Genomic DNA, 144,179 nt, shown 5'->3' on the forward strand with positions numbered 1-144,179 from the left:
CTGATAGGAGCCGATGGAGGTGTACTGTACTGCTGACACAGACGATGCAGATGGGTGGGCCACGAAAGCTTTTGAGATTTTCAAGTGGGTCCTGATCCAGAACAGTTTGGGAACCGCTGGCATAGCGTTTTCTATAGCAGGGGTTTCCAAACTTTTTTGTCTCAGGGCACCGCATACATTTTTTTTTTTTAATCCGAGGCACCCCTACATTATAATTTTCACTCCCAGCACCTTATCACCCTAGCATATTGTCGTTGTCGTTTGGAAACCTTTTATGTCCAAAACTGTTTGTTTTGTATTTATCATCTATAAAATGTACTAAACTAGTGAAAACAGCAGATCTACAAGCACACAACGCCTTGCATCGTGAGGCGTTGTGTGCTTGTAGATCGGCTGTTTTCACTAGTTTTGTGTGACAGTCTTGTATGATGAAGCAGGGATTTGCTTTACCAAAAGACGTACACATTTGAAACTTGGAGATACGAGGTTTCTGCCCGACAGTGACGATATTTTAGTGATTATGTTGCGAGGAAAACGTTGAGATAATAGCCATTTTGGTTAGAACTGACTGAAAATAACTTTGTTTAAAATTATACTAAATATTTGTGTGTCCAAATAAATTCCAAATATTATCAAATGATCTCGCGGCACCCCTGGACTGCCGTCACGGCACCCAGGGGTCACTTTGAAAACCCTAGTATGACCCTATCTCTCTTACCCACTCAAGATCCATCCCCGAATAGACGTTTTCTCTTTTTTCCCCCTCAACCAGTCATTTCACCTGTCAGGTCAACTGTTTCCTTTCTGCCCGTTGTTATGCAGTGCAATGCACCAACCACACTGACACAAATCCCCCACGGGCCTACCAGTACATGCAAACACCAGGGATAACCGCAAAATAATTCAGATTCTGAAAGCAGCGTTTGTGGCTGTGTAGGAAGGTGATTACCAACTGTACAGCGTCTTCTACTGTATATCGTTGCTGTCGGCCAGAAACCTTGTATCTCCATATTTCAACTCTTTGTTTTTTTCCGTATACATTAATGCCCTACTGTACCTCCTCGCGCAAGAGTGACGAGCATGAGTAGTGAAAACAGCTGATCTACAAGCTCACAACGCACCGCGATGCGGTGCTTTGTGAGCTCGCAGATCAGCTATTCTCGCTAGTTTAGAAAAATACCGGTTTTGGACATAGAAGGTTTCCGTCCGAGAATGACAACGTATAACTGGATCTTCTTTCCCCGCTCACGATCCAACGCCCACCAGGAGCTTTGATAGCGGAAGACAGGGGCGTCACAAGGGGGGGAAAAGTGGGACTGAGTTAGGGCCCAGGGTGGAGGGGCCTTAATTATTTTATACTTTAGTAGATTAAATAGTAGATATACAAGCTCACAACGCGGCTGTGAGCTTGGATATCTGCTATTTTTCAATAGATTTTTTGAGCGGTGGTCACAACGCTCCTATACGTGGCCGTGTGTGTGGGTCTGTTTGTCTGTCTGTCTGTCTGTCTGTCTGTCTGTCTGTCTGTCTGTCTGTCTGTCTCCGTGTCCGTAGCCTGCAGTAACCTTTTCTGACCACACATGTTAAGGGAGGGGCGCTGTTGCACACACACACACACACACACACACACACACACACACACACACACACACACACACACACACACACACACCACCGCTCAGTTCACACGAGTGTGATTTTTTTGTAGATCTGCTATGTTTGAGAAGTCGTGAAAATGTGTGCAAATCTTTGAATATATGTATTTTTTAAGCAAACATTTTTAACTTCTGGGGGGGTCCCTGCATGGAACTTAATATTTTGAGAAGGCGGTCCGTGGTCAAATACATATCATTTTGAGGGTCCTTGTCCTTGTTTGAGCACCACTGACATAGAAACATAGGTAAAAAAAAAAAAAAAAAAAAAAAAGAAGCTTAGAAGGATTTGAAATATTCAGAGACTTACACAAAGTTTCAAGATTTTTCAAAAATAGCAGATCTACAAGCTCGCAGCGCGGCACTCGGTGCCGCGCTGTGAGCTTGTATATCTGCTGTTTTTCAATTGTTAAAGCATTCTTAGGGGACACACAGTGAATCCTTGTACCCAGGGCCCAGAATTTGGTGCGACACCCGTGGCGGAAGACTCTGTTTCCCCCCTCAACCAGTCATACAATTCACATGTCAGGTACTTGACATTGTCTCCTTACTCTACCACTGGTGCTAGCATGGATAATATGCTCATATACAAAGCCCTCCTGCCTCCATACATCACTGGCGAGTGTCCGTCCGCTGGGATGAGGAACTAGGCTTTTATGTGAGGGCCGAGGGACTTATGTGTGCTTAGAAGAGAAGGTCAGATGATATAAGAAGCTCATTCAGACACAGGCGACTGCACAAAGTTGAGAGGTCACAATTACTGCGTTGGTGATAATCAATATTTAATCTCCACCGGGAGATTCATGTGTTGTCTTCTGTCTGTGTGTGTGTGTACAATATCTGTGTGTGTCTGTGCATCGGTGTGTGTGTGTGTGCGTGTGTGCGTGTGTGTGTGTGTGTGTGTGTGTGTGTGTGTGTGTGTGTGTGTGTGTGTGCGTGCGTGTGTGTGTGTGTGGGTGTGTGTGTGTGTGTGTTTTAATTGATCTTACTTTATTAGTAAAAATGTACAGTCAGTTTACAATAAATGTACCCCCATTGATTCCGGATGGCATTTGGGTCCCCATCTGGAATCAATGGGGATACAATAAATCACACTTTTGTCTTAAGTCTCCATGGCGTGATTAATCAATAGGAAAAAAAAGTCATTTCGGGGGTGAACTACTCCTTTAACTGTTCTGCTGCCGTTGACAGTCCTCACCGTCATTGAAAGGGTTAATACCATGGCGCCGTTGACGGTGAGGACTGTGAATCTTACTGTATATACAGTAAAGATATCATTACTTACTTAATGTCGCTCCGGTCCCGCCCGCATCGGTAATGTCGGCGATTTGTTTACAACGCACGTTGGGCGTGCACGCGAAGTGAAGCTCCTCAATGTTAAGTCAATGGAGAGGCCCATAAAGAAACTTCATTTAAACAAAATAGCCATTTTGAGACATTTTGCAGCAGATCTAAATGTAAACAAGGCACAAGGCAGGGCGCAGCCATCTTCCTCTTCTTGTCCCACACTGTCATGTGACTAGATGACGTAATCGTTGCCGTCAAGTGATAATCCAAAAAAACAAAAACAACCCCCTTCCAGCCCTTCAAAATAATAGCGGCGGCCTATGGAGGAAACTGCGTGGCACCGAGGCACCAAGCAACCTTCAGATTAAGAGGCACTAATTGTGTTAAGGCTAAAGGGATAACACAAAAAAAGTCCTGGGGACTTGTTACCATTGTGGTCCTACATTACGTGTTCAATTCATCAACACAGCATAAAAAGAACACAATAATACATGTCATCAACAAATACAAAACGTTATGTGTACAAAGGATAAAAAGGCGGCAATGAATGACATCTCCTGTCGATGGGAGATTGCAACTATCTCCCCTTGTGGTCTCCTGATAGTGATTTACATATTTTAGTCTGTGTCTCTGTGTATACTAGGGGTGTAACGATATAGTAACTGTATTGAAATATAGTTTTTAACTTAAAAAAATCGAAGTATATCGAAATGAAAACAGCTAAAATCGAATCGTATCGTTTTATTTTGTATCGTATCGAATCGGCAGTGCAAAGAATCGATTGTATCGATACTACCTACTTGTGCATTGTATTTAGCATTTTTAACACATTCAGTGCCACCTTTTCACCACTAGAGGGCGCCCAATGGCCATAGAATCTCTCATAGACAAGCGTTGTATATGCACAAGCCGTGCGCAGCCATGACGCGCCTGAATACTTTCCTTTGTGTCATGAACAGGGACAGGATGAAGTTAGCTTGAAGTTAGCTATTGGCTACCAAGCATTTTAGAAGCCCTATTTTCGGCGATTTAGCCATGATTAAACCTTGCACACCTCATGGATATGCATGGAACAGAGAAAATGAGCTCTAAAGATCCTGGATTGCATTGGAGTGGATGGTAAATATCGGCGGCGCGATGCTCTCGCGGGCCGTGTAAACAGATGACGGCCGGCGGCCCGGCTCGAAAAAAATACAAAACATTTTTTTTTTTAAAAGCCGAACTAGTTCGGGATCGGCACCCCGATAAGGTCCAAATAAAGCCGAACTAGTTCGGGATTGGCACAGTAAGAGTTAAGAAGAAAAAATGAAAAGGAGGGGTTTATTACTTTTCCATTCCATATAGCTACACTGGTCTATCGATAAATGTGTGTAATCTCTGGGTTCATGTCAAGGTGCAGGTTTGTCAATATACAATGTCCATGTATTTGGCAGATAATCACTGTGTTTACTTATTTATATCCATAATAATACATGTTTCCCTTAAAAACCTGCACTATCTACACCTTTCACACGGATTTAATTTCTTTGCTTAAAAGTTACTATATCGATTTTAAATCATTTTATCGAATCGTATCGTATCGCCATGAATGAACCAATATCATCCATGTATCGTATCGTCAACCATGTATTGTTATATGTATCGAATCGCTATTAAAATGTATCGTTACACCCCTAGTGTATACAATAGTGTGTGTGTGTGTGTGTGTGTGTGTGTGTGTGTGTGTGTGTGTGTGTGTGTACAGTATCTGTGTCGCTCTGCGACGTGTTGTGAGCTTGTAGATCTGCTATTTTCAGAGCACAACACCCGATTGCAACCAAACATAAAATTAATTGTTTTTTGTTTTAGTTCTAATGAATCTCTTCTCCACTTTATTTGTTGACGAAATTGTCAATACTTTTAGTCTTAGTTTTAATCCTCATAGCTTGGTTTTCATTTACTGAAGTTTTCATTTAGTTTCCGTCAGTGAAAAAGGGTATAGTCCACGAACATTTTCCGCCACAGTTTTAGTCGACAAAATCAACACTGCTAGTCACAACTCACAACCCTCCTGCCCCTCTGGCTTATGGGTGGCCCGCTTGCCTTGTGGACAATGTTTTTTATTTTATACTGTCAAAACAAAACATGAACTGTGGGATGAGATGGATTACATTTTGGGTCTACAAATGCTGCCTTGCATCTACACGTGACAGCATATGCCTGAGGCATCTTCTTCAGATGCTGTGGGAGTTCTGTGATGACATCCTCTAGTCCAGTGGTTCTTAACCTTTTCAGGCCACGACCCCCCCTTAAAATAATCAGATTTGAACCCCTACCCTGACAAGCACATGGAACTGTAGGCGTCGAGGCATTTTCTGACCTTTCAGACAACAGTTGAGGCAAACTTTATATGCACACTTTCTAGGCCAAGGAAAACCCTGAATGCCCTGAATTCTTTCACATCTGCATTCTATAGGAGGCTGACTTATGTAAAACCTACATTACTTCTTCAGATTCTATCCAAATATCACAAAATTTGGTACACATGATCTCTATAGTCCAGGGGTCTTCAATGTTTTCAGGCCAAGGACCCCTTAGTTGAGAGAGAGATGAAGCAGGGACCCACACTACCTATTCAGAGATTCCATATAGTTTCATTGTTTGACAGGACAATTATCAGTCTATGTTGGATTCATGTCAATTTGTGTTTTCAGATATTTAACCACTTGAACCATCAATACTTAGTAAACTCTGTACTTACTCTGCTTTTTCCCCATTACACCAAAGCTCTTAGCCAAAAATAGAAGATCTACAAGCTCACAACGCCTCGCAGTGGCCACTAGGGGTCCCGGACCCCCTGTTGAAGACCCTTGCTATAGTCTATTATGTGAACAAGATGGATCTGTTAGGTTTTTCATATTTCAAGATCTAAAGTTTCCAGGAGTGGCCCGTTTTGAACACAATTCCGCAAATCAGAGTCCGATTGTGGTGAAACTTTGCATGCACATTCACACTACAATTTTTTCAAACTTTCCTTTTTAAATATTACTCGAAACATCATCATCAGTAGTCAAGTGATCAAGACGGATATGTCTGATTTTTCATATTCGATCCTGATTGGTGTATTCCGAACATTGTTGGCCCACAACAATAACCTACATGACCTGCCATGATGGGCAGAATTTCCACTTTTGTCAACAAAAGTGCCCTCGGGACCCCACTTTGACTACGCTTGCACCTCATGGTACTCCAACATCAAAAAGCCACGAAAGACTAAGCTCCAAACCAGAGCATACGAGCAGAGTGGAGCGCGAGCGGTGCGGGGAGCGGAGCGAGGCGGTTTTTAGTTGAGCGTGAGCGAGCAACTTTTATAATGGGTCTGAGCGCCGACCCTCCTCCGCTCCGAGCCGATCCTGTTGGGGCCGTGGCCGCATGTTTCCAACAAAACAGTGGCGAGTGGAAAGCTCTCCAAGTCTCCATCAAAGCCGAGGCTCACGTTAGCGCAGCCATTTGTGTTGGGAACACACTAGCTGGCAAAGGAGATAGTGTTTCGGATATGGTAGCAAACTACTTTTTTGACTCTGATTGACGGCCCTGAGCGGAGCGTGGAGCGAGCGCGGAGCGAGAGATGCGAAAATCAAGTTGAGCGACGGAGCGGCGGGGAGCGGAGCGGCCCGGTGGCCGACCAGAGCAACGAGCGAGTGGGACAAGAGCCCGCTGAAGCGCGGATCGGCTTTTGTCATCGCTCCACTCCGCTCGTGTGCTCTGCTCCAAACCTAATAAAACAAACTGATTCGGCTACTTCTCGACCTGGGGCCCATGACCCATGTTTCTCCCACACATTTTGCTAGCTTTAAGTTGGCTCAGCGTTTAAGACAGGGTTAAACAACAAAAAATGGGATTGACTTTCGAAATAGTCAATGCAAGTCTGCCCTCCATCCCCTCAGTAACCGCATATCTGACCAAAACATCAGGAATAATAATGTCTGATATTTTGTGAGGTGTGTGGGAGAGATTATTGATTTTATTTCTCCCAGCAAAAAGGTTTTCCAGGCAAAAGCTTTCACTTTTTAAAATCTAAAATCTCCTTTATTCCCACTAGTTTTGTGATACATACGCTAGCATCCCTATTCTGGCCATGTCATAAATGAATAGCTGAATATTAGGATGAAAACATCTTGGGTGAAAACAAGCAAACATTCAGTGAAAATGGGAGATCTACAAGCTCACAACCCAAGCTTGTAGATGGTAAGTGTGATGCGATGCTTCCAGATCTGCTATATATTGCTATTTGATGTAGAGTGAAGGATAGCTTCAAGTGTTAAGATAAACGTTTCCTGAATGTCTGGGAACTCAGCATCTGTGACAGACAGAATCGTTTAATTAGAATTGATGTAACAATCGATAATTTGCATTTTAATGTAATTAGAACCCACAGAAAACACTGCAGGCAGTATGGTAAACCAAAGACGGGTTTGTGCTGCAACGTTGCATCACTAGACAGAAGGCACATGATCTTTTATTTACAGGATCTGCACTCATGAGAGAGAATGCATGTCAAACTGCTCAATTCCTATTCCATATTTAGAGAGGAATATTGCATCCAGTAGTACAACATGACATCTGGAGCCCGGAGGTGGAGAGTACACAGACATTTGAGTATTAGAGTTTGACTTTATAGTCCAACTGCCTCGACTCTTCCGGACTCGCATCTAATCCTCGGTGCAAGTGGAGGAGGCGCGGGTGCAAGTTAGAGCAGAATTTCTCAAACTTTTTAAAGTCAAGGACCCCCAAATTGATATATATTTTCCCCACTGACCCCCATCTGAAAAGATTTTGTGCCACGGACGTCCAGAAGAGTTTTTGTAAAAGAAATCCAACATTTTCCAAAATTTTTCGAGATTTTTCAAATATTTCAAAAAGATTGCAGATGTATAATGTCGCAACACGGCATGAAGTGACAAACTGTGAGCTAGTAGATAATCAACACTACCTGTGTGATTAATAAGAGATGTGTGGCATCTTCTGTGAAATGTTGAGATTTTGGACCATTTTGATTTCATCTTTGCTGAGCACATTAAAATGTCATACCCATTAGATTGCAAGATGTTGCATGCAGCCTTAAAATGTTGGCCTATGCGTGGCACTAGAGGTGTGGCCTCGGGGTCACCAGAATCCGTAGGGCCCATCCTCCAGGGAGCATGATTCAAGGGCTGTGTCCGAAATGCGGAACACGTTCCCTACTCCCTAACCCTAAATGAGGGATCCAGATGTAGTGTACTACAGTAGTGAACAAATCAGCGCATTTCGGACACTACCCCGTCGCCATCTGGTTGCGTCATCGCTGTCGCACAGTTAAAACACTCTAGCGCTGGCTTTTGGAGCAATAAATAATAGCCGATCTACAAGCTCTCAACAGGGGGCGAAGCGACGCGTTGTGAGCTTGTACATCAACTCCCCAATGTGGATTGGAAATAACATACCAACATGTTGCGTTGTTATTATGAGAAATAGGCCAAATATAATTATGTTTTTATTCATCACAATTCAATAAAATAATGTTAAAAAATGTATAGGCCTATATATTTTTTTTTAATTGTATTCATTCATTGGTGAATCAATGAATGAATAATGTTTATGCCACATTCATTTGTCTCACATGCAGACATACACCCATGTTTGTGATAAAATAGGTTATTCTTGCTAATTTAAATAACATTATTTTATCATGATTATTATCAGCTGTGGAAGGTTGGGAAGAAAAGATCGAAAAACAAAAGCCTCCAGCGTCTATTCTCGTATATTCTCTTCATAAACAACTTTAGAGCTGTTTTCATCATTAAATGATGAAAAGCTAATTTTGTTCTCTGGTGACAATGCTGTGGACAGTTGTTTTCTTTAGCCGGTGGTTCTGCTACGAGCGGTTCTGTTGCGTTTGCTCAGTAACAGGTGGCTACTCCTCCTGCCATGCAGAGACGCAGAGACGAACCTGCAGTGTGCGTGTGCGCGTGCACACCGCATGTGCGTGCTCAAAGAGCGAGACAGCAGCCACAGTTTTGATTGATTGAAGAATTTATTAGAAGTTTGCAATAGAAAAAAGTACAGTTTCATGACAGTACAAATCACTGGTACAGGGTCAACTAAAAGGAGATCCTAGAAAGCCGAGGCTTATTTCCACAGGAACCACACTTTAAGTATCTCATATAACATTGAAAGACAGACGGATAAAACATAGTACTTTATCTAGGATAATATCAGTTTCAAAAGCATAACATCAAATACAAAGGCAGAAAAAAGAATAATAAAAAAAGGGGGGGCATGGGGACTTAGTCTATTTACAAGTCACGGGTAGCAGCTGTCTGAAGGTGACTTTTCATACCAATTTTGAAGGAGGCTAGGGATTTGCTCTCCTTTAGGGCTTGAGGAAGGGCGTTCCACATGTTGATGGTGTAGCAGGAGAACGAGTTAGAGCCTTGTTTAGTGTTAAATCTACGTTGATGATGATTAGTGGAGCTGCCTCTGGTGTTGTGGTCGTGAACATCCTTGACCTTTAAGAAGTAGTTTGTCAGGTACATGGGAATCTTGGAGGTGTAGTGTATCTTGTACCTGGTGTACATCTTGCCCATTGCAAGATGCTGTACTCTGTCAGCTACTTTGAGCCATCCCACGCTTTCGTGCATTGTGGGGGCGGCAGGGCTTGAATAGCGCTTGAATAGTGACCATCGAATGCTCACTACAAATCCAAATGCATTGTGGGATACTTCAGTACACTATATTAGGGTACAAAAATGCTCACTATACATTCGGACACTAGTTCAAAATGGCGGAGCCCCCTTTTAGTACACTACATTAGAGAATAGGGTGGATTTCGGACGCAGCCAAGGTGTCAGTCCAGACGGTAGTGTTCAAGATGGCGGGCAGAAAACTCAGACATAAGCCTGATTCATAATTTGTTGGATCTGCGTACGCCGGTGCATTAATTAGCCAGCAGACCTGCTTGTCAGGGAACATTATCATAATACCTGTCAAAGCTGGCAATACATTCCTTACCAAATGATTTCTTAACCAATGTGTTCGCAAAGGTGTATAGTAACATTATCTAACAATGTTTGAAATTCAAAATCCCTAGGAGAATCTTTGACAGCCAGGGTAAGTTTGGGTCTCATTCACTTACTTAAATACAAAAAAATAATTGTAATTGTTTTTAATTATTCTGAATCCATTGCAAGCATTTGTTTTGCACGAAAAAAAACAATCCTTGGGCAAAAATGGACCCCACACAACTATGAAAAGTGATGACTCATCACTAAACTATCGTTTTCAGAATAATTAAAAACACCTAGTTAGACCCCTCACATCCCACTTAAAGCAGATCTTTAGGGAGTCTTTTTTTCCCCTTATAGTGTATAGTAGCTAAGTGAATGAGACCCAAACTTACCCTGGCTGTCAAAGATTCTCCTAGGGATTTTGAATTTCAAACTTTGTTAGATACCGGTATGTTACTAGACTGCTTTGAGAACACATGGTTGAAGAAATCGGTTGGTAATGCATTTATTCCCAGCTTTAACAGGTATTGTGATAATATTCCCTGACTAGTGGTTCTCACACTGCCAGATGGCTCTGGAACGGTTTGCTCCTATGGCTAGGCTACTTACTTACTTCTTGTTGTACAAAGTAGAGTTTAAATTCTCATTTCATGTCTTCAAATATTCTTCCCTGCCTGCTGCAGTATCCCTTCTAACAGCCCACAACCTTACCCTGCCAGCCTTTTTGGCAAATGCCAAACGTGCAGAGTTGCTGTAAGAACCTAAAGTAGGTACGGTACTGTAGGCGTAGGCGTGTGAGGGATTTTGCTCATACATTCCTCATCAGCACAGAACATGTTGAAAGTGGTTGTTTTATGAAACCAGCAGGTTTGCAATCAATAGAAGACCGAAGCCTTACGTAAACACCACTAACAATACAAACAGTTTCTGAGTCTTATCTCTGGAATTTAAGCTTTGGGGTTTATACTGGGTATTATAAGCTTCTCTCAGGGTGAGTGGGAAGTAGACAAACGGCATGCATTTTAGAGAGTAACAGGGACGTGCTGGCCATTGAGGAAAGCGGGACAACTCCCGAACGGCCGGTTCATTCCCGGACGGTCCAGGCCGGCCATTAGGAAAAAAATACAAATAAAATGTCGGCCTTCGTTCCATTTTGGGGGCTGGGCGGCCTACAAAATAAATCGTCACTGTCGGGCAGAAACCTAGAATCTCCAAGTTTCAAATGTATACATTTTTTCGCAAAGCAATGCCCTGCTTCATCATACAAGGCCGTTTCACAAAAGTAGTGAAAACAGCAGATCTACAAGCTTGTAGATTGGCTGTTTTCACTAGTTTAAAGCATTTTTAAAATGATAAATACAAAACAAACGGTTTTGGACATACAAGGTTTCCACCCGACAACGATGAAATATAACTCATGTACAGCAATTGGCCCACTGGCTTGTCACTTGTCATGATCTGAAATGGCAAATCTTTGAGTAGCAGCAGCAGCAGCGCTATAGAGAGAGATCTCTCTCTACAGCACGCAATGAGGGCCTCTACAACTCTTTTTTTCCCGGGCTGAATCAGGGTCCCAGCACGTCCCTGGAGAGAAAGGTTAGAGAAAGTGTGTTAGCCGTTTTGTAGGGCAACAACTGCTTGCTATTCTTACTGTAGATGTAGAGATTATGGGTCACACCAGAGCATCACGCTGTACAGTAGTGGTTCGCAACCTTTTTTCAGGCCGCGACCCCCAACATAATCATATTTTAACCGGGGACCCCCCACCCTGATGAGTGTTGAGGCATTATATTTTGTATAACATGTTCTATTGTGAAAATAGCAGATCTACATGCTCACGACGCCTCGCGCTCAGTTTCTGCCTCTAATATTTGACAAATTTGGCCAATGTTTAATTTGTCATTTTAGAGTTATTAAAAAAGTCCTTAAATTGTCACTTTATTCACTTGAACCTTTTGTTGGTTTGTTAACTGTTGTGAGAGAAAACAATGTTGCACATAAAGTTAATCATCTGGGAACCAGTTGTCGCTGTCGGGTGGAAACCCTATACAGCCAAAACTGTTGCTTTTCAGGAATTGAAAAAAATGTATATAAAATATCGGAACCAGGGGAACCGGATCCAACTATAGTGGCGTTTCCATAAAGCCTCGCAATGCGCATTTACGGCTTATTCGCAAAATCTTTTTATGGAAACACTTCAAAATGCGAATAAACTTTCATTATCCGCAAAAAAATTTATCCGCTTGGAGGAGGTGGATTTTGAGGCTTTATCGAATAAACTAAATGTGCATTTGTGAATGGATTCGGGTCAGACAATAAATGCGAATACATTATGATGTTCTGGGTCCATATCGTCCGCCAGCTTAACACTTTCCCCTGCCGCTTAACGTCCATTGTATAGCGTTTATAGCCCACAAAACAAACCGGTTGTTTGTTAGACACGGAGTGACACGGACCTTGTGTAAATTCCTCCCGTTTTCACCTCCCGGAGTCAAGCCATCCGTGGCTAACCCTTCCTCATCACACAGTGTTGTGTGCCAAAAGTGTTCGATCTACAAGCTCACAGCAGCTTGCATCCGCATCTCCGCACCGCGCTGTGAGCTTGCAGATCGGCCACCTTCCAGAGGACGCTGAAACTTGCAGGATGAGCACTCTGTCAACCCATGCGACCTTCGCTAATTCGAATGACACCTGCAAATGGAAACGGGCTAAATTCGCTTTGTCTTATTACGCATTTCTGATAATTCACTTCCCTAATTCGAATAAGTTTATGGAAACATGGCTATTGAGGAATCGGAATCGGTTCCTTCACATTTTGGCACCGTTTCCAGAAGCGGTTTAATCACACTGCCAAAGCTGGTTATGTGGACTTCACGTCTGCCGTATAATTACAATACCGGTGGTCCTAAAACCTTTTAATTTAAAGGACCACCATAACTCTGAGATCCATTTGGTTCCAGTTTGTACTTTCTCAGAGTAAGGGTCCATTTAGAAGACCCCTATTATAGAAATCATTAAAGGAACCATTAACGAATCTGATCGAATTAAGAGGGAATCGTTAAGGATCCGGAATCGTTCAAATCTAAAAGGATTCCAACCCTAATCACTGAGTGGAATGCCTCTCTCTGACAATCAGGCTAAACAAGAAGCTGTGTTTTCCGAAGGGGCCAGTGTAGTTTGCAGAGGAGAGAGACACTGGGGCAGCTCGGAAAATTAAAGCAGTAGCATCGAAACGTCAGTCATTATTTTTTGTACTAGCACCTAAATGAAATAGCCTGGAGTAGCCAGACTATACCAGTAACCCCCCGGCTCCACCGAGCGCGTCGAGCGTCGCGTCAACGTCAACGTTGGGAACGCTCCCGTTTTAATCAATGAAGGGAGCTCCACTGCCAACGGTAACGTCAACGTCGGACGCTCTGGTGCCGGCGTCCAAACTCAAAAATTGCCCCGGTTCAATTTTTTGACGGCGTCCACAACGTCCAGTCATGTATAAATTATGATTAAATGTAATTGCATTGCATATTAAATGTATATAGCTACCGTACGTGCCTTTCTGCTGTTGGATATCCATTCACGTCATTCACAAGGGTGACTAGATGTCCCAAAATTCCTCGCATATTTTTTATGTAATTACAGTGGTCTTCCCACTTGATATAGGCTAATCACAAGTTCACAACAGGCAACAACTTTCTCAATTCTTCCTCCTAAAAACAGGCCAGCAGTGAGTGACTGAGTCTGAACACAGATTTTTAGGCTATACATTATCGTGGCTGCGCTGGACTGGTGTACTGAAAATAGCCAACAGGTTCTCTGAAATAGCCAATCTACAAGCTCAGACACAGTCACAACAGCATGATGACAGATTCATGCACTCGACATGTTGTGAGCTTGCTTGTATATCTGCTATTTTTCCGGCACTTTACACAGCATAAATCTATCTATAAATGCGAGAAGTCTCTGCGTGTGTGTTTGTAATCCGCGTATCTCGAGAACCGTTCGTCCCACCGGCTTCAGATTCGGCACGCGTGTTCCCCGCCGCGGCACGGAGTGCAGTGCCGGGCCTCGACCCGACCCGACGCGCGGTTTTCCCTAACCGGCGCGAAACGTTCGGAATGTCCTTATGCGGAAATCGGCGCAAAATCGGCGCAAGCGCTGACTCATTGTGACATCACTGCAGTGCCGGGCGCAAGCGCTGAGTCATTGTGGCATCACTGCAGGCAGATACAGGGGCCTAGCCTCGACCCGACAGACTGAGATCATATGGGCATATGGGCAGATACAGAGATCTCCATATATGGGCAATACAGGGGCCTTGCCTCGACCCGACAGATATCTCCGTATATGGGCATAAAAGGGACACAGACAGATATATCTCCGTATATGGGCATAAAAGGGACACAGACAGATATATGGGCATAAAAGGGACACAGACTGAGATCTCCATGACAGATATCTCCGTATATGGGCATAAAAGGGACACATACTGATACAGAGAATGGGCATATGGGCAGATACAGAGATCTCCATATATGGGCATATGGGCATAAAATGGACGCAGATATATGGGCATAAAAGGGACACAGACTGAGATCTCCATATATGGGCATATGGGCAGATACAGAGATCTCCATATATGGGCATATGGGCATAAAAGATGGACACAGATAGAGTATATGGGCATAAAAGGGACACAGACAGATACAGAGATCTCCATATAATGGGGTTTGCATCCGTACTGTATATGGGCATAAAAGGGACACAGACAGATATATGGGCATAAAAGGGACACAGACTGAGATCTCCATGACAGATATCTCCGTATATGGGCATGAAAGGGACACAGACTGATACAGAGAATGGGCATATGGGCAGATACAGAGATCTCCATATATGGGCAAATATAACACTACCGTTGATAATGCGAATATCCTATGATCTTTGATTGAAATATCAACACATTCACGTTCAGTGGAGCCAGTCGGACGGCAACGTGTCTGCGTCAATGACGCCGTCAAGACGCAGAGCAACGCGACGCAGCCAGTGGAGCCCTGACGTAAGACTCCCTAATCGGGAGATAAGCGACCGCCAAGTCGGCAACCTCATGGTAGCGCTAGAAGAAGGGCATGTGAGAAATCAGGGGCGGAGGTTGAGCCAATAGTGTGTGTGCAAAGTTTGGCATGGATAGGGCCAACAGTGCTGGAGATGAGAGTAGGGCCAAAAGTGTGACGTGATGTGACGGACAGACGGAGGGACTGACAGACTGACTGACGGGGGAGGTTTTCATAGTAAGTTGCGACCTGATGGTCGCAATCACTGTGTGGATATGAGTCTGGTACTTTTACTGTATATGGAGAAGTGGGGACTGCCCATAATTCCTACATCTCATTAGTCCTACATCTCATTAGTCCTAATTTATTTAGGGTTAGGTTTTAGGGTTAGGTTTAGGCATAGTTTTACTGAGGTTAGGGTTTGGGTTAGGTTTAGGCATAGTTTTACTGAGGTTAGGGTTAGGGATTGGGTTAGGTTTAGGCATAGTTTTTACTGAGGTTAGGGTTAGGGTCCTGAGCCAAAATAGAGGCGGGTCCAGAGCCTGATTGGTCACCCAAATCTTCGGGGTAAGGAAATGGATTCACAATTGGGCGGGGCGAGACCCAAATCAAATCATTTTTTGTATTATTTAGCACATGCGGATTGGGTCTGATTCCAGGCTATAAATAACAGGCTTTAAAGTTGTACTATGTAACTTTTTTTATAAAACAAATCTTAAAATTCTCCTAACTATTAAAACACAAAAGTTTTAGAAGATCCGCGCCGTGAATTTCAGCCTGTAAAGCCTTCTCTATATGTAAACTGAGATCCTTGCCGTGGACCGGATCTCGCGCCAAAATTGCGTCATCACACTACCGGCCAATCACAGCGAGGGTTATACAACTGCCGGCCAATCACATCGCATCTTGAAGTGGGGTCGCCATTTTGTTGTCGCCGGTTTGTACCATCCAGTCTCTAGGTAATTTCGCCTACCAGGCAGGGTGAAGGAGTGTATCTCTGGAATTACTGAACGCACAGGAACAAGGGACCCCTCCAAAGATAGATCTCAGCGAGGTGGAGGCAGACGCGGGGGTCTGAAGGTACGAAAAACGGCCGAAAGACGCGGACGCGACCGCGGTTCGCTATAGGGCTAATGACCACTAGGTGAGCAACTTACACAGTATGGCTTTAACTCTACCCCGCCATTTGCAAATACCTTCGTAGTTCCATATGCCTCTGTCTCCATTGACTTCCATGTAATTCATAGTGCACTGATAATGTCATGTCCATGCCTAGATCATGCACCACGTGTGTGCACATTGCTCACAGCTTTCAAACAAAAAAATCAGAATGGAAATCCGTTCAGGCATTCATGAAATAGCAGCCATTATGTTTTCCTAAAATGTAAACAAAGATGGCTGCCATGTTTGAAAGATGGGGTTGCTATGGGGGTTAAACATGCAATTTCGCGATTGCTGTCATGCCTACTACATTTTTTGGGGTCCAATTTTTTTTTTTTTTTTTTTCAAAAACGGGAAATTCTCGGGACTATCGGGCCTGGTGGGGAGGGACATCAGCATATTCTCGGGACTATCGGGCCTAGCAGGGAATGAGTTAATTGTACGAGCTGCTCCAGTGTGTCTCTCCTCTGCACACTACTGTCCCCCCTCCTGTGACGCACCAGACTAGCCGTATATAGGCTGAGGCGTGCTGTAGAATCCCTTTGGGCTCAGACTCAGTGTCGTCTTTATTTAGTCACTTAACACAACGGTCTTCAACAGGGGGTCCGAGACCCCTAGGGGGTCCTCCAAATCTTTATGTCATAGATACTTTTTAACCATCGGCTATTTTTGGCAAAGAGGTTTGGTGTAGAGGGTTAGGGTTAGGGTTAGGGTTATATGGAATCTATGAAAAGGTTGTGGGGGTCCCTGCTTCGATCTCTCTCTCAACGAAGGGGTCCTTGACCTGAAAACATTGAAGACACACTGACTTAACCCATTAAGACCGATTCTGCAAATGCCTTCTAAATCAGCGGTTCTCACACTTTTGAGATTTTTCAAAAAAGGTTCAAAAATAGCCAACGCAAAGCTCTAAAATCCTTTCCAGGTTTTGACGGGTTAAGCTCTTGTTAGTACTTTTCATTAGTTCTATTTTTGTAAAACCCACAGACACACTTAAACAATTCCACTTTTACTCAAACAAAATTCCCCAAAAAGCTAAAAAAAATAGCACATCTACAAGCTAACAACGCTGTGAGCTTTTAGATTGCTGCTATTGTGTGACACTGGCAGTATGGCATCCATTTATGAAAATAAATATAAAATAAAAGGTTGAAATATGGAGGTGTGCGGTTTCAGTATTCCGCCTATAGGCATGCAGGTTGTGTGTTATCATCCATCACCCTTCTAGACCCACTGACCCAGTTCCATCTTAACGCTTAAACAGGGACGTGCTGGCCATTGGTAAAAGCGGGACAACTCCCGAACGGCCGGTTCATTCCCGGCCGGTCCAGGCCGGCCATTAGGAAAAAAATTAAAAATAAAATGTCGGCCTTCGTTCCATTTTGGGGGCTGGGCAGCCAACAAAGTAAATCGTCACTGTCTGGCAGAAACCTGTATCTCCAAGTTTCAAATTTGTAGATTTCTTCGCAAAGCAAAGCCTTCCTTCATCATACAAGGCTGTCGCACGAAAGTAATGAAAACAGCAGATCTACAAGCACACAACGCCTCGCACCGCGAGGCGTTGTGTGCTTGTAGATCGATAGTTTAAATCATTTTTAAAATGATAAATACAAAACAAACGGTTTTGGACATACAAGGTTTCCACCCGACAACGACGAAATATAACTCATGTAATTGGCCCACTGGCTTGTCACTTGTCACGATCTGAAATGGCGAATCTTTGAGTAGCAGCAGCGCTATGGAGAGAGATCTCTCTCTATAGCGCGCAATGAGGGCCTCTCCAACTCTTTTTCCCGGGCTGAATCAGGGGCCCAGCACGTCCCTGATAGAGCTGCTCTGCGGATGGGTTAAAGGCAGAGGACCGATTTTGGGTATACGTAAATGTACTTGGCGATAAATAACAACTAATACAACTAATACTGTGTATCCCGATTACCTCCGGCCAAGTATGTGAAAGGATACTTTGCCGGATGTGCTCGGGATGCAGACAAATACATACTCATTTGGGGTATTTTGACAAGAAAGTGTTTAGGAATTTAGGAATCAAGCCCAAATAAGTAACTACACTTTAGAAACAAGACCCAAAAAAACCTGCAACTACTGTGCCAATATTTACGACTTAACAGAACAACAAGCCCAAAGTCCCTTATATTAACCCATTCTGAGCCCCAGACATTAACGGATTATAATGTCCAGAGTGCCTCCCTCAGGCCCCATTCACTCCCGCTGTCTTATTTTGAAGGCCAGAAGTCCATAGCGTAAACACTTCCGGTCTGACGTCATCGCGTCCTGCGCCGGAATCGATCATTGTTTACGTGGTGTCATGGCGGCTCGGATCGATCCTTTTTAACATGTGCTTTATAAGCGAGCATCTGCCTCCATCTTCGCTTCTAAAGTGTAGTTTTGAGATAATGGACATTAAAGATGAGATCCCCCGTCCACCTCAATGTTATGGGATGACTATTTTGTGCTCGTGGAGCCGTGATGATGACAAATCAGCGACGGATTTCAGCTCCGGACCTCCGGCCATTGTATCCGGTAATATAACCGCCGTTACAGTAATATATTACTTTTCGCGAGATATCTCGGGAATGGCACTCCAGATACTCGAGTACATTTCGCGAGATATCTCGGGAATGGCACTAAATCGGTTAAGCAGACATGGTAACACCGAAACAGAAGGTCCCAGTTCTGAGCCCTGGCTCTGTGTGGAGGTGTCCACAAGCTGAGGAGCTCTTGTTCTATTTCAGATTCACCAAATGTGTGAATAACAGCTTTAACAGCTTTCAGTTCACAACGCCTCGCAGCGCGAGACGTTGTGAGCTTGTAGATCTGCTATTGTCTGCTACAGTTCTCAGAATATGGACACTAGGTAAGTTCTTAATATAGAAAGGATTGGAAGACGTACCCCCTAGTGGTCCCAGAACCCCTGTTGTATACTGCAGACAGTCAGCAGATAGTGTGTGTGCATTTTTTTGACTAAATAATGTATGGATCTTTTGAAGTCGCTGTGAGCAGGGTTTGAACCTGTGCAGGGAAACCCCATTGGATATCGAGTCCAACGCCTTAACCACTCAGCCATCACAGCTGCCCCTGGACAGGGTTTTGGAGACGCATTTCAAAGGTAGAAAAGTAAATGGTCGTCATGCCAGAGCCATGATTGTTTAGAGAAATTGTTTTGTTTGAAGAGATTGGACCACAGCTGTGCCATGAGTTTGTATTCCGCATACATACTGTACAGGCTGGCTGGCTGGCTGGGGCCAGGCTTTAATTATAGTAGAGAACGGGGGTGTCGCAACGGTGGGAAAAGTGGGACTGAGTTACTAGGGCCCAAGGTGGAGGGGCCTTAATTATTTTATACTTTAGCTACTGAAAAAAAAAAATCAAAATAAAGTGCCACGCTGCGAGATTGTAGATCTGCTATTTTTGAAAAGTCGTGAAAATGTGTGCAAATCTTTGAATATATGTATTTTTTAAGCAAACATTTGTAACTACATTTTGCTTTTGGGGGTCCCTGGAATTAAATATTTTGAGCCGTGGCCAAATACATATCATTTTGGGGGTCCTTCACATGAAACGGTTTGAGCACCACTGAAATAGAAACACAGGTTTTTCGAAAAAACCTTAGAAGGATTTGAAATATTCAAAGACCTGCACAAAATGTCACGACTTTTCAAAAATCTGATCTACAAGCTCGCAGCGCGGCACCGTGCTCTTTTTCAATAGTTAAAGCACAAAATAATGCATAATAATGCTTTCCCAGTCTAAATGGGTTGAACCTCCTCCCATGAACAACATTAGCAGTGATAGCTGTGATTAGCAGTGATAGCTGAGCTCCGGAGGTCCCAGATGTCGCAGGTACAATTCCCTGCTCCAGCTATCACTGCGCTCCTTGTGGGCAGCACTGGGTTCAGCTGGGCTAAGCTGAAAAACTGAATTTCCCTTGTGGGATGATGTAGGTAAATTCTTCTTCTTCTTCTTAACTCATTTAGTGCCCCTGAAATTAACGGATTATAAAGTCCACGATGCCACCTTCAGGCTGGCATCACCGCCGTTATCTTATTTTGAAGGCCAGAAGTCCACAGCGCAATCACTTCCGGTCTGACGTCATCGGATCGTGCGCCGGAACCGATCCGTGTCCACGTGGAGTTGTGTAATGGCCGACCGGGAGCTTTTATAACTGTGTAACATAAGCGAGCATCTGCCTCCATCCTAGCTTCTAAAGTGTAGTTTTGAGATAATGGACATTAAAGATGAGATCCCCCGTCCACCTCAATGTTATGGATGGGACTATTTTGTGCTCGTGGAGCCGTGATGATGCGAAATCAGCGACGGATTTCGTCTCCGGACCGCCGGCCATTCTTCTCGGTAATGTACTCGCCGTTACAGTAATATATTACTTTTCCCGAGATATCTCGTGAATGGCACTACAGATACTCGAGTACATTTCACGAGACATCTCGGGAATGGCACTAGATGAGTTAACATTCATGGAAGGCCCACAGTGAATCCCCATCTAGACCTCTGATGGGGTTGCAGGCCCAGCCCAGGGCAACACTTTCACTTCCCAGCAGAAACATCCTCCTTTCTCCAATCCATCTCTTCCTCTCCTCCTGTGTTCAAACCCTTCCTCTTCAGTCCACCGGCAGCCCTCTCCTTTATTCACTGGACTGACTGCTGAGTTCAAAGGCATGTCCTGCTGTTCAGTTTGGCACGGTATCTCTCAGATACACTATAACTCGTGCACACTCGCACTCACATCAAAAGCTCTTCTTGAGAGAAAATTCAGCCAAAAAAAAAAAAAAGTAGCAGATCTACAAGCTCTCGACGCAAGCCTATTTAGTAGGGGTGTAACGATACAGTAACTGTATAGAAATATCGTTTTTAACTTAAAAAATCAAAGTATATCGACATGAAAACAGCTAAAATCGAATCGTATCGTTTTATTTTGTATCGTATCGAATCGGCAGTGCAAAGAATCGATTGTATCGATACTACCTACTTTAGAATTGTATTTTGCATTTTTAAGAAGAAAAAATTAAAAGGAGGGGTTTAATTTCTTTTCCTTTCCATATAGCTACACTGGTCTATCGATTAATGTGTGTAATCTCTGGGTTCATGTCAAGGTGCAGGTTTGTCCATATACAATGTCCATGTATTTGGCAGATAATCACTGTGTTTACTTATTTATATCCATTATTATACATGTTTCCCTTAAAAACCTGCACTATCCACACCTTTCACACAGATTTAATTTCTTTGCTAAATAGTTACTATATCGATTTTAAATCATTGAATCGAATCGTATCGTATCGCCATGAATGAACCAATATCGTCTATGTATCGTATCGTCAACCATGTATCGTGATATGTATCGAATCGCTATTAAAATGTATTGTTACACCCCTACTATTTAGATAGTGTTGTGACCTTTTAGAGTGGCTTCTGGCTTGTAAGCCTGTAGAGCGGAAGAGATTTGTAGAGGAACAATGGAGGGGGCTTAGTATGGACCCCTGAGGGACTCCGGTCAACGAAGTACACTGTAGTCTATATACTGTACGTACAGTAGTAGTTAGGCTGTTAGAAGTAGTTAAAAGTACTGGACACCTCTCTGTGTACACACAGCTCTCTCTCTCTCTCTCTCTCTCTGTCTCACTAGTGTTTTCTGCCTGCAGCGCTGAATCTTCCATTTCAGATTCACTAGAAGACTGTGATTGAAACCACATCCTCGTGATGAAGAGATAAATCCGTAGAGAAGAGTTGACGTGTCAGAAATAAAGAGATAGAAGACACTCGACATCTTCCAGTTCAGAGTAGCCTACAGACAGCGTGACGCTCTCTCTCTCTGCATAATTACCAGTAAGACGCCATGATGGCGTCAGGGGTTCTTGACCCGCAGGTTGACTGCCACTCGAGGCTTGCTCACGCTGCCTTGAAACTTGTCCTCTCCACGGACAAAACTCTGATGCGCGACAGTTGTTTTTAGATTGTTATTCATGTTGAGGGTGCATCAGAAGAATAAATCATGCAAAGACAATCCCAGTTTGTTGAAAACACCAGAGCACTTAATAAACAGTGGTGCAACAAATGTGTCTGTTCCATCTATTCTCTTCCTCCTTCCATGGTATGTTGTTGTCGATCTGTGAGTCGAGACGCGGCAGTCAACATGCGGGTCAAGACCCCTACAACTTAACACAACTGCTGCCAAAAAAATAGGGCTTCTCCGCCATGCCCGAGGAACCCGAAGATTTAATAAGCTTTAATTTAAAAAAAAAAAATTATCGAAGCTGAACTAAAATAGGCGCGAACTAATGCTCCAAAATCGGTTTCTACTTTCTACACAGACACATTATGGAGCGAACCGATTAACATTGAGGCCGCAAACCGGAAGCGGATGGTCCTTCCTCTATTCCGGCCCGTTAGCTTTCTGTGGCTAACAGATGGAGAACGGATTGATCAATTTTAAAAATGTAAAAGGATTTGAGTAGCTGATGGAATACGCGAACACACGATGCATAGCATTGTCCGATCGCTCGATGGGAACTGGATTAGCGCCCACGTTAACAGGTAGGAGAAGATAGCAGTGAAAGACATAGAAAAATCTTCGGTTTCCTCTGATGTAAACAACCAATGAGTTAATAGACGGTCACCACTCGCCGTGTGTGTGTGTGTGTGTGTGTGTGTGTGTGTGTGTGTGTGTGTGTGTGTGTGTGTGTGTGTGTGTGTGTGTGTGTGTGTGTGTGTGTGTGTGTGTGTGTGTGTGTGTGTGTGTGTGTGTGTGTGTGTGTGTGTGTGTGGGGGGGGGGGGTAGACAAGCGTCACAGGGTAGCGTTTCAGACACGTGTGTGTGTGTTTGTGTGGGGTAGACAAGCATCACAGACACTTCTGCTGCAGGTTTCCATAGTAAACTAGGCTCCCTGACGGTCGCCAATTAAAATCATTCTCTTTTTCTCTCTCCCCCCAGGGCCCATCTCTGGCCGTCATCACTTACAGCTCATGGATGTCCTCACCCAGTATGCCTACAACTACAACGAGAGCTTCCTGGACGCCAACGGGACGTCATGGGGCGTCAACGGCACGGAGCGCGGCGCACACAAGCACCCGTACAACTACTACGCCATGCTGCTCACGCTGCTCATCTTCGTCATCGTGTTCGGCAACGTGCTGGTGTGCATGGCCGTGTCGCGCGAGAAGGCCCTGCAGACCACCACCAACTACCTGATCGTCAGCCTGGCCGTGGCAGACCTGCTGGTGGCCACGCTGGTCATGCCCTGGGTCGTCTACCTGGAGGTAAGAAAACCGTAAAAAAATTCTTCTGAATGAGCTCTTTCTGCGACCACCGTTTTCCCGGTGAACCTGAGCACAATGGTGGGGGGCGTGGGAGTGTAGGGAACACACACCACTGACTATTGAGAGGCACTCTTGCCGATTTCGTAAGAGACTCGTCGCCAATTGCAAGATATTTAAAAGTTATTTGGGGCCATGATGATAACCCCTTCTTCCCACCACTAGACTAAGGATTTATATTGTTTGTGTTATTGTTTACAACCACAATTATTCACGTATGGCAAGATCGCGGTTCCACTAGTTTTACTAGTTAGCTAGTGTAGGCTTAGAAGCCTTTTCAGAAGTTAACCATTAAATGAGCCATCCATCCATTAGCGCAAGATTAGATGAGGATAAAGGAAATCATTAAATTTTAATGATTTCCTTTATCCTCATCTAATCTTGCGCTAATGCACGCAGCTGTTTTCGCCACGTTTTAAGGCCTAGTAGGCTTTTCAGAAGTTAATGTTTTCCATTTAATGGTTTCCTTTATCGTCATCTTGCGCTACTGCACGCAACTGTTTTCGCCAGGTTTTAAGGTCTCATTTTAGTTGTTTCTCATAAGCTTGTGACCCTCCTTGCCCATCGACCCCCACTGTTGCACTCAGGTTCACCGGGTAAACTGCGGTCGCGGTCTTTCCACCTCGGAGGAAAGTGTTGTGTATTGGGGGCTTTGCCAACCCAAACAAATGTAAAGGTCCAGTCATTTGTCCATCAATAGTTGGTTTGATTGAAGCCACGGAGAGTGCAGGTTAGACAGATGTAGCTTCCATGGTGAACCGTCCAACAGAACAACTCTCTTTGTTCAACCCCAGTAATTTTATATTCAGTCTTAACGTGGGTTTCTACGTACTTGCACATATGTATTCATGTGTGTTGGGTATGCACGAAGTTATGTGTGTGTGCTGCAGCCTCAGCCTAACATCATACAACATCAGAGCCTATAGGAGGAGGGAGCTGTACCAGTCACGGTGTGTGTGTGTGTGTGTGTGTGTGTGTGTGTGTGTGTGTGTGTGTGTGTGTATCCAGTTGTTGTCCATTAATTGAGGCCCAGGCGACCTGTCACATTGTAGTGCTCTAGTGGAATGTGCTGCCTGGCAATGTACAGACTGTTCTGGCATGTACCAATGTATTATCATATAATAATGTATAACCACATACTACAAAAGCCTAATATTCATTTTCATCGGGCCGTTTGATCCGGTCTAGGCGTGGCCTAAACTGGAAACCAGCAGAAAATGTGTGATATTACACAGTCACGCTACTGAATTGAATTTCTTGGCGCAAGATCCATACAGACTCTCTGCAATCTCTAGCAAAAGTAACATATTTTAATGGTAACAGAGCTTATTTCCATACATGAATAAAACAGAAGGAGTTATGCAAACGTATCAGAGATCACGCAGGAGGGAATCGACTGAACGGAATTACGGACACCCCGCAGAGCTTAGTGGAAACAATCCAATTTATTTAGTTAGTGATGGAAAGTAGTTTTTCTTTTTCAATGCTTTTACTTCTACTCCTCTACATCTTAGAGACAAATATTGTACTTGTAATCCACTATAATTATTGGAAAGCTTTAGTTGCTATAGTTACTTTGTAGATTTTGATTATTATTACAAAACATACATGAACCATAATAGTCCTATTTACTTCGGCTATTTAGCTGATTTACAAGCTCACAACGTGTCGCATCGTTGCTTTGAGCTTGTAGATCTGCTATTTTCAAAAAATAATTATACATTTTTAAATTTTTAAATGGGTCATTCTGCATTAGTAGACTCCGCAAGACTGTGGCGGTATTGAGTTCACAATTCACAATACAGCCTCCATCTGGAATCGCTCAAAGATTGGAGCTGATACCGACCCGCGCCCGGTTCGATCAGCGGCAGCTACGGGCGGGATCTTGGTGATACCGGGTGTAACGCGATCGAGAAGCGTTTAGTCCGGGGCCTTAGGGGGAGAAAATGGTAATTTCGTGCAAATCAGTCTAAAAGCGCCAAATTTTACACAGACGAAGCCCAGGGCATGCTCTAATGATTTAGCTAGGGCGACCGAGTCGGTGACCTTCGGGGTCGCCACAGCGGCCAAATCAAGTTGGGCGCCCATCGAAATTATACTACAGGAAGAAAATACCCAGAAACTGATCGTTTGAAGTAGGATGTGAGGGGTCTAACTAGGGGTTTGTCATGATTCTGAATCCATTGCAAGCATTTGTTTTGCAAAAACAACTTTCCTTGTGCTAAAAATGGCCCCACAAAAAAGTAATGACTGGACTGTGAAAAGTAGTGACCCATCAATAAACCATCGTTTTGTGGGGCTGTTTTTAGCCCAAGGAAAGTTTTTTGTGCCAAACAAATGCTTGCAATGGATTCAGAATCATGACAAACCCCAAGTTAGACCCCTCACATCCTACTTGAAACAACCATTTTCTCCCCCTAAGGACCCGGATTAGTTGCACTGTAGTCTTTCACTGTTCATCATAGCCGCTAGCACGAACACGTCGTTGCTGCTACTCTGTGACTGTGACAGAGAGAGAGAGAGAGAGAGAGAGAGAGAGAGAGAGAGAGAGAGAGAGAGAGAGAGAGAGAGAGAGAGAGAGAGAGACGTGCAGGGTCATGGGGGGCGCAAGCCTCGCATGAAAAACAGGCACACGTTTAGTGTTTACTTTACTGCTGGCCTTTCTACATTGTGATACTGATACGTTTACTTAAGTAAGAAATATGAGTTCTTCTTCCATCACGGTACTTAGCTGTGTGCCTGTGTCACGTACCGGAAATAGCCAATCTACAGGCTCTATTTCAGTGTGCGACACAGCATGCAGCCTTGTATACATTGGGCATTAGGATGTGCATAAACATAACAAGACATAAACATATACTCAAGGCCTTTAAACGTGCTGACTGAAAGAACACTCCAGTGCTCTGTGGAGACCGACATTCCTTGGAGACCAGCTCTTAGGTTGCTCCCACACGGTAGTTATAGCAGATAGTGTTTTATTATTAACAACTTGTCTTGAACTCTATAAGCATCCCTATCCTGGGGCAAACGTTCAGCAAAGATTGCAGATCTTTTCGGTGAACATAATTGATTTGATGTGAACCGGAGGGGGTTTAGTACTATAGGGCTCTGAGGGACTCTCGTAATACTTGATGGAAAATACGAACAACGAAGATTCTGTAAATATTAATACCAGGGGTCCTCAAGGTTACTACAGGGGGGGCCGCCAGATCTTATGTGATGGGAACATAAAAACTAGAAATACACTCTGTCGAGGTGCCAATTTGCGCCTTGCAACATGGCCTACTTGCAGAGCGCGCCATGAGGTACGCTCACCAATGGCATCTCGGCTTCCAGAAATAAACTGATATATTATGACCAATTATGAGGTTTGACGTAGAGGCGTAGAATCTGGAACACAATTTTATACTTAATGTAGTGGGGGTCCCTGCTTCATCTCTCTCTCAGCTAACGGGTCCTCGTTGGTCTGAAAATTGTTTTTGTTTATAGCCTATCTATTCTATACTACAATGCCAAAGTGCATTTGTTTCTTCTTTTTTTTTTTCCTGAATGGGGTGGCTCCAAGGTTGATTGATTGATAGATTGATTGATTGATTGAAGTCTTTATTAGAAGGAAAAGGTACATTTTCATGACAATACAGTTCACTGGCACAAGGTCAACTTAAAGGATACCTAAAAAAAGCTATTGGGCTTGTTTCAATTCACCCTTTGTCAAGTCCCGCCCGTTGTCCCGTTGTGGTACAGTGGAAAGGCCAGGGGGAGGTAAATGGACTTCATGGGACCAGCCTGTGATGTCACGTCACTTATCTCTATGACAGGGGTCTTCAACGTTTTCAGGCCAAGGACCCCTTAGCTGAGAGAGACATGAAGCAGGGACCCCCACTACATATTGTAGATTGTAGATTCATAAATTTGTTTGACAGCACTTTCATCAGTCGGTTAGATTCGTGTTAACACGTTGCAGTCCGAAATAGAATGGGGGTTGGTAGATTAGCCGTGAAATTTCTATTATTGTATTGTGATCTGAGACATAATATTATGTTTATAAACATGACCCCGCAGCCCCTCCATCTTGAACAGCGCCGCTGTTTTTTCTTTTTTTTTTCCCCCCAGGCCAGTAACTCACCATGATTTTCTCGATCTCCGTTGGGATAGAATGGGGGTTTTGGCCGATCGTCGATGTCCCCGTGCGTTTCGCGTGCGCGATCCTTTCACGTAAATGTCCCCGCAAATAGTCCATGTGTGACTGAAGAACAGACCTGAAAAGTTTCGCTAGCATAGCCCCAAGCATGGCTGCAGGAGGAGCTCGAGTGTGTAGACAGTAAACGGATGGGTGGAAGGTGCCTTGGAGAAGGAGAGGCGCTGACGTCACCTCTGCTTCATGCACGGTCTGCATGAGCCATCAGTGCACGAGTGGTGACTAGGGAAGGTTAGACGATCGCCGATTTTCGGATCAAAAGCTTTTATTCCGGTTTTAAAGACAAAGTCCGGGAATGTGCGACGTGGCTGAGAGTCCCTGGGGGGATGTGCGATATAGTACGGTTTTAACATTAAGGGGCTCCCCTTGGCTTAGAAGGTGTTAATGTGTTTTTTTCCCCCAGACTTTTTACCACTTAATTCATCGTAACTTGACCTTTCACTTTGTACTTTTTTACCTCTAAACCGAACCTATTTTGCAGAAAATAGCCGATCTACAAGCTCTCAACGCCTCGCAACGCGAGCTTGTAGGTGTTTTTCGGGATTCTGAATCCAATGCAAACATTTGTTTTGCAGGAAAAACATTCCTTGGGCTAAAAACGGTCCCCTGTGAAAAGTGATGAGTCATCACTTTTCACAGTTTTGTGGCGGCCGTTTTTCGGAAAGGAAGGTTTTTCGTGCAAAACAAATGCTTGCATTGGATTCAGAATCCCGAAAAACACCTAGTTTGACCCCTCACATGCTACTTAAAGCATATTTATTTTGAGTAAAGTCTATGAGAGCCCAACTTTGATTGGCTCCCACAAGTTTCCCAAGACAAATCTGCGATGGCCCTATAGCCAAAATTTTGTGCACGATTTTTGCCTGAAACGCTCTGACTATATGACGAATGGCTCATACAGCATGGGTCCGCTTCCAGGCTGATCAGAGTCCCATTGACTTGTGCATGGTTTTCCCCAGCCAATCCACTGGCATACCATCTTCCTTCGTTTTGTTAGCCAGGGACGTGCTGGGCCCCTGATTCAGCCCAGGAAAAAGAGTTGGAGAGGCCCTCATTGCGCGCTACTCAAAGATTTGTGACAAAGTGACAAGCCAGTGAGTTATATTTTGTCGTTGTCGGGTGGAAACCTTGTATGTCCAAAACCGTTTGTTTTGTATTTATCATTTTAAAAATGATTTAAACTAGTGAAAACAGCCGATCTACAAGCACACAACGCCTCGCACCGCGAGGCGCTGTGTGCTTGTAGATCTGCTGTTTTCACTACTTTTGTGCAACGGCCTTGTATGATGAAGCAGGGCTTTACTTGGCGAAAAAATTTACAGATTTGAAACTTGGAGATACAGGGTTTCTGCCCGACAGTGACGATTTACTTTGTTGGCCACCCAGCCCCCAAAATGGAACGAAGGCCGACATTTTATTTGTATTTTTTTCCTAATGGCCGGCCTGGACCGGCAGGGAATGAACCGGCCGTTCGGGAGTTGTCCCGCTTTTCCCAATGGCCAGCACGTCCCTGCATACCATCTTCCTTTGTTTTGTTAGCTGCCAGTGGCCATAACATAGCCATCTCCCCTGCTGTGAGATGCTCCTGAACCACAGTGTGATGATGATGCAAGGCATTCTCTGACATGTGTGCACTCAGCATGAGATGCTCAGAGACAAGAGCCATGGCACCAACCATGTCACACCTGCAACGTAACATAGCCCTACATACAACAGAGATCAAAGCAATCTGGCTTCGGAGCAAACGTGTCGTGCAGAGCCACGGCATAAAGAAAACGTGTTCCGGTAATTAGTTTGGGGAACATGAAAAGGCTCTATTCTTGTTAGTATTGTAGTCTTAATCAGCATCCTTTGCCATCATAGATTCTTTCAGGTTTTGGTGTTCCTATACAAATTCAAAGGGTAATACAGTTGTTAATTAACCACTTAAACACTTAAACCCTTTATAATTTGGTGACTGCATGCGGCCCCCCGGGCTTCTGTACTTCTTGAATCCCTACACCAGGGGTCTTCAACGTTTTGAGGCCAAGGACCCCTTAGCTAAGAGAGAGATAAAGCAGGGACCCCCACTACATATTGTATAAAATTGTGTTGCAGATTAAAAATGTTCACAGATTTCTAAGGTGGCATTCACACAGGCACGTTTTATTGCGATTAAAATGAATCCTGTAACGTATTGTCGGAAAATACACAACGTTTGGGCATGTGTGAAGACGCATCTGTATTCTTTTCCGAATCAAAGAAACAAATGCAAATCTACAAAAAAACGGTGGTTTCGATTCGCTACAGGGGTCTTCAACAGGGGGTCCGCGACCCCTAGGGGGTCCGCGGAGGTACTGCAGGGGGTCCGCGAAATTATTGCTTAAAAAAAAAAAAAAAAAAAGATTTCAAAAAATGTTTTTTTTTTCACATTTATGTTGAAAAATAAATCATGATTCTATCCATTTTGAATAGCTTGAATACATGATTACTATGCAATTGACAGATTGTTGATATTATTGACATTGGTTCTCAGTTAATAAGTAGTAGGCCTAGGCCTATGTTTAGAAATGGTAGTGGTACGGCCCACCCTGCTCGCTGTAACTTGTACATGTTTAAAATAAAAAAATATGTCGTAGCCCCGACCCCCCCCCCCCACCCTACGAGGTGGTAGGGGGTCCCTGCTCCATCTCCCCATCAGTTTGGGGGTCCCCGGCCTGAAAACGTTGAAGACCCCTGCCTACAGCATACGCTTCACTGTTGGTGTGAATGCATCCATCTCAAATACAGGCAATGAAACATTGTGGTAGATTATAGAGCCATGTGCGGGTAAAATCCATAGTTATAATAAGTTAAATCCCCCTCCCAACCGTCCACTCCCATTATAGATTTCTGACCATTAGCCTACGGCCCATGGCCGTCCCCTCAGTAAATGATTTCATTTCTGATCACCGCTCCCTCGATCACGCATAGTTTATTTTGTGAGGAGTTGCTCACAGAGTCAGATAAAAGGAAAGTGCCACTGGAGTGAGGAGAAATATTGTATGTATCCTATTAGGCTATGCTTAAAATATTATATAGCCATAGGCCGATTTGTGGGTCTCTCACCCTCCCAACGCTGGTTTTATTTTTTGATTGCTCGTTTCCGACCGAGATAAACAGGCTAACGCCTGCGTCGCAATTTTGCGGGGGTCCTGCGGTTACATTGTGAGTTGAAGGAGGCATTATTATGCAGCTTGGATACATACATACTGTACATGTTTGTTTGTACCGTGGACAGACGTGTTCTTCTTAGCGAGTCCTTGTTTCGGATGACAAAGCGCGGACCCACAAAAATAAAACCAGCGTTGGGAGGGTGAGAGACCCACAAATCGGCCTATGGCTTGTAGATCTGCTATTTTTTTTAAAGTCGTGAAAATGTGTGCAAATCTTTGAATATATGTATTTTCAAAGCGAACGTTTGTAACTCAAATTTTGCTTCTGGGTGGTCCCTGGAACTAGATATTTTGAAATGGGGGTCTGTGGCCTATTAAATATCATTTTGGGGGTCCTTCACATGAAAAGGTTTGAGCACAAGTGACATAGTAGTCTCTCAAGAACAGACTAACTGAGCTCCAGTTAAGTGAAAAGGACCTTTTCTTTGATGATGGCTGGCCAGATTGCTGCCATAGAAACATAGTTTTTTTTCCAAAAATCTTAGAAGGATTCAAAAGACACTTATAGAATCTGGTAAAAATTCTAATTTTCACGATTTTTCAAAAATAGCAGATCTACAAGCTCGCAGCAGCTTGTATATCTGCTAATTTTCTTTTATATTTAAAGCATAAAATATTGCGTCATAATGTGTTCAGGCCTAAATAGGTTAAAGTTGCGGATTGCACCTTTTTTTACAGTGTTCCCCTGAGCAGAACAAACACAACACCCACTGGATAAGGACTGGCATGGCGTCAGCATCAGGAGGGGAAATTGACTGGCGCTTAAAGCTATACTGTGTAAGTTGCTCAACTGGTGGTCTGTAGCAGTATAGCAAACCGCGGTCGCGTTTGCTTTTTTCGTCCGTTTTTCGCTCGCGGACCGGGCCGTCAGACCACCGCGTCCGCCTCGCCTCGCCGAGACGCTTTCAATGAGGTCTCCCGTGTCCTTCTACGAGCAGCGGTTGGGGAGTTACATGCTAGACTCCTCCAGTGTAAACACTGCAGTGTACTTCCTGAAGGCGTGTTTCCTAAACCCACCAGAGAGCCCGGCAGTGTATGTTCTGCGCTGTGATTGGCCGGCAGTGTATAACCCTCACTGTGATTGGCCGGTAGTGTGATGACGCAATTTTTCCGCGAAAACCGGTCCCGGGCAGGGATCATAGAAAACATATAAAGAGAAGGCTTTAGAAGCTGAAAATAACGGAGTGGGGGTTCTAAAACTTTAGCGATTTAACAGCTAGGACCATTTTAAGATTTGTTTTATAAAAAAAGTTACATGGTATAACTTTAAAACATTAGGGCATCACAGCGGGCATAGTTTACTGGTGCCATTAAAAAATCTCCAGTTCGTTTTCCCCATATAGAGTCAAGACTTTTACAAAACTATTTATAACAATCATTTTAAGCCTAGAATTAAGCCACCCAGGATCCTGGTGAATCATAGGAAGAAGAGGAAGTAGTATCCACCTCTTGGGATAGTATCCATCTCTGAAATACAATTGTCCGTGGGAGCTTTGGAACAGTGTGCGGACTTCCTCTTCTTCATATGGTGTGTATTTTTGGTTCGGTACCCGCGCATTTTTGGAGGTGCGTGCTTCCCTCTTTGCCCTGGTGAATCATAACCATGAAACCTTTGATTCTGTGAAAAGAAAATGTTTTCAAATCGTTACACAAAGGGTATTTATTAAATGTAGTGTCATATAATTAAAATATTCAAATTCGTTTTTTCACAGAATCAAAAGGTTTTATGGTCATTATTCACCAGGATCCTGGATGGCTTAATTCTAGGCTTAAAATAATTGTTATACATATTTGTTTAAAAGTCTATGGGGAAAATGAATGGGAGATTATTGTGTGGCACCAGTAAACCACGCCCACTGCTATGCCCTATAATAAGAAACTGAACTGAATGGGGTGTAGACTGCAGAGTTGCCATCTTAGAACACGGAGGCAGGGACGTGCTGGGCCCCTGATTCAGCCCGGGAAAAAGAGTTGTAGAGGCCCAGCGCTGCTGCTACTCAAAGATTTGCCATTTCAGATCATGACAAGTAGACAAGCCAGTGGGCCAATTACATGAGTTATATTTCGTCGTTGTCGGGTGGAAACCTTATGTCCAAAAACCGTTTGTTTTGTATTTATCATTTTAAAAATGATTTAAACTAGTGAAAACAGCCGATCTACAAGCACACAACGCCTCGCGGTGCGAGGCGTTGTGTGCTTGTAGATCTGCTGTTTTCACTACTTTTGTGCAAACAGTTACATTTTTACTTTTGTGCAAACAGTTTATTTTTTTCCTAATGGCTGGCCTGGACCGGCCGGGAATGAACCGGCCGTTCGGGAGTTGTCCCGCTTTTCCCAATGGCCAGCACGTCCCTGCACGGAGGGTTCCCGAAGGGTTCCCAGTTCGATCCCGGGCTCCCCCAGAGTTAGTGTCGAAGAGTCCTTGATAAAGGCGCTATATAAATGCAACATTTACCATTTTGGTGACTAGGCGTACACGTAACACAGTGCCCACTGTTCAGGGTTTTAGAGCAGTGGTTCTCAACCTTTTCAGGCCGCGACCCCCAAAATAATCATCTTTTAACTGGCGAGCCCCCCACCCTGACGAGCATTACATTTTGTACAACACAGTTCTATTGTGAAAATAGCTGATCTACATTCTCACAACGCCTCGCGTTGTGAGCAATGTAGATCGGCTATTTTCACAATTTCTGCCTCTAATATTTGACAATTTGGCCAATTTTTAATTTGTCATTTTAGAGGTATTAAAAAGTCCTTAAATTGTCACTTTAGAAATGTACAGATACCCTCTGTACACTTATACGTTATGTTGGTTTGTTTACTGTTGAGTGAGAAAACAATGTTGCACACTAAGTTAATCATCTGGTGACCCCCCAAAATAATTTGGGGACCCCCCTGGGGGTCCCGACCCACAGGTTGAGAAGCACTGGGTCAGAGGACCAAGACTGAACACCGTAAGATAGACCATCGTCCATCGTTGCAGTCGGGCAGAAACCTCTCATCTCCATTTTCTAAACATTTTTTTCTTCTCGTAAATTAAAACCCTATTAAACACCCTACTGAATCATACTACAGCATCACACAAAAGCACCAAAAGTAGCAGATCCACAAACATTTGAGCTTGTAGATCTACCTTTGCTACTTCAATACATTTAGGTAGGATTTAGAAGGCGTTTTTCAGAATAGGCCTCAGGTCTTAAACGAGTTATAAACAGAGACGTGCTGGGCCCCTGATTCAGCCCGGGAAAAAGAGTTGGAGAGGCCCTCATTTTTTTTTTTGTTATATTTCATCGTTGTCAGGTGGAAACCTTGTATGTCCAAAACCGTTTGTTTTGTATTTATCATTTTAAAAATGATTTAAACTTGTGAAAACAGCCGATCTACAAGCACACAACGCCTCGCACCGCGAGGCGTTGTGTGCTTGTAGATCTGCTGTTTTCACTACTTTTGTGTAACAACCTTGTATGATGAAGCAGGGCTTTGCTTTGCTTTGCTTTTGAAACATGGAGATACAAGGTTTCTGCCCGACAGTGACGATTTACTTTGTTAGCCGCACAGCCCCTAAAATGGAACGAAGGCCGACATTTAATTATTTTTTTTTCCTAATGGCCGGCCTAGACCGGCCGGGAATGAACCGGCCGTTCAGTTGTCCCGCTTTTCCCAATGGCCAGCACGTCCCTGGTTATAAGTGACTCAACCAAATGGGGTGTACTGTAGGCGACTAGACATACATGTAAGGGCCGATGCATACTCCACTTTTAGAGCAGAATTTATTTCGGTTCGGTTCGGGAGTCACAAAATCTCGGCAGCACCGAACAGCCGAATTAATGACGGGAACGAACCTCTGAATGACGTTTATTGTAGTCTAGACAGAGCCCAACTGAAATTATTTCGTCTTTAACATTTCTACTGCCAGATTTATTATTTATTTATTGGGGCTGGTGCCAGCAAAAAGCAGCTTACCTTTGCGATGTTATAGAGAATTACCTATTTATTATTTTTCAAACTAATTCATTTTACAATGGACGCTCATATGTGTACTTTAGCCAAACTGGCGGCAGAGGGCAGCCTTATGCAACGAATTACTGTGAATTGGGCTGCTGCGCTTGCCATCCATTCAGTGCATAGAAATGCATTTTCTAGATCAGATCCACAGAAAACAGCCAGGAAGTGATTTGGGACTCTATTATTGCTAACGTGCAGTGGATTTTTGAGAGCAGCATTACGGGAGATGTTTTTACTGTACACAACGGCGCGACCCCTCATCAGCTTACAGTCACGAGACAAGGTAAAAAGAACAAGCCGTATTGGCAACGAGCTGGGTTGAAAATTGGGCCGAACGGGAACGTCCGAAGCGATAAAAGAGTTCAGAGAGGAGTATGCATGGGCCACTGTCGTCTTCAACGGGTCAGAGGATCAAGGCTGAACATGGTTGTATTGAGACATATTGAGAGATATAATATATACAGCAATTTTTACATCTGCTATGCAGCGGTTCATCAGCCTATTAAAGCAACAAGCGTTGTGACAGCATCAAAATGTCACACTTCATTACTTTTTCTTTGTGTGTGTGTGCGTGTGTGCGTGTGTGCCAAGTGTCAGGTGCTGTATTGTCACGCTCTTCAAAGCAGCTATATGTAAATCAATGAAGCAGTGACATTTGCAGCTTCCAGCACGGAACAGAGCCTTGGACCAAGGCATACATATGTTATTGGTCCAGATCAATAGCAAAACAGGATGTGGGATATATCTTTCCGGAGCATCTCTCTCAGGGGTGTCGCACCACATTCTGGGCCCTGGGGGTACAAGGATTCACTGCGGGGCCCCCCATGAATGTTCTTCACAGTGGGAGGGGGTTTAACCCATTTAGACTGGGAACGCATTATTACGCATTATTTTGTGCTTTAACTATTGACAAATAGCAGATATACAAGCTCACATTGGGAGCTTGTAGATCTGCTATTTTTTTGAAAAATCGTGAACATTCGTGAAGGACCCCCAAAATGATATGTATTTGTCCACTGTGAGCTTGTAGATCTGCTATTTTTCAATAGCTAAAGTATAAAATAATTAATGCTCCCGCCACCTTGGCCCTAGTAACTCAGTCCCCACTCCCCCCCCCCCCCCCCCCCCTTGTGCTTGTGACGCCCCTGCTCTCTCTCTCTCTCTCTCTCTCTCTCTCTCTCTCTCTCTCTCTCTCCCTCCTCTCCCTCTCCCTCTCCCCCTCTCACTCTCTCACTCTCTCCTCTCTCTCCTCTTGCTCTCTCTCTCTCTCCTCGCTCTCTCTCTCCTCCTCTCTCTCTCTCCTCTCTCTCTCCTCTCTCTCTCTCTCTCTCTCTCTCTCTCTCTCTCTCTCTCTCTCTGACTCGGGCCACACTGCCTGACGTGGAGGGAGAGAGAGGCAATCTAAGACTGCAGGGAGCTTTAATCCTCCGAAGGCTTTCAATGAGCCACAGTGATTACCCTCTCCGATCAAATTACAGTCAGTGCAGTAATCCATAGGGTGGTGTCTCTCTCTCTCTCTCTCTCTCTCTCTCTCTCTCTCTCTCTCTCTCTCTCCCTCTCTAGTATCTCTTTGCCCCTGCCTCTCTCTCTCTACCCACCTCCCGTTCTTCTGCCTTTTTCTCGCTCTCTTTCTCCCACGGTCTTTCTCACTTATCTCTCATTTTCTTTCTCTTCTTTTTTTTTTGGTGTGTATTAGATATAATCTAATAATAATACGGGTCCTTGATTCCCCAGCTAGATGATGACTGATAGTTAGGAGCCAAAATGGGCCCTTACCGATCTTTAACTCTAAGAGTGTGCGAATGGAACAGGTCCGATTGGTTCCATTTACACTCTCAGAGTTAAATTAACACTGAAGATTTTACAGATTGGAATCGGGGTTCCACAGAGTGTGTGCGTGCGTGGGTGCGTGTGTTTGTGCATGCTGGACCAAACACAGCAAACTACACAGCTCAGCACACAAAGCTCACGTTTGTGACATTGTTCAAGATATGTACTATGATCAATAGCCCAAAGTAGAAGGTGCAAGGAAAGCAATTCTCCCATTACAGCAAGACTTAAGAATTGTGTTCAATTTACATTTTAAGACACATTAATAAGCAAGGGGAATTGAAGCATATAACTACCGTGAATTACCAGACAGATAACTGCTATTTAATTTAGCTGTCGGATTAATGTAACTCTCAGAAAGACTTTTCTTTAAAAAAAAGGTCGCCAATAATATTTTACCCCCCTTATCTTTTAATTCCTCCCCACACACATTTCTGTGTCACTGCTGTTGTATCCTACGGACTCACCTGCCAGTGAGGACTCCTCCTCCTGCCCAACACTCCCTGCTGACAGGTGCACCAAATTCTGGGCCCTGGGTACAAGCATTCACTGTGACCGCCCCATGAATGTTCTTCATTTACGTTAACCCATTTAGACTGGGAACGCATTATTACACATTATTTTGTGGTATAACTATTGATAAATAGCATATATACAAGCTCACAGCGCAGCACTGAGTGCCGCATTGCAAGCTTGTAGATCAGCTATTTTTGAAAAATCATGAAAATTTGTCTTTGAATATTTAAAATCCTTCTGAGGTTTTTTGAAAAACCTATGTTTCTGTGTCAGTGATGCTCAAACCTTTTCATGTGAAGGACCCCCAAAATTATATGTATTTGGCCATGTACACCCATCTCAAAATATTTCGTTCCAGGGACCCCCCCAGAAGCAAAATTTGAACATAGGCCTATATTCAATGATTTGCATACATTTTCACGACTTTTCAAAAATAGCAGATCTACAAGCTCGCAGCGCGGCACTCGGTGCCGCACTGTGAGCTTGTATATCTGCTATTTTTCAATAGCTAACGTATACAATAATTAAGGCCCCTCCACCTTGGGCCCTGGTAACTCCGTCCCACTTTTCCCCCCCTTGTGACGCCCCTGGCCCCAGCCTGTAGAAGTACAGTACATGCAATGATCGATACCACCCTCCCCACCTGGCTCCCCTTCCCCGAACACAGGCCAATTGTGTTCGCATAGACGCCCGGCAAAGCCAAATGCACCGAGTTGGACTTGAACCCACAACCCCTGCGGTGGTGGACAGGGACTTTACCGCTGCACCACCGCCCGAGCGCTTCTGCAAGCCTTTTCAATTGCACAGGGAAGCCAGACTGTCGGGAGACGTCTTGCTTCTGTTGCTGGGAGCGTTGACTGATGCTGACTGTATTGAATAAGTGATAAGTCAACGGGCGTGCCATCCACAAGAGAGGATGATATGATCTCTCACCATGCAACAACAGCACATCCCATTCTGCCCTTTTCCCCCTGTGGGCTCAACCACCTTCCAGCAGAAAGTGTCTGAATTGCATTTCCACAGATCACTTTGAAGATCCGGTCCAGACAAAAGTTGTAACCACAGGAGTACAGCCTAAAATGTTTTGTGGCTGCAAAAGTAAGCCTCTCAAACAATTTCTAGCTATACAATTTACAATCCAGGCATTTAGCAGACGCTCTTAATCCAGAGCGATTTACAATAAGCAAGGTAATACATCAATAGCCATCAATAGCTATCTCCATTTATTGATTTACTTAAACTGACCAAAGCAACCTGTTTTAGTCCAGGCCTTTTGAGGGCTCCACAATGAATGAGTGAATGAATGAATGGTTTATTTTGGTCATACGTTATTAAAGAACAAAACTTAACACGTTTTGTGGCTTATGTGAGAGACTAATACATAAACTAAAACATCATCATATTCTACACCCAGCAACCCATTTCACACAATAACATTACTTGTTCATGACTGAACAAGCTTTTTATCAAAGCCTTTTCTATTGGAATCCATTTAGATAGGCATAACAAGACATTGTGACAACATTGTGAGTGGATAATAGTTTCTTGAATGGCACGGATGATTAAAATAGCATTTCTCATGCCGCAGAGCAGCAGCAAAATAGGGACATGGCAGCGTGACACAATGAATTGTTAGCGATAAACTAAACAATGCCTGCTAGTCCAAATGGTGAATGATTTTCTTCCTTCAAAACACATTGATTTGAGAGAAACACATTGATCTATCCCTCTCTTTATTCCCTAGCTCTCTCTCTCTCTCTCTCTCTCTCTCTCTCTCTCTCTCTCTCTCTCTCTCTCTCTCTCTCTCTCTCTCTCTCTCTCTCTCTCTCTCTCTCTCTCTCTCTCCCTCTCTCTCCTCTCTCTCTCTTTGATTTATCATAATTATTCCCCCCTGATGCCACCCTTTTAACATTGCCCTATTATAGCGCCACCTAGGAGCCAGAGGTTTTACAAAACATCTTATTTTATTTTGCTCGTTATCTCTACAGTCAAGTGATCGAGACGGGAACCGTCCGATTTGTCATATTCCATTGTGATTGGCGAATTCCCAACATTGGATTTATTTTTTTATTTTTTATTTTATTTCTTTTTTACTTTTTATTGACATAAATCACATTACAGACAAGACAAAACAATACAACTGACATTACAAACAAACCAACACAGCAGACATCACAAACCTACATTACTACAATAGTAAGACAGTGTGCAGTACAGTATGTTAAGAGAGGACAGGCCCTAGGAGCTGGTACATTATGTTTATGGTTCCATGTTTATACACACCAGTCCAGGCAGGTTGCTGACAAAGTCTATGTATGGATCCCATGTATTATGAAATCTCCCTGTGGGGCCATTGAGAGTGCTCCTGATTTTCTCCACCTCCAACATTAGTGGATTTCTGTGGCTGGGTTTTAGCTTCCAGAGAAATGATCAAAGTCTTGAGACAGTAGATATTGCTCAAGCGTGGCTTTATTTATGCTATGCAGAGGTTAAGTCTGGCAGAGGTATAAGTGTAGCATGCGTGATATGGATGGTCACTCTCTTCGACATAGGGCAGGGGTCTTCAACAGGGGGTCCGGGACCCCTAGGGGGTCCTCAGAGTTACTACAGGGGGTCCTCCAAATCTTTGTGCGATAGAAACTTCTCCTTTATATTAACCACTTTCCAAAAATAGCAGATCTACAAGCTCACAACGCCTCGCGCTGCGAGGCGTTGTAGATCGTCTATTTTAGGCAAAGAGGTTTGGTCTAGAGGGGAAAAAGAGCAGACCAGGTACAGAGTGAAAGGTCAAGTTTATTAAGTATTGAAGGTTCAAGTGGTTACATATCTGAAAACACAAATTGACATGAATCCAAAATATACTTAATGATTGTGCTATCAAACAATGAAACTATATGGAATCTATAGTCTATAAAGGTTGTGGGGGTCCCTGCTTCATCTCTCTCTCAACTAAGGGGTCCTTGACCTGAAAACGTTGAAGACCTCTGACATAGGGTTTTATACTGTACCTTTCAATCCTATTCTCTGTTTTCTTTCCAATGCAGTCTTTTCTCATGTCAACAATGTTGTTTTAATGTTGTTTTATGTTTTTACTTTTCTTTTCTGCTTTATTGTTAATCATTTGTACTTTGTCTGCTCTGCTTTACTGCTTTACTTTGACCTGCATTTCATGTCATGAAAGGTGCTATACAAATAAAGTGTATTATTATTATTACTATTAACAATAGATTCTGATTCTAGATTATTGGTGCACATGGCATATTTATTGGCCTCTACCTATTTGTCCTGGCATCATACCTGCTTGTCCCTCAATATCCTCTTAACCCATTTAGTGCTCCAGACATGAACGGGTTAAATGTCCAGCGTGCCTCTCGCAGGCTCCATACGCTGCCAGTATCTTATTTTGAAGGCCAGAAGTCCATTGCGTAAACACTTCCGGGTTGACGTCATGACGTCATTCAACTGAAGCCATCGTCACCCCATGCCGTTGCTAAAATGGCCGGTCGTTGCCTTTGTTATTATGTTATTGTAGCGAGAATCTAATGCCATCCTTGGAGAAAATGGACATTAAAGATGAGATCCACCGTCTCCATGTTATGGGATTACTATTTTGTGCACGTGGATCCGTGATGATGATGAATCGGCGAGGCCGATCGTGCCAGGACGTTCCAACGGACTATAGGGTAGGAGAACCGGCGTTACTCTATATACAGTATTTTACGCGAGTATACTCGGGATCGGCACTCTAAATACTTGAGTATTTTTCACGAGTATACTCGGGATCGGCTACAAATGAGTTAAAGTTGGCTTGGCATGTCTTGTCCTGACGTCCTCCCATGATTGTGGTAGGCATGCCACTTGGTCTATTTCTATCCTTAATTGTGGATGTGATTACCTCTAAACTTCCGGCTCCACTCTAGTATTTTGCTCCAAGAGCTAGAGCCATTTGTTTATATCCTGACTGGGTGCCTGTAGAACACATCGTCGTTGTCGGGTGAAAACCTTGTATGTCCAAAACAGTCAATTTTGTATTTATCGTTTTAAAAATGATCTAAACTAGTGAAAATGGCCGATCTACAAGCACACAACGCCTCGCACCGCGAGGCGTTGTGTGCTTGAAGATCTGCTATTTTCACTAGTTTTGTGCGACAGTCTTGTACGATGAAGCAGGGCTTTACTTTATGAAAAACATACAAATTTCTAATTTGGAGATACGAGGCAGTGACGATATATAACCCTAACCAATTTGGATTCTGATTCAGTCGAAATACACTGTCCTGAACAAAATGAAGCCTTGTCTTACTGTAGCTGAACAGTGTAATTGTAACAGTTATCAAAATTGCTTTGCTTTTGTTCTCTTTTGACAATTTTCTTCTTTTTTTTTCTTTAAAATTGCACAATTATAATTTTTACCCCTGCTGTTTTTTGTCCTAGTTTAGTCGTTATGGCAATTACTTACTTACTTATCCTCTTTGTTCCGGTTGGGCCGCAATCATGCGCTGCCACTGAACCCTGCCTCGTGCTTTTGCAATTACCCCACATTTTTTACCTAGCCAAAGTAAAAGTATCAATACTGCAATATAGAAATATTCTGTTGCAAGTAAATGTCCGGAATTCAAAATGTACTTGTTGTGTTTGTTAAAGTACGAAAGTGTTGGCATCAAAATGCACTTAAAGTACCAAAAGTTTGAAAAAAGCAGATCTACAAGCCCACAACGCGTTGTGATTTGACGCGTTGTGACTTGCCAGGCTAATAAAAATAGGGCTAAAGTGGTTTATGTATGTTTTATAATATTATAATTTATCTCCGCAAAGTAACTAGTAACTAAAGTTTTCAAATAAATGTGGTGTACAATATTTGGATCTAAGATGTAGTGGAGTAGAAGTAAAGGTATTGGAAATTGGACAGTATATACAAATACCTCAAGGCCTACATTACTTAAGCAATATTACACAAGAGGGTTAGCATTATCACGGTTATCTGGCACGACAGTCTTGCTGCAGGAACGAGCCGAAGGCGCTTTCCGTAGGCAGGACTGAAGATAAGGCAGACCCTCGAGTGTAATATTGTGATTATACAACTGTTGCCCTTCAACTTAATTTCATTGTAATTAAGATATTCGATAGGAATTTGTAATTTTTTAATGCCACATTTAGCTACTATGTCCCTGAACTTCACATGAAAACTGCTAGCCTAGCCGCCTAGCATAGTGTGGGGAGAAAGAGTGTGCACAGCTGAATTCTTTGCTTGATGAGACAGTGCAGTAGTGCTCGTTATCTGCACTGTTGGAGAGCCTGTTTTTCATTGAGAGCCCGACTACCCGTTGTATAATTAAGTAAATGTACTTAGTTACTTTACATCATTGCATTATAGTCAATACCGCAGTGACAAAGATCACCCTCCTCACCCAGCTTACCTCGCCTGAATAGTATAGTATAGTATAGTATAGTATAGACACTCACACGCTGGATGCAGGCGGATTCAAACCCCCAGACAGATACACCGCTGCGCCACCAGAGCCGAGCGGCCTATTTCTTTATTTTACGCCAACCATAAATTAAATAAAAATAAAGCCATTCCCAGTGCGCAGGCCACCCGTCCCCAAAGAAAACAGAGGGCAGAAAAAGTAAAGGGAAATAGCAAACAACGTGCTCTGAAGGAAACAGGATTAAAATGTGCATGTTGACATAAGAAATATGTCATTTGAGAATCTGTATCTAAAGAAAGAGGTTTTGTGGTAGACTAGTAGCATACTAGTCTATCTCAACAACATATACATTACAGTAGGTAGCATAGCGTAACGCAACATTCTTGCGCTGACATTCTTTATCATGAAATCTTTACGATTTTTGTGATATGGTGAACCCCATATCAGTACTTCTCAACCTTTTCAGGCCGTGAGCCCCAAAAATAATCATATGTGAATCATATGTGAACTAGCACTAAAACATTATTTAAGAACACTTTATAGAGGTGTGCAGAGTATTTCTAAGAGCAAAACGCTTCAGCAGGCAGCACTCACAGCTCTTTTGATGGCCCACACTGCCCTGCCAAACAAAACGTGTCAGCTAGCTACCAATATGACCCATTAAATCACATTAAATTACCATGTTGGAATGACTACAATGATTAATCACACACACACACACACACACACACACACACACACACACACACACACACACACACACACACACACACACACACACACGCACTGTCACCACACACGTGCACGCACGCACAAAGTGATTTCAACCTGTCGTACGTCACTATTTTTAACCTTTTGGAGCAGGGTATAACCTATTTATCACCTCCAGATATGTTAGAAAAATATCAAAAGATCTATTGTGCTATTGGTGGAAATGTATTTGCATAAGAATTGGATTTCTTCCACTTGAGCGTGTTTTTGTTTTGATCCCATGGCCCCATCCTCCAGGGGCTGATGCAATATCTGTCTAACGTCACGTGCGCTTGGACTACATAGAGGCTATGTCTGTCTACTGTAGCTGGGTATTTAGTAGGGCTGTCACGATTGTGACATTTTATTAGACAATTAGTTGTCACTCGACTAATTGCGATGAACGATTTGATTGTGTTTCTGTCGTCGAACATTATTGGAATACAGATTACATTTCTGTTGTGACAAATGAAGGAGTGGAAAAAAGGCAACACTCTCGTGATGCAATTTATTTATAGAGAAGAAACCCAACGTTTCGACCTGGCAAGGTCTTCTTCTGAGGAATGATTGTGACAATGACACATAAAAACACTTAAAGAGGTGGTGCCATATGCATGATTCCCCCCCCCTCTAAAACATGATTATCAGGTATTATGATTATACTAGGAGGAAGATTCTTTCCAAAAAAGGGTACAGAAAGAGGTAAAATTATGTTTTTATGTGGCCACACCCACCAGTTCATTGGTATGCGTGGTTGTCATGGTGGGTGGTGACCCAGCTGAAGTTAGCCACACCCACATATGTTGGGTGAATGGTAATTAGGGGAGGGGTTGATTCTGTGATGTAATAAGTATGTGTGTTTTTGGACCGGCACGTTTGACCCCACAAGGTGACAACCTACAGCTAAAACCCAAATAGAAAGGCAATACATAATTGCTCATAACAACCACACCAGGGGGTCTAATGAAGTACTGTCAACCTCCTAGACACATGAAAACCAGAAAAAGTACAAAACTATGGCACCGCTTCTTTAAAGGACAATTCCGGACTATCCATTTCCTTACCTTTATTTATATATATACAGATGTGCCATTTAAAAACTTCACACGTCCTGCCTTTGGCAAGACAGTAGATTTTCAGGGGATTCGCAGAACGTTGAGCTTGTAGATCAGCTATTTTTACTATTTATATGACCTTCTCTGACTGCAAAGTTTAAATTTACATATGAAGATTGATTCTGATTTTCAATGGGAATGGAGTGGTGTTTTGACATTTGCGAGTTAGTGCAAAAATACGCTCCATTCTCCATTAAAATTAGAAAGGAAAAATCAAACCTCGGTTCGAAGTGGAGCGGTGAATTTGAGCAGCTGTACCCTATGTGAGTGAGTGAGTGAAATGCCTAAACTGTAAACTGTAAACTGTGCCTGTGAGTGAGTGGTGAGTGTGCCTGGCCTGCACAAAACAGCGCCCCTCCTTTAACTAGTGTGTTGTGTGTGGCCACTCAAGGTATTGCCAGGCTACGGACATGGCCAGCCAGCCACCCACCCAGCCAGCCAGCCAGCCAGCCACCCAGCCACCCACATACCCACGGACATACCTGTCTATTGGGAGCGCTTTCACCGCTCCAAAAACAGGCAAAGAAACCTGTGGAAAAAATGCATTTGAAGGACATTTTCAGGAAAACAGCAGTAAATACCGAAGAGTTGAAACGGCACATAATAGAACGAGTGGTACAGTATTGTATCCACCGCAACTCTGATCGCGAGGGGTGGGGGTTATTGGTAAATTGCTCAATTGCTCAGATTTAAACATTTCTAGATATCTGTTGATATTCAAGATATCTGTTGACATCATGACAAAACACTGTCCACAGTGTTAGTACTTCCTGAAGTCTTGCAAAACGAGATTTCTCCCGTGATTTCATCCAGTGTCCCCTTTGAGCTGCCATAGTCCACTACGGCAGACACAAACAATGTGGAGAGTACCAAGTCAAAATTAAAAGTGGCTCCCGTCTGGACAATTAGGCCTTAGTTCGGTCAAAGTATTAGATCTCACCAAAAAACAATTAGGGAACTGACGTTATATTTTGAATTGCATAAGTTGTCCTGGTCTTATGGTGTACAGACTGTACAGCAGTGGCTTTCAAAGTGGGTGACGGGGCACCCTGGGGTGCCTCGACGGCAATCCAGGGGTGTCTCATTCTAAACTTGAAGTACAAAGTTATTTTCAGTCCGTTCTAACCATAATGGCTATTATCTCAATGTTTTCCTCGCAACATAATCACTAAAATATCGTCACTGTCGGGCAGAAACCTCGTAACTCCAAGTTTCAAATGTGTACGTCTTTTGGTAAAGCAAAGCCCTGCTTCATCATACAAGACTGTCAGACAAAACTAGTGAAAACAGCAGATCTAAAAGCACACAACGCCTCGCATCGCGAGGTGTTGTGTGCTTGTAGATCTGCTGTTTTCACTAGTTTACATTTTATAGATGATAAATACAAAACAAACAGTTTTGTACATACAAGGTTTCCACCCGACAACGACGATATGCTATAAATAGAAGGTGCTGGGAGTGAAAATTATAATGTAGGGGTGCCTCGGATTAAAACAATATTCATGGGTTGCCCTGAGACAAAAAAAAAACGTTTGGGAACCCCTGCTGTACAGTACACTCGCATCGAACTTAAGTAAAATACATTGTTCTTACTGCCCCTCGCAAGGGACCCAACCTTGCACCGAAATAGATATAGTTTGTGAAGTATGAAAACTGCATTGATAGACTTGCCCGGTTAACCTCCATGACATGCAAGGCTCTCGACTGAGGACGGAGTTGGTGCCCCGGAGACGCCAACATGCACAGTAGTCCAGTCATTATATGAAAAAACCTCAAACAAATTGCAATAGTAGCAAACTCAACTGATTCTGTATCCTCATTATGTCCTTAGTGAGGGAAAAAAAGTCCCAAGGAATCCCACCGGGGCAAAAACTACCTACCTTCACTTACTATACACTACAATATAAAGGAAAAAATGACTGAAAAAAAATCTGCTTTAAGTGGGATGTGAGGGGTCAAACTAGGGGTTTTTAATTATTCTGAATCCATTGCAAACATTTGTTTTGCATGAAAAACATTCCTTGGGCTAAAAACGGACCCCAAAAGACTGTGAAAATTGATGACTCATCACTAAACCATCGTTTTGAGTGGCCATTTCTTGCCCAAGGAATGTTTTTCGTGCAAAACAAATGCTTGCAATGGATTCAGAATAATTAAAAACCCCTAGTTCCTTGGGACTTTTTTTCTCTCACTAAGGACATATTGAGGATACAAAATCAGTTGAGTTTGCTACTATTGCAATTTGTTTGAGGTTTAGCCTAATTTTGGCCTAAAATGACTTGACTACAGTGGGAACAGGGTCTTTATTCAGGCAAAGCCTTTTGACAGTGCCCATACGAGTCGTAGTCCGTCGGCAGAACGTGTTCCCGGCATATATTGTATGAAGAGAAGCAACCCGCACTCACGTTTTCATTAAGAGTCTTTTTTAATTGTAGAACAGCAGCAGCAGTAGTCAGGACAGGAACAGACGCGTTTCGGCCCTTAGGCCATCATCATCAGCATATATTGGACATGCCTGGGACCCCCTTGTTCCAATCTGCTCGTTTGATACGTGCAAACTGTTCACACTTCTTTGCAAGTTTCTCGTTCGTGGGCCAAACATGCATCGGGTCACCAGGAGCTGCGACATTGCTGCATCCTCCAACAACGCTCTTCCTGAGCATTGAGTCATATCAAACTCTTACCAGTCCACAAACACTCCGTTTCCAAGGTTCCAATTCTGTCTGTTTGTCTTTATCACAATATGCCCAAATATGAATTAATGATGTCATAGTAGCTAAAATAGCCATTCAGGTTGAATAACGTCATTAGCTATTCCATATAATGATGTCAACACGCAATGTCATCACCACATCATTATTACATCAGATGTAATTGTACTTTTAAATGCCTTTGCTGTATTTTCCAACACATCACCATTCAGCAGCGTCTTGGAACAAATTCCTTAACCTTCTAATAATCTCTTCTGTAATTTATTGCACTGCTTAACAAAGTGGTTCTGGTGTATGAAATGATTCACTGGACAATACATCTGAAAGGAGGACCTCAGAGGTACTACCATGCTGCTGTGGTGGTCGGACACAAGCTGTACTCATTTGGAGGATACAACAACTACCTGAACAACAGGGATCAGATTGAAGTCCATGTCTTCAACACAGTGTCTTTGCGTTGGAGGAAGTTGCCCCCAGTGACAAATGGAAGAGGACAAAGTCCCATTGAGGTTCCCTCCGGGCGCTGGGGCCACACAGCTGTGCTGGTAGAAGACATTGTCTACATCTGGGGAGGGTATCCTTACTGCAATGTGCTTTATGCCTTTGATGTCGACACCCACAGCTGGTTCAAACCCAGTATTTCTGGGACTATTCCAGGAGCAAGGAGATGCCACTCAGCCTGTGTTCTGGAGAAGATCATGTATGTGCATGGAGGACTCACCCAGCTGAGTACTAATGACATGTACAAGTTGGACACCACCATAATGATCTGGTCTCTAATTAACACCAGAGGAACTCCACCACGTGCTTCATACGGTCACTCTGCCACCATCATTGGAACAAAGATGTTTGTATTTGGGAGCGACTTCTACAACAGCATCAGAGTGTTTGACACAACGACCAACTGCTGGCTGAGCAAGCTTTCTGGACACCTCCTCCCAGAAGGACATTTCTGTCATTCAGCCTTTGCCTACAATGGAGAGCTGTACATATTCGGTGGCTGGAACGGATACCAGTACCTCAATGATCTGTGGAAATTCATTCCAGAGACCTTTTCCTGGAAGCAGGTTGAGCCCAAGGGGAAAGACCCCTGTGGGATGTATGGGATGAGCTGCTGCATGGTGGGAGATTGTATTATCATGCATGGAGGACTCACAGGAAACAACCTAATTTCTTGTGACCTGTACGTCCTAGACTTAAATCCTAGCCTGAAGATGTTATGCAAGCTAGCAGTCACTCAGTACGGTCTGTGGCAGTCTGAACTCCCACATGACATCAGGTGGGAACTGGCAACCATGACTACCACCAGTTAATGACGTAAACATAAATACATAAAAATACAAGTGCCAACAGGGTCCAAGCATAGAAGATGGTTATGAGATGATGATGATGATGAAGTAGAAGATGACGAAGAAAAAGGTAATGACTTTCAGGAAAATATGGAAATGAAGAAGACACAAAAAAAAATACAGAATATCTTTGTTGACAGTAGCTGCGTTTCCTTAAAGCCTTTTCGAAAATAGGAAGCGAATCATCAGAAAGTCGAAAAAAGAAAAGCACATTTTGCCTGTTTCCATCCACTGATAAAATTAGATTCTTGGGAGATAGTTCATGAAATGAACAGTAGGTTGCGCTATTTGTCCAGTCAAGTGAGACACATTATTGCACATGCATTTTACCTTTTATTCTTTTTTACACAAAAGTAGTAGCCTAATATGCCTACACGGACAGACGCACAGCTTTGTAGGCTATTGGGCTGCACGTCCTCTAGCTGTCGCATTCCTAACACATTCCTAACCACATTCCTAGCACTTCCCCGCAGTTGGTCCTTTGACTGAAAAATATAAACCCCAAATAGCCTAAATGATGGATCTATTTGGACCAGCCGATCAAAGTTGGACAACAGACAGTTATGAATGAACTGCTATTGATATTCTACTTAAAGGAGTAGTTCACCCCCAAAAGGATTTTTTTTCCCTATTGATTATTCATGCCATAGAGACTTGAGTTATTATTATTATAATTTTTTTTGTATTTGTCGCAAGACAAAAAATGTATTATAATAAATGTACCCCTATTGATTCTGGATGGGGACCCGAATGCATGGCCCTGAATGGGGACCCAAATGCATGGCACTGGATGGGGAAACCGTCAGGGTAAGTTATAATACATTTTTTTTGTCTTAGGAATGCGACAAAAAACAAACAATAATATTAAACTCAGGTCTCCATGGCGCAAACTTGGTCTTGCACCTGCTCTGGGGTTATGGAGATGAAAGTGGTTCTCCTGTAGCCTACATATTTTTGTAATAGGCTAATTGTTTATGTCAACCTGAGCGGGTGTGCACTGTGAGCAATGATTTGCCAACGTGTCTGTGGTCCATGTCTGAAAATAAACCCCAAATGATTACAGGTTTACATGAGATTACATGAGGTTTGCACAGGGCTCTACATCCTGGGATATCAGAGTTTTTGCCCAGAGGTTCTTCTCTCCCCCCTAGTGGCAATTGTTTTTTTGCATCCATTTGCAAAATCCCTAGGGGAATGGTTGACAACTGCTGAAAGTTTGTGTCTCATTCGCTGCCCAACAATTCTGCTTTAAGTAGCATGTGAAGGGTCAAACTAGGGTTTTTTAATGATTCTGAAAACAATGCAAGCATTTGTTCTGCACAAAAAAATACATTCCTTGGGCTAAAAACGGCCAGACAAAACTATGGTTTAGTGGTGAGTCATCACTTTTCACAGTCTCGTGGGGGATGTTTTTAGCCCAAGAAATGTTTTTCATGCAAAACAAATGCATTGGATTCAGAATCATTAAAAACCCCTAGTTTGACCCCTCACATGCTACTCAAAGCAGATTTTATCGGGGGTATTTTTTTCCTATAAGTGAATGAGACACAAACTTTCAGCAGCTGTCAAAAATTCCCCTACGGATTTTGCAAATGGAATCATGGATTTTCTGATTTGTTATACTCTGAAGTCTCCAAAAATATATAGTTTTCATAATTCCCAGAAAATTTTAAACGAAATTATACAAGCGACTTGACTATATGCCAGGCCTGTGAGTGGCGCTGTAAAGCTGCCACAAAGCACCAAAAAGAGAGAAGAACTATTTATATATATCTTTTTATCATGTCCACTTGTTGCTGACAGTGGTAGTGTGGGAGGGAGCCGTACATTTTGCTGTAAAAGCCCTATCGTGCTCAGTAGCACAAATGCAACGCTGACGTGTTTGTTGTTGTTGTTGGAGGAGCAGTGGCGTCAGTTCAGAAAAAGCTAAGGTATGGCAACATGACTGGTGTCTTGCACGCGCGCAAGACACCAGTCATGTTGCCATACCTTAGCAACAGGCATGATACATTTATTTTAAGAAGTACATTTTATTTTTTCCCCCGTTTCTACGGTTTCTTGGGCTGGATATGGCAGGCTGGAACGGTTGTTCAAGTGCAGCTAAACTTGGCATGTTAGTAAAAGCACCACAATTAACAATAATGCATTGCACCTGTGCAGCTGACCTGCGGAACCTGGGAATATACCATATCAAGATGAGGAGAATACAAGTGTGGAGAATATAATTATAATACCTTGTTAAAGTGACCATTTTGCATTTGTAGTTATTTTACTGTAATTTAACAACATAATAACCAGCACAGATAGACAAAGAGACATTCATGGATTTATATTTAAAAGTAACTTTTATTTCCCCCCCTGGACCCAGGGTATGGCAGCTGCATACCCCTGCCATACCCAATTGACGCCCCTGTGGAGGAGGGAGGGGGGACTCGGGGCATGCGGGTAGAGGTTCTGCTCTAACATTAATGTAGATATGCATATTCGGTTGTACTCACGGAGACGCGGGGGCGGCGTCTTCAGATTTATTCAGATTTGGTGTCGAAGAGTCCTTGAGCAAGACTCTGAACCCCTAGTTGCTCCCGGTGAGCCCACCATCGGTGTAAGATGTCTGTGTGAATAGGTGAATGTAAAGCGCCTTGGATAAAGGCCCTATATAAATGCACCATTTACCATTTATTCACTCTGGGACCCGGTTTAAAACATTTGCATATTCGGCACCCAAAATGCTGGCTCTGTGTGGCCAAAAGGTCTAAAGTTAAACGATTAAAAACTTTTGCAGATTCACCTAAAATCTTATTTGTGTGGACAGCACGAATAGTGAGGTGAGGTGAGACTGACATTTGGGAACGAGACACATTAGACATTTCACTCTCAATTTTCAACTCTCAGATCGCAAACATTGCATTAGAAAATGACATTCATCAAAAACTACACCATAATTAAGAGGATTATCTTGCCATGGGGGAGCAAGCACATCCCCTTGTGTGATTATGGGGAAGCAGATGTAAACAAACATGAAACAACTAGCTGTAGTGTGCGTTTGTGCGTGTGCGTGCGTGTGCGTGCGTGCGTGCGTGCGTGCGTGCGTGCGTGAGCCGAGTGCAGAACTAATCCCGCAAACCGCTGGGCTGATCAGTGCCAAATATGTTGTGCGTGCCGTGCAGCCAGTAGGCCAAAGGAGAAGAATTTGGATGAGAAAATGTTTTATGAGAAGCGGTGCAACAGGGGTTGTCCATTATTCAGCGAGAATTAAATCTCCCCCAACTAGGGATGGAGCTTGTTCATTTTGTATTATAATGAGCACCTTATCGATCCTGCTTATTGAGCAGGGCTTTTATCGAGCCCACTATTGAGCGTTTTCTAATATTTTGTGGACAGATGTGAGATGACAAATTCTGAACATAACTGGTGTCTTTTTTTATTGGCCGTGAGTTTGTGGCTGACCACCATCCACGAAGATGACAACTGACAAAAGTAACAAATATTATCATTAAATAACATCAAAACAATCATTCATTAGTGTGCAATAAGTGTTAAATGGCTTTATATTATGAATAGTACTGTAATACTTTCTTGATCGCCTCTTGTCTTGATTGTTTAAACATGACATCATAGGCCACTATGCTCGATAACAAGCTTGATAAGCCCAAAGCTTATTGATACCGGGTACTCGATAAATCTGTTTTCTGGTTATCGGGCTACCCTTGTTTTGAGCTCCATCCCTATACCCTCAACTCATCTCTGTAGGCTGTACATAACCCACCAGACCCGCTCAAATGACTGGCTTACACTTAAGGTTCCACAATGTTCTGTCTGAACTGGGAAAATCTGATTTCTGTTATGATGCTCCAGTTTCATGAAACAATACAATTCGCATGAAATATATCCTAATGTATTAACCTGCTCTCAAATCTCCCTACCTCACACTTACTAGTTTTGTGTTTTGGTCTTATTCTGTTGTTTCTGTGTTGTATGTATGTGTCTTAATTGTTGGATTTGGGCTGGATTTGACTGCAGTCTAAATCCGGCCTATGTAGTCCAAGAGCACGTGAGAGATGTTAGACAGATATTGCATCAGCCCCTACAGGATGCGGCCATGGGATCAAAACAAAAACACGCTCATGTGGAAGAAATCCAATTCTTATGCAAATACATTTCCACCAATAGCACAATAGATATTTTGTTCGTTTTTTTTAAACATATCTGGAGGTGATTTTACCCTGCTCCAAAAGGTTAAAAATAGTGACGTACGACATTGAAATCACTTTGTGCGTGCGTGTGCACGTGTGTGTGTGTGTGTGTGTGTGTGTGTGTGTGTGTGTGTGTGTGTGTGTGTGTGTGTAAAGGCTGTTTGTGTTGAGGTTTCAATCAATCAAGTTATGCTGTTACCACGTTTTGACTAACCCTTGCTTCATCTCAGCTCTCCGACAAACAGAGAAGGTATTATGGAATGTACCCTTACGCTTCACAGTCGCCATTTTCTAAAGCCCCGGTCACAGTTAATCGCCTTATAGCAATGATTTGATCATCGCGAGGATACGGTTAATCATCATAATTGTTTCCACTTGTTAATGGCAATTATTGGTGTGACAATTAATCGGCAAGTAAAATGTCATGACCGTGAACGCCATATCGATCATTGACGTGTGTTTGAGTGGAACAGTCCGGATTTTAACTTAGATAGTTGATCGATATCTTAACTTTTTATTTACTACACTGTGAGCAGTTCAGGAGGTTTGAGCTAGAATCTGTAAATGCCTCACGTTGTTGCTGTAGTGCCGAACATCAGTAGCAACCGAGGCTCCTTCCCAGATGTCTCCAAAGATTGTCTGGAGGGGCGAAGCTGGAACAAACCAGCCCCTTTCTCCTCTAGTCTGACCTCGACTTAAGAGGAATTAATGACATCTTGACCGAGGGAAAAAGAGCTATGGGGTGATGGATGAAACTAGAGCAAGAAAGGGGAAACAGCAAGCAGAGACAGGGGGCTAGATCTGTGATAGATTGTGCAAAGCAGATACAGTAATGCACCAATAGCAAACGGAAGTACTTTGTGCGAGTGGGGGCTGTCAGGAGGAGCAAGACAATGGACGGGAGAGATTGCGAAGAGAGACACCCGCACGCAGACGAGGTGCAAAAGGTGGTGGAAATGATAGAGAGAAAAAGGAAGAGAGCAAGATAGAGGGGGAGGCATTCATTAGAGCTGTCAGATCTCCCTTTAATCACCAGCATCGCTGCAGACACCCGCGGCAGAGATGTAAGGTTCTTCAAGCCGCTCGTTAATTGTAAAGATATGACCTCTGGCCGCGGTGCTACCGTGGATGAGATCACAGGGAGAGATGTAGGATTGGATCTGAGCGTAGGAGCCGTGGCAGCTTAGTATGGGGAAGTACTGAAGTACTGACACCGGGAATGGTGGGATGCAGAGATCACTGGCACACAGCTACACACAAATGTCAGTTTGGAGTGTTCTCTCTCTCTCTCAAAGGGTAAATGGTGCATTTATATGGCACCCTTATCCATGGCACTTTACATAGATTGTGTAGTACATTAACACACACATTCAGGTAACCATGCAAGGCACCAACCTGCTCATCAGGAGCAATTAGGGCTTCTTGCTCAAGGACACTTCAACGCTACGCAACTCTGGGGAGCCCGGGATCAAACTGGGAACCTGCCCTCTCTCTCTCTCTCTCTCTCTCTCTCTCTCTCTCTCTCTCTCTCTCTCTCTCTCTCTCTCTGGTGGTAAATGGTGCATTTATAGAGTGCCCTTATCCAATGCACTTTACATGTAGATTGTGCATTACATTCACATTCACACACACACATTCATATACACCGAAGGGCTCCTATATGTCTTCATTCATACCACCCGGGTTAAAAGGTTGTAAATGGAGTGAGCTTTGAGCACAGAGCACTTCATGAGCATGTTCAAATAAAATAAAGGCTGTTTTCTTTGTCTCTGTCTAAGGAGTCTCCTTAATAGTTTATGCAGAGAGTGATTCTTCTTCTGTCAGTTTTCCATTATGTTTTTGAGACCACGTACTGCCCCTGCAGTCAACCCTGAACAAAGGACAAAGAAGGTGCAACAGATTACCCTGTGCGTGCGTGCGTGCGTGCGTGCGTGCGTGCGTGCGTGCGTGCGTGCGTGCGTGCTTGCGTGCGTGCGTGCAGGCAGGCAGGCGTGTGTGTGCTGGAGTGCAGGAGTGCAGAACTAATCCCGCAAACCACTGGACTGATCAGTGCCAAACATGTTGTGCGTGCAGCCAGTAGGCCAAGGAGGTGGACTTGACTTATTCCTGTAGGCTCCTAGATGGTATCACACCCCGATTGCTTTCACCTCACTCTCGACTGATCCTCTCCAGGTCTGCTTTGGCCTCCCCACTTTCCTTTGGCCCTGTGGATTCCAGTCCAGCGCTTGCCTTTACTGTGCTATGAATGAATAGTTTATTTTCGGTGCCTTATATCATTACAGAACACAAAAAATCACTTTGCACACATTTTGAGGGCTCCCAAAAAAGGCGTAGGGCTGAAGCCGAAGTTGATTTTCTCCTTTGTTGTGTTGCTGAAAAAAGCCACTTTAGTGTGACAATTTTGTTAATATTATGTGGCTTGTGATGATCGGGTCTGTGGTGGAATTCAGATCAATCAATAATCATGAGAAAATGAGGAGACAAGACAATTATATTAGGTGGTGGTGTGGTCAAGTTTATGTAACATGATATCATGGACAGAAGTACAATTAACACAGTGGTACGGTAGTTCTGCCCAGAAGTATGGTCAGATACTAGAGTGTCATGTAGCTTCAAGGCCTCTGGAACGAGGCGTACCATAACAAGATAGGCTTTACCAAAACAATAGCTGAGGCCTACTGAAGGCCTCTCTACTCCTAACTATCAAGTATTAGTATCATCATACAGACCTAGATATTAATATAATCAATGGATACATGATCTACTCTATAACGTCACACATAATCAATCATGATAACCTCTAATCTACGACAGGTCCAATATTTAGTTCAGTGACCATGGAGAAAAATGATAGTTCAGAAGCTTTGTTCACGTTAGCTCTCGCATTGTAAATGAATAGACTCCAAACATGCTTCCGCCTCCTAAAAAGGTATCCACCTATGTCACGCAGAAACGGGAAGTACAGGTCTGTTCCTCCCTCTTGCTATCGCCCTCTTGGGTAATGTCTTCTGAGGGTTTACGGAGGGTGTGTCCAATCCACCTTACTTCCTCTTCTTCGCATCCTGGCTGATGGAATTCTGGTTGGTTTTCTCCAACAGGCTGGCGTTTGATATTCCCTCTGGCCGCCTGATGTTTAGGATGCGTCTTAGGCATCTGTTAGCAAAGGTCTGGAGTTTGTTGGTGGTGATATTTGTCACTCTCCATGTCTCTGATCCATAGAGGAGAACTGATTTGACGTTGGTGTTGAATATACTGATCTTATTTTGGACATTGACAGTGCCTTGGAGTTCCATATGGGTCGCAGTGTGATGAAAACGTGTCTGGATTTGTTAATTCTGCTTTTGATGTCGTCACCTGATCCACCGTCTTTGCTAAGAATAACTCCCGAGATATGTGAAGCCATCAGTTTCTCTGATGTTCTCCAAGGAGGTCGACTTCACGAACATGAACATGGATGGTTTCATGTCTCTCTCACACGCTCTAATTCTCTGTCTTTCTCTCTCTCGTTCTCTGTCTTTCCCTCTCTCATTCCATGTCTCTCATTCTTACTATCAAAACCTCCATCGGCTGTCAGTCATTCTGTCCGTCAGTCAGTCTGTCCGTCATGTCACACTTTTCCCCTACTCATATCTCCGCAACCGTTGCCCCTATCCATGCCAAACTTTGCACACACACACACACACACACACGCACGCACGCACGCACGCACGCACACACACACACACACACACACACACACACACACACACACACACACACACACACACACACACACACACACACACACACACTCCTTGGTTGCCAAACCACAACCTCCACCCCTCATTTCTCACATGGCCCTCTTCTTGCGCCACGATGAGGCCGATTCTTGCAAAACACATTTTTGGACACTGCTCCTACAGATTTTGCCCTAAAATCACGCAAAGTTACGGTACACAGTATCTCTAGTCATGTCATCAACATGCATCTGTCCCATCTAGCGCCACCATCAGGCTGATTTTTGCAAAACATTTCTGAATCCCCTCCTGATTGCCTACCATTGCCTTCTAAAGTTTGTGTATGCGACCTGACGGCCGCTTATCTCCCGATTTAGGGAGTCTTACTGGTTCCATGTCTCTCATTCTCTGTCTGTCTTCCTCAGTGGCCCCTTTCGCTCTGCCTGTTTTATGGCGGGAATGCAGCCCAATCATTCCTCCTCCTCGATGTTCCGTACAAACGCTAAGGAAAGGGAACCGGGCGCATTGTTGTTCCGCGGTTCAGTTGAGCCAGCAGCGGAGGCAGGCAGGCGGGCAGCCACAGAGCTGTTTCTAGAGCTCTGTTAAAACCCATTTAGGCCTAGAATTATTGAATGCTTTAACCGGTGAAAAATAGCAGATATACAAGCTCACAGCGCGGCACCGAGTGCCGCGCTGCGAGCTTGTAGATCTGCTATTTTTGATAAAAGTCGTGAAAATGTGTGCAAATCTTTGAATATATGTATTTTCAAAGCGAACGTTTGTAACTCAAATGTTGCTTCTGGGTGGTCCCTGGAACTAGATATTTTGAGATGCGGGTCCGTGGCCAAATAGATATCATTTTGGGGGTCCTTCACATGAAAAGGTTTGAGAACCACTGACATGGTTGTCTCTCGAGAACAGACTAACTGAGCTCCATTTAAGTGAAAAGGACATTTTCTTTGACCATGGCTGGCCAGATTGCTGACATAGAAACACAGGTTTTTCAAATAATCTTAGAAAGATTCAAAAGACACTAACTTATAGTCAAAATCGGGTCAAATTTCTTAATTTTCACGATTAAAAAAAATAGCAGATCTACAAGCTTGCTGTGAGCTTGTATATGCTATTTTTCAATAGTTAAAGCATAAAAATAATGATACACAATAATGTGTACCCATTCTAAATGGGTTAAAAAGAACAGCTGGCACGGCGGGACAAAGTTGTCATAATATTCATGATGTACCCTTTGAACCGCTCCCTGCTTCCTCTCATTTTCTCCTCCAGTGCATTTCTGATCACATAAAGACAGCTTCAAAACAACATTCACACAAGTCAAGTCAACCCAAAACCCGATCCCGTTTCCACCAAAAAGACTGACAGACACAGTATTTTTCAAAGGAAAATACACAAAGCTTTCATAGGCTGGCGGTTGTGAGCCTGACATTTTGGCAAGGCTAATATTTGGGGTTCTGTGGGCTGGGTGTTTTTGAGCTGTGCTCCTTGTTTGTTGTACGCCCAGGGTCACAGCCTAATGAAATTAACTCATTTCACTGTTGTGATTTTTCTTTTAAACTCTCACACACACACGCACACACACACACACGCGCGCGCGCGCACACACACACACACACACACACACACACACACACACACACACACACACACACACACACACACTAGGGCATTAACGACTTGTGATTTTTGCGAGGCGACTCGACTCAGTAAAAAGTTGAGTTGAAGTCGACTTTATCGCTTGATGCCGTCATTATCGTCAAATGATTGGGGGGGGGGGGGGGACAATTACTTAGAATAGAGTAGCCTAAAGTGATCCTTTCTCCCTTTTGTTTTGATGTTAATATTATAGATTAGTGAAAACTCCCTGTGCAGTGTGCGTCATTTCATTGACAAAACACAGTTGGAAAAGGAGAGATCCTGTCCTTGACAATAAGCAATAGTACTGTTTGAATGCTGTACAAATGCACACATGGAGCAAAAATAATGATAGAAAAATACAACTTTCCCTGGTGGGAGTCGACTTGTGTAATGAACACACACACACACACACACACACACACACACACACACACACACACACACACACACACACACACACACACACACACACACACTACGAAGACGGTTTTCCATTTCACCAACAGAGTGTGTTGATTTTTACAGTTAGGCGACTTGTATTGGAAATTAAAGAGCCCGTGTATTATGCAAAACACAACAGCCGGGCGGTCAATGACACACACTCACATTTTAAAACACCATAAAGGTCCAATAAACCTCAGTTTTCACAACACTAATAGAATACAAAATAAAAAAAATTGCAGATGGATAATATCCAACAGGCCACCTGCAGCTCTGCACGACAGCAGCAGCAGCAATAAACAACAATGAATAGGCTAATATAATGCATGTATTAACTATTTGGGAGAAAGTGCACTCTCTCGCGTCTTTCACAGTTTGTCTTTGAACTGCATGATCATGCCTTCTCTTCTCAGTGTAAGCCGGCGATGAATCTTATTTATTGACCTAACTATAAGTTCCAGGACATGGCTGTTTCTGGGTCCTCCCCAAAATCTCTGACAGCAGCACATTATTGGGGGTCTTATGGGAGGATGCATACTTGTACAGTAGCAAGAAAAGCACATGGGATGGAAAGATAAGAAGGAGGAAAGGGGAGCTCAGACTCTACATAAGTGTTTCATACGCCTGACTTGAGTGTGCTAATGCCTGGTGGGGTCAGCAATGTTCTGTCTTCGTCAGTTGTTCACTCCAATGTGACTGGCATGGGGGGGGGGGGGGGGGGGGGGGGGGGGGGGGGGGGGGGGGGGGGGGGGGGGGGGGGGGAGTGGGACTGAGTTACTAAGGCCCAAGGTGGAGGGGCCTTCATTATTTTATACTTTAGCTATTGAAAAATAGCAGATCTACAAGCTGGGACTGACTTACTAAGGCCGAAGGTGGAGGGGCCTTAATTATTTTATACTTTGGCTATTTTTGAAAAGTCGTGAAAATGTGTGCAAATCTTTGAATATATGATTTTTTTAAGCAAACATTTGTAACTCAAATTTTGCTTCTGGGGGGTCCCTGGAACTAAATATTTTGAGATGGGTCCTTTGGGGGTCCTTCACATGAAAACGTTTGAGCACCACTGACATAGAAACATAGGTTTTTCAAGCAGATCTACAAGCTTGTGTATATCTGCTATGTTTCAATAGTTAAAGCACAACATAATGCGTTCCCAGTCTAAATGGGTTAAACCTCCTCCCCCTATGAAGAACATTCATGGGGGGCCTGCAGTGAATCCTTGTACCCAGGGCCCAGGATTTGGTGCGACACCCCTGGGTGTTGTTAATCATCATGTGGATCGGTTCAGTTGGTGGTACAGCATCAGGAAGTTGCTTGAGTCAGGGGCGGAGATATAGGCGATGTAGCCGATGCAGTCGCATTAGGGCCCGGGGGCATTAGGGCCCGCCACCCCTCCGGGGAATAAAAAAAATATATATATATATATATTTTGAAATGCTTACCGGATTGAGAAGACACTCTATTGTTGGCCCTCTTGACGAGTGCTACTGATTACCCAGTGATCCAGTTGCTTTGAGGACAGCTGTTTCCTGTTTACTTTTAGCGGTTAGAAGAATCTTCTCTCTGAGTCTGCCGTCTGTTTAGCGTTTAGGGCTGTTATCGGTATAGTTTCTACAGAATGGCTTCTACAGAAGAGTTGTAGGCTACAGAAGCAAGTAGGATATTATTGACATGTTGTGCAGTCCATGACTCAATCAGAGGAGGAGGACTATGGAACAGAATTTCCACTCAAAGGTAATTAATACCATTTATTCAGACAGAGTTACTACAGGGGGTCCTCCAAATCTTCCAATCCTTTTTATATTAACCACTTGAACCCTAGTGTCCATATTCTGAGAGCGCTGTGGTGAAAACCTCGCATTGGGGGGGGGGCATTAGGGCCCGGCGGGGGGTCTGTCCGCCACTGGCTTGAGTGTTAATGTTCTTGTGTCGGCAAATCCAATGTGAGGCTTTGGGGATCAGTGGAGGTGGTGCAAGTCATCTATTGGTTCAGTTGGTAATACAGCATCAGAAGTGGAGGTAATGTGTTGCTTGAGTGTTGCTGTTCTTTAGCAACTGAAGAGGAAAAACAAAACAAAACACAGCCCTTCCCGCCAACAACAGTACACTGGTAGAGCAAGAATTTGTCTCAGCATGATCCAAGGCTGATAAGGATGGAAAAATCGAAACATGAACACACTGCAGAGCTGACTGAAGCATTGCTTTTCATGTCCAAGTGATTATGGTCTGAATAGAACTTAATTGTTACAACTTTGTTAGTTGTGTTAGCCTAATGCAGGTGTATGAGCCATGTTGGGTTTGTATTGTGTGTTCTAGGTATAACTGTGCCAAAATGCAGTTTTCTATGCATTTCAGGGGTTTTGACACCCCCCAAAACTCCCAATTGTTTTTGTCCGCCCGCCTTCGGCCGGGAGGTGTCCCTTATTTGCAACTCTGGGAGTTGGCAACCCTAACAACCGCAGCACTGCACTAGTTGATCAGCTTTTTCCGGCAAAGAGATACTGTATGGTCCGAGGAAAAAAAGGAACCGGCCTAGTAGGCCTAGGCCGCTGGGGGATTACGATACAAAGTGTTCCACAAGTACCAATATAATTGTATATCCTGATCGCCCGGCATCGGACAGTGAGCTTTGTATCACTCGTTCAAGTCTTGTATCGAATGTTACCATATGCTTCGTGGTGCTACCGTGTAGTGTGGCTAACATAGCCAATCTATCTAAAACAAGCTCACAACACAAACGAGTATAAACCGTGCTTGTTCTGCACCGTCTCTGGTGAGACAGAACTTGCAGTGCTTTTTAAGAATGTGATCACCCCCAAAATCCATTCAAATCCATTCAGAGTCTGAATGGATATGATAGAATACGTTAAGCTCTCCATGTTTCCATGAACGGGAAAGATTCCCAGAATCTAGACACGGGGTCTGTGGAGGTGGCGGTGTTGTAAATGTTAAGTCTGTCTACCATCGGCTATCATCTCAAGCGTGTGTGAGAGTGTGAGGCAGGGACGTGCTGGGCCCCTGATTCAGCCCGGGAAAAAGAGTTGGAGAGGCCCTCATTGTGCGCTATAGAGAGAGATCTCTCTCTATAGCGCTGCAGCTGCTACTCAAAGATTTGCCATTTCAGATCATGACAAGTGAGTTGAAGTGACAAGCCAGTGGGCCAATTACTGTACATGAGTTATATTTTGTCGTTGTCGGGAAACCTTGTATGTCCAAAATTCATCATTTTGAAAATGATTTAAACTAGTGAAAACAGCCGATCTACAAGCACACAACGCCTCGCGTTGCGAGGCGTTGTGTGCTTGTAGATCTGCTGTTTACACTACTTTTGTGCAACGGCCTTGTATGATGAACAGGGCTTTGCTTTGCGAAAAAATGTATACATTTGAAACTTGGAGATACGAGGTTTCTGCCCGACAGTGACTATTTACTTTGTTGGCCGCCCAGCCCCCAAAATGGAACGAAGGCCAACATTTTATTTTTATTTTTTTTCCTAATGGCCGGCCTGGACCGGCTGGGAATGAACCGGCCGTTCGGGAGTTGTCCCACTTTTCCCAATGGTGTGAGGGAATGAGAGAGAGAGAAAAACAGAGAAAGCAAGCTAAAGGTAGGGAGTAGTCTTCATGAGGTTGGTTTCCTTACTTTAGAATCAACAACTGAGAGGGGTGGGGTATACCTGTACAACGTGAATCTTTATGTCAGTGATTCTCAAAGTGGGGTCCGGCTAAATGATTGATAGTTGTGAACCAAATGGACACACACATGGGTTTGTAACTCTGACAGTGTACAAATGGAACCAAATAGACCCATACGGGTCCATTTGTACACTGTCAGAGTTTTAGGTGGGGGGTCCAGATGGCCTAATTGCTTACCAAACTGTAGGTCCTTGAAATTTAGAAGGTCTGCTCAGTCCCCATTTAGAAAAGGTTAGAAAAGGTTGTTGCTTGGTGAAAGAAAATACTGGAGCTTCTGTGACTGCTGTCTTGTCTTGGACTTGAATGCACGCCTGTAACATAGTATTTCTATACTGTGTTATTGCTACTTTTTTTTTTAAATCTGTAAAATTTAAATTAAATCATCTGTGTACTTTCTTCCACCTCTGGATCGCTGTAGGCCAGTGGCCTTCCACATTTTTCAGGCCAAGGACTGAGACAGAGATGAAGCAGGGACCCCAACTACATATTGTATAAAATAAGTGTTGAAGATTAAACGTTTTCATAGATTGCCTTGATACCTGCAAAGACTTGTTTGACATACATTATCGTTTCTATTAAAAAATGTTGGATTCACGTTAATTTGTTTTTTCAGACAGTTAACCTTTTGAACCCACAATATTTTGTCAACTGACCGTTGGCTCTGTACTTGGTCCGCTCTTTTTCTCTCTACACCAACTCTCAGAAAATAGCGGCTTTTAGATCTGCTTTATTTTATTTTTGTGTTTCATGGCTAATGTTCCCCTCCACACAAAGATTTGGCGCACCCCCTACCTGTAGTAACTCTGAGGACCCCCTAAGCAGTGGTGGAAAAAGTAATGACACTTTTTACTTAGGTAAAAGTATCAATACTGCCATGTAGAAGTGGAATTCAAAATGTACTTTAGTACAAGGGTATTCAACAGGGGGTCCGGGACCCCTAGGGGTTCCTCAGAGTTACTACAGGGGGTCCTCCAAATCTTTGAGTGATATATATATATGTTTTCTATATTAACCACTTGAACCCTAGTGTCCATATTCGTAGAAATGTTGCCAACTGCGAGGCGTTGTGAGCTTGTAGATCTTCTATTTTTGGCAAAGAGCTTTGGTGTATTGGGGAAAAAGAGCAGACTAAGTACAGTGTGAAAGGTCAAGTTTATTAAGTATTGACGGTTTGAGTTGTTAAATATCTGAAAACACAAATTGACACGAATCCAACATACTGTATACTGCTAATTGTGCTGTCAAACAACGAAACTATATGGAATCTATGAACAGGTTGCGGGGGTCCCTGCTTCATCTATTTCTCAACTAAGGGGTCCTTGGCCTGAAAACGTTGAAGACCCCTGCTTTAGTAAAAGTACAAAAGTGTTGGTATCAAAATGTACTTAAAGGGGAAGACCACCCATTTTCGATATTGAACTATGTCATTAATATACCTTAGAGGAGTTGTGTAGAAATAAAAAAAAAGTTCCCCCTCTTCTGTGTTGCCTAGAACTGGAGGATTGATTTTGGGGTTTGTATTGTAAAGTACAACTTGATGACATCACACCGTTGTACTTGTGCCCCAAAATCAATCCTCCAGTTCTAGGCAACACAGAAGAGGGGTAACTTTTTTTTCTATTTCCACACAACTCCTCTAAGGTACATTAATGACATAGTTCAGTATTGAAAATGTGTGGTCTTCCCCTTTAATGTACAGCACCAAAAGTATAAAGTAGTCGTTACACAACACCCTGCCTCTGCAGTGGTGACAGGTGGGCGGTAGTGTGGCTGGTACAGGAGGACCCCTCACACCTGTCACTACCACTGATACTTAGAGCGCTTCAGAGACGGGCCACGTCGGCTCCTCCTGAGGGACGCGCTAGGTAGGAGTAGGAGGAGGGGTGGTGCTGTTCGGTTGTATAACACGACAAGGGTGCTCATAATTCCTCTTGATTTCTTATTGATGCGTGGAGGATCAGACATCTATTGTTTGCCTTGCACACATCACCGTCTTGTCAGGTGGAGTTTTCTTTTGATACGGTGGATGTACTGGAGCATGGGCTTTGTGTTGGCCTCTGTGTTGAAACACAGAAGCGTGACTGGGAGACAGACAGTGTTGTGAGGAGAATACACGCTCTGTACTTGCAGGGCTTTCCGAACTTTTCTGGACGAGACATTGTGAACTTGTGTGGGTCAGGGGTTTACAACTTTTTAACTCAGGTCACCCCTGTAAATCACTTTTTCGTCCACGGCACCCCTGAATTACACTGTTATTGAATCTTACATCATATTGGAGACATGATGTAAGGGAACTGATTGAGAACTGACTGAACATAACTTTATACTTGACGTTTAATCACTTGAACTCCAGCATCCCTATTCTGGGGGGAAGGTTCACGAAAATTTGCAGATCTACGTTGTGACGTGTTGTGAGCTTTTAGACTTGGTATTTTTGGTGAAGACAGTTGGGACACACAAACCTGGATACTGACATTCAGTAATTGCGTCTTATTGCGACCGTCAGGTCGCAGTTACTGTCAAAACCTCGACCAGCTGTCCGTTACTAGTCAGTCAGTCTGTCAGTCAGTCAGTCTGTCACACGTCACACGTCACACTTTTACCCTGCTCATATCTCCGCAACCATTGCCCCGATCCATGCCAAATTTTGCACACACACTCCTTGCCTTCCAAACCACAACCTCCACCCATCAATTCTCACATGGCCCTCTTCTAGCGCCACCATGAGGCCGATTCTAGCAAAACACATTTTTGGACACTGCTCCTAAAATGTTTGCCCTAAAATCATGCAAATTGGTACACGGTATGTCTACACTCATCTCATCAACCTGGATCTGTTCCATTTAGTGCCACCTTCAGGCCGATTTTTTAAAACTCATTTTTGGACACTACTCCTACAGATTTTGCCCTAAAATCACGCAAATCACTACACAGTATGTCTACACTCATGTCATCAACATGGATCTATATAGCGCCACCATCAGGCCGATTTTTTTCAAACACATTTTTGGACACTGCTCCTACACATTTTGGTCTAAAATCACGCTGCGACCTGACGGTCGCTTATCTCCCGATTAGGGAGTCTTACTGGTGATATACAGTAAATAATGGTGTCTAAAAACTGTAGAATATACGGACATTGGTGACCCCTGATGATGATGATGATGATGATGATGGTTGTTGCTCTTCCTCTTCCAGGTGGTGGGGGAATGGCGCTTCAGTAAGATCCACTGTGACATCTTCGTCACGCTGGATGTGATGATGTGCACTGCCAGCATCTTTAATCTCTGTGCCATCAGCATCGATCGGTGAGTCCGTCACACCCGGGAAAACACACACACACACACACGCCCGCCCACACACACTCAGACACACACCTTTGTGGATCTGCAGTGGACATCTCTGTTGTTAAGGAACAAAGGGAGTGGTCCCTGGTAGATTGGTGGCTCTTCTCACCACACATGGCTGTTTTTTTTGTTTGCTGTGAGTGAGAGTGTTTGGATTGAACACTTCTTGCAGGCAGCACTGATTGAAAGCTATTTGGAAACTATTGTAATTACTGTATACGGATTACGGGCCTCATTATTGACCACTGTCTTCCGGTTGTTGGGCTACTGTTGTACACCGTGTTTGACAGTTTCTGTATGAACTCATTTGCTGCCCCCTCCCGAGTTTCCCAAGTTACCCCACCGCTGCCACGCCCGAGTTTCCCGAGTTTTGGGCCGTTTTTAGAAAAAATCTTTTTAGAAAAAATATTTTGACCCCCTTACCAACCCCATCTTTCAAACGTGGCAGCCATGTTTGTTTACATTTGAAGAAAACATAATGGCTGCTATCTCATGAACAACCCCATCTTTCAAACGTGGCAGCCATGTTTGTTTACATTTGAAGAAAACATAATGGCTGCTATCTCATGAATGCCTGAACAGATTTCCAAGCAGATTTTTTTTTTTTTTAAGCTATGATTGGTGTGCAGTCTGTGCACACACATGGTGCATGATCTATGCATGGGCGTGCATGATCCATGCACTATGAATTACATGGAAGTCTATGGAGACTGGGGTCATCCTGGCAATTCAAAAATATTTTTAAAATGCAGCGAATGAGTTAAGAAACCAGAAAATAAGTTTAGCTCTCACTGAGACCTGACGAAGGTCAGTGCGACCAAAACATGTTTTCTGCATCCATTAGTTGCTGTAAGAGAAGACAGTGTGCGCCATTCTTTTTTGTCTTGTTGTGCGTTGGCTGAGTACTCCTACGCACATGTCCTATGAAGAAGGTGTGCTTTTAGGACTTCTTTGACTATTTGAGGTGTTACCAAATCCTTTCTGCAGTGCCCATTACCAACCAGAGGTGGATGGTGGAGGGTCGAGGTAACCCTCCACCTCGCCTTAGCACTCCTCTCTCCTTCTATCCCAGTTCCGCTCACTCTGCTCACTCTGGTCTACTCTGTATTTCCAAAGCCCTGGCTCTTTAACCCATTTAGGCCTAGAATTATTGAATGCTTTAACCAGTGAAAAATAGCAGATATACAAGCTCACAGCGCGGCACCGAGTGCCGCGCTGCGAGCTTGTAGATCTGCTATTTTTGAAAAAGTCGTGAAAATGTGTGCAAATCTTTGAATATATGCATTTTTCAAAGCGAACGTTTGTAACTCAAATTTTGCTTCTGGGTGGTCCCTGGAACTAGATATTTTGAGATGGGGGTCCGTGGACAAATACATATCATTTTGGGGGTCCTTCACATGAAAAGGTTTGAGAACCACTGACATAGTAGTCTCTCAAGAACAGACTAACTGAGCTCCAGTGAAGTGAAAAGGACCTTTTCTTTGACGATGGCTGGCCAGATTGCTGACATAGAAACATAGGTCTTTCAAAACATCTAAGGATTCAAAAGACACTTATAGAATCTTAACCTGACTTTCGCCAGATAGTTGCAGCAGTGCGTAACGCTCTGCCTTACATCTGGGCTCTCTCGGACAGACTCGATGTAAGGGGCGGGCCATTTTTTGAATTTCTGTAGCAGGTGATTGGATGTGGCCGTTTCTATCACAGTCTGGGAGTGCCAACTCCAACCACTCATATTGGCCTGTCTGCATGACGTTGCACCCAGAATCCGCCTCCTGGGTTTCCACGTGGTCTGCAATCAGACTCTATTGGCTCAGAGCCGCTCAGAGCCCGCCCATAGCTGCCGCTGATTGGTCCGGCCCGGGACTTTACGTGTGTTATCAACTCTGGCCGAGCAAGCCCAGATGGTAAAGCAGAGCGTTATATACGCAATGCTGCCACCATCTGGCGAAAGTCAGGTTAATAGAATCTGCTATTTTTCAAAAATAGCAGATCTTCAAGCTCGCAGCGCGGCACTCGGTGCCGCGTTGTGAGCTTGTATATCTGGTATTTTTCAATAATTAAAGCATAAAATAATGATACACAATATGTGTACTCGTTCTAAATGGATTAATTCAAACCCACCCGCTACTCTCAGAGCTGTTTTACAATCATTCACAATTCCATTAATGTTTCTTATTTCCAGAACAAACACAGACACGGTTGTGGATGAAAACGTGTTTGTTGTGTGACTAAATGCTGATTATGCATACCTTGTCTGCCGTGCTCCCTGGGGCCATTAACTCTCAGGTTTCATATCCCGCATTGAGCAGAAAACATGAAAATCATGACACACTTGAATAGATTTAGGTTTACATTTTTTGGGCAATTACACCTTCGAACGACAACAATTTAGATGGCAGTGAAATTTTGTTTGATTGGATTTTTTTGACGAAAGATAATATCAGCTAATTTGCGAAGCCTGGGCCACAGGGATGGAGATTGTCTGTGGTTAATAACTGCGGAAGATTGATCACGTTGCACGTCACACACACACGCACACGCACACGCACGCACACACACACACACACACACACACACACACACACACACACACACACACACACACACACACACACACACACACACACACACACGCCTGTGGGTCAAATAAAAAAGACTGGGCCTGGTGATATGAGCACTATTAATACTTCATAGCTGACACTACATAATACATAAGTGTCATAACTTATGACTCGTAGGTTAATTAAAGTGCTGTAGTTCACACAAATGGACTGCATAAAGCAGAACGTTGACGTTATTCTCCATAGATTGTCTCAACTGTACAGAGCATGTTTCAACTGAAGCTCTCTTATGATCATGAACAGTTGATATAATATATCAACTGTTCATGATCATAAATAATATATTATATTAATAACGCGCATTTCAGTAATGATATAAGGAGCTTTATAGTACTTTTCAAACATCGAAATGCAGCTCAAAGTGCTGTACAAAACAGATGAAAAACAACAACAAAACAGCAGTATCTTTTAAGTGCTGGGGGGCAATACGAGAAGCACTTTGAGCTGCATTTCGATATTTGAAAAGTACTATATAAATAAAGCTCCTTATATCATTACTGAAATGCAGGTTATTAATATATCAACTGTTCATGATCATAAGAGAGCTTCAGTTGAAACATGCTCTGTACAGTTGAGACAATCTATGGAGAATAACGTCAACGTTCTGCTTTATGCATTCGATAAGATTCTAGTTAAAAGCTACAGTTGTGCTCGAAAGTAGAAATTATTCAACCCCCTCTAAAAGTGTGTTCATTAGTGTAGCCACTGTTCCTTTGACTTAGAACTGTTTTGGAACATTCGTGTCTTTGCAATTGTTATCTTTTCCTTTTTTGTACAAAGCAATAATCTTTTCTCTGAACTTGTCTGACCATTCCTTAGCCATATTTCTAACTGCTCTAATCACGGTCAACAAGTCAACAAACTTCTAGTCGGGCCAGGTTGCACATCTGATGCAACTATTTAAGCCCTTGATTAGTCGATTGCAGTTGATTACAGATGTTTTCCGGTGTAATTAAGAGTTGAATAATTGATAGTGAATGTAGCGTTGAAAGTGGCATTTAGCATTGAAAAAAAAAAAAAAAAAAAAAAAAACTATTTACATTGTTCTTGTATGATTTATTTATTTCATTTGTCAGTTTGTGAATTTAGCCAATAAACCAGATTTGCAGTGGGGGGGTTGGATGATTTTGAGCACAACCGTAAGTTAAAAGGGTGGGGTTTCAGTTTACTGTGCTTGCAGATATTTTCAGGTAATTTGTTCCACAGATTGATTGATTGATTGATTGATTGATTGATTGATTGATTGATTGATTGATTGACAATATGCACAGATCAAAGCAATGTACAAACAAAGTTTCAAAGGGATATTCATGGATTGCATTTGTAGTCCTAAACCGGCCATATTGAGGACCAACACAGGTGTTCAATTTGTCTGATTGGCATAGAACCAATGTTCTACGTTAATCAAAACACCTGTGTTGGTCCTCAAAATGGCTGGTGTAGGACTACAAATGCAACAAGAAAGCTAAGTGTCCCTATTCTGATGTCATGATGTCATGGTAGGCAAACATTTGGTGAAAATAGCAGATCAATCACAACCGTAGATGGGGCACATTTTCCAGGAAGAAATGTGATGTACTGTAGAGGTGGGGAAAAGGAGGCGGCCAAGTCCAGACCCCTGGGGGAGCTCCGCCGAACAAAGTAGCCTATATAGTGGTTAATGTAGAGAAACTGGGTCTATACGGTGCATCAGGGGTGTCACAAGGGGGGGGGGGGGGGGGGGGGAGTGGGACTGAGTTACTAGGGCCCAAGGTGGAGGGCCCTTAATTATTTTACACTTTAGATATTGAAAAATAGCAGATATACAAGCTCACAGCGCGGCACCGAGTGCCGCGCTGCGAGCAGATCTGCTATTTTTGAAAAGTCGTGAAAATCTGTGCAAATCTTTGAATATAATTATGTATTTTTTTTTTAAGCGTACATTTGTAACTCAAATTTGTAACTCCAGGGGTCCCTGGAACTAAATTATTTTGAGATGGGGGTCCGTGGCCAAATACATGGTATATTGTATATCTGCTATTTTCAAATAGTTAAAGCACAAAACAATGTGTAATGATGTGTTCCCAGATCTAAATGGGTTAAACCCCGTCCTCCCCCTAGGAAGAACATTCATGGGTGGGCCCCGCAGTGAATCCTTGTACCCAGGGCCCAGGATTTGGTGCGACACCCCTGCTGGTGCATGCCTGTAGTCGGTCATGTGCGTCATGTCACCCATTTATAGCTTTCTGGGTTAACCAATTTAGAACGGGTACACATTATTGTGTATCATTATTTTATGATTTAGCTATTGAAAAATAGCAGATACACAAGCTCACAGCGCGGCACAGAGTGCCGCGCTGCGAGCTTGTAGATCTGCTATTTTTGAAAAATCTTGAAAATTAGAATTTTGACCCGATTCCATAAGTGTCTTTTGAATCCTTCTAAGATTTTTTTAAAAACCTATGTTTCTATGTCAGCAATCTGGCTAGCCATTGTCAAAGAAAAGGTCCTTTTCACTTAACTGGAGCTCAGTTAGTCTGTTCTAAAGAGACTACTATGTCAGTGGTTCTCAAACCTTTTCACGTGAAGGACCCCCAAAATTATATTTATTTGGCCACGGACCCGCATCTCAAAATATTTAGTTCCAGGGACCACCCAGAAGCAACATTTGAGTTACAAATGTTCGCTTAAAAAATACATATATTCAAAGATTTAGACACATTTTCACGACTTTTCAAAAATAGCAGATCTACAAGCTCACAGCGCGGCACTCGGTGCCGCGCTGTGAGCTTGTATATCTGCTATTTTTCAATAGTTAAAGCATTCAATAATCCTAGGCCTTTCTGGGTTAAGTGTAACGAATTCCGTTGCCATAACATTTCTCTTCTCGACATTGTGTATGTGCCATTCATGTTTTATTTATGAGCAAATACCACCCCCAGCCACATATATGTAAATGAAAATGCAGTCATTTAGATTACAATGCAAACGTGCTCTTCTTCCCATTACGTGTCCAGACGCCCGCCTTGGCCCCGATAGGCCCCAACGGACCGTTGGTCCTTAGGGCGTTGAGGTGATGATTGCATCCATTCGTTTACACATTGAGGCATGTTTGCTCATGTGACACAATGCACAAACCTCATGAACCCTAGCTATTCTCTCTATTCTGGTCATAATACAGCATACGCAAACACTTACAGTAGCAGATCTATTGCTATGCTTTGTGAGCTTGTAGATTTAAATATATATATATATATATATCGTCACTGTCGTGCAGAAACCTCGTATCTCCAAGTTTCAAATGTGTACGTTTTTGGAGTGGTGAAAGCACTCCCAATAGACAGGTATGTCCGTGGGTATGTCCGTGGGTGGGTGGGTGGCTGGGTGGCTGGGTGGCTGGCTGGCCGTGTCCGTAGCCTGGCAATACCTTGAGTGGCCACACACAACACACTAGTTAAAGGAGGGGCGCTGTTTTGTGCAGGCCAGGCACACTCAACACACACGCACGCACGCACGCACGCACGTACGCACGCACGCTGCTCAGATTCACCACTCCACTTCGAACCGAGGTTTGATTTTTTCACCAAGCAAAGCCCTGCTTCATCATACAAGGCTGTTGCACAAATGTAGTGAAAACAGCCGGTCTACAAGCACACAACGCCTCGCACCGCGAGGCGTTGTGTGCTTGTAGATCGGCTATTTTCACTAGTTTAGTTCATTTTTAAAATTATAAATACAAAACGAACGGTCTTGGACATGCAAGGTTTCCACCCGACAACGACGATATAAAATGGCAAAAAAGTGACCACCAAAGCCCTGCCTGTATTTCTGCTTTGAACGGCGCTCCTACCGGTACGTTTGACTTTGTGTGTTCTTCTTTTGTGTATCATCGTCCTTGATGATTGGTTGACGACATTTTATTTCACACGATTACTTGTGGGGAGGCCATGAGGCGGCTGTCGTCTTCTCCGCCTTGCTGACGTTAGCCTAGGCAGGGTTTGAATCACTTAACCTTGCACATGAATGGCATAAGTACTAACCACTACACCAACGTTGCGCCTCCGCTTTGTGTGTAGGAGCATGGAATGAGCATGGAACTCCGTGTATGGAGAATTGGAGATTGCTCACATCACGGACAGAACGGCCCATACAAGGAGATATGCACATGTGTCTTGTTTGATACCATGCAAAGTGAGCACCGCTCACTTTGCACTGGTGAGATTTTTTATTTTATGCTAAAATAGGCAATCTGCATCTACAAGCTCACTATGTGTCGCTTGTCGCTTCGTGACACGCTGTGAGCTTCTAGATCTGCTATTTTTAGTGTCCTCGAAAGTTAAAAAGGAATATACTGTATAATATATTTTTATTTCCGCCTACATTGACATGCCCAGAATAGGGATACCAGGTTAATGAATGTATGTGGGTCAGTGACGTGACGCCCCCAAAAATGTGTTTTTAAAAAAACTTTAAATAGCAGGCATAAAAATGATTTACTTTTGTTCTACTCACTCTCAACTTTATGGAAACACATTTTGTTTTTAGATATTTTATTGGAATCAGACTTTATTCAGCAGTTTGTTGTACTTGTGCCTAAAATCGTCATATGGTGTGACATGACAATAATTGTTCATAAAATGAAAATGGAGTACACCTTTCTTAAGTTACTCACTTTATCAAAGTCCTTTATCACAACTAACCTGTGATCCACTATAGTTTTGTGAAAATTAATTAAATCTGTATTTCTTTTTCATAATCAACACTCTGTGTGAGGCCCATGTTGTCGATCTTTCAACATATTTTAAATTTATTCTGACAAAACTTTCTCTAAAATTACACAAATATTTGTGACTCTTCCTGATACTATTTTCTATGTAATCCATAAAATCTTTTTTGGTTTCATCATTAATAAAGGTATGATTTTTCACTATTTGGAATGTCACACCAAATGATTTAGTGTCACACCGTATGATTATATCTTCATTTGTCAAAGCAAATTGTGTTTTAACCTACCTATTAGTGAGTACTGAACTTTACTGATTGATTAAACAATTACCCAGGAAAAACAGCAACAGTAAAATTGCTTTAACATTAAATAACATGGCCTTAATATTTCGGAACGGGATATTATTGTAGGGCTTTAACATGGGATAACAAAGAATTGTAGTAGAGGGATGATGAGGATGTGCACAGGAATGCTAGGCACACCTAAGTCTTCTGCCGGCCCACGGCAGAAGGATCTTAAAGAGACAATAAGGTGCATAGCCACACTGGGAGCCAAGGCAACATTTTATTAACACCAATTAGTGGAAACAGAACTCAGCATTCAGGTTAATTGTTTTTTTCCAAAGTCTCCTGAACTTGAACACAGCATTTTGTATTGAAAAAATGTATTTAGGAATCATGACATTACACCACATCTCCACTAGCTAAAGAGTGCTGGGTTGCGCAACTCCGAAAATAGCTGATCTACAAGCTCTCGCAGCACGACACGTTGAGAGCTTGTAGATCAGCTATTTTCGCTATTTTTGTCTCGGGTCCTACCTTAACACTGTCCAGTCCAGTGAGTGAAAGTACAAAAGCATTAGATTAGATTAGACAAGACAAGACAAGACAAGACAAGACAAGACATTTAGAGTAGACTGTATTGTACATCAGCCAGTCATATTTGGTGAGGGTAGCAAACCGGCTGCCTTGTTGCGGTTCTGCTATGCCACAGACAACTTCCTGCTCTTCGTAGAAAATGCAGTCTCGCCCCTTTGGTCAGACAAAACCATTTTTAATTTTTCCAATTTGATTCATGCAGTTTATCTCTAGCCCCTCCTTATTAATGGTAACAATCTGCCCCACACATGGCTTTCCCTCATATTTGATTATGACCAACTGTCCTTGTGTGTATTCATCTGAAGAGGTGTCTGAATCCTCAGCTTGGGCCTCTCCAATAGATGCACTTGTGTCCAGCACCTGAGTAGAAGACCTTCAGGAGGAGACATTTAAATGTCATTTATTTGTCAGGTAGATTGGTCTTCTTAGTAGTAAAATGTAATTACTAGCAGGTGCTCAAGTTTGCCAAGCATATACTCACTGAGCACCGGAAGCTGTTTTGGGCCTGCAGCTGAGCTGGGAAGGGGGCAGTTCCGCAGATGGGCCACCACTTAGTTAAGGAAGAAAAGGAATGAATCGATGACAATGGAATGTATAGTTTAAGACGAAGAGAAAATATTGTTTAGATTGAAACAATATGTTAAGGTTTCTGTGAAGGGGTTTCTGCTCTGTCTGATGAATTTGAAGTATCACTGAATGAATCTAAATAAAATTTTATGTAAAAATGTTTAAAACAAATGTTTAAATGGACAAAAGAAACATGGGACTTTGTTATTTATTGTTATATCTGTAGGAAAATACAGTATATATCATATGGTGTGACAATCAAGTCATATGGCGTGACAAGCAGACATGTCACACCATTATGATGACGTGTCACACCATATTACGTTTTCTCCATTTAGGTTTACCTTGAGGCTACTATGTACACATTAGCATGCTAACAACATGCTAGCTATAACAGAGCAACCTAGATCTACATGGAATTATGACCAAAACTTCAAATAACTTAAGCTTTTTTTAATGAAAAGGTGTCACACCAACAGACATCCAGAAGTGCCACACTTGTCAAAGTTTCAACAAGATGGCATTTCATGAAAATGTTAAAATCATAACTCACCTCAGACACCTGTCTTGCAGTTGTGCTGGGAGTGCTGAATAGCCTTACAGAAGAAGGACCTCTCTAGCCAATAGGTGTCCAAATAATTGCCTGTTTAATTTTTCCAAACTAGTGTCACACCAAATGATTTTGGTTTGGGGGACAAAATCTTTTTGATCAGAAATGACTGAAAACATTATGCTTTGACTTTGAAAAGATATAGGCTCACAAATAGACATTTTTGTGAGCCTAAATTCATTTTTAAATGAATTTTAGCAATTCTTTTTCTTAGTTTTATTCAAGTTCCCACTTTGAGAAACAAGGTCGGGACAGTCACACCATATGAGTTTTGCCATGTTTGGTTGAGAATTCTGAAGAAATGAGGAATGAAATGTTTTAATCTTGAGTAAGTTAACATAAAGCTTAATGTCCTGCACAATATTCAGAAGGTTTTTGACAAATATATTTTTTATTTATACATGTTTGACACCGAGGACAGCGAAAACGCTACGTCACGTCACCCACCCACGTATGTAACACGTGCGTCACATGTTGATGAATGGGCGTGGATCAACTCAGCGCCAATCTAAAATCTGATTGAGGTGAAAAGTAAACGCTAGGGGGTGGCAATTTTCATCCCCAGGGACCCCAAATGACGCTCCTGAGACCAAGTACAGATCCACAGAGGACCCCCTGGCCAACAAAGTTCAGGGGCTTACAGTACAGTATGTCACTAATTTGCACATTGTTCCTCATATGCCGTAATACCGTAGGTCATGGGTCTTCAACAGGGGGTCCGGGACCCCTAGGGGGTCCTCAGAGTTACAACAGGGGGGCCACCAAATCTTTGTGTGATAGGATAATTATTTTAAATGAACAACTTCAACCCTCACATCCCTATTCTGAGGAGAACTTTAGCCAAAAATAGCAGATCTACAAGCTCTCAACGCCTCGCGCTGCGAGGCGTTGAGAGCTTATAGATCTGCTATTTTTGGCAAATGGGTTTGGTGTAGAGGTAAAAAAGAGCAGACCAAGTACAGAGTGAAAGGTCAAGTTTACTTAGTATCAACAATTTAAGTAGTTAAATGTCATATTAACACAAATCCAACATGGACTGATGACAGTGCTGTCAAACAAGTCTATGAATCCATCTATGAAATGGATGAAAATCTGCAACACAATGTTATACAATATGTAGTGGGGCTGTATCTCCCACTCAGCTAAGGTGTCCTTGGCCTGAAAACGTTGAAGACCCCTGCCGTATGTACTTATGAAACCCCTTTGGAAAAGAGAAAAGCAGTCACTGCAAGACTCATAGCTAATGTGTAGTAAATACTCTAAGTATAGCCTTGGGAACCAACGGCCATGTGGCCCATAAGGCTTTATGTAGTCTATCTTCTGTTTCTGTAGTGCTTTGGAGGCTGGACGTACCACCACGTCGTCCGGCCAATAATTTCCCCACATGCACGAGCAGGAACGGCACGGAACAGTGCTTGCGCGTGTGCATGTTGGAATGCATCCCCATAGATTCGAGTGATGACGCGCCTAATCAAATGGTTATTTGCATAACAAGTTTACCAGGTTTACCAGCGAGTGGTGTGCAGCGCATATACCACCTAGATTCACAAGCCCAAGTACCCTATTCATATGGATAGTTTAACACCTAGGTTTCCAGCGGTGACTGCATGTGCCTGTGTGTGCGTCCTCATACATGGCTCCATTACTGTGGTATTTAGGCTACTGTTTGAGATTCGTTCAAAGCAAACTTCGTTTCTCTACTGCAGCGCTGTATTTTCTAATTGTATTTGAACTAGAAAATACAATCTCAAGTGACAATGCAAATGTAATTAAGACTAGAAAACATCGTTTTTGTTTTCCCAGTACGATTAGATCTGCTGACATCCGTTCTTTCTAAATAGCCTCTAGAGGCGTGTGCGTGCACGTAATGTCAATAAATGACCGTCCACCCTGAGAAGAAATCCCAAAGCACCACTGCCGAAACGGAGCCGAATTATATAGGATCTGATCATAAAATAGACCCAATCTGGCTGGGACTTTTTTAGACCTGTAGCCTACTGTGTCCGATGCTTATTTTCAACATTACTTTGAGTGAGACTGGTCTTCCTCTCTCTCTACTCCAGCGCTGAGCACACCTCCCCTGCCTCTCCGAGAACAGCGGAGGGCTGCGGTGTGTGTGTGTGTGCGCGCGCTCATCGCTCACTGCTCACTGCTCTATGTTTCAGACACCCTCCTAAACTAGAACAGAGTAGGCTGACCCGTTTCCATTAATGCACTGATGCGCATTTAGTTTTTTCGATAAAGCCCCAAAATCCACCTCCTCCAAGCGCAAAAATGTTTTTGTGAAAAATTAATATTTTGTTGAAATTTGAAGTGTTTCCATAAAAAGATTTATGCAGAAAAGCCTTAACATGCTTGCCTGGTTACAGACCCTGTATCACTAGCCATACCCCTTTAAATTTGTGTTTCGGCGATACAGAGGTCTGGTTTTGCTCTCTTGGAAATCCATCAGGCGAATCAGTGTCGCTTCTCGGGGCTTGTGATCAGCGTGGGTGGGGTTTTCCAAGAACTCAGTGCGACTCCAAGTAACCTAGCGCCGCCGACGGACCGTACCGCACATTCCCAAACAAACATTGCGTTGCCCGTCGCGGTAATATCCGATCGTATCGATCTCGCTATGAAACATCAGTAGCAGTAACATGTTTTACTGTGTTTGATTACTAGTTTGTAGCGCTCCTATTCTGCCTGTTTCTTTGGTTAGCAAGTAGCACTAGCAAGCAACAGGCTAGTAGCCAGCCACATAACAACACTACGTCATCTGCTTTGCTACTGTTGTGTTGGTCAGACAGTGAACCAATCACAGAAGACTGCCTCTTTGGCAACACCCATCCCATAAACTGCCTTGGATGAAAGCAGTTTCAGACTGAATAATGGAGTGAAACGAAAATGTCAATTCAGGCTATTAACGTGCATAAAACGGCTTTATGGAAACGTCACGATTGAATCGATCCACGCCCGTCCATCAAACATGTGACACACGTGTTATAGACACGTGTTTTCTTGTCTGCAAACATACCGGTACATTCATTAACCACTTTCAGCCTGGCATGATCCATATTCTGTCATATACAGCACAGCTACAAGAGTTAATGACTACAATGATGGAGTGAAGATGTACAGTACGTGACTGGAACAATGCCCAGGATAATTATGTCAGGAATAAGCATGTACTGTACGTTGTGTGCCAGAGAGTGGGCGTCATGCATGACATGTTTAATTGATACTTTGTGCGCACTGAGCTACACTATTAGCCTTTAATTAGCCTCATATCTTACAGTGAGTGAGCAGTTTCCCTCTCGGGGATGTCAGTGGATCAGGGGCGTCACAAGGGGGGGAGAAGTGGGACTGAGTTACGAGGGCCCAAGCTGGAGGGGCCTTAATCTTTTAGCTATTTTTGAAAAGTTGTGAAAATGTGTGCAAATCTTTAAATATGTGTGTTTTTTTAGTGAACATTTGTAACTAAAATTTTGCTTCTGGGGGGTCCCTGGAACTAAATATTTTGAGATGGGGGTCCGTGGCCAAATATCATTTTGGGGCGTCCTTGACATGAAAAAGTTTGAGCACCACTGACATAGAAACATGGGTTTAAAAAAAAAACCTTAGAAGGATTTAGAAGACACTTAAATCGGGTCAAAGACTTGCACAAATTTTCAACATTTCTCAAAAATAGATCTACAAGTTCGCTGTGAGCTTGTACGTCTGATATTTTTCAATAGTTAAAGCACAAAATAATGCATAACAATGCGTTCCCAGTCTAAATGGGTTAAACCCCTTCCCCCTATGAAGAACATTCATGGGCGGCCCGCAGTGACGGGGCCCAGCACCTGATTCAGCCCGGGAAAAAAAGTTGGAGAGGCCCTCATTGCGCGCTATAGAGAGAGATCTCTCTCTATAGCGCTGCTGCTACTCAAAGATTTGTGACAAAGTGACCAGCCAGTGGGCCAATTACAGTACATGAGTTATATTTCGTCGTTGTCGGGTGGAAACCTTGTATGTCCAAAACCGTTTGTTTTGTATTTATCATTTAAAAAAAAAAATAACTAGTGAAAACAGCCGATCTACAAGCACACAACGCCTCGCACCGCAAGGCGTTGTGTGCTTGTAGATCTGCTGTTTGCACTACTTTTGTGCAACGCCTTGTATGATGATACGAAGTTTCTGCCCGACAATGACGATTTACTTTGTTGGCCGCCCAGTCCCCAAAATGGAACGACGGCAGACATTTTCTTTTTTCCCTAATTGCCGGCCTGGACCGTTCGGGAATGACCCGGCCGTTCGGGAGTTGTCCCCCTTTTCCCAATGGCCCAGAACACGTCGCAAAGCCGTTTTCAACTAAAGCCATATCCACAATAACAGAAACGAGAAAAGTCTCCACTCAAACATATAGGGTTTAAGTGTTTAACTACAATTTTGAGATACTTTTACTTTACTTGACCATGACCTTTTTTTTTTTTCCCGATACTTCCACTCCACTACATCTCAGGAGGCAATCTAGTACTTTTTACTCCACTACAGTTATTCAACAGCTTTAGTTACTAGTTACTTTATAGAGTTAAATTAATATTATAAAACAGGGGTCTTGAACGTTTTCAGGCCAAGGACACCTTAGTCGAGAGAGAGAGAGATGAAGCAGGGACCCCCACACAACCCATAGATACCATAAAGTTTAGTTTCATCGTTTGACAGCACAATCATCAGTGTATTTTGGGTTCATCTAAATTTGTGTTTCCAGATATTGAACCACTTGAACCGCCAATACTTAATAAACTTGACCTTTCACTCTGTACTTAGTCTGCTCTTTTTCCCCTCTACACCAAACCTCTTTGCCGAAAATAGCAGATCTATACAAGCTTGTAGATCTGCAATTTTTGGCTAAAGTTCTCAGAATATGGACGCTATATATATAGGGTGGTTAAAATAAAAAAGGAGAAAAAAAGTTTAGTTTAGGATCCGACACAAATATTGACCTGATGGTCAAGATTCAATTTATCGCCTGAGCAAACAGGCAGGCTCTGTTAGCTCAATGGTAAAAATGTCAGCCCTTGCGCAGGAGACCGTGGTAGAAGAGGAAAGTTACCTGGCGCTGCTTTACAGGGACGTGCAGAGAATGTTAAAGAGGCAGGGGCTGAATTTTCTAAAGGGCCTTTTGGTGAAAATATCGAAAATAGCAGACCTCCAAGCTCACAATGAGCTTGTAGATCTGCTATTTTCAAAGCATTTTTGATACATTTGGACATTTGTGAAATGGGACATTCTGCATTGTACATTGTACTTTCATTTTTGGTACTTTAAGTATATTTTTATGCGAATACTTTTGTACTTTTATTTGTAAGGGTGCACACACACCAAAATACCAATGAGAATGAAGCGGTTTCATGCCAGCAGAGGATTTCTGCAAAAAATGCTCCCTTATCATTGAAATTCATTGGCTGAACGGGGAATCCACTCTCATAGGTAAGTTGGTGTGGGTGCAGCCTAAGGGTGCCCTCAAACCAAAATACCTAGAGTGGAATCCGCCAATGCATTTCAATGAGAATGGAGCATTTTTTTGCCAGTAGAGGATTTCTGCAAAAAAAAAAAAACACTCCATTCTCATTGAAATGCATTGGCGGATTCCACTCTAGGTATTTTGGTGTGAGGGCACCCTAACAGAGTATTTTCACATTGTGGTATTGATACTTTTACTTAAGTACAAAATGCGAGTACTTTTTTCCACCACTGCAAGGTTTCCAGCGACAGCGATGACAGTCAGGACATTGTACAACCCAGATCCTCATCCATCACAGTCAGTAGACACAATACAATCACTGAGGCCCTTTGCAGACCATTTGGCCAAAGATAGCATTGGTTCTCAAAGTGGGGTCCGGGGACTTTGAGGGAGTTCCAGGGGGTCGACTTCTTTGTGTTACCACCGCGCTCTGACTTGACTGGTCCTCTTGGATCACCAACTTAGTATAGAACAGTGGTCTTCAACGTTTTCAGGCCAAGGACCCCTTAGTTGAGAGAGAGATGAACCAGGGAGGGACCCCCCACAACATTTTCATGGATTCCATATAGTTTCATCGTTTGACAGCATGATCATCAGTGTATTTTGGATTCATGTAAATTTGTGTTTTCAGATATTTAGTCATTACCTAATAAACTTGACCTTTCACGCTGTACTTAGTCTGCTCTTTTTCCGCTCTACACCAAACCTCTTTGCCAAAAATAGCAGATCTACAAGCTCACAACGCCGAGGCGTTGTGAGCTTGTAGATCTGCTATTTTTGGTTAAAGTTGTCAGAATATGGACACTGGAAAAAAACTTTTTATCACACAAAGATTTAGAGGACCTCCTGTAGTAACTCTTGGGATCCCCTAGGGGTCCCGGACCCCCTGTTGAAGACCCCTGGTATAGAAAAATGGATTTCACACAGTGGCAAGAGACTGCTTTTTCTCTTTTTGCTTTATTGCATATTTAGGGTGAGAATCAGACGTTTCGGCTCTCCAGTCGTCTTCAGTGCGTCTGGAACTGCAGGGTGTATGCTGTCTATTTAAAGATGCTGTGACAAGTCCTGTGACAGGGGGTCCCCAGCTAAATGATGGTTAGGAGCAAAATGGACCATTATGGTTATGTAACTCAGATAGTGTACAAATGGAACCAATGGAACCATTTGTTTCCATGTGTATACTCTCCGAGTTCAATTAAGTATTGATGCCAATACTTTTGCACTATTACTCAAGTACATTTTGGATACAGGTATTTCACAGAAGCATATCTACATTGTGGTATTGATACTTTTACTCAAGTAAAACATTTGAGTACTGTACCGCACTTACATCACGAATCATGAATACTACTATATCACACTGAGCATAGATTCTCACCGCAGTTCTTGAGGCAAATTTGTTAGTGAGGAAAATAGATGGTTGTTGTTGCATGCAAATCGCACTCACTTTTCAAAGTTCAACATTTTGACCTTTAATTATACCAGCCCAATCTGGCCAATTGGCGTCTTATTTTTTTGTGTGCAAAGTAATGCATACAAAACTTCCAATCATTGGTGAAAATGTCATGTCTGAACCATTTACCGTCTCATAGGAATTTGCTAAACCCTTCGGCAGAAGGAGAAACCTGCAAGTAGGGACGTGCAGAGAATGTTAGAGAGGCAGGGGCTGACACGTCTAAAAGGGCCCTTTGGTGAAAATATGGAAAACAGCAGACCTCCAAGCTAGGTCAGCTATTTTCGGTGCTTGATACCACAATGAACTGAGTATAATCAAGTCAATACTGGAGATGTGGCGTAACGGCATGGATTTCTACACAGAGAGGGCAATTCTTTCAACATAAGATGCTGCATTCAAGTTCAGGAGAGTTTGGACAAGGCAATTCTCTTGATTGCTGCCTTCAGGTATGGCATGGAAAGTGGAGGCATTTGGATTTCATTCACCATAGTAAAAAATGCATGGTCTGGAGAGGGCCCTTTTGACTGTAGGACTAAATCTCATTAGTCCTACAGTACATCTCATTAGTCCGAATTTAGTTAGGGTTAGGCTTTAGGGTTAGGTTTAGGCATAGTTTTACTGAGGTTAGGTTTTAGGGTTAGTTTTAGGCACAGGTTTACTGAGGTTAGGGTTAGGGTTAGGTTTAGGTTTAGGCATAGTATTTTTCACCAGGTTAAAATCACCAGATTCTGACTAATGGGATCTACTGTAGGAACAATGAGATTTTGGACCAATGCCATGGCACCCTTTTTACAGACGGATAAAAGGACAGGGGCACAAGCCCCCTTTGATGTCTTCAGTATGTGTGCATGTGCCTGCTTGCGTGCACCGAAACAACATGGTTCCAGTCAGCCCCTCGGGCTCGAAACCCCTGATAATGTCATTTACATGAAAATGCTACAACACACGAGATTGCACACAGTATTCTCGCTTCTGTCAATACTCTGCAGAATAAATTATAGATCCGCGCCGCGGTTCTCTTATAGATCCACACCTTGCTTCTCTCCCCCATGTGCGGGCCAAGCAATCGGATCCATAGAACGAACTGAATTGCCTGTTTACTGGCTCTCCGCACGCCCAGAGCCTTGGGAAACCAAATTACAATCAAATCAATGGGTCAAGAGAGCCCGGTACAAGGCTGCATGCTTCCTGCTACGGCCTTCTGTTTCAACCAGCCCCCCACTAATAAGGTCAGCCAGTGCGCGGAGGTTAATTGATAAGGTCACTCCTGAGACGCGCGCGGGGAATTGGACACAACCGCTCTCATGTCGACCGTCCGCAACCTATACAGACTGAAGCCGTAGGTGAAGTCAGTTCATAGGCCACGTCTCTGCTTTGAAAGGGATACAAAAAGACACTGCTGAGTCATTTAGTAAGCCATATCATTTTAATCCTCCGGAATGTAATTGAATTTTTAACACCCTCCCCGTTTAGCGGGGAGTGCCTGTCCTGTGACCACCAAGCACGGTATCACAAAAAAAAACTACGGGCTATATGCTGTGCTTTCTGCTCCCACAACCCTACTGATTGTGGTGGCCCCATTATGGCATTTTCTCGAGAGTCACCCTTAAGGTGGCCTTACTCTAGCAGATAATCGGGGCATTTAACGACCCTCCCGAGTATCGGCCCCCTAGGGGGTCCTCAGAGTTACTACAGGGGGTCCTCCAAATCTTTGTGTGATGGAAACCTTTATTCTCGAGGGCAGCATAGCTCAGGTGTAGAGAAACTGTTATTAGAGCACGAAGGGTTCCCGAAGGGTTCCCAGTTCGAATCCGGGCTCCCCCTGAGTTAATGTCGAAGAGTCCTTGAGCAAGGCTCTGAACCCCTAATTGCTCCCGGTGAGCAGGTTGGTGCCTTGCATGGTTTCCTCCACCACCGGTGTATGAATGTGTGTGTGAATGGGTGAATGTAATGCACGATCTATGTAAAGCGCCTTGGATAAAAGCGCTATATAAATGCACCATTTATTTCTCCTTTTTTATATTAACCACTTGAACCCTAGTGTCCATATTGGGGGAACTTTGTGAGCTTGTAGATTGGCTATTTTCAGCAAAGAGCTTTGGTGTAGAGGGGGAAAAGAGCAGACCAAGTACAGAGTGAAAAGTCAGGTTTATAAGTATTGACGGTTCAAGTGGTTAAATATCCGACAAACACAAATTGACATGAATCCAAAACACACTGACGATTGTGCTGTCAAACGATGACACTAGGCCTAAAAAAAAAAAACTTTGGTTTCTGGTTGGCTGTCATTTTAGGGCTGAGTAGGTAGGGAATTTATTTTATTTTATTTTTTATTTGTATTTTTTTGTGGGCATGATGGGTAGCAAGGAATTTTATTTTATTTCCTCATGGGAAGGATGGGTAGGTAGTTTTTTTTTTTTTTTTTTTTTTTTACCCCTATGGCAATGATCGATATGCTTCTTTTTTAATATATTCTGTTTTCCTGAGTTACCAATTTCTAAATCATTAAATGGTTCATGTACACTGCACTTACAAAATAGTCTCTGAACAGATGGGAGATGGGATAGATGGGTAGATGGGATCCGCAGGTCGTCGTCTCTGGGACCGAGAAGCCGACTTGTCTCTCTCGTAGTAAGTTTAGTACGTCGTTAAACAACTCCTCCTTTTTGTTCTGAGCTTGTTTGGCGGTGGGCAAGTGCACGTTACATTGGGCTGCAAACAATCGGTGAAATGCTGACTGAGGGGCAGATGCATGAGACGACGAAGGCTCCGATTCCGAGGCTTCCTCCTCGCATCTCAGGGCTAAATATTTAGCCCTGAGGTGCGTGTGCGTGTGCGAAATTTTTTGACCTTTTTTGGGTCGGTAGGGTGAATTTGCACAATTCTAACTGGGTAAAACAGTGACTTACTCATATACAATACTAGCTCTGGTCCATAGCGTTAGTGGAGTTCTCCCTAACGCTATGTTCCTCTACCTCCGTATTCCTTGGCAAAACCGGAAAACCCCGCCGTCTGGTCCAAAAATAACAAAAACTGTTTCGCCCCTCATCAAACCAAAGGTATCAGTGGACCGTTGAAAGCTTACTCTACTTAGTGGACGAGGTCTGAGCCCCCCACCACACGATTAAAATACATTTCTAGGGCAAAATGAAAAATATTCCACCGGATGGAGACGCTCTTCCAGGTTTTTACGAAACAGCGCTTCCAACGTCACAGAGTTGAATAACACCCAGTGAGACTAATGCTCTGTGTGATTCGGTCCTCTGACCTGCGCGGCAGTAGTGAGTTGGCACCTTGATGGCGACGACAAATAGTGAAAAACGAGAAGAAATGGAGTCTCCATCCGGTAGAATATTTTTCATTTTGCCCTAGAAATGTATTTTAATCGTGTGGTGGGGGGCTTAGACCACGTCCACTAAGTAGAGTAAGCTTTCAACTGTCCACTGATACCTTTGGTTTGGTGAGGGGCGAAACAGTTTTTGTTATTTTCGGACCAGACGGCGGGGTTTTCCGGTTTTGCCAAGGAATACGGAGGTAGAGGAACATAGCGTTAGGGAGAAATCCACTAACGCTATGGACCAGAGCTAATACAATACATGCAGCAAAATTGGACTTGTTGCCTACCAATTGTTCTATCTAGATATAATGAAGAAAATTATAAATATAATATAGCCTACAGATATAGTTATAGGAATAACCTATAATATTTAGGGACTTGTCTTTAATAGAAAGGCATAGACAGAGACACAATGCACGCTGTGAGCTTGTAGATCGGCTATTTTCTTACTTCTTAAATAGGCCAGTTTTCTAAGATAATTTCTTAGATTTTTATTTTATTTATTCATGAAATTAGAAGGGGAAAAAAACATGTCTTTATTTTAAATCATTAAATGTTATTCTTTTTGGGGGAGAATGTTTTTTGAATGTTTTTAAATGATACAAAACTAAATGTAGGAAACCAAACATTAAGGGACCCATAACAATATTTTAGCAACCCACAAATGGGTCCCAACCCAGTGCTTGGGAAACAGTGTTGTAAAACCACAGATGATTGTTGCTTTGAGAACTGTCTGTGACTGCCTCATTTTTCTCTCACCCTCTCTCTGCCTCATCTTAAAATAAATGCGAGAAATCTCTGTTCTGAGGCAGATGGAACGGCATGATAGCGTTGATTTAGCGTTAGCTCTGCTCTGGTCCATAGCGTGTGGAGTTCTCCACTAACGCTATGGACCAGAGCTAATTAAGCGTTAGCATGTAGCAAAACTATCGCATCACCGTTGAGGAAAATCAACAAACGTAGGCTATAGTCGATTAGCGATTATGTCACGTCACCGCATCGATGCAGAATAGCGACCGCATCGCGATACAAGCGAATTAAAAAGTCCAATCCACAACTACACCACATGTCCTCCGTTTGAGCTCTCTGGCTGCTGAGCGCTCCGCTCAGCTGCACTGGACAGTGGACAGAGTCAACTCAGTCAAGCATGGGTGTTGACGTCACAGGCGAGAAAGCGAGCGCTTGATTTGTTCAAAAATAAAACGACCATATCCCCCATCCACCTTCACCACTACTGCACTGACAAACCGGACGGAGCCAAGAAGAGAACAAAAGCGCTCCTCTTCTCACTGCTGCTCAACGCAGCCTAGATGACATGACGTGCGTCAGGCGACAGACACGGCGACCCACCCAGGAACAGATAGGGAAAGCCAAATACAGGAGCGGCGAGCAGGCCACCGCTCAACAAAACATTTGCGCACATGATATTTTGGACGAAAGAAAACTTTGATTAAACTTCGCGAATGTGGAACCAAATATATTTCGCGAACCAAATATATTTTTTTGTAAGACGTTTTTGATCGACTCGGTCGGATTTTGACTTAATTTTATTTATTTTTTTATTTTCACTCCAAATGCCAATGAAATCATCTGGGTCGCACGTATTTAATAGGGTCGGTCGCCAACCGGAAACCAAAGTATTTTTTTGTTAGGCCCTATATGGAATCTATGAAAAAAGGTTGTGGGGGTCCCTGCTTCATCTCTCTCTCAATTAAAGGGCCTACACCATGCTTTTAAAACTATATTTTTTGTATAAATATATGCTCAAAATTGAGTCTTAGACAGGTCTTAACCCCCAACACACACCCTGACCATTCCTCTTGTTTCTTATAGCTGTGCTATAATTAGGCCCTGCAGCTGCAATACCAAAACGGCCTTTGTTTGCTCAGTGGCGCATCTAGTGGGGTTTTTCCACCCTCCCCCTCCCCCCTCCCCTCCTCTCCTCTCCAACGTTGTCGACAACAAATAATGTAATATTGGGCCAATACAAAAATAGGATAATGTTCCAGCTCTGATTATAGCCTACTGTAGGCCTATGTTGTATGATATAAGCCTACTGTCAAATCCTCTTCCTCCTGGTTGGAGCGTTTTCATCTGCAGCGCAGCGGGCAGCAGCGGCCCCGTGTAGCCGTGGATAGTGAGAGGAGAGGCGGGGTGTGGAGCTCTTTCTAGCCGGAGATAGTGAAGGGAGAGGCGGGGTGGCCAGCTCTCTATAGCCGGGGACAGCGATAGAAGAGGCGGCGTGTAGCCGTGGATAGTGAGAGGAGAGGCGGGGTGTGGAGCTCTTTCTAGCCGGAGATAGTGAAGGGAGAGGCGGGGTGGCCAGCTCTCTATAGCCGGGGACAGCGATAGAAGAGGCGGCGTGTAGCCGTGGATAGTGAGAGGAGAGGCGGGGTGTGGAGCTCTTTCTAGCCGGGGACAGTGATAGAAGAGGCGGCGTGTTTAAGCTCTCTATAGCCGGGGAGAGTGAAGGGAGGACCGGGACAGTGACAGAAGAGGCGGGCTGTCTGCTTGAGCTGCTTGTCGCGGCCAGGACCGCCGCTCTGTCCACCGGGTCGGAGCTGCTTGTCGCGGCCGGGACCGCCGCTCTGTCCACCGGGTCGGAGCTGCTTGTCGCGACCGGGGCCGCCGCTCTGTCCACCGGGTCGGAGCTGGTTGTCGCGGCCGGGACCGCCGCTCTGTCCACCGGGTCGGAGCTGCTTGTCGCGACCGGGGCCGCCGCTCTGTCCAACGGGTCGGAGCTGCTTGTCACGGCCGGGACCGCCGCTCTGTCCACCGGGTCGGAGCTGCTTGTTGCGACCGGGGCCGCCGCTCTGTCCACCGGGTCGGAGCTGCGGCGGTCCCGGCCGCGACAAGCAGCTACTTGGTTAAGATATCGCGGTGGATTCGGCCACCGCGGCTCGCTCCCACCCGGCCACCGCGGCGAGCTCCGCGGCTTGCTCCCACCCGGCCACCGCGAGCTCCCACCCGGCCACCGCGGAAAATTTAGGCCCAGGCTTCAGAAGGCCTCGGATCATTAAAAATAGGTCTTTTGTTTCCTTGTTAGAAGGGACGAAGCTTGGGTCCTCGCAGTCTATAACGTCACATTTATAGTGCAATCCAGGAACGTTAAGACTTCTCCTTGGACATGTTGATAGCAAAAATGTTCATAGAATAAAAGTGAGTGAGAGCACTGAGTGAGCAGCCCCAGAACAGTAAGCCAGCTGCAGATGGAAGTGGAGGCTAAGCAAATTAGAAACAAATGAGGGGCTGGGTTTAGAAGAGTAGCTCTGGTTTTTACCCGAAGGGCGGGGGGGGGGAAACGCGTGTGACGTCACATGCGTCAACTCTCAGAACAGCACTGTTCTGAGAACCCGTGGAAAGCTTTTCATCTCCAAAACCAGAGAAAGACACAACGGTCAGAAATAGGACTTTGTGAGGATAGAAGGTGCCAGTGGGACCCCAAAAAAAGGTTTTAAAATAGAAAAAGTGAAAATTCATGGTGTAGGTCCTTTAAGGGGTCCTTGGCGTGAAAATCTTGAAGACCCCTGGTCTAGCTTGTGAGGGTTCAAAGATCCAATCTTAACCCTGCCGAGTTGCTCGCAGGACGGTCGGAGCCTCCCCGACTATTTTCAAAAATGATATTTATCTGGATCGCTACGCTACTGTATGGAACAGCACAACGGGGGCCTGAGAGAAAGACAGCCGTTCGGACTCTCTCTCTCTTGCTCTCTCTCAATTCAATTCAATTCAATTCAATTCACACACACACACAGGCAGGGACGTGCAGAGAATGTTACAGAGGCAGGGGCTGACATTTCTAAAAGGGCCTTTAGGTGGAAATATCGTAAATAGCAGACCCCGTCGGCCATTTTCGGTGCGTAATACCACACGGAACAAAGCATAATCAAATCAATACTGGAAATGTGGCGTACGGCATGGATTTCTACACATAAGATGCTGCATTCAAGTTCAGGAGAGTTTGGACAAGGCAATTCTCTTGAATGCTGCCTTCAGGTATGACATTTCTTTCACCATAGTAAAAACTACATTCATGGTCTGGAGAGGGCACTTTGTACAGACGGATAAAAGGGCAGGGGCTCAATCCCCCTTTGATGTCTATGTGTGCACGTGCCTGCACGCCTGTGTGCAGAGAGTGAGAGAGAGCAGAGGCTTTCACACAGAGAGAGCAGAGGGTTTCTCCCTATGTCTTCTTTTTCCCTGAATGGTTGCAAAGGTTCTCGGAGGAATCGTTATACTGACAGCCCTGTTCTTGCCAATTGGTCCATTTCAGCTGTCCAACTGACATTTAAAACGTGTTCGCTTGCCATGTTTTTCCACTCGTCCCAATGTTTACTTCTGCTTCCACATGTAAGCTGAGATAACGTCAGGTCCTTCATCTAAGTAGAATCTTGTAATGTGTGGCGCCCCCGATTATTTTGATCAGGTAGTGTGTGCTATTTTGGGCAAAGAGCTTTGGTGTAGAAGGGGAAAAAAGAGCGGACTAAGTACAGAGTGAAAGATCAAGTTTATTAAGTATTGACGGTTCAAGTGGTTAAATATCTGAAAACACAAATTGACATGAATCCAAAATACACTGATGATTGTGCTGTCAAGCAATGAAACTATATGGAATCTACGAAAAGGTTGTGGGGGGTCCCTGCTTCATCTCTCTCTCAACTAAGGGGTCCTTGGCCTGAAAACGTCGAAGACCCCTGTTGCAGTGTAATGCCACCTTAAGGCCAAACATAATCCACAGATCCAGTATCTCAGTCTAATGGCCTGATCTTCATGGATCCTGCTCAGTTGTGTGCATTGCTCCTTGGGGGATGAACACTACATGACCTTGGTGACCCCCATGACCTGTCCTCCAACACCAGCCTGGGGTCAGAAGGTCCTTTCTAACGTTGTAATTATGATACTACGAGTTCACAAAGAGTTAATCATTTAGTGATTGAATGGTATGGCAACCCCATATCTTCAAAGCCTGCATGCAACCCTACAATATATGATTGATGTACGTGTCTACCTTAACTCTTTTAATGTCACAGACATAGATTGACAAGAATCATTAATTAGGCAACCAGGCCACTGACGTAGGTTGACGAGAATAGGCTATTTTTGTTATAAAACAACTCAAAATACATTATTTTTGCCGATTTTATAAAACAGGTGTTTCGTACGAAACACTTGCTTGCCTCCAGTGGCAGATCATGTGACTGAACGAAAACGCGGAAGTGCACGATCCATTCTGGGTCTGCTTTGTTGTGATTCTGGTTAGAATGCATTATAATTACAAACACACATAGCTCCTCACCCGTAAGTCGGATTTTCAATCCGAAAAAATATCTGAGCAGCTGGTGGCAACCCGGTTCATGCACGGAGCGTGTGCGTGGAGCGCCCGACGCAAAAGTAGGTATTTGCTCATTTTGTTAGAATGGTTGTATGAGTCTAACTATGGTGGAATTTAGCGTCACCCAGGGTACTGAAAAGAATGGACAGAAAGGATAGATGTGTAAACAGCGTTTTCTTGTGGTCGTAAAAAAACACTGAAATGGGCTGGCATTGAAAAAGTTAAAGATGTGATGACACGCCCACGATAATTAACATCATGAGGCAGTAGGTCACGTGGTCTTTCTACAGACAGTCTGACAACGGAGTCAGAGCCTTGCTCTGCAGTCTTCTGCACAGAGTGACTGCGTAGTATACTTCGTCCGTCGTACGGGGCCGCGCACATAGAAAATAGCCGATTTACAAGCTCACAACAAGCCGCGTCCGCGACGCGTTGCAAGCTTTTGTAGCACGGTTATTTTCTGTCACCACACACACACACACGTTGTGTTGGGGGGAGAAGCCGTGCTGAACAGTACTACCTCAAGTGCTCCACGGTCGCTCCGGGTGCTTCCAGTGGATTAGACCGATTAGACAGCAGTACACAGCTGCTAAAAATGTCCAGAGCATGGGCGCTTTGTGACGCCATCAATAATATTAGCCAGATAGCCTGATTTACCTTTTTTGTTGCGTGTCATAACCACTTTAAGTCGGTCTGGATAAAGAGCGTCAGCTAAATGCCTAAATTGTAAATAGAAAATGTAATGAACAAAAATATACCAGACTAGTGAGAGTGTGGGGCTTTGAAGCCAGATTAATGCTTGTACGGACCGAAATTAGCCAATCCACAGCTTGCAGATCTGCTATTGTTCGTCCACTACTACTCCTGTAGGAGCCAAATATGTTGTTACTGTAGCGTGTAAAAAAAAAAAAAAAAAAAATATTGTGGGCTCGCCTGAAAGGCAAGAACACTATGTTATCTTCATTATTTATAGAGTGAGTTCCGTCGTGTGAGTTCCGTCGCAGACAGTACAAAGGCAGGGTCCAATGAGGTGCAATTGAGGTGTGGAAAATCTGGGAGTGATATTAGCTGGAGTATTGGTTGAGCTTCACATGACAGTTAGCACGCTGTAGAATATTGTCACGAGCGAGCCCACACTGTTTCGGAAGAACAGTATCTCTAGTTATTATTATTATTATTATTATTACCATTATTCCCTTTTGAGCTGCCCAACACACGCACGCACGCAAGCACACATACACACACGCACGCACGCGCGCGCACACACACACACACACACACACACACACACACACACACACACACACACACACACACACACACACACACACACACACACACGCACACAAATAAAGCATGTACAGAGCAGTGGGCTGAGGTTGGGGACGAGGTCACAATTAGCATAAACTAAGAGCCAAATGTCATCATGATATATAATCATCACACATCATAATTCAAAGGAGACGTTTAGAAAACATGTGTCCCATTGTATTGTATATGCTCTCATGACATGTTGGTCATACAAATTATTGTATTTAACGATTTAATTGTGTTTTCTGGCAATGAACGTTGGCCCATATAATTAGAAATTTCACACTTTACACACAACACAATTAAAATGTGTCAGAAGGGAACTGTACAACACATGACACCCACGCAAGGAAATTAATCAACATATACCTAATGACTATTAAAACAATTAAGACAAAAACAATTACCACCCACACACACACACACACACACACACACACACACACACCTACACACACACACACACACACACACACACACACACAGGCAATAAATAGTGCAGTCCGATAATTGATAAACACAATGAACTCTTTGACAGTTGATTCACACTTAATTTCCTTATAGTCAAGTCGCTTGTGGAATTTCGTTCAAATTTTCGGGGGATTATGAAAATATGTATTTTTGGAAACTTCAGAGTATCACAAATCAGAAAATCATAACAAATCAGAAGATCCATGATTCCATTTACAAAATCTGTAGGGGAATTTTTGGCAGGTGCTGAAAGTTTGTGTCTCATTCACTTACTATGCACTATACTATAGAGGAAAAGAATACCCCCAAAAAATCTTCTTTAAGTAGCATGGGAGGGGTCAAACTAGAGGTTTTTAATGATTTTGAATCCAATGCAAGCATTTGTTTTGCATGAAAAACATTCCTTGGGCTAAAAACAGCCCCCACGAAACTGTGAAAAGTGATGACTCATCACTAAACCATAATTTGTCTGGCCGTTTTAGATTAATGATTCTGGATTCAGAATCATTAAAAAAAACTAATTTGACCTCTCACATGCTACTTAAAGCAGATTTTTGGGGGGTACTTTTTTCCTTTATAGTATAGTATATAGTGAATGAGACATACTTTCAGCAGCTGTCAAGAATTCCCCTAGGGATTTTGCAAATGGAATCATGGATTTTCTGATTTGTTATACTTTGAAGTTTCCAAAAATATATAGTTTTCAAAATTCTCAGAAAACTTGGAACGAACCATTCATGTTTGGACATATTGAACATATAATCTATTATTATAAAGTGACACTGCAACAAAACAAAGTACTGTCCTGGATGCTTATTTCTCTCACAAAACACTGATGATTAGCTAACATTACAGCTACTGTACTGTTGTGATCTGTTTTGATCATTTTGTATTTGGATGTACATTTTTGGCCTTTAATTGCAGAGCTTTGTGTTGCCTTAAATGTTTAGTAAAGTCATGTGTCACTAGAACATAACCTTTTGTAGCGGTGGGAATTAATACTGTACTAGAGTATTTCATTCTTTGTATATTGTACTTCTACTCCACCACTACATCTGCCGTGGGCTTGTAGATCTGATATTTCTGAAAACGTTTGACACATTGGGAAACATTTTGGGGAGAGAAATATGTTAAAGGCCATTCATGAATGAGTACGTTAATAATTCATAATAATACATCAAACTTATATAGCGCTTTTCATGGTACTCAAAGTCGGTTTACAAAGTCGCTGCAACTGAGAAAGCCCTGTCACCCCTGGTGCCCTGTCACCCCTGGTGCCCTGTCACCCCTGAAGGAACATGGCGTTTGACGAGGTCAGAGAGATAGCTGGGAGTCTGGTTGTTGAAGGCCTTGTAGGTGGTGATCAGTATTTTGCAATCAATTCTGAATTTTACTGGGAGCCAATGGAGGTCATAGAGAACTGGGGTGATGTGGTCTGGTCTGGACTGGTCTTGATCGGGTTTTGGTGAGGAGGCGGGCTGCAGAGTTTTTTTTGTACTTTGGAGGTGGCACCGTAGAGGAGGTTATTGCAGTAGTGGAGTCTGGATGTGACGAAGGCATGGATGAGTGTCTCTGCAGCAGTTTGGGATAGTGTGTGTTTACCCATGACACAGCACCACAATCCAGATGTATTAGCTAAAGATGCTTTTTGTAATGCATTGGGAGATGATTTTGGCGGATTTCAGCATGCGTGAGTGTGTGTGTGTGTGTGTGTGTGTGTGTGTGTGTGTGTGTGTGTGTGTGTGTGTGTGTGTGAGAGAGAGAAAGGAGAGAGAGACAGAGCGAGAGGAGGGTGGAGCTAGATTGCAGTAATATGCTCTTGACAATAGCAAAAGATCATAAATCATGTCTTCATCACATTGTTCTGTTCTTGAGAGAAAGTTCAGGTTGGGTAGACAAAGAACATTTGGGATGTACTGTAACTGTACAGTACAGTACAGTGTGTGGCAGTGCATGAATAAAAGGGTCTCCCTCCCGCTAGCTTTTCTTTCCCCAAATGTCACTGCAGAGCCTTTTATCTATTGGAAATGTCTCCTATTGTAAGTGAGTGAGTGAGTAAGTAAAGTTTATTTGTAGAGCACCTTACACAGACATACCGGTACATCAAATGTCACTGTGAGTAAATCTGCAGCTTTGGCTCAGCAGGTAGAGTGGCCGTCTTGGAATCCGAAGGTTCTAGGTTCGATTCTCCGCTCCTCCTGGATAAGTGTCGAAGTGTTCTTGAGCACACACACACACACACACACACACACACACACACACACCTGCAGATGCACACGTGAGGTTACTCCGCAAGCGAGAGGGTACAAATATCCGCCGGTACATTTGTCTCCATCTGCGGTGGCTGTTCTAGCAAAACATATGTGGCTAAGTGCTTCAGTTTAGAAATGTGTGTTGTACAGTTGCTTTTAGTGATATGGGGGCAATGGGTTCACCAAAATAAGTGTATAGTGTTATCGTTGCAAAGTCATTTACACAAACACATCCATGTAAGCAAAATAGAAATGTGTTTAGTACCGTTGCTTTTATAGACATCGTAGCGCTTTAGTGCCTGTGAGGGGGTGGTGGTGTCGATGGGGTCACCAAAATAAGTGTGCATTAGGGTGCATTACTCTTTAGTTATACACATATCAATCGTTTAAAAGTAATTTACACAAACATGCACGCCCATGTAAGCGAAAAACACTGTCTTCTTTTCAAAAACAACCGCTTCACTCACTATACTGTATGTAGGCTAAACAATTACTTCTCAAACAAGTACTACTTTTGGCCATAACTCCACTGGGTACAGCCACGTTAGTCTCTTCAACCAGGTGCCTCCCACAGACCCTGAACACTTGATGACTCTTGATGACAAGAGTCATCAAGCCACTCAACACAAACACTCCTGTTTCTATTTTAAATAATTGAAAAGGCTGTATTTCAGTCAGGTTTTCAAGCACACACAGCACTGGGACTGCTCAAAGTTTAAAATGGCATCCACTTAATTACAGACAGTGGAAACATTTCAGTCTTACACTACTAGATCTCAGTGCTGCATTTGACACGGTCGATCACAATATTATATTACCAGACAGATAATAAAGAAAAGGGAGCAAGTGACTTAATAGTCATGAAGTAAAGCACTTAAGCGGTTCCTAAACCTTTTAGGCCCACTTGAACACACACACACACACACACACACACACGTACACACACACACACACACACACACACACACACACACACACACACACACACACAGAGAGAAGAAAACCTTGCAAGGCACCAACCTGCTCATCGGGAGCAATTACAGATTCATTGTCTTGCTCAAGGACACTTCAACACAAACTCTGGGGAGCCCGGGATCGAACTGGCAACCTTCAGGTTCCCATGCGGCAACTCTACCTCCTGAGGTATTGCCTCTCCTGTAATTGTATATAGAAGACAATGAACCTTGTCTTATGTAATTTTTCCCAGGACTTTATTTGGGGTCCGATTTAAATGCAACTTCATCAGTTTCATCAACGTCTTCACCATTTTTTAAGGGTCACTTCACCCCAAATGACTTTTATTTTTCTGTCAATAAGCCTTGAACTCCTGTAGAATTTCTGCTTGCGTCTGTTTAGAGAATAAATATTATTCATATGCTGTGAATAGACTCTTCTTTTTTTGTTTAGTTTTTCCACTCTCTGCTGTTGGATTTCTCAATACACTGTGGCTTATGCGCTCGCCCTGACTGAATATATGCAATTTTTGTCCATGCAAATGTCCTTATTTGGGGTCCAATTTAAATAAAACCTCATACAGGGCTCAGCACCAAGACAGACTCGACGCCGTTAACCGAAAATAACCGTCCCTTTTCTATCAATTACTCGCGCCATAGAGTCTTGAATTCATTGAGGATTTCTGTTGGTGTCATATTCTTTCACAGTGAATGAAGTCCATTAGCATAAATAGATTGTCATAACTATTATTATTTACACCCTCCTCCCCCCCCTCCCACTCTCTCTCTCTCTCCATACAGCTATACAGCCGTTGCCATGCCGATGCTGTACAACACCCGCTACAGTTCCAGGAGACGAGTCACGGTGATGATATCCGTGGTGTGGGTGCTGTCCTTTGCCATATCCTGTCCTCTGCTGTTTGGTCTGAACAACTCAGGTACAGTGTACCGCAGGGGTCTTCAACAGGGGGTCCGGGACCCCTAGGGGGAGTTACAACAGGGGGGCCGCCAAATCTTTGTGTGATAAGATCATTATTTTAAATGAACAACTTGAACCCTCGCATCCATATACTCTGAGGAGAACTTTAGCCAAAAATAGCAGATCTACAAGCTCTCAACGCCTCGCGCTGCGAGGCGTTGTGAGCTTGTAGATCAGCTATCCTTGGCAAATAGGTTTGGTATAGAGGTAAAAAAGACCAGACGAAGTACAGAGTGAAAGGTCAAGTTTGCTAAGTATCGACGATTTAAGATTTTAAGTGGTTAAGTGTCAAACAAGTCGATGAAAATCTCCCATCACACATTTGTGCTTCATCTTTCTCTCAGCTAAGAGGTGCTTGGCCTAAAACGACCCATAGTTTACCGCATTGGTTCTCAAAGTGGGGTCCGGTGACCCCCAGGGGTCCTTCATGGAGTTCCAGGGGGGTTAGGAACCAAATGGACCCTTATGGGTCTTCAACTCAGAGAGTGTACAAATGTAGAGTCTCTGGGTTAAATTAACATTGATTTTACAATAAATTGGGGTCTCAGAGATAGAAACGCCATTAAGTGGGGGTCCTTGAAATTGAAATGGTTGGGAATCACTGCTAGAGCTGCAAAATCTCCTCTTATGGGGGTCCCTGGCATATCTTTTCAAAATTCATGTTCATGAAATTGTAACTGATGGAAAAAGTATTAACAAGAGCTTGTGACTAGATAACTACACTAGCTCCATTGGATCACCGTTTCTTGTTTTCCATTTCCTGAAAAGACAAAGTTCTCAGCGTTCAGCGACGATATCTATACGTGTGATTATGCTGACAGTGACGCCGGCGGTGGAAGTAAAAAAAATGAATAGTTTAAATGAATCCGCAAGTAGTAAACTGAAGCATACGAAACTGTCATAAATGTATCTGATAAGAGACTGCCAGCGCAATTCATCACCTTGGGCTTTTGCCTCTTCTCGCACGACGCAGCCACTCGCGACGAGTCGATGTGTGTGATCGCCAACCCGGCCTTCGTGGTCTACTCGTCCATCGTGTCCTTCTACGTGCCCTTCATCATCACGCTGCTGGTGTACGTGCAGATCTACGTGGTCCTGAGGAAGCGGCGGAAAAGGGTCAACACCAAGCCCAAGCAGCCGCGCGGCGCCTGTCAGCCCGCCGACCACGACATCGCAGCTGCGCTGAAGGTGAGAGAGAGAGAGAGAGACCCACGCTGTGAGCTCTACTGTGAGATTAACACGCTTTTATTTAAAGTCCCCTCCAAGTCTCCAAGGTTAACCTTATCGTCATTGAAACTACAGTATACGCAAGGTTGCACACAGCTTTGCATGCGACTCGTGAAGGTCATAGAGAACGAATAGGCTCTGTGAATAACTGTGGGGAAACCATGGCATAGACTGTAGAAAAAATGCACTAAGGGAACGGTGACAGCACCCATTGGTTTCTACAGAGAGTAAACTAGTAAGACACCTCAGGGTGACTTGCGACCTCAGGGTGACATGCACGCGCCAATTCTTGGCCAGTGTATATGGGACCAGTTACTCATATAAGGAGACCCCTTCATGATAGTTATGTTATGTCAAAACATGCCCATATATGGACATTACCAAATATGGTCATTCCCATATGTCCTTAATATTGATAACATAATATCCTTAATAATGTCCTTAATATTGATAATATAGGAATCTCCATATATGGGCATAAAACGTACGTTAATTAGTAATGCCAAGCTGGGCCTTGGTGAGTTAGGGCCTTGGTTTGATGATCTCCATATATAGGCATAATTACCCTAACATTCTCATTTTCGGCCTGGGATTTATGACATGAGAAATCTCCATGTATGGGCATAAAAGGTTTTTTTCTTTTTCTGGGAATGACCATATATGGATACCCTGAGAAATCTCGTAGCTTGTCTGACTGCCAGTACAGGAAGTGATGTCACGCGACATCCTTTTCTCAGTGAGAAACTGACATCACGTGACATCACTTCGTGTACAGACAGTCAGACAAGCTACAAGATTTCTCAGGGTATATATACCTTTGGTCGCAACAATGAAGCCTAGTTGGCAAGCGTATGTATTCCGCCATCTTTCTACTTCATGCATTCATGCGTGCGTGTTGTTTCTTGTGTGTGTTCTTGTGTGTGTGTGCCTACCTGCGTGTGCCTGTGTGAAACAAATTTACATGGGACCCTGCTTAGATCTTTGTACTTTCAAGCACTTTATGAATCATGTATGATGTTTTGTGTATTATGCTAATGTACGCGATTGTGTGAGAAATTATCTTCTTTTGTTTGTTTGGCTTCATGCTACAAAACAATAATCTGCTGCCCTTTGAGTCATTTATTTTCCCTTAAACAAACATGCATGATGAATCAAATTGATTTCTTCAAACAAGTCATGCTGAATGGATTTCTTCACAGGCACTGGCTCAGATGCTGGAACACAACAGTGTAGGCTACGCAGGGAACAATGATTGCTTTTCCAAGAAAAAGAAAAAAAACACATGCACATCAATAATTACATCATATTAAAGGACCCAATTTCCCACTTTAAACCCACAGGTCTAATGGAGCACAGGTGTGCTTGACAGACTCCCTACAATGGAATCAACAAAATCAATCAATATATCAGTACAAACAAATCAAACGTATCTCTCCCTGTAACATAAATACAGTACAACTCAAATTGTAACCCTGTGTTGTGTGAAATAATTATAGTCAGTTAAAACATATGGGGGGAAAACATAAGAAAGGCTGTTAGATATAGTCAGTGGCAAGGGGAATTAGCCAGTAGCTATGCCCCTCCCAAAAAGCTTTTGTCCAAGCTAGCTTAGAATAACTTCCTGCTTGCCAAGGTTTGCCTTGGCAAGCTGCCGGTTGCTAAGCTAGCATTGGACAAAAGCTTTTAAGGGAGGGGCATAGCTACTGGCTAATTGCCACAAGAGACACAGGCTACGTGTGGTATCTGGTCAGACCAAAAATGCTTGCTAATTCGTAAAAATATAGATTATTATAATTTTGGCATATGATTTGTGATAGTGTGACAGACACCGAAAGCTTTGCCAAGACGAGATCTGATTAAGTTCATTTACATTTCAACTGTTTTCTAAATTCTTGTTGAGATGACAGAAGGTCTATTCTATTGGAGTCTTTGAAGCATGTGTAGGAGTCAACGCTTACATTTCTTAACATAGTACCAATTCAAGGTTTATTACTTTCTTTTAAATTGTAAGATACCAACACATGTTTTTAAGGGTTTAGATTTTATATACGTGAGACATATACACATTGTATATTAAAGTATAGTGATCTGAGGTTGGGAACAGGTCGCAGGGCCTGCCCATTTTCTCATTTTCCCATTACAGTCGATGGTGCGAAAACCACAGGGCATCGACGGCCCAATGTATGGTAAAGAAGGTTCCTTTTGTCAGATTGGAGACAGATGGCTATGTCTTTGATCAAAAGTAGTCCTATGACAAGAAGGGTAGTCTAGTCCCTCCTCTATTATACCTGCATGTATTTAAGATCTAACGAAATTGTGCCTTAGTATGTGCCAGCTTGGAAGGCTGAAGGACTGCCAAAATGCTAGGAGCTTGCGGCTCCAGCATAATACATTGCCTTATGGAACCAACTTTACTCTGCAAATAAACTGAACGCATTAAAGGAGTAGTTCACCCCCAAAATGACTTTTTTTCTATTGATTACTCTCGCCATGGAGACTTGAGTTCAATAATATATTTGTTTTTGTTTTTGTCGCATTCCGAAGACAAAAAAAAATATTATAGTAAACTGACGGTTTCCCCATCCAGTGCCATGCATTCGAGTCCCCATCCGGAATCAATGGGGGTAAATTTACTATAATCACATTTTTGTCTTAAAAAAATATATATATTATTGAACTCAAGTCTCCATGGCATGAAAAAAAAGTCATTTTGGGGGTGAACTACTCCTTTAAGGAACAAACTCTACTCAACTCTATATTCTTCTCTCTCCAATCCTTTCCCTGGACCTTTTTCACCATTCAGTCTAATACGGAGTATTAAATATACTTCATACGTTTACAGAGGAAGGCCGGGGCTAAAAGGGCACGCAACTCAATTATGCCACAGGCATAACAAGAGTGCTTACACTCACACACATTATTACATTATTAAATGTAGCGACCTCGTAGGAACCCGTTAGGATTGTGTCTCATTCAGTGGAGCAGCAGGTCTGTGTGTGTGTGTGTGTGTGTGTGTGTGTGTGTGTGTGTGTGTGTGTGTGTGTGTGTGTGTGTGTGTGTGTGTGTGTGTGTGTGTGTGTGTGTGTGTGTGTGTGTGTGTGTGTGGTAATCTTCAGGTGCCTCAAATGACCTTTTCTGCTTTGCCAGTTATTGATTTTATGTCATTTTGCTCAGCACAGGAAACCCAAGTAACGCCCTTCAATCAGTACACTGCATCACTCATGTTAGTCAGCGTGTGTCTGCGTGAGTGCGTGCGTGCATAGAGAGAGACATAGGAGTAAGTGGAATTGGGTACGAAATACTGTACAGGTGAAAAACAACAATACTACAAATTAAGAAAGAAGAAAATATCCGGGCAGGAGTGGACTTTATCTAGTCTATAAACACAACAGCAGATATCAGTCTAAACATGCATTCCAACATGGTCTGTGGAATGTAAAATAAGAGCACTGTTTACCTATAATGTGTCATTTTCACTGTTGCTTACAAAATTACCCATAGACATATTCATAGCTATGTAGGTATTTGGCATAAAAAATTAGGTATAGGCCTATGAGAATTTGTATTACTCAGCCCCAGAAAGTTTTAAAAAAAGTGTTGAATTGTACGGTTAATAACATTTTACCTATCATTTTATAATGAACAATTTACTTTTCTGGGCAAGTGGGCATGACCTTTGGGCAAGTAGAACATGACATGTACTTACCCAACGGGCAAGTGCCTCTGAGACCTTAGTGTCAACCCCTGTTACAAGGTTAACGCTATGGGGCTGTTAACACTTTGACTGCCAGACCCCCCCACCCCCCTCCCCCGGCCAATGCCACCATCAAGGCCCATTCATTTCTGCCCCCATTCCAGAGAATAAATTGAAAATGATGCGATGTGAATATCGGAACAAAAATGGGAGATTTGGTAAAAGAGGATTTTTTTTTTTACTAAAAAAAATTTGGAGTGATTTCGGTGAGCGGTTTTGGAGATAGGTGCTCGAGAGTGCACACTGCGCAAACCAGTCAATAACCTCAGAAATCTAGATTCTGAGATATTTGAGTTCAAAGAAAAAAAACTTTAGGAAGCCATAGCAACAAATTGGTAAATGGTAACGGAACACAAGTACCCTTGACAGAAAGAATAGCATGCATACTTTCATTTTATGCAAAGAAAGTGAAAAAAATATTGTACCATCGTCTAGTTTCAAGGGGGCAAAGTGAAAAAGTATGAAATGACTCAGAAGGTGGAAATTGCCTTACATTTTGATAGAACTATGCACTGTGAATTCACTGTGTTTTTACCTGGTCTAGAAGGTCAGGAAGACAAAAAGTCAGAAAAGCGATGTCAACCTTTTATTTTATGGCAACATCGAACCCTAACCCTGGTGAGTACCTCACACATCCAGCATGAACATATTTATGTTCAACAATATTTACAAATATTTCCAAAAAAAAAAATCACAAATATGACTTCACAAAAATAAAATATAACTGGATAAAAGTAAAATAAAATAAATGTGCAGCAAGTAAAGAATAAATAAAATAATATAAAAGTCAAAATAAAGTACTGTATTCTCAAAAAAGGCATTCAACAAGCCAACATTCAGGAGTCAAAGGCACCACAAATCAAGGTCAAAGATGGTACTGTTCACTGTGTGTGTGTGTGTGTGTGTGTGTGTGTGTGTGTGTGTGTGTGTGTGTGTGTGTGTGTGTGTGTGTGTGTGTGTGTGTGTGTGTGTGTGTGTGCGCGCGCGCGTGCGTGCGTGCACCTCAGGTACCTCAAAATGGCCTGGTACCTGTTCCTTGCCATTGTTCTGGGAAAGTACAGCGTCGGCATGGCAATGTTTTTTGACCAGTGCATGGCTCTCCGGCTTGTGAACGATAGCTGTGAGGAAGAGAAGTCCCAGAAAGTTCTTCAGCTCCCCTAGAGTGACATTGGTCCAGGCAGCGAACCTACAGTGTGTATGACCTATGCCTGACTCCTCCGCTCTCGCTATCTCCGCCATCATACTGTCCTCTGCGTTGTCATTGGTCTGGTTGCAGATCGGGCTCCCATCCTTCCTCCATCCAGTCAGACTCCACGGGCCCTGTATATGATAGAAATAAATAAAAAATACTAAATGATCGTGCTTCTGTATAATTTGTATGTTCTTTAGCAAAGGCTGTCGCACAAAAGTAGTGAAAACAGCAGATCTACAAGCACACAACGCCTCGCGGTGCGAGGCGTTGTGTGCTTGTAGACACACACACACACACACACACACACACACACACACACACACACACACACACAGATTGTATTACTAAACTATCTATCTAGGTATACACACACAATACAAACTAAACTATAAAGAAATGTATTCTTACTGGAAGAAGTTGGAGGAACTTCATACACCACAAACCATGGATTGACATCTAGACCTACTGCACATACAGTATGAAACAGAGCTGATACCTTTATGTACTATGAGGAAAATAATGCTGCTATTTGTACCCTGTATATATATAAAATGACACAATGCGACATAGCTCTGTTTGAACAATGCTGTACCCCCTCCAAATGTATATTTTCAACTGTTTTTTTTATTGTATTTGTGATACTTGCTTTGGCAATGTAAACGTATGTTTTCTCATGCCAATAAAGCTCCTTTGAATTGAATTACCAAATGCACCCCACGTGGAAAAAAAACAATAGCAGGTCAGGCTTATTGATTGATTGAAGAATGTATTACAAGCTTGCATTAGAAAGAAGTAGACCTACAGATTCATGGCTCATTTCCACAGGAACACACTTTATGCATCTCATACAGTGGTGTGTGTTCTAGACTTTTTTTGAGGGCATACGATCAGCTACTATTCGGGCTAATCCTACCTGCCCCTGCCTTTTATTTTCCGACAGCAGACGCCGTATACGTGCGTTACAGGTAGAACTCAGCACTGAGCTCATATAACATTGAAAGACAGACGTAAAGAACAAAGTGAATCGTAGAAAACATAAACTTTGTAACGCTTACCGGGTTCGCAGTGCATCCTACAGGGCGCGGGGAGAAACGGCAGCAATCGGTGCTCTGCCTTCTGGCCGCCAGATCCAAAATCGAGGCCGTGGATCCTACCAGCCGAGGCCTTCGATGAACCGATCGCCCGTTAGGAGCTCTTCTCGCCGCCAGATCCAAAATCGAGGCAGTGGATGTAGCAGCAGAGGCCCTCGCTAGTCGCTGATGAACCGATCGTGGAAGAGCGCCGGCCACCGCCGTTGACTGCGGGCTTGGTGTCCAGAGTCAGACTGTTCACGGGGCATGGCGCGGGGGGGTGTCGCTCTCCATTCCGACATGTCGCCACTCCGCTGACCCGGCGCGGGGAGAGACCACGGGATGCGGGGCATGATTCTATGATTTTATAACTAAATTCTCTGCTGCTTCTGATTCTCGCTCTTTCTCTCAATATATCTCTCTCTCCCTCTGATTGCTGTGTGTCCGGTTACGTAAAGTCACTCTTGTTGTTTGTATAATGGGCCTCTAGAGTAGACCCTTGTGTCTGGGGGGAACCGGCCAATCAGCATGCTTGAATTTGGTAACATGAGCGTGTGATGTCATGCAGGGGCGTCAATTGGGTATGGCAGGGGTATGCAGCTGCCATACCTTGACAGGGGGAAATAATAAAAATGTACTTTTCATCGTGCCTGTTGCTAAGGTATGGCAACATGACTGGTGTCTTCACCAGACACCAGTCATGTTGCCATACCTTAGCTTGTTCTGAACTGACGCCACTGAATTGTCATGCATGACAACCGTCCCATCGTCCAAAAGGGCTGTATCTTGGTTACCGCATAGATCCAACACTGTACTACTGTAATATGAAAAAAAAGGGTCGGGCGGTATATACCTCCTAACTTTTTAATTGGCAAGATTGCGCAGGAAGTGGCGGGCGGTATATACCTCCCGTGGCAGTCAAACTGTTAAGTATGACATCATTTTGTAGGCAGAAGAGAATTTCTGCCCCCAGTTTCCGTGAATCTTTTTACTATTTTTACTATTTACACATTTTTCTTCTCTTTGTTGTTGAAAGGAAAGTGTTAGAATTATACTTTAGTCGTTATTTTTGTCTCGGATCTGTTGAAATAGCGAGGGACAGAAAATGCTCTGGGGGCAGAGTTCTCCTCTGCCTACAAAATTATGTCACGGCTTAAAAGCCCCATTGAAATCATTGCTATTGCTATATAGTGTGTGTTCAGTCACAGGGTCTCCCAGTTTCTCCAGCTCTTTAATAAACAGAAAATACATGTTCACGTAGGTGACAGAATTTCAGCCAATCAGGAGAAAGTACCCATTCATCAGGTTCATTTTTTTTTGTGTGTTCCAGTTCCATTTTTTGTCTGCTCATTTATTTGTGTCATCATCACTTCAAATTTCACTTGTTTAATAAAGAGCTGGAAATCTGTTACTGAACAAACACTCTACGGCAATGAGTACTATCAGAATATAGAGCTATTTAACACTCATTTTAACCAAAGAAAATCAGTTACCCTACCTTTAAATATTTAGAAAAAACAGTCATGGTAAAGTGCCTGCAAACCACCGCAGAGGACACGTTGTCATCAGACTCCTGGTCAAAGCTGAGTGCACTGTACTTTCATTTGAAAAGGTACATTTTGACAGCTGTGTGTTTGTACCCTGTGCTGTGCTGTGTTCATGGCTGCTTTGCTCTGTCATTGCAGGATAAGTGCACTCATCCAGAGGAGGTGCGGCTCTGCACCATGATTGTCAAATCTAACGGCAGCTTTCCTGTCAACAAGAAAAAAGTAGTGAGTTTTTCCTTTTATTTTCTGAACATTTCTTTCAACCTTGTGTCCCTATTTTGCACTGCACTTAGTTGCTTTCCACCGCTTGCAAGCAATAATTAGTCTGGGCGTTTCGAGCAGTATTTTTATGGAATTGTGCACTTAACGATAAAAGCATGACATTTGGCACACAGTTAGAACATGCCATATGGAACATTTTCATACAAAAAGAATATGCTTTAAGTAGCATGTGACGGGTCAAACTAGGATTTTTTCAGGATTCTGAATCCAATGCAAGCATTCCTTTCTAAGCATTCCTTTCCGAAAAACAGCCCCCACAAAACTGTAAAAAGTGATGACTCATCACTAAACCATAGTTTTATGGGGGCCGTTTTTAGCCCAAGGAATGTTTTTTTCTGCAAAACCAATGCTTGCATTGGATTCAGAATCACGAAAAAACCCTGGTTTGACCCCTTACATGCTACTTAAAGCATATTCTTTTTGTATTATTTTACTGTATAGTAACTACTTTGATTGACTCCCACAAGTTTCCCAAAACAAATCTGCGATAGCCAAAAATGTTCCATATGGCATGTTCTAACTGTGTGCCAAATGTCATGCTTTTATCGTAAAGTGCATGATTTCTGCCCAAAACACTCTACTAGAGGTCCACCGCCAATCCGACTGATATGTCCAAGACTTACCCATACTGTATATGGAGATCTCTATGTCAGTTCTTGTCCCTTTTATGCCCACATATGGAGATCCCTGATATCATCAGTATATGCCCATATATGGGCATGCCCCGTTTTATGCCCATAATGGAGATGACTGATGTTGTTTGCGCCTGACGCCATGACGACCCATAGCCGCATTGGGAACTCCTTATATGGTTATGGCTGAGTCATGGTGACATGTTAGTATAGGATTAGTACATGTATTTCAAGAATTGTATGTATTTATTGCGACCGAAGGTCGCATATACTCTGAAAAACCGTGTCGCTTGAGTGTCCTTCCTTCCTTCCTTCCGTAACCTCTGTGATGTCAGTGTGATATCAGCGAGTTGTGACATCACTTCCTGTACGGGGCGGCTACACGAAATGTGGATAACACTATATATGGAGATAGTCCAGTCCATCATGTCATATGGGACTACCGTCATAGACAGTAGCCAAAAGAGAAGGATACACAAGACTAAGAAAGACAAAAAAAGGAGGAGGAGGATAAAGATACCAAAAGGAGAGAGAAGAAAGGGTGGATGAGGTACAATGTGTCTCAGAAAAGAAAAGGAGGTGGCAACGGGGGCGGCTAGATAAAGTTATTAGGCCTGGATCCGACTTTAAGTCGACGCACAGGATTCCAGAAGTGTAGCGCTTATTCGCTCTTGTATCAAACTGGTACTCGAAACGTTCTTAGAATTTAATATATATTTTCTAAAGTAAATAATATTTGGGGGCGGCTGTGAAAAAAAGAGAAGAATAAAAAAGAAAAAAAGGAGGAGGAGGATAAAGATACCAAAAGGAGAGAGAAGAAAGGGTGGATGAGGTACAATGTGTGGTATCCTCCTTGTCAAGCTCGACGTTGGTCATTTGGACCTATACATGGAGAAATGGAGCGAACCTGTTTGGCCCAAACATGGAGATGTGGTACAGAATGACTCATATATGGGCATAAAAAGTATGTCATGTGACATCACTTCCTGTACAGACAGTCAGACAGACAGCCATTGACTCCGGCCTAACAATGGCTACTGTCTATGACGGTAGTCCCATATGACATGATGGACTGGACTATCTCCATATATAGTGTTCTCCACATCTCCATATTTAGGCCCTATCGCTCACACCCTAGGTGGGGTTGGCGATAGGGCCTTTCTGTGTGGAGTTTGCATGTTCTCCCCGTGTCTCCTAGGGTTGATACCCTCACAAAAACATGAACAAACTCCCCCCAGAATGATAACAACTAGAATCGTCAGAGAAACGCTGTGGTTGGCCAGATAGTCAAGAATTGGCGCGACCTCGCCCTTTAGGGCGAGGTCGCATGTCACCCTGAGGTCGCATTCCACCCTCAGGTGTCTTACTAGTTTACGTTTATCCTCTACTAAAATTTGCTTAAGGGAGGACCATGAAGGATAGAAAAATACAGTGATCTCAATAATACTGTATGGACATAAAAGGGACAATGACTGACAGATACAGAGACCTCTATATATGGGAATATCAGTCAGATTGGCAGTGTGGCGTAGGTGTGAGGGTTGCGTATTGAACCAAACTCAGATATGAGCCCCGGACGTATACTTTCAATGACTAAATTCATTTCAATTTATTTTACCCGAACCCACAAATTACGCATTTTCATACAGTATGTGTAACGCCATCTCAGGTCTTAAGTGGTTAACGTGGGAAAAGCATTCTGTTCTCCCTGTGAAATATTGAACAGGGCACCGTATGTCACCTTGAATTCTCTGTCCATTTTTCACAGAAAGCATGTTTTTACCTTTTTTTTCTAAGCCGCTTTCCTTCTGAAATGAACATGGCCCACATAAATCAAGGCATGATTATGCTTGTTTAGTCTAAATGTCACAATACTGAGCTGACGAATAGCCATGAAAACACATGCTTCTTGAATTTGTCAGAGGTTTTATTCAGCTCATGCATCTCACATGTGTTGAGAAATGTTGATGTGTCAGACTCCATCCCACCGTGCTAACAATGTCCAACATGATATTATATTTACATACTGTACAGAGGTATTATACCAGTACGTGTTATACATATTAATATTAATTAGTAACAAGGTAACATGCTTAAATGATTGCTGTCCTGTTGACTTCCCAAAGTAATAAGAAAACAAGATGCAATTGGAAATTGCAAGTGTGGTTGCTGACGTGACTATATTCTACAGTAAGCTAACTGTCATGTGAAGCTCGACTAATTGATCCCCTACTGATTCCCACTCCCATTGATTCCCTATTGATTCCCATTCCCATTGAATCCATCAATTTCCAATGGCAGCGGAAAAGTTACCCTAGTAATCAATAAAGTTATTATCAATGATGATGAAAGTTACGTCATTTTTGAGGAGTTACCCTGACATTTCCAATGGCAGCGGACGAAAAGTCTATAAAGAGTTACAGGTTACCCTAGAAGTCTATAAAGTTTCCCTAGGACTATACAGTACTAACTAGAAATACTGTTCCTTCGAAACAGTGTGGGCTCGCATGTAACACCATGTATGGGCACAAAGATCTACCCTTTGGCTGCTCCTCTTTGGCTAAGGGCCCTGCCTTTGTACTGTCGGTAATCTTTTTGAGGAGAATAACCTTTGTCTATAATGTTTTGGTATAACATACTGGTATCCCCTTTCAGCGAGCCCACAATAAGGAACAAAGTGTGTCAAATAATGTGCCGAAAATGTATGAGTCAGAGCTCTGATATTGTCTCTTATCGGGTGGAAACCTCAAAACTGTTACTTTTCAGGATTCAAATTCAAAAATTGCAAAAGTAGCAGATCTACAAGCTCAAAGCATATCACTTTGCACCAGATTTCGAGCTTGTGGATCTGCTGGGTTTTGAGGTGTTTTTTTATCATTATTATGCAGGATATGGCTGTATATGTACCGTTAGTGCCTGTTCAGATTGGCAGATTTCACCCATGTTTTTTTGTCTCACTCACGTCACTTTGTCTGCTGACCTCACCCAGCAACAAAATAAACAGAAAATAAACAAAAATAGAAACAAAATATGACATTCCATTTAGAATTGCCAAGACTTGTAAATACCCCAGAATGCTTTTTGTTCAGCGGTGCTCGAATTTTGTCCTGGTGTTGACTGGGTGTAGCCTGGGATCTGAAACGGCGATCATAATCTGCAAGTGTAATGTAGTGTGGTCACTGTCTAGGATCACAGACTATACGCAGTCAACACCAGCTTGAAGTTCGGTCTGAAGTTCAGGAAAAGTCCTGGATATGGGGTTGGTCAGACTTTGCGGCCGAAGCCAAAAAAGTGCTGAATTTCCTGATCTAAATTGACATGAACAATACAGCATTTGATTGGTCTGTTCTGTTTGGCTAACAAATGTCGTCATGGGTAGAACAGTTTCTGATTGGTCAATTCTAATGTTTAGTTAATCAACTAGCCAATCGATGAAGAATGAAAGAATCGTCCCGTGCTAATATGTTTTAGCTAAATAAACCAAAAGTGAAATATAGGAGCGGTTTGCACCGCTCAAAAAAATCACAGGAAAAAGGAGTGATTACCCCATGATGTGCACTGCAATGTAGTTTCAAATGCACTACATTGCAGGCACTTTTTTAGAGTGAAAAAATAATAAGACACGTGTGACATGTGTGATCTGGGCAGGTTGCCCCAGAAAATGTGCCGATCTCAACATGCACTAACGGTATCTGTCACTGTGCACCTTACTTATTTTTTTATTTTTATTTTTAATTTTTTGTACTGTCTTGTACTATTTTTGTTTGCTGCTGGTCGTCCATGTGTCCACGACACATTTCTCCTAAGGGAGACCAATTAAAGTAACCTTGAACCTTGAACCTTCTGCCTGACAGCAACGATATGCGTTTCCTATTCCTCACAGATATTCATTAAAGAGGCAGCCAATGAAGGGGAGGAGGGGGAAGTGGATGAGATGAACAACAGTGGCTCCAGCCAGCAGCAGCAGCAGCAGCAGCAACAGCAGGCGCAGTGTGCCGTAGGGGTGAGCGATATGGAGATACATACATACATTTGCCTTTTCAGAGATATTGTATACTGTATATCGTGATACAATGAGGGAGACTTTTAAAAGATACTGTTGAATTGTTAATACAGAGATTCATTGCAGAATTAATTTAAACCTGCATTTTGGTCTAAATCAGTAGTTCTCAAACTTAAAAATGTCAAGGTCTCCCCTTAACTCTGACAGTATACAAATGAAATCAAATGGACCTGTAAGGGTCCATTTGGTTTCATTTGTATACTGTCCGACCCATGTATGGGTCAATTTAGACCTCCCAAAAGGAACCCAGAGAGTCCCTGGACCCCACATTGAGGACCACTGGTCTAAATGGTCTGTTACTCCTTTTTCTTTTAGTTTTTGTTACCTTGTAGGTGTTTGTTGTACCCGTAACTTGAAAAATAACAATAAAAAAACAACATGAAAAAGAATCATGATGATAAGATTGTGTATCGTGATACCGCTTTGGAAAAATATTGTGATATTGTATTTTTTTCCATATCGCCCCCACCCCTAGCGTGCCGTAGGAGAGACCCCGGCCACCAGCCACCAGCATCTGATCCCCACCAAGGCCCCCAGCGCCAGCCCCACCTCCACGTCCCCCACCCCGCCCGGCCACGACGACCACAACCAGCCGGAGAGGAACGGAGACAAGCCCAGGGAGGTGACGGTGGCGCCGGGGGCAGGGGACCCGGCGCCGCCCGTCGTGGTCAAAGCCTTCCAGACGCAGGCCCTGGGCAACGGCAAGACGCAGACGTCCCTCAAGACGCTGTCGCTGAGCAAGAGGAAGATCTCTCAGCAGAAGGAGAAGAAGGCCACGCAGATGTTAGCCATCGTCCTGGGTCAGTTCTGCTTCACCGGCGCGTATTCTCACTGCCAAAGACGAGGCAGACGGGTGACTTCTTGGGGACGGACGACCCAAGAAGTCACCCGTTTGACTGGAAGGGGGTCAGTGGTGTTAAACATCTCGGATCCAAATTTGTTCTTTTACAACTTAAATACATTTCGGCCATTTGAAAATAGCCGATCTACAGGCTCACAATGCGTCACATTGCATTTTTTTTAATACATTTGAAAACGTTTTGATGGCGATACTTTTGTACTTTTTGTCAAGTAAATTTTTAATTTCTGACTTTTACTTAAAGTCCTTAAAGTGTTTTTATTTTCATCCTTTTATGTCTTGGGTTTGAGCATCCGCATTCCTGGAGTGCGACAGTGCCCGGGAGAGCACTATATGTGACCCAGCATAGCAGAGGGGCAGTCATTTCGGAAAGCACAGCTTTAGACCAGCCCTGAAATTACTTTTTTTTCTTTTTTTTCCTTTTTTTTCTAAAATGTGATAAAGCCACAAAAGCATTTCATAAATATCAGGCTACATTTCACTTAAACGCCAGAGCTTAACTCTGCATGTAAATAAGACTTTTTAAATTAATGTGAAGAGAAACCTCACATTTTGCAGGTTACATTTCATCTAAAAGGCTGAATTTCTCAGATCTAGTATTTCTGCATGGCATAACTCTATAAGCCATATCTACAAAACTGTTGGGTCAATCTTCACAACCAAATTTATATCATGTTGTAGCTATGATTCCCAGCTTTCAAATGAAATGAAAGAATGAAAATGAAAAAAAAAAATTCAATGACTAGCCCTCAGCTGTGTTCGGTCACATTTGGTCACATTTGTCCCAAGAAGTCGCTTATAGGCCGTTTGCGGAGGGAGAGTACAGTATGTTGGCTTCACTCGTTTTGTGTGCTTTTACTTTTCCACAGCAGGGTAAATGCACTCTGATCCACATTGTAATAGTTTCATATGATGGCGTCTAAGCTGTGCATTTTATAGCTCTTATGTAAATCTATTTAGGGCACTCTGTGACAAAACTCTCGCAGTCTTCTTGAACAACAGCAATTAATTCAAATATATTCAAAATGTATTGAATCTGAATAATTCAACTACTCAGAGCTTCGAGCCTTACATAATCCGATTGTAGTTGTGTTATGAACCTTTAATGGGCAGTATATGTAATGTATCAACAGTATTTACTTACAGTTTGTTTTTCTTTGTTTTTCTAACAATTTTATTTCTCCTTTACATCCGCAGGTGTTTTCATCATATGCTGGCTGCCGTTTTTCATAACGCATATCTTGAACACCCACTGCACGACATGCAACCTTCCCGCTGAGATGTATAACGCTTTCACATGGCTGGGCTACGTAAATAGTGCCATTAACCCCATCATATACACCACCTTCAACGTTGAGTTCAGGAAGGCTTTCATTAAGATCCTTCACTGCTAAAAAAAACTGATTTGTACTTGGATGTGCGACGACACCGGGAGCGCAACTAAAGCGTAACTCACCCTTTGGCCTGTGGATGGCAGCACTGAAGAGAAGATACCTCGTCCTGTTATGGGAAAATATATACAGTACATACAAGAGGACGATGATGACGTCTGCTTTCTGGCGATTGGGATCGGTCTTACGGCGGAGGGAGGGACTTATTGGCTCTTTGTGAATTATTTGTGGTCTCCTGAATTTACTGAATGTAAATCAAGAAATAACGTCTGTAATTGATGATTCTGTTTCTTGGTAAAAAAAAAAAGAAAAAAAGAAAAAAAATATTGTGTATCGTTCTCTGAAGTCTTTGTGCGTTGTCACGTCGGGAGTCATCTGTGTTATGCGGCACACATGCAACACGTTGTGCTTTGAAACCCACAACGGCAAACTACTATTTATTCTGTGTACTGTATGTGTTGTGTTTTTGATGGTGGAAGAAAACAAATAATAATTCTGCAGTTCATCTAGATATATACAGTAGTTGTCAGTGTTCATGGCAGTATTACCATTGATAGAAGAGCTCTCATGCGTCGTTCACCCTAGCAGCAACAAAAAGCTACAAAACAAACCAAAAGTGTGGTCAGCAGTCAGCTACACTGTCGCAGTTTCGCAGAGTCATCGCTGAAAGTGTCGCAAAACGCGGCCGTTGACGCCTTCAAACATGCGTCTGCTACGCGAACGGGTGTAGAGAAGAGTGGCAAGCGGCTGAGAGTGACGGCCATATTTGGAAATGATTCTGAGGTGGAAGATGGTGGATTTGGTAACAGGCTTGATGTGTGAGAATGGCGTGGGAGTGCGACTGGCTTCACCGGCCTCCACTGCAATGCTTGTAGCCTGTCATTTTCTTGTTGCGAGTGTGAACGCTGCATTAGGCTTAAAGCTACAATCCAGGACTTATTTTATGGAATAAACGTTATTTTAACCAATCTGTATAGTACAGCATATCAATAGAATATAGCTCTAGCACATCTGCAGTGGTTGGGCATGTTTCACTAGTAAACCGGATTGGACACTTAGATGTGCCGGCATCTTTATTGTAGTTCAGACATCATTGCAATTACCTCTCTCTCTCAGGAGAGGGAGACAACGGACATAAATCCCATGGATTGTAGCTTTAATTTATACTTTGTATCACCACACAGTCGTAACAAAACAATTGCATATTTCTCAGCAGAAAATATGTTATTTTTACAGCTTTTTCTAAACACATGAACTGTTATTATTATGCTTGCAATGAAAATGTGATGCATGCCAAACGCAGCTCTCTTCTTGACTTCTAATGAAATGTACGTATGTTTAACAAAAAAAACAAAAAATACAGGAGATGTGCATTCATTTTTATCTATGAGCCATTGCAGCAGCAGCAGCAGCAGCAGCAGGATTGCCATTTTGGGGATTGCCCATCCACAATGTCAGGTGCAATGCCAAAATGTTATATTTCACCTTTTTAGAAAGGGAATTTTGTTCTGTATTTAAATGTTAGTTAAAGCAAATACATTTATGTTCTCCCCAGTCATTTAGGGTGGGCCAGATCAGAGCTATTGAGAGAGAGTTGCGACACCCTAGTCTTCTGCCGTTAATGAATAATCCCAATCATTTACTACCAAAAAACAATTCATACAGTTAATTTGTGCTCAGAATGAACAAGTTAACAACAAGAACAAGTAGGCTAACACTTGCCATTGGGTGACCAATAGTTCCACCACTGTTTAGTTCCAAATACTACTGTATACCAGTGGACCCCCAAAATAATCATATTTTGACTGGGGACCCCCCACCCTGACGAGCACTAAAGAGTTGAGGCATTACATTTTGTATAACATGGTTCTATTCGATCGGCTATTTTCACAATTTGTGCCTTTAATATTTGACTATATGGCCAATTATTTTAGAGGTATTTAAAGTGTCTTAAAGTCCTTAAATTGTCACTTTAGAAATGTGCATATACCCTCTATACACTTTGTTGGTTTGTTTACTGTTGAGTGAGAAAACAATGTTGCACATTAAGTTAATCCCCCCTGGGGTTCCCGACCCACACGTTGAGAACCACTGCTGTATACAAACACTACTGTAGTGTATTTCCAAACACTTGTGTATAGTTCCAAACACTACTGTAGAGTTCCAAACATTGAATCCTCATAATAGTGTTGATGAACACATTGTGGCGAGATAAAAGAGTGTCACAAGTCTCTCTTTCAATGGGTCTGGGCTAGCTCTGGTCCATAGCGTTAATGGAGTTCTCCCTAACGCTATGTTCGTCTCTACTTAGTGGACGCATTCTGGGCCCTCCACCACACGCTTAAAATACATTTCTATGGCAAAATAAAAAAAATATGTAAGCTTTCAACTGTCCACTGATACCGTTGGTTTGATGAGGGGCGAAACAGTTGTTTGTTATTTTCGGACCAGACGACGGGTCTTTCCGGATTTGCCAAGGATTTGGGGGGTAGACCAGGGACATGCTGGGCCCCTGATTCAGCCCGGGAAAAAGAGTTGGAGAGGCCCTCATTGCGCGCTATAGAGAGAGATCTCTCTCTATAGCGCTGCTGCTACTCAAAGATTTGCCATTTCAGATCATGACAAGTGACAATTACATGAGTTAAATTTTGTCGTTGTTGGGTGGAAACCTTGTATGTCCAAAACCGTTTGTTTTGTATTTATCATTTTAAAAATGATTTAAACTAGTGAAAACAGCCGATCTACAAGCACACAACGCCTCGCGGCGCGAGGCGTTGTGTGCTTGTAGATCTGCCGTTTTCACTACTTTTGTGCGACGGCCTTGTATGATGAAGCAGGGCTTTGCTTTGCGAAAAAATGTACTAATTTGAAAATTGGAGATACAAGGTTTCTGCCCGACAGAGACGATTTACTTTGTTGACTGCCCAGCCCCCAAAATGGAACGCAGGCCAACATTTCATTTTTATTTTTTTTCCTAATGGCCAGCCTGGACCGGCCGGGAATGAACCGGCCGTTCGGGAGTTGTCCCGCTTTTCCCAATGGCCAGCACGTCCCTGGGGTAGACAAACATAGCGTTACCACTAACGCTATGGACCAGACCAGATCTAGGTCTGGGCCAGTTGTCCAAGTGGTCCCACCTATAGCACTTGTGCCTGGGCCACTGTAAAGTTCCACATGAATGCACCATGTAGTTGTGGTGACTTGAGAAGGATGTCATTTTCTTTCTTTTTTTTTTTTCACCACAAATTGATTCTCTGGTTCTCTGGTCAATAACAGGATGTGTAATTAAAGCAGCGAGCCGTTCACTGGCTTGTTTGGTCACTCTAGTACAAGATTGCACATAGGAAACTCCCTGGACAATGAGAGGGCGAGAGAGAGAGAGAGAACGAGAGAGAGAGAGGTAGTGTGTGTGTGTGTGTGTGTGTGTGTGTGTGTGTGTGTGTGTGTGTGTGTGTGTGTGTGTGTGTGTGTGTGTGTGTGTGTGTGTGTGTGTGTGTGTGTGTGTGTGTGTGTGTGTGTGCGTGCGTGCGTGCGTGCGTGCGTGCGTGCGTGCGTGCGTGCGTGCGTGCGTGCGTGCGTGCGTGCGTGTGTGTAATCCTAATTAATATTACATTTTCCTGAAGGGCTAAAATAAGAGCTGAGCGTGTGCACACTAATAACAACGTAGCACACACAAAGAGTGTTAAATATTGCTATGAAGCGCCGGAAATTAAGATTTGCTGCCATCAGGCAGTAAAATGACATTTTTTAAGTGTGTGGTTTCTGTTATCAGTCAATACAACTGTGCAAATGTTCGCTGAGAGGTTCACTGAAATGTCTCCCGCTTTAGGACAAGTGTTCCCTAATCAGTACAGCGGATAATAGGAGCAATCGTTCACTTAGTGATACAAGCGTGAAAATTGGTACACATCATCTTTGGAGGCCATTCTTCGATTTAAGAAACCGAGACACTTGAAAATCAAAGATGGCGGCCCCCAAAATCCAAGATGTCCGTCCGAAAACATGGTTTTTCCGTTATAACTCTAAATGCTTTGATGTTAAGACCCATAAATGTATTAAAGTTGAATATAAGGCTGGGCATTGCGGATGTTTTGGTACCAAGTATGTGTCTGTATCTATTGCAGTTCTAGAGATACAGCATATAGGTATACTTTTACAGACTCTGGTGCACCTATATGCTGTATCTCAAGAACTGAAATAGATACAGACATGTACCAAACTATCCGCAATGTCCAACTTTATATTCAACTTCAATACATTTATGGGTCTTAAAATCAATGCATTTGGAGTTATAAAGGAGAAACCACGTTTTCGGACGGACATCTTGGATTTTGGGGGCCGCCATCTTTGATTTTCAAGTGTCTCGGTTTCTTAAATCGAGAGTGGCCTCCAAAGATGATGTGTACCAATTTTCACGCTTGTATCACCAAGTGAACGATTCTCCCAAAATACTGCTGTTCGCTGCTGTACTAATATTCAGGCTGTGACCCCCCTAAATCATGTTTGAACTGGGGACCCGCCACCTCGACAAGCATTAGGAATTGTATAGGCATTACATTTAGTGTGACTCTGTTCCACAGATAAATATTGTAAAAATAGAGGCGTTGTGAGCTTGTAGATCGGCTAATTTCACAAAGTTTACCTCTCTCTTATGTAATATTTGGCAATTTGGCCAATTTTGTCTTCATTTTGTCATTAAAGGTCATTCAATTGTCACTTTAGAAATGTGCAGATACTCTCTATACACTTTCACTTTACAAGTTCCCAGGTTGACTGTTGAGTGATGAGAAAACAATATATCACACAATAAGCTAATCATCTGGGGACCCCGCAAAATAATGTTGGTCCCGACCCCCAGTTTCGGAACCATTGCTGTAGGATAATCATTGCGATATACTTGGATTTCATTGTTCTGCCATAACCACGCTATGCCTAGACGTTCATCTTTGAAACGTCATTGTCGGGTGAAAACCTTGTATGTCCAAAACCGTTCGTTTTGCATTTAACATTTTTTAAGTGATTTAAACTAGTGAAAACAGACGATCTACAAGCACACACCGCCTCGCACCGCGAGGCGTTGTGTGCTTGTAGATCTGCTGTTTTCACTACTTTTGTGCGACGGCCTTGTATGATGAAGCAGGGCTTTACTTGGTGAAAGAACGTACAAATTTGAAACTTGGGAGTTACGAGGTTTCTGCCCGACAACGACGAAAAGTGGTCCCCCAATTCTACCATGTGAACCCCCCCCCCCCCCCCCCCCCTCTTTCTCAGAGAGACAGAACCACACAACGAAGACGGGCGCCTCGTCAGTTCTATAGTGGGAGGCCCCTGAGGCAGCATTCTGGCTGTCGAGATGCGCGTGGTGACAGCGCATAATGGACTTGGACCATTTCCTAGGATGTTAGAATTCCATTAGCCCCATGGCAACTGCAGTATTAGTTATATTTGCCAGTTCTATGGCGATGTAGTTAACAGTCTATGAGATAGACAGAGAACACAGGTTGTCTTATAAGGAATATTTCGCACCCGAAACAAGTTTTATTCTATACATTGTTTTAATTTGTGTTGCATTCCTTTACAGTGAATAAAGAAAAGCAAAACTATATCTATATTACTCTATGTATCTACTTCAAAATATATCAAACATGTATATAAACTCCAACACAACTCATTTTGCTGGTGTTAATTATGGACCCCTTCTTTTCTTCAATTCATCAAGTGTTCCCTTGGTATTTTGGATACTTCATTCACCGTTTTACACTGTTTTACATTCTGTTTTACATTCTGTCCAATAAAATATTCAAACCGTGAAGGAATGCCACTCAAATAACTATTCTCTGTGAATTTCAAGGTTGGTTCCTTTTAGGTATTCCTTTGTATTAAGGCAAAGGGAAAAAGAAATAAAAATAAAAACATAAATAGGCCTATCAGTCAATGCCACCCGCAGTCCAGCAAGTATGAAAAACTTGGCATATTTCTTGATTCATTCATAAGTAATTGGCTTACTCCCGGGTAAACGTGTCTCTGCCTTGCTGGCATTGATCCACACAGTATGTATTAATATTACATAACTCTGCTATATATGGCTTCGCCTGTCGTGGGCTGTCAGACACAGAGCATCCCTGAGAGAGAATATAGCCTATACTGCACCAACCTAATGGAATGTCAGAGTTGTACTTTAAACCGGAAATTGCAGGTTTTCAAGTTGTAGCTTGTAGCCCAAATGAGGTGTTTTTGGCATGCGACAAATTGGCTTAACCAGGCTCAATTGATTGATTGATTGATTGATTGATTGATTGATTGATTGATTGAAGACTTTATTAGAAGTTTGCATAGGAAAAGGTGCAGTTTCATGACGGTACAGTTCACTGGTACAAGGTCTACTAAAAGGAGATCCTAGAAAAGACTAAGCTTATTTCCACAGGAAACCATTTAAGTATCTCATATAACATTGAATGACAGACGAATAGAACACAGTACTATGCAGTTACATATGTAAATAAAATAAAATGAAAGAACAAAAAAAAAAAGAAAAACAGTAAGTCTAAACAAACAGTAAGTATATACAAAGAAGGGGCAAGGGAGGGTAGGGCTGGGCTAGGTTTGTTTTGTTTACCAGTTGCGAACGGCTGCTGCCTGTAGGTTAAGTGGTTTTTCAGGGCAATTTTAAAGGATGCTAGGGATCCACACTCCTTTATGGCCTTCGGTAAGGCTTTCCACATGTTGGTGGTATAGCAGAAGAACGAGTTTGACCCTTTGTTGGTTTTGACTCTGGGTTGAAAGTGATCTGTGGCACTGCCTCTGGTGTTGTAATTATGGACATCCTTAACGTTTATAAAGTATTTTGAAAGGTACTTGACAGGTACTCTGTCATCTACTCTGAGCCACCCCACTCTTAACGGGGGTCAAAGGGGGTTCAACCCCAAAATGACTTGTTTTCCCATCAATTACTCAACCCATGAAGCCTTAAATTCATGGAGATTGTTTTCTTTTTGTCACATTCCTGATCCAATGTTCCAATATATTTGATTGATTGAAGTAAATATGAGGCCAAGGCAAAACTATATAAAAAAAATGTAATTTATAAACGCCAAAACCACTCTCTGTGTAATCGTCCATGGAGGATTACACTTTCAATTATAATTTATTTTATATATCGTCATTGTCAGATGGAAACCTCGTATCTCCATGTTTCAAAAGTGTAGGTTCTTTCACAAAGTAAAGCCCTGCTTCATTATACAAGGCTGTCGCACACAAGTAGTGAAAACAGCAGATCTACAAGCACACAACGCCTCACGATGCGACAGTGACGATTTACTTTGTTGGCCGCCCAGCCCCCAAAATGGAACGAAGGCCGACATTTTATTTTTAAAATTTTTCCTAATGGCCGGCCTGGACCGGCCGGGAATAAACCAGCTGTTCGGGAGTTGTCCCGCTTTTCCCAATGGCCAGCACGTCCCTGGTTTTGCTCTTGCAAGCTTGGCCTCCTTTAATTCATCAAATATTGGAATATTACATCAGGAATGCAACAAAACACAAAACATCTCCATAAATTCAAGGCTTTGTGGTTTGAGTAGTAATTGATAAGGGTGGTTAATTATGCGTTTAAGGGTGTCGATTATACTCTGAGAGCTGTGCTGGCACGACTTTCTCACCACCGCACTCCATTTAGCAGGAATTTCCTCCACATTTTGTGAGTTTATAATGAGTTCGGTTTATTCTGTCTTTACAAAAGTGACACGAAGCAGATGTATTGTAAACAGCACAGCGTTACAGTTCGTTTTTCATTTTCAGGGCAATTTGGTTTTATAGATCGTTCAGTTTATGGGGTTTTTATGTTGTCGTTCAAAGATAATGGTCTTGTGAAGAAAAAGAAAAAATCCAACAGCAACAACCAGGGACGTGCTGGCCATTGAGAAAAGCGGGACAATCCCGAACGGCCGTTTCATTCCCGGCCGGTCCAGGCTGGGAATGAAAGCAAAGCCCTGCAAAGCAAAGCCCTGCTTCATCATACAAGGCTGTCGCACAAAAGTAGTGAAAACAGCCGATCTACAAGCACACAACGCCTCGCACCGCGAGGCGTTGTGTGCTTGTAGATCGGCTGTTTTCACTAGTTTAAATCATTTTTAAAATGGTTTTGGACAAGGTTTACAACCGACAATGACGAAATATAACTCATGTAATTGGCCCACTGGCTTGTCACTTTTCATGATCTGAAATGGCAAATCTTTGAGTAGCAGCAGCGCTATAGAGAGAGATCTCTCTCTATAGCGCGCAATGAGGGCCTCTCTAACTCTTTTTCCCGGGCTGAATCAGGGGCCCAGCACGTCCCTGACAACAACAACAACATACTGGTGTATGCCTGCATTGTAATCTGTATCAAGCGGTTATTCTCCCAGGAATATTAAAGCCAGTTTATCATCTGAATTTCATGAATAATTGATAGCTTGCTGGTACTGTAGATGTGATGTATTTCTGTGTCAAGCTAGACTCCAACAAAAGAACAATAGAAGCAATTACATTGACATTCCTCTCGGTTGACTCCGACTGGAAGCAACTGTAAAATGTGCCACGCTGCAGTTTTGTCATTGCTGTGTAATGATGTATGCAGGGGTGTCGCACCAGATTCTGGGCCCTGGGTACAAGGATTCACTGCGGGCCCCCCATGAATGTTCTTCATAGGGGGAGGGGGTTTAACCCATTTAGACTGGGAACATTATTTTGTGCTTTAACCATACTGAAATAGCAGATATACAAGCTCACAGATCTGCTTGTAGATCTGCTATTTTTGAAAAATCGTGAAAATGTGTGCAAGTCTCTGAATATTTCTAATCCTTCTAAGGTTTTTGGAAAAACCTATGTTTCCCATCTCAAAATATTTAGTTCCAGGGACACCCCAGAAGCAGAATTTGAGTTACAAATGTTCGCTTAAAAAAAATACATACTGTAAATTCAAAGATTTTTCAATAGCTAAAGTATAAAATAATTAAGGCCCCTCCACCTTGGGCCCTAGTAACTTATTCCCACTTTTACCCCCCTTGTGACGGCCCTGAATGTATGAATCTACAGCATCCTCCTGCAACCTGTTATTGACTCCCCTTTTGTCATTGGTGCTGGGATGGGGGGTGGGGGGGGGGGGGGGGGGGGGTGGTGTAGCTCCCTGTTTCTGATTGGTTCAGCAGCCAAGGCAGCCAGCCAAGCCCCCATGTCACCCGTTAAGGAGCTCCCAGGGGCCTTAATTCAGGCAGCTCCTTGTCACTGATTGACCCGCCCCCCCTTCCACATCCACTTTGGAGCTTCTTCCATACTACAGTACACTCTAACCCAGTCCGGGGACCCCCGATACACCCTCGAGTTGTTTTCCCGGGGGTCCCCATTAGTTAACATATAGCATCGAAATAGGTCTAACCACTTTGCCTTTTGTACTTCTGCTATTCAGAAACATAGCCGATTGCCCCGCAACACCTTGTGAGCTTGTCAATTTATTTAAAAAAAATATATGGGCCTAAAAGGGAAATGCTGAATAATTTTTACATTTATTTATTAGAGCTGGGGCTTTAACTGATTAATTTCGATTCATTAATTACAGAAAAATAAATCTATTAAAAGATTAACACATTGTAATCACACTTATAGTTTTAACACCCCACGGAACCTTTCTCACTGTAGTTACAGGCGAACCGATCATACCGGTGCACCAACCAACAGACAACAAACCCCAGTGCACGCAATGGGAGAAGACGCCGATCAGTCCGCTTTGCTTGATCCAGTGGATGGGAAATTTTGATTAAAAATTGATTCACTCGTATACCAAAATACATTAAAATGTAATGCATATGGGAGCCCGTGGCCAAATGTACATACCAATCGTGGGGGTACGTCCTTGAACATGAACATGTGCACTGACCATCTCTAGACGCCCACGGAGCCTCATCTCGTCTCCAGCGGCCGTCAATCTCTCGGAGCCCCTTTGCATCTAAATCGAACCGTCACAAGAGATCGATCTGGTTCACGTCGATTTACAACATTATCACCTCCAACATAGCCTGGCTACAGTACGGGACATACAGTATGGACGTCGGTATATCGACAACGAGGTTTTCCAAAAGCATCCAATTCCATTTGGAGAGATCATGATGGGATAGATGGGCCCTTTGAGAGGCCGCATGCAGCAGCTGTGTGTGATACACGCAGGAATGAAATGAAAGGAATAAATCCTGCATGCAGCACATGGGAGGATACTTGTCTTCGCTCTCTCCATTTAAATCTCCAGTGACTGCTCCCCCTTCCCGCTCTCCACAGTGCAGAGCTACAGTATAGCCCAGTGCTGGGTGATTGACACTGCAGACTAAAATAGCCCTGATCAGGGGTGTCACATGCACCAAATCCTGGGCCCTGGGTACAAGGATTCACTGAAGCGGGCCCCACCATGAATGTTCTTCATAGGGGGAGGGGGTTTAACCACGTTGTTTTGTGCTTTAACTATTGGAAAATAGCAGATATACAAGCTCACAGCACAGCACCGGGTGCTGTGCTTCGAGCTTGTATATCTGCTATTTCTTTTTAATTAAAATTTGTGCAAGTCTTTGAATATTTCAAGTTTTTTTTTGGAAAAACCTATGTATCTATGTCAATTTTGCTCAAACCTTGTTCATGCGAAAGACCCCCAACATTATATGTATTTGGCCACGGACCCCCATCTCAAAATATTTAGTTCCAGGGACCCCCCAGAAGCAAAATTTTAGTTACAAATGTTCGCTTGAAAAATACACATATTCAAAGATTTGCACACATTTTCACGTCTTTTCAAAAATAGCAGATCTACAAGCTCGCAGCGCGGCACTCGGTGCCGCGCTGTGAGCTTGTATATCTGCTATTTTTCAATAGCGTAAGTATAAAATAGTTAAGGCCCCTCCACCTTGGGCCCTAGTAACTCAGTCCCACTTTTCCCCCCCTTGTGACACCCCTGGCCCTGATGGTTGAGGAGAGGGAGGCTGGGGATCTGGTGTATTGAGAATGTAAAGTGCATGTTCAAACACTTGCGGGACTCTTAATTAACTGACTGAGCCATGACACGTGTGTTGAAAGTATCTTCTTCTTTCCACAGAGGCACTATGAGATGAGAGTCTATTAACGGAGCCCTCAACAACAGCATTTAGCATCTGTTTGGACTCTTGAGGGCTAACGGCATGCTATAAGCTAGATAGGCATGCAGCGATTGGGCCCCCCAATACCAACTGGTATCATTTCCCAGAGACGTTTTGTTTGTTTGTGTTTAGTTTTTTATATATTAAATTGATGTTAGATGTTATTTGTCGGATGAACCGAACATCACAAATTTACATTCTCATCACATTGTTATTTTTGCATATATAATACATAGAGAGCATTTTGCTTTTATGTGCTGTTATGAAAGGACATCAATTATTGCTTCTTTCAGATATCATTGCAGTCTGGCAGAAAACTTTTCATATTTCAACATTTTAAGTTTTGTTTATAGTTTTATCAATATCAGTAAATCAATAACTATACATCGTCCCACTACAATGCACACCACTTTGTGTCACAAAGTGTGACTCAATATTTGTGATTTTCTTTCCTTTTTTTAAGTCAAAATCTGTGAGGAAGTTTAAAAGGTACTTTTCCCCCCATTTCCTGAAAAGGTTTGTTGCATACAACATGAGGTTTCCACCTGACAGTAACAATATAGATTTGTGTAAACGTTTGTTCCATCCCGGGGCTCTGAACACTTGGCTTGCTGAGAACGACTTAGTGTCGATACACTCAATATCAGCTTCTCCAAATGCAGCTTCAATATGTGCCAAATAAAGATTTACTGCCTTCACTGCTAACACCGGCTCACTGCCTCTGCTTGTTTGATAACTCTTATCCAAAGTACTGCCTGAAAGGAGCCGTTATGAATTCAAGCTTTGGATGGTGTCTGTCTGAATGAAGGCCTGGAGGCACTATTGGCTTAATGGCTTTCAAACGAGAGCAAATCCTTTATGCAGCAGCAGGTTAATGTGCACAATAATGCACCTTATAGGCAGAGAGCAGGGACGTGCTGGCCATTGGGAAAAGCGGGACAATTCCCGAACGGCCGGTTCATTCCCGGCCGGTCCAGGCCGGCCATTAGGAAAAAATAAAAAATAAAATGTCGGCCTTTGTTCCATTTTGGGGGCTGGGCGGCCAACAAAGTAAATCGTCGCTGTCGGGTAGAAACCTCGTATCTCCAAGTTTCAAATTTGTAAATGTTTTCGCAAAGCAAAGCCCTGCTTCATCATACAAGGCCGTCGCACAAAAGTAGTGAAAACAGCCGATCTACAAGCACACAACGCCTCGCGGTGCGAGGCGTTGTGTGCTTGTAGATCGGCTGTTTTCACTAGTTTGAATCATTTTTAAAATGATAAATACAAAACAAACGGTTTTGGACATACAAGGTTTCCACCCGACAACGACGAAATAGAACTCATGTAATTGGCCCACTGGCTTGTCACTTTGTCACAAATCTTTGAGTATTAGCAGCGCTATAGAGAGAGATCTCTCTATAGCTCGCAATGAGGGCCTCTCCAACTCTTTTTCCCGGGCTGAATCAGGGGCCCAGCACGTCCCTGGCAGAGAGGGCAAGACATCTGCATGGATCTGAAAGGGATACTTGCCTTTCAAACCTGATGTTTTTGGTCATTATAATGTCTACTCACCCAGGCTTTTGTGTAACCCCAGGCAGTTTTTAAGTGGCTTGATTCAGTATTTTGATATATGATGAATGAAAACACAGCCCTCTCATGTATGCCTATTAGAAGGACAATATCAGTCACCAGAGCCAAGGACGGGTGTCTGTCTAACATGGAGAGAGTACAAAGTTATTTTGTCCACATATGGTGTAGTATTATTGCGACCGAAGATCTCAGTTTACCATGAGAAATGTCACAGCTTGTCGCTGTGTGTGTACACATTTTTACAGTCTATGAGTTGGTTCCCTTGACACATCACTGTGACATCAAAGGTGACATCACCTATATGTAAAAGTCCATTTATGGGTATTCGGCAGAATCCCTTTAATGCCCATGTATGAAGATCCCCTGATGTCATTATCGGTTATGCTCACAATATTTATCAGTGGAACCGAAGAAGACACTCGTATCCAGAGAGACTTGCAATAAGCAGTGTATCACATACATATAGAATGCAAAGAGAGTTAACAAAACATCTCCTGATGCACAAACTTGGAACACATCATCAGTCCCTGAGTGTTTCGGGTCTTGCAACAGACAGCCTCCTCCAGGCGACCCGACCGAGGCTGATCAGACCCTGGCCTGTGTCCAAGTGGCATGATGCCACTGCCCCCACTGTCTCTTGGGAGCTGAGGGTGGCAGGTGAGTTGTTAGCAGTTGTTGGTGACACTGTCCAGGGGCGTCGCACCAAATTCTGGGCCCTGGGTACAAGGATTCACTGCAGGCCCCCCATGAACGCATTATTATGCATTATTTTGTGCTTTAACTATTGTGCGAGCTTGTAGATCTGCTATTTTTGAAAAATCATGAACATTTGTGCGTCTTTGAATATTTAAAATCCTTCTATGTTTCTACGTCAGTGGTGCTCAAACCTTTTCATGTATTTGGCCACGGACCCCCATCTCAAAATATTTAGTTCCAATGACCCCCCAGAAGCAATTTTTTTTTTTACAAATGCTTGCTTAAGAAATGCATATAGCCTATTCAAAATTTTCACGAGCTTGTAGATCTGCTACTTTTCAATAGCTAAAGTATAAAATAATTAAAGCCCCTCCACCTTGCTTGGGCCCTAGTAACTCAGTCCCACTCCCCCCCCCCCCCTTGTGACGCCCCTGACACTGTCTGAGACACTGTAGTAGTAGTAATCAAAAACCATGTATCAATCAAAACGTATAGGTTCCGAACGGAACCATGTTTATTTAATACCGGAGGACAAGGTCCCCCTATGGGATAACCAGCGCCATCTGGCGCTGCAACAGAGTAAAACTCATAAGCTCCCGTACGAGAAATATCATTTGTCGGTAGGGCTGTCAATCACAAACGAGGGCGCCGCCCCCGAGTGTATAAAAGCCCTGCGGGCTATCATAACTTCCTCTAAAGCCGCACCTCTGCGCCCGCAACTAGCGAACCGAGGGGCTTTATTCGGGGGACCTTGTCCTCCGGTATTAAATAAACATGGTTCCGTTCGGAACCTATACGTTTATTGTCATACCTCCAGACAAGGTCCCCCTATGGGACTCATATACTCCCCGAGAAGTCATGAACCGACAAGACTGTCGTGCACACCGACCACACCCGGAAAGGAGGTCCTGTCAACCGACGTGACCCCTTTCAGGACTGATCCGACCCAGACCCACAGGGCCTGGGCGTGTTCAGACAGAAAAAGACCCTGACAGACCGAGGCCTGCCTTATGCACTAAGGGCAGACACAGGTCCACCTTATAAAATTGCAATAATATAAGGGAAAAACTCAGGGTCCCCCCACGTATCCTAGAGACAGCAGCATGCTATCTCAGGAAGGGGAGAGAGCCGCCCCACTACATAGTAGGAAGGGCAGCAGCACCCAGAACCGTATGCGCCATAGCAGAAGGCGCAACGTCCAGGTGATAGTAGGTCGCAAAGGTGGACGGCGAAGACCAATTCGCCGCTGCACAAATCTCCTCAATGGAGACACCTTTGGACAAAGCCCAAGAGGTAGACACACCCCTAGTACTGTGGGCCTTAAGTGATTCCGGCACTTCAGACCCAGACCGGGTGTAAGCCAACCTAATAGCATCCACAAGCCATCTCGACAGAGTGGGTTTGGACACCGCTTTCCGTTGACGGGCATTCATGACCACGAAAAGCTGAGAAGTAGACCTGCTGTCCACCGTCCTATCACAGTAGGCCTTCAGGGCCCTAACTGGACAAAGACAATGAAGACGCCTATCCTCCTCTGATGCAAACGGAGGAGGATGGAAAGCCGTCAAAACAACAGGTTCCTTCGGGACCACCCGGTTCTTAGGAATAAAACTCAAATGAGGTTTTAGAAGAACCTTGGAGTCATTATTGAGAAACCTCATACAATCAGGGCTCACAGAGAGCGCACGAAGGTCGCTCACACGCTTAGCCGTAGACAAGGCAAGCAAAAGAGCTGTTTTGAAACTTAAATGTTTCAAAGAGGTCCTCCCAATCGGTTCAAAGGGTGCCTTGCAAAGGCCCTCAAGAACCACTTGTAGATCCCAAACAGGAAACAAGGCTCTGGTCACAGGTCTCAAATGGTCCACACCATGCATGAACTGGACCACCTCAGGGATTTTAGAAAGGCCTTTGCCTGCCACCCCCAGGTGGCAGGCATCAATAGCCGCTAAATAACCCCTCAGTGTAGAGAACGCCAGACCAAGGTCCAGGCGGTCCTGCAGGAAATCTAACACCTTCTGGGCCGAAGCTATATGAGCCGGCTCCTGTAGCTCACACCAGTCCAAAAAGGCATTCCACCTTCCATCATACACAGCCCTAGTAGAGGGGGCTCTAGCACTCTGAATAGTGGCTACAACCATCGGTGAGAAGCCTGCTGCAAGCAGGTTCTCCCTCTCACGGGCCAAACCCACAGGTCTAGGCCCCGTGGGTCTGGATGGAAGATCTCGTCCCCTGCCTGGCGCAGCAGATCCCTGAGCAAGGGAAGCCGCCAAGGGGGTTGAGAGAGCAGTGGGGTGATCAGAGACCTCCACACTCCTCTGGATGGTGTCACCAGAAGAACCTCCTGGTTGGAACATCTGATCCTCTCCAGAGTGGGAAGAATCAGTTCCAGGGGTGGAAACGCGTAGAGAAGACCTTGTGGCCATTCGTAAGCAAACGCGTCCATCCCCAGAGGAGAAGGTCCCCTCACTGAAAAGTAAAGGGGACACTTCGCGTTCTCCTGGGAGGCAAAGAGATCGACTCGCGGTCGACCGAACCTGGAGAAAATCTGCCTCACCACCGCAGGGTGGAGAGACCAATCCTCGTAACGAGGCTCCCCCCTGGACAACAGATCGGCGCCGCCGTTCTGAAGGCCCGGGACATGGGAGGCTCTGATGGACCTCAACCGAGGCAAGCACCAGAGGGTCATCTCGCGCGCCAGCTGATCCAACGTGCGCGAGGAGAGGCCGCCCTGTTTGTTGAGATAATACAGGGCCGCCGTGTTGTCCGTCCTGACCAGGACATGGCAACCCCGGAGAAATGGTTCGAAATGCTTGAGCGCCAAGTAGATCGCCATTAATTCCAGATAGTTGATGTGGTACTCCAACATGGCCTGGGTCCAAAGACCCCTGGCTGAGCGCCCCTCGTGGGTGGCGCCCCACCCTGAGCGGCTGGCGTCTGTGGTGATCACCTTGCGTGACACCACTTCGCCCATGGAGACCCCACTTGTCAACAACGCCTGGTCCCTCCATGGGACCAGAGCGTCCATGCAGACCTGGCTGACTGTCACCTTCCTGTACCCTTGCAGGGAAGGAATCCTGAGCGCCAGTGACCACCGCTGGAAAGGTCTCATATGAAACCTGCCCAGACGCAGAAGTTGCACTGCTGAAGCCATCAGCCCAGTCAACTTCATGCACTCCTTGTACCTGACCACCTGGTTCAGTCGGAAGGAGCCGAGACAAGTCAGAAACCTGTCCACCCTCTCCGGGGAGAGGCGAGCGGACATGGTGGCCGAGTCCAGAGATATTCCTATAAAGGAAATCTGCTGGGAGGGTAACAACATGCTTTTGCCAAAGTTGACGTTGAAACCCAAGGCCTTCAGGTGTGACAACACCAGATTGGTATGGCGCGCCGCTTCTGAGCAGGAGGCGGCGGAAATCATCCAATCGTCTATGTAGTTCGCCAGCCTGACTCCCTGATGCCTCAGTGGAGCAATGGCTGCCTCGGTCACTTTCACGAAAACCCGAGGGCTCAGAGAAAGACCGAAAGGGAGGACCGTGTACTCGTACAGGCGCCCCTCGAAGGCGAACCGCAGGAACTTCCTGTGTGGGGGATAAATGAGGATGTGCTGATAAGCGTCCTTCAGATCCACTGAACAGTGGAAATCCCCCTGTCTCACTGATTTCATCAGTGACTCTGACGTCAGCATCCTGAATTTGAACTTTTTCAAGTGCTTGTTCAGAGCACGTAAGTCCATAATCGGACGCAGCCCCCCTCCTTTTTTCTGAACCAGAAAATAACGGCTCCAGAAGCCTAAACGGCTCTGGTCGCGTGATAACTCCACTATAGCGCCCTTGCGCAATAGTGAGCTTATCTCCTCCCTCAAGGCATCGGCCTTCAAGCCGCGGGCTCGAGTATAAATAACCTTGCTGGATAGGGAGGGTTTTTTCGCGAACTGTAGTCTGTAACCCCGTGTCACCGTCCGAAACACCCAGTGATTCGGATTGCAACGTTTCCATTGCTCTGCACACTGTGCTAGCGTGTTGCTGAGCAACGGAGAAGCCTTGGGGTTGTACCGCCTGAGCGGAACTTCTGGGCCGGGAGGGAAAGGTTCCGTATCCGGGCACGTATCCGTATCCGCTAGACGCCGGGCCGGAAGGCGCGGAGTCACCGGCGGAAAGAGCGTTTCCGTTTCCGGTACGCTTATTTCCGTATCCGGTGGGAGACGAACACGTGACCTCCAAGAAGCCTCGCTTGTTAATAATACATGCGACACACAACGTGGAGCCCGGGGGACAGGGTTCATCGCATAAGTAACATAATCCCCGGCTCGGGGAATTGTATTTACGTTTATAACCTGTGCTAAGGCCTTTATATGCTTCCTTGCGGGAAGACGAGGCCGACCCTGGGTGATATGTGTTGGCTTCTTCCCTGACGCTAAGACCAAACTCCTGTCCTGAACTAGAGTCGGCATAACAGTGCCGCTCGGTGGAGACAGAGGGGTATTGCACACTAGTGAGACTATACCACTGTGAATAGGAATTAGCTTGTCTGGGAACATTTTGCAAAGAGAAATATTCTGCTTGTAACCTGTCTGCATGACTGGAGGAAGCGATATTTTCTGAGTGGAAAGAAATTCCAGCCTGGACTTCTCTACACTGGTTAAATTCATGCAAAATGGGGTCGTCTGTAGTAAAGCAGGTGGGTTTGAAATAAACAGGCATTGTTTCATCAACACACTTTTTATTACAGGCACTGGAGGAGAGCACAGAGGAGGAATAAACATTGATTTCTTGGCATGAGAAAAATTGTTTGTATTGTCCAAACGTCTGCGCTTGCAAGGGGGGGTCCCCTGAAATTTCAGGGGGACCCCGCCAGAGTCCAGTGTCACTTTCGCGGCGGCTTCCCACGGGCTTTGTGGGAGCTGGCCGGTATCCCGTGCCTGGGAGGGTGGCGGGATTGAGAGCGGGCCTGAGCCCCCGCAGCAGTGTGAGGGGGTCCCGCGGAGGAAGAAGAGGGGGTCCTAGGGGGATTGTTCTGTTTCCCCTGTTTGGAGGTAGAGCGCCCCCTGTCAGCCTGACCAGGGGCCTTGCTCCGTCCCTGTCTCTTTTCCTTTCTGGGTACCTGGGGGTCCGTCGTGGCTCCCAGGAGCTCCAGAGTGATCTTCTTATCCGCCACCTCCTGGCGGAGAAGCTCCAGTCCACCGCCCATGAGGGAGGAAGGATGGCCGGGGAGGTCTTGCAGGACCTTCTCGGTCTCCTCTCCGGAACTGCCAGGACACTTTACCTTGTCCAGCCACCTGGCACGTTCCGCCTGGATGCAATAATCCATGCCGTGTCCAAGCCACTCGATTGCGTGGACATTCAGGTCCATTAACATGCGCAGCGACTTGTCCATTTCCTCCACCAACACGTCAGGCACCTCCCGCATCTCGCTGAGGAGGCGCCTGGTGGAGAAAAGCAGCAGCTGGGTGGCGTTCATCGTCCTAGCTGCCAGCGCGGACGATCTGTAAGAGTTCCTCACCCTTGAAGACTGCTTGTCATCAAAGGCTATGGCAAACCCAGGAGGCTTCTTACCCACGGCCAGATTGAGGGGAGGCCGGCCTCCAGGACCGGTCCGCTCATGGCTAGGCTTGAGGCTCCCTACCAGGGACTGGGCCATCAGCTTGTCCATGGGAGGGCACAAGGGGATTCCCGCCTTCTCTGCGTCGCGGCAATCGACCAGGAAGGGGAGCTTGGGGGGGTCCTTGTGTGTAGTCCAGGTTGAATGCAGGGCCTCTGCAAAGCCTGGGACTAGTGGGAGCTTTTCCATCCGAAGCGGGGGAGAGGAATCCACATCCTGGCCAAGGAGGGGAATCCTAGCAGTGTTGGGAAAGTTCACTTTAAAAACGAACTAGTTCAAGTTCAAGTTCAGAACTTCAAAAATGAACTAGTTCATTTTTAGTTCATAATTCCCCATTATGAACTAAAGTTCATGGTTCCCCAAAATGAACTACATAGTTCTTTTTTAGTTCTTTTTTTAACCATATTTTTTTTATACTTTTGGCTATTCAAAAAAAAAAAAAAAAAGGAAAAAAAATATATATAAAGGTCTATATATATATAAATGTTTAGACGTTGCTGCATGCTATTATTTGTCAAAATTATTGACTCAGCCCATATAGAACCACACACAGCAATAATTTCATCCAACTTAACATTGAGGTGCCCACAATATTTATGTGCCCACTGCCTAGTTCCCAGTCTTCCTGCACCCTTATTGTGAAGGGCTGAATGTAATAACCATGTTATTGTCTCATTGTGTGAAATATCATAATATTCAAAACAAATATTTGACTCCAATTGATTCCCCACACAGTATTGACTTGATATAGCAATAAAAAAAATATATATATTACACAGCAGTTGTGGGAAAACTAAGACATTGTTCAAAAAACACAATTCCGATTTTGGTCATTTTGGAAATAGGGCAAAACATATATTTTTCTTCAATCTACTGTCTTGACACTCTAACCAAAATTGTTCTATAAACCATAATCTACAAATTGGAAGTGAAAGAAACTTTAACACACATTTGAAATGAAAACAAAAAATTACATGTACAAGGAACCCCACTAGAAAAAAACCAAAAAATTACATGTACAAGGAACCCCACTAGAAGGCAGACGTTTCTAAACCGTGCACAGCATGTTTCCGCGTTGGTTAAAATAGCTGATCTACAAGCTCACGTTGTCTCGTGGATGCGACGCGTTGTGAGCTTGCAGATCAGCTATTTTCGCCGTGCAACACACATAGGACAAAGTATAGTCAGTCAGGCTTGCGAGACGAGGAGGAGATTCACAGTGCAGAAGCAGAGTGCAGACAGCACCGCATATCGGAACGTTCACGAGATGCAGTAGGCACTGCTGCGTGCTGCTGCGTGCAGTGCCTACTATTGGAGCATGTGAATGAAAAGAGAGACGAGAGGAGCAGAGGACAGATGACCGCGGAGGCGCGGACCGCCGCATGAACGGCCGACGAACGCCGACGAACGTCGTTCACGGGCGTCAGAATGACCGCGTTCGACAATATCGTTCATCAAGCGAAAACAATTACGTTCAGTTCACGTTCGCCCAAAATATGAACGTGTTCATGAACGATCGTTCTTTGAACGCGTTCGGGTACAACACTGAATCCTAGCCCGTGGTCCGAGTGGCGCGTCTCCGAGTGGCAGCTCCAGGCCACAACGGATGGTGGCGCGTTCCAGCACCGAGAGCTCGTCCATGGGGATGGAGTCTGGGTCTTGCGCCGCTGCCCCTCTCGCCCCAGCCGGCATGGAAGGGGGGAGAGAGGCAGAAGGGGCTTGGGAGGACGCGGCGGAGATGGAAGCCTCGGCATGAGGAACCACCCTGGCCGCGCCTCCGCCCTGTCCGGAGGGGAAAGAGGACTCGTCCTCCTCCGAGTACTCACCCTCCGTGTCCAACTCCTCCATGTCGCAGTCCTCTAGCTCCGGTTCGTCTCCGTCGCTAGCATGCCAGGAGACGGGGCTAGGTGGCCGCATAGCCCGTAGCTGGGGGACGGAGAAGGAGAGAGGAATGTCACCGACGACTAGAGGGTGGAATTCCTTGGGGGGGACGGTCCATGTTGCAGCTGGCGGAGAAACAACGTGGGCGGTCTTGCATGTTCTCTTCTTGGGCACGGCACCAGTCGAGCCCGTCGGAGAAACAGCAGTGGAAACAGGGGCCGCAGACCCGCTAGCAACGGGGCTACCGAAGCTAGCTGAGGGCGAGGCCGCTGGAGGCCTAACCACGTGGCGAGAAGCAGCGCTGTGGCGTACAGCGCTGTCCGGCACACGAGGATAGGTGTCTGGGAGGGTTCCGGCGGAGACCGTGGTGTGAAGGCCGTAGCCTGCGGCAGCGATCTCGCATCGTGCCTCGAGGGCTGGAACATCGTACTGGAGGCATTCAGCACAGTTCACCCCCGTGGCCGGGGCCGGAGGGGACAGAGAGGCCAAGGCGTGTCCTACCCCCATGCAGACAATGCAGAACGGATGTGTATCTTCATTGGCGATGAGGCCTTTGCAGCTGGGAAGGCCGCACTTCTTCGGTACCCTAGCTAGCGGGCTGCTAACTGTAGGTCGACGAGCTGCCATCGTGAGCTAACCGAAGCTAAGCGAAGCTAAGCTAAGGCAGGGAGACACGTGGCAGAACGTACAGAGAAGAAGTAAAGACTCAAAGCGAAAGTGAAGAAAAAGACCGAACTGTTAGGAAGAATAGAAGTAGAAACGTACAGGAGAATAATCTATAAAGGCCAGTGGCCGACTTCCTAGTCAACGCTTAGGCTAAACTTTACAGAAAAAATATACTTATATGGCTGAGTTCGCGACACTCTAGTTGCAGGTAAGCAGAGGTGCGGAAGAGGAAGTTATGATAGCCCGCAGGGCTTTTATACACTCGGGGGCGGCGCCCTCGTTTGTGATTGACAGCCCTACCGACAAATGATATTTCTCGTACGGGAGCTTATGAGTTTTACTCTGTTGCAGCGCCAGATGGCGCTGGTTATCCCATAGGGGGACCTTGTCTGGAGGTATGACAATAAACACTACCCTATCAAAATAACAATCTGTAAGGCAAGTCAATGGAGTTTTATTTGTGTAGCACATTTCAAAAACAAGGCAATTAAATGTACTTTGCGCAGCACATCAAGCAAAGGAAACACAATCATACCATGACATTAGGTGTTGCATTAGGATGCAAAAAACGAAATAAGTTAATAATGTACAGATACAGTTACAGTGAGTGCAGAAGAGAAAAGAATAAAAGTGAATCAAAGGCATCGGCAAACAGAAGGCTCTTCAGGTTGTGTTTGAAAAGAAATAAGATTGTCAGCAGAACTTTTGTACCAGATGTGTAGTGCATGAAAGCTAAATGATGCTTCCCCACGTTTATTTTTGGTTTTAGGGACAGAAAGCAGGCCTTTTCCCAGATGACCTGAGAGTGATCTGGATGGTTCATGATATGGTACAAGATCGGAAATGCATTTTGGCCCTTAACCATTCAGAGCTTTATTAGACCAACAGCATTATTTTGAAATCAATGCTTTGACACAGGTGGAGCCAGTGTGAGGATTTAAGAACTGGAATGGTATGCTCCATCTGTACATTGAAACGATAGGATACCGGGTAAACAAATTAACCTACTGTAGCATGTTTAAATAACATGATGTTACATCACATATATAAGTTACATTCTTTACATTGTGGTCAAGAAGTACCGAAAGCATGAGAACGAGTGATCAAGATATATCTGCATACGGTAGGCATATGTTGTTCAAATCGATATACTCTGTAGCATCAATGGAGGCAGAAGAGTTATACATTTGGCAGTGGTGTAAATAACTGAATATATTTACTGTTAAGTACTGTACTTAAAGCTATACTGTGTAAGTTGCTCAACTGGTGGTCTGTAGCAGTATAGCAAACCGCGGTCGCGTTTGCTTTTTTCGTCCGTTTTTCGCTCGCGGACCGGGCCGTCAGACCACCGCGTCCGCCTCGCCTCGCCGAGACGCTTTCAATGAGGTCTCCCGTGTCCTTCTACGAGCAGCGGTTGGGGAGTTACATGCTAGACTCCTCCAGTGTAAACACTGCAGTGTACTTCCTGAAGGCGTGTTTCCTAAACCCACCAGAGAGCCCGGCAGTGTATGTTCTGCGCTGTGATTGGCCGGCAGTGTATAACCCTCACTGTGATTGGCCGGTAGTGTGATGACGCAATTTTACGGCGAAAACCGGTCCCGGGCAGGGATCATAGAAAACATATAAAGAGAAGGCTTTAGAAGCTGAAAATAACGGAGTGGGGGTTCTAAAACTTTAGCGATTTAACAGCTAGGACCATTTTAAGATTTGTTTTATAAAAAAAGTTACATGGTATAACTTTAAGTTGAGGTATTTGTACTTTACTTGATTATTTCCAATTTTCATTACTTTCACTTCTACTCCACTACATCTCAGATCCAAATATTATACTTTTACTCCACTAGATTTATTTGAACACTTTAGTTACTAGTTACTTTGTAGATTTTGATTATTATTACAAAACGTACAGCTTAACCACTTAAAAATAGCCCATCTACAAGCTCACATGAGGAGAGAGCGGAAACAATGGCGGAGCTGGCATTATATGCTGGGCTTAGCACTGGGCGATGAGTCAGACACTTGATTAGTGGGAAGATGGGAGAAAGAGCTTTTGACGTCATCAACCTTTCTTATCAAAGTATAGCTGATGAAAGCTTCAGCTGAGAGGGATGAAGTGTGTGTGTGTGTGTGTGTGTGTGTGTGTGTGTGTGTGTGTGTGTGTGTGTGTGTGTGTGTGTGTGTGTGTGTGTGTGTGGGGCGGGGGGGGGGGGGGGGGGGGTTATTCACCTTATACAATGATGATCTGATACAATATCGCATTATTGCCTTCGCAGTTGCATTTTGTTCCGTATGATGATTTAGGAACATTTACGAGTCACGGGTTGTACTGTGCCTGACAATTTGATAGCAGCTGCCCATGATCTGCATTTCATTTCATAGGCCCTATACTCAGCTGTTCCGCTTCCACAGTCTGATCAGAATCAGCGCTTTAATTTTTTCAAACGTATAGTATAATGAGAACTTTTTACTCATCTGTGATGACAAGCTGGCGTTCTGTATATAACCTTGACACAGGCATGATGAGTAAGCAGTTCTGTAGCTGTCTCTGTAGCTGGAGGCATAACATAAAGTTGGATCATTTGTTCACCATTTTTTCTTTAGTACACTGGTTCCAAGGTAGAAATACTCTGTTCCAAGTTAAAGCTGCACTGTGTAATTGTCCTCTTCTACCCCGCCTTTGAACCCGGCTTCCTGCTTTAAGGGCTTTGCAGGCCGCGATTTTGAACCATTGCGTTTATTCCCGTTTGCTGCATGATTAAAACGCATGGGATTTGGTGTACAAATGCTGTGCGGAATCCAATTATGACTCCGAAAAGGAGTCATAAAAGAAGTGATGAGTTTTTACCGCATGCGAAAAGAGACAACGCACAAATCGAAACTGGGTTAGATCGGGAAAGAAAAACGCACTGTTGCAGCCACATGCCGCACGGCAAATTCGGAGCAGGTGTGCATGAGGTCATAGACAATCATTGGTTTCTTTAAAAAGAAATGGAATCGTCCGTTTTATCTGCGCGAAAGCTGCAAAACCCTTAAAGGGCTTTGCACACAGGACCGTTGCGTTTCTTTCCGTTTGCTGCATGATTAAAACACATTGGATTTGGTGTGCAAGGCTGTGCGGAATCCACACTGCGGATCCGAAGAGGAGTCATAAAAGGATTCAATGAGTTTTTACCGCATGAGACAAGACACACAAATCGAACTGGGTTCGATCGGGAAAAGAACGCACAGCCGCAGCCACCTGCCGCATGGCAAATTCGGAGCCGGTGTGCATGAGGTCATAGAGAATCACTGTTTTCTTTAAAAAAACTTGAATCGTCAGTTTTTTTTCGTGCGAGAAAAACGCGTCTGTGTGCAATGTTTCATTGTTTACCATTGAGCCTCCTTGCTCAGGGGATAAATTGATTCTTGGCCATCAGGACAAAATGTGTGTCAAAATCCTGTGTCTATTTCCCTGTGAGACATGACCTTTGACACAATCTAAATCACAAAATACAACCACCCTAATTGTAAAAGTTATATTTTATTAACCATACAGTTTGGACAAAATGACATTTTATTCACAGAAAAGTGACATAGTGCCACATTAAAGTGATGCATTCCTAATTTTGCAAAAGTAAAAGTAGAACCGGTTTGACATCTTAATATACTTACAGTGCCAAACTGCCAAACAGAATGTCCCATTTCACAATCATTGGATTGTCAGCCAGTAAATGTAAATGTACTGTGTAATAATCACTTTCATGTCACGGCTGGTTGGACTGATTTTAATTACATTATAGCTGCTGGGTAGCGTAACCTATAATTATACATCATCACTTATCACTTAATGTATGTTTTGTATTATAATCTTAGTCTGCAAGTAATTAGTAACCAAAGCTGACAAATAATTAATATTTGTCTCTGAGTTAGTGGAGTAGAATTATAATGTGTAAAAAAAAGTTAATCATGAATCAAGTAAGCGCCTATAACTGTACATAACACTTTCACCGCCAAAGAAGTAAGAAGCAGATCTATGCTAGCCTGGAACATTTGCCCTGGGCAGATTTGGGTCTGCTCAATTATTGTGAATCCATTTCCTCACCCCAGAGAGTTGGGTGACCAATCAGGGTCCAGCCGGGTGAAAGAAAAGACAATAGTGCTTTTTGTTTACATCCTGGCCACATGGTGAGTTCCTGTTGCTGGCGAACATAAGGTGAAAACCCTGAAAAATCCTGGCAGTGGTGGATGAATTATTTAATTAATAGCCTACCGGGCACCGCCAACTCAGCGTATGAGTAGCACGGCTTGGCAAGTTGTGCGGCAAGTACTGGGAGCTGATGGTAGGTGTGGCGCTCCACCTCAGCAGTCCATCTCCCAGGGGTCTAGCGCATTGTAACGGGGACAGACTCCCGCGTGTTACCGGCTGATACCGACATCCCGACCTACTTACTTACTACCTGGCATGATTGTGTTAAGTACAGTATTGAGGTACAGGTGTGCTGTTTCAACTCTTCAGTATTTACTGCTCTTTTCCTGAACATTTTCTTCAAATGCATTTTTCCCACTGGTTTCTTTCCCTGTTTTTCCTTTCTAATTTGTATGGAGAATGGGGCGTATTTTTGCCAACGGAAGTGCTTCTCTCGCTGTTTTAGTAAAGTATAGTTATTGACAAAACCATGACGGAGGCGCGCCGTCTCAGACTACCTTGAGCCACGTGAGAGACCTCCGAGCGAGCGATAGCGAGCGAGTCGTCGTGTCGAGCGTTGCGAAGGTCGCATTTACCTTGTTATGTGCTGTTACGGATAGAATAGTAAATATTGTTGTGGGGACTGCTTCTGCGACCGACTGTGGCTCAAAGGGACTTCTCCCAATCACAGCGCGTCCTTGCACAAGCTCCTCCCCCTACTCTACTCAGCTCCGGGGGCAATAAATGAACATTTTATTTGTATAGCGCTTTTCCAAACATGGTTCCCAAGTGCTTTACAGACATATTAAAAACAAGAGCAAACATGTGTAAACTAAAACAAATCAGAATGAAACAAAAGAGAAATTATAACAAACATTTAAAACATCGGAAACACCATACCCTTAGGAAAAACACGTACAAAACATACAGATGTGTTTTTAAAAGTGATTTAAAAGAGGGCACTGTCTCTGCTAGCCTAAGATCTAAGGGCAGGGCGTTCCAGAGCAGAGGTGCCCGGGCCACAAAAGCCCGGTCCCCCCGGGTGACACAGGAGGTGTTGGGAGGCGATAACTCGGAAATTAAACATTTAACTCAAAAACATTATTTGAAAAGGAAAAGACGCAAGGCCAGATCTCAGGAGGATAAAAAAGTGTTCCTTCCATTCGTTTATTCAAAGAAGTTCTGCCCAAACACAGTCAGGACATCTACTTACATACTTGAATTAAGTCCCTCCTCTCCAAGCAGAAGAGAAGACACCGGCATGTTGATTGTATAGGTTACATAGGTATTGTATAGGTTGTATAGGTTACATCAATGGGATCCTGCCCTGGGAACCATCTCACACCACTGACTCACGGGGAACAGTAAACATCTGAGTAAACATTTAGGACACTGCAGGTGACAAGATGACATGCAGGACTTACAGTATAATCCATTGGAGTTTGTTTTATTATTCACATCTTAAGATTACCTAGACATTGAACGCATACAAATGATAAAGATAAAAAACACATCTTATCAGGAGGTTCCAGGAGGGACTTATCCGAGGATCTGAGGGCATATACAGGTTGGTTTCAGCAAGTCAGTAATGTAAGTGGGAGCCAGCCCACGTAGGGCCCTAAAAGTAATCAATACAATCTTAGAATCTATTCTATAGCTCACCGGGCAGCCAGTATAGAGCAGCTGGGATGGGAGTAATATATGGTTGCGTTTTTTTGTATTAGTGAGTAATCGTAGCACGCTCGCTCCCTGGCGCCGCTCCATGAGTCTGATTGACCTGAGTGCCGTCGCCTGCATGTGAGGACCAGCTGAGCGAGCCTGGTTTGCTGATGAGCTGCTGAGAGTATATAGACTGTGTTTCTGTGTGTGATCAGTGCTGGGTCATAAGTTGTGTGTCAAGTTCTGTTATGTTTCTAGTGCAGGGTTGTCCAAACCTTTTTCAAAGGGGGCCACATTAGAAAATATTAAAACACCTATGGGCCGACTCTATGTCCTGACATAATATACTTTCGGTCGGATAACATAAAGTCACATACAGTACATATGCATTGTATTTAAACAATTTTATTTAACTATCATCATCAATATTTAATATCAATGGTATTTTGTAAGTTGTCTGCTCTGATCAAAACACAAATGACTCAGCCTTATTTCACATTACCAAATGAAACCAGACGTGCAAGGTAAAAAAAATACATTACAACAGCCTTTCTTTGACCCCTTCAGAATGAGACAACAGGGAACAATCCTGACAAATATTCTTGTTTGTGGGTGCTGGCGGGCCGTTTAGAATACAATTTAGGGATGAAGCCACGGGCCACACAAAAATATTCCTCTGCCCGCATTTGGCCCCCGGGCCGCACTTTGGACACCCCTGTTCTAGTGTCTTGATATGAGTTCAGTTATTGTATTAGTTACTAGAGTGTTTAATTTCAGGCCGGGAACACATTTTGCTGTTTGGGAGGGGCTTACAGTACATGTACAGTATACAGTACATATTTGTTTTGTAGGCTAATTTCTGATTTAGCCCTATTCTATAGGTTAGGCCTAAATGGGTTAAATTGCATAATTGTTAATGTGTCATGTATTAGTAAACTTAACTTCATGATCCTCATCTGCACGTGGGGTCCTACAACAGCTTCAGATCCTGACATATGTGGCCCTATTTATCTGTGTCTTGGCTTTGGAGAATGCCACTTTTGCACTCCAGTGTGGGCAGGATTATCAGGACTTAACTAAATGTATGTTGACTATGTTGAACAATCAATCAACAGTGAAGTACTTTTCAGTATAGCCTTCTTCTCTGACAGTTTCTCATATAGGCCGTCGACACTTCCTATCAGCAGTGATGAATGTTGTGTAGCTTGACTTCACAGCACGTTTATTTATTATAGCCTACTCACCAGAACATCAGGAATGAAAACTTTTTCTCAGGATTAACCTCCTTAAGAAAATACCCCACCAAAAATAAGAACAAATGTGCTTTGTCGGGTTCATTTCGGGCTTTATAATCTTGTCACTGACGACCAAAAACCTCATTATGTCCAAAACCATTACTTTTCAGGAAATAGACCAAAGAACCAGTGTTCCAGTGGATCCATATAGCTATTATTTATATCTCTTGTTAACTTAACACTTTTCATTGGTAAAATATTAATAAACCCACAGACAGACTTGACCTCAACATTCACTGTAGGGCGGCTACAACACAAAACTAAAAACGAAATACATATTTGGGCAATTTATTGAAACTCAAACTTGCCATGCAGAAATAAACTACTATAGCCACTTAAACCCACCAGACTATACTGGACGTAAGTTGGCTCTGTTATTTTACTGACCACTTTACTTCAATCTACACCAAATATCTTTGTCAAAAATAGCAGATCTACAAGCTTGCAATGAGTTGTGAGCTTGTAGATCTGCTATTTCTTTTTTCTTTTAGCTAATGTTCCCCCCAGAATATGGATGCTGGGGTTCAAGTGGCCAGAGTGAGATGCCTGCTGTGATAGAGTACACTATTTGTCTTTGCAGTCTTAATAGCGTCTGACACATTTTAGACATTGATGGATTGAGTCTGTGTTGTGCAGGCTACTGCAAACTACCAGGTCAACCTCTCTCTGCCTCTCTTCTCATCATTCACATCGTTTAACCTCCAACACATTTAATCAAATACATTCAATTAAATTAGCTTCCAAAAACAGCTACAACGTCAGTGTGTTTGAACTCGCTGGTTGATGCTGCAAGGCAGTCTACTTGCATATGGCGCTAAATATAAGTAGGCTGCTTTCAATTAATTCAATTAACGCACTGTAATATTGTTGCACTATTGACATATTATAGGTGTATAGAACAGTGGTTCTCAACGTGTGGGGGGGGGGGGGGTCCCCAAATAATTTATGGGGGTCCCCAGATGATTAACTTAATGTGCCATGTTGTTTTCTCACTCAACAGTAAACAAACCAACAAGAAGTTTAAGTGTATAGAGGGTATCTGCACATTTCTAAAGTGACAATTTAAGGACTTTTAAAAATGGCAAATTAAACATTGGTCAAATTGTCAAATACTAGAGGCAGAAATTGTGGAAATATTTTTTATATATTTTCACAATAGAACCGTGTTATACAAAATGTAATGCCTCAACTCTTAATGCTCATCAGGGTGGGGGGTCCCCAGTTAAAATATGTTTATTTTGGGGGTCGCGGCCTGAAAAGGTTGAGAACCACTGGTATAGAACACTGTTCGTGTCTCTTTGTGGTGCGTATGACACATACAAAACAGCTGGGTGTTATCGCTGACGCATATCGAACACACTTACGCACCTGGTGGGGGCCTACTGTTCACCTGTCATGATGCATGACATGACATGATAATATATACAATTAGAACCCTTAAGGTCTAATACCAGAGCCGAAAAGAGGCACTTAGAAAAATCTCCAACTGAAAGCATTTTTTCAAACCTGGAAATGAAACCACTTAGGCATTGCTATCGAGTGTTTGTTCAATAATGAGGGTCTCCGAGTCTCTCCAGCTCTTTAATAAACAGAACATATCAATTTCATCCAATCAGGAGATAGTACCCATTTAGCCTCAATTGTATAGTGTTACATTTCCAATTTCGTCAGCTCATTTAATAGATTTTTTTTTTCATCACTTTCCAATTTCTCACTTCTGGGTGTATGGATCGACTATTGGAAATACACAAGTAAAGTAAAAGTACCTCAACAATGTACTTATAAGTACAGTACTGAAGTAAATGTACTTAGTTACTATCCACCACTGCCCAGCTCATGGTTGAGAAACCGATGGCAATGCCAACAGCCAAACCTACTGCAGGAGAAAGGCCAAGGATTGTTATAAAAAGAATGACATACAGTCCACACATCAGAGTGCCACTTCCCCACCATGCAGCACAGAATGTTCTTCTCAAGATGAAAGTGAAATGCTGTCCTGCAGTCCATTGTGATTTGTGAGTCATGATGTCAAGGACCTTTCTGCACAGAGGTCAAGAAGATGGTTAGAAAAAGGTAAGCGAAAGTGTGTGTGTGTGTGTGTGTGCGTGCGTGCGTGCGTGCGTGCGTGCGTGCGTGCGTGCGTGCGTGCGTGCGTGCGCTGTAGCCTAAAATTGTCTGCACTACACTGTATAATAACTTGATTCAGACTAATGCTTTGTTGTTGTGGAACACAAAGTGTACAAATGATGTTCAGCGAATGTTTTGTGAGTCTCCATAAGCCCTAGAGACACTGTAGCACAGTAGCAGTGTTCATTTCATCGACTAAAACTGTGACAGAATATGTTCGTCAGTTACCTTTTTTTCACTGACGATAACTAAATTAAAAACGAAATAAAATCGAGGCATTTATGACTAAAACTAAATATATTGACAATTTCGTCAACAAATGAAAACTAAACTGATGTGTTAGGGAGGGACTAGTGAAGAAGATTTTCATTCACACAAGCTAAATAATTTTATCAGGTAAGCTTGAATGCGAGCTAAACCACCGATGATGACCTATACTAGGAAAGTGAATGACCTAGAGTTTCTTCTTTTTTTTTTATTAGTGTGGTTTCCCCCTGCAGGGCAATCAGACTATAGTACTTTATTCCATCTTCCATCGTCTCCTAAGTAAACTTTTTTATGTCGCATTATTCATCCCACAGTTTTGGTGGCACGCACTTGGGCCATAATATGGCCAAGGTTGATTTGACATATTATGTCATATTACATATTATGTCATCGGGACACGCATTCATGCTATTTTGCTAAGAGATACATTATATAGTTTAATTTATATAAATGTATTTGTGAAT

The 144,179-nt window shown here is 43.5% G+C and overlaps 1 protein-coding gene across 2 annotated transcripts; it reads left to right on the plus strand.

The window, feature by feature from the left end:
- Nucleotides 1–23,142: 23,142 nt before the first annotated feature.
- Nucleotides 23,143–112,645, plus strand: drd2a (dopamine receptor D2a; the record flags this gene model as incomplete). 2 transcript variants are annotated; one of them, XM_080732309.1, is made up of 8 exons in its annotated part: nt 23,143–23,463; nt 65,514–65,623; nt 96,448–96,584; nt 97,599–97,813; nt 105,554–105,640; nt 110,213–110,326; nt 110,874–111,192; nt 112,449–112,645. In XM_080732309.1, the coding sequence occupies 8 exons, from the start codon at nt 23,170–23,172 to the stop codon at nt 112,643–112,645; spliced, it is 1,473 nt and encodes a 490-aa protein (XP_080588435.1). The 2 variants fall into 2 exon arrangements, with proteins under 2 accessions (XP_080588435.1, XP_080588434.1); XM_080732308.1 differs by having other exon boundaries at nt 23,170–23,463; nt 110,213–110,308; nt 110,868–111,192.
- Between the last annotated feature and the right edge of the window lie 31,534 nt (nt 112,646–144,179).

This window comes from Nannobrachium achirus (assembly GCF_963921795.1).
Source record: "Nannobrachium achirus genome assembly, chromosome: 8".
Classification (NCBI taxonomy): Eukaryota; Metazoa; Chordata; class Actinopteri; order Myctophiformes; family Myctophidae; genus Nannobrachium; species Nannobrachium achirus.